The following is a 144,179-nucleotide window of genomic DNA, read 5'->3' as shown; positions in this document are numbered from 1 at the left end:
ATGAATTTTACTTCATATTAGTCTACATAATACAAGTGCCAATGAAATTTTCCCTTTTAAAATCCTGACTTTACCTGGAACAGCCCTTTGTCGTTGGCATAGTGGTAAAGAATCCACCTGCCAGTGCAGGAGACGCAAGAGACGTGGGTTCGATCCCTGGGTCGGGAAGATTCCCTGGAAAGGGAAATGGCAACCCACTCCAGTATTTTTTGCATACCTGAACATGTGAGTGTGGTGGCAGTGATACCTCCTTTCTCAGACTTGGGGGCTCTATAACGAGGGACAAGAATTAGCATGTCATTCCTGCCTTCTCTTCATCCCTTCAGAGAAGAAGTGCCTTTGCTTAAAATGCTGAGTTTGGGATAAGAAACTGGGAATGCGTACCTCCTCTCTTTCCTCCTTCCCTTTGTCTTGGGACTTGCTTGCCAGCTGAGAGCTTTTCATTCTGCCCTCCACATCACCAGCTAGACAGGGGCTGACTCTGTCCCCCGCCCCCGACCCAGCTCAGGGGTTCAGCGCAGGGCTGAAGCTCAGAGAAATAATCCGATTCTGAGGTTGAGTATTAGGAAGACGATGTTTGCCATACATTCATGCCACGTCTGTCATAAAGGTGACATCTTTTTATCTCTGAATTGCTGTATTCTTCTGCTTGTTTCAATTATAGAAACTAGGAGAGGATAAACAGCATAATTTACTCACCCTCTCATACACCCAACAAAATAGGCTGGTTTTTAGTCATTGCAAACTTGGATGATGTTACTCAGCCAGTTCTTTTGGAGAAGCTCAGAGTAAAACCTGTAGAGAGTGGCCTGTATTTGGTGAGAAGCCTATGATTTGAAATTCTGATTTTAGGTGCAGGGTTTATAATTTAGATGTGACCAGACATCTCTTTTTTTCTTGCTACTACAAATATCAGAAAGACCATACTGACCTGGTTTTTTAAGAGAGTGTTGTGAGTAGTAAACTGAAATTACCAGGTGTAGGTACTTCAATCCGTTGCTTAAAATTTTCTCTTCCACTGTTTCCTTGTCTGTGATATAGGGGTGATAGTGTTTCACAAAGTTGTGGGAGGATTAAATGGAAAAAAATGTACTTGAGAAACAATTCAATACCTGGTCCATCATAAGCATTCGATAAATATTTAATAAACATCTATGGTGTGGTAGATGCTATGTCACAGAGAAGTATTCTTTATGAATCAGTGAACTCAGGGACCTGACATTTTGCTGTCTGAGATAGAACCATTTACTGTTTATAATAGCCAGGACATGGAAGCAACCTAGATGCCCATCAGCAGATGAATGGATAAGAAAGCTGGGGTACATATACACAATGGAGTATTACTCAGCCATTAAAAAGAATACATTTGAATCAGTTCTAATGAGGTGGATGAAACTGGAGCCTATTATACAGAGTGAAGTAAGCCAGAAGGAAAAACATAAATACAGTATACTAACATATATATGGAATTTAGAAAGATGGTAACAATGTGTGCGAGACAGCAAAGAGACACTGATGTATAGAACAGTCTTATTCTTGGGAGAGGGAGAGGGTGGGAAGATTTGGGAGAATGGCATTGAAACATGTAAAATATGTAAGAAAACAGTCCAGGGGACGATACTGGACATTTGACCCAGAGGGATGGTATGGGGAGGGAGGAGGAGGAGGAGGGTTCAGGATGTCTGATTTTGATTTAGCAAAAACAATTATGTAAAATTTAAAAATAAAATAAAATCAGAAAAAAAAAGAGGCAATAAGAAATCAGTCTGTTACTGGTGACTTTATCTTTTCCTCTTCCATCTATTCTCTAAATTTATCTTTTTATTTTTAATTCAACTAGTGCCATTTTGGTCCTATAGATCTAGTTTCTCAATGGAGTTTCCTTTAAAGATTATTGGTATTTCCTTAAGAAAGAGAGAAATCCAGTAGTCAGCTGCCAGGTGGTAGGTCTCTTGGTGCTGTCCAAACCGACCCCCGGCAGAGGGGACAGGTGTGAAGGCTGCAAGGTCGCTTGGCTCATGTTTGCAGACTCCTAAACTGAGTTTGAGGTACAAAAGGGGAGGTAGGAATGTTTTCAAGACAACCTCAAATTTTTCTTCCCTATCTGTCTGGAAGATAAAACAAGTTCCATGAGACTTTTAAAGTTTATATATATATTCCTGTAGAATAGCCAACATTTCTCTTTGTAAGTGCTCATGAGTCATAGGCATTGGGGGTGGAGGATGGGAGTTGTGGTTGGTTCCTTGAGCCTTCAACATGTCACCTACTTCACAGTGGCTCTGTCACAGTTGGTTCTTCCTAGGAATGTGCTGAGGAAGAGGAAAGGCTACCGCATAAAGTCAGTCCACACATTTACCATCTCTAGTCCCGTCTCCCTCCCAGAACTGGTAGACTCCAGTCACCTCCTACAAGGGTCATTGTTCAAGAAGAAAAAGAAAAAAAGAGAAGGAATTCTTTCTCATTTAAAAATGTCTAGGCCTACCGATTTGTTTGTGTCTACATTATTTAAGGCAGTGAAGAAACCATCTCTTCTCTGTGCAAAAGAAGGAAGAGTCTCTCTCTCTCTCTGGGTGGCCTTAGGAGGCTTGTCCACACAAGTGTGACTGACACTCTAGTGTTTGGCTTGGTGAGGTGGTGGAGAGAGCCCTGGGCAGAAGGCTCTGATTCTACTTGTCAATTGTGTGTGTGCGCGTGTGCGTGTGCGTGTGTGTGTTTGCTCAGTCGTTCAGTCATCCCACTCTTTGTGACCCCCATGGACTGTTGCCCACCTGGACTGCTCTGTCATTAACCATCTGTAACAGAGCCCCTGGGCTTCCTGGTGATTTTCAGAAATGAAGGGACTGGACTCAATGATATCTTAATTCCAGTCCAATTTCAGTATTAGAAAAAATGTACCTTATGATGCAGAAGGAGGATTTAATTAACTTTCAGATTTCTGAATAAAAAAAATTACCCCTGTTGTATTAAATGTTAAACATTCTATGATATACCACATTCATAATGTAAACCCGCTTTTATGTGCTTATTAAGCTTGAAGCTTTTAAAAACACTGCTTGATTATGATCCAATATTTGGTTATTAACAAATTAAATTAAATATTTGCCTATTTAATTGAGAATAATCATGTCATGCAAAAATAATTCAAGAGTTGGAGACTCTTCCTTCATTAATGTCTGCTTCAGTTATTAGAAACATAAAAGTAGTCTGAGATCAGGAAAATTCCAAGGTTATTTAAACTGCATTTTATTGGATCAAAGATGCAGTTTTTGCTCCTCATTTTAATATTGCTGAAATTAGAATTCAACTTACAATAGATGGCATCTTAGCATTGTGTTGTATTATAGATTACTTAGTGATGCTTTTCTTAATGATACTTAAAATAATAGCATGCTTGCAATTAATTGGTGCCCTAGTTTTATTGCAATACAGTAAATATTAATTTACAATAAATACCAAAATTTTAGACTAGCTTTCTAGTCTTACATAAATGCAGTATACATCAGTTCAGTTCAGTTCAGTCGCTCAGTCGTGTGCGACTCTTTGCGACCCCATGAATCGCAGCACGCCTGGTGGTGGACAGGGGTGAGCTCCCCGCCGGGGCCTCCTGGCTGCACTCACAGTCCCGGACGGATCTGCAAGTAGGAGGGGTGGGGGCCATCACCAACTCTCGGAGTTCACTCAAACTCACATCCATCGAGTCGGTGATGCCATCCAGCCATCTCATCCTCTGTCCCATTCTCCTCCTGCCCCCAATCCCACCCAGCATCAGAGTCTTTTCCAATGAGTCAACTCTTCGCATGAGGTGGCCAAAGTACTGGAGTTTCAGCTTTACCATCATTCCTTCCAAAGAAATCCCAGGGTGGATCTCCTTCAGAATGGACTGGTTGGATCTCCTTGCAGTCCAAGGGACTCTCAAGAGTCTTCTCCAACACAATTCAAAAGCATCAATTCTTCTGCACTCAGCTTTCTTCACAGTCCAACTTTCACATCCATACATGACCACTGGAAAAACCATAGCCTTGACTAGATGAACCTTTATTGGCAAAGTAATGTCTCTGCTTTTGAATATGCTGTCTAGGTTGGTCATAACTTTCCTTCCAAGGAGTAAGCGTCTTTTAATTTCATGGCTGCAATCACCATCTGCAGTGATTTTGGAGTCCCCCAAAATAAAGTCTGACACGGTTTCCACTGTTTCCCCTTCTATTTCCCATGAAGTGATAGAACCAGATGCCATGATCTTCATTTTCTGAATGTTGAGCTTTAAGCCAACTTTTTCACTCTCCACTTTCACTTTCATCAAGAGGCTTTTTAGTTCCTCTTCACTTCCTGCCATAAGGGTGATATCATCTGCATATCTGAGGTTATTGATATTTCTCCTGGCAATCTTGATTCCAGCTTGTGCTTCTTCCAGCCCAGCGTTTCTCGTGATGTACTCTGCATATAAGTTAAATAAGCAGGGTGATAATATACAGCCTTGACGTACTCCTTTTCCTATTTGGAACCAGTCTGTTGTTCCATGTCCAGTTCTAACTACTGCTTCCTGACCTGCATACAAGGTTCTCAAGAGGCAGGTCAGGTGGTCTGGTATTCCCATCTCTTGAAGAATTTTCCACAGTTTATTGTGATCCACACAGTCAAAGGCTTTGGCATAGTCAATAAAGCAGAAATCGATGTTTTTCTGGAACTCTCTTGCTTTTTCCATGATCCAGCAGATGTTGGCAATGTGATCTCTGGTTCCTCTGCCTTTTCTAAAACCAGCTTGAATATCTGGAAGTTCACGGTTCACGTATTGCTGAAGCCTGGGTTGGAGAATTTTGAGCATTACTTTACTAGCGTGGGAGATGAGTGCAATTGTGCGGTAGTTTGAGCATTCTTTGGCATTGCCTTTCTTTGGGATTGGAATGAAAACTGACCTTTTCCAGTCTTGTGGGCACTGCTGAGTTTTCCAAATTTGCTGTATACATGTTAAACCTTAAACATAAATCCAAATTTCATGAACCTAAAATATCCTAACATGATCATTTAAAGTACACAAAGCTATGGTAAACTTTTTTCATTCAGTGGAAGTTCCAACTTGAACCTAAGCTGGAATTTAACATGGGCATGTTTAGTGAACCTGAGGCGGCTTATGAGATGCTAACATATATGAATTGAGTCATATGGCATGCTCTCAGAGGAATAAGAATATTCTGTTTTGGTGTCTGCAACTGGACATAGGCATATCAGTTGGGTTCTCTGGGAAGCAGAGAACTGAGGGGCACTTGGAAGTACAAATAGTTTATTGGAGAAACATTCACAAAAGATAAAAGCAAGAAGAATTGTATTGAACAGGGAAAGCCTATAAATTTGACGAAGTCTTGGGCAATCTACCAGGGAGGTCTGGAGCAAAGACTGTCTGTGAGATTGAGTTCCCTACTGAGCAGAAATGTCTTGGCTAGGGCTATCCAAAGACAGCATGGACTCTGCTTGAAAGCTGAGGTGGATTCTGAGCATGCTACAGCTGTAGACTCAGCAAACTGTACTCCTTGCAGGTAAAATTTAAGGTCTTTCTTGATGGGGAATTTGAGAACTGCTCGGGATAGCACAGTGTCTCTCTTAGGTTAGCAGTCCTAATCCAAGGACTCTTGTCTGAATCCTGTAGTGCGAAGTGTGTCAACAATTATGTGGGTCTGAGATTTTACCCTTTCTGCAAGCTAACAATGTAGCCTAGTGCAGTGTCATGGACATGAGACTCCTCAGTCAAGGACAGAGGACTTTATTACTCATGGCACAGTAGCGAGCATGGTTGCATGTTTCCACAGGGTGATGCAGAGAAGGCTACGTGATGTCTGTGCACACAATGGGGTGTGCTACAGGAGGGGAACCTCGAACCTAGGGAATCTCAGTCTGTCATAATTGCAGAGAGCCTGCCTGACTTTTGCCTGTTCCCCAGTGGACAGCAAACAAATTTGCCCTTTGCTCCAGAGGCAGACATTCCATCTTCCGCAGCTTTTGGCTATGCAAACATCCTTAGAAAGCTAATCCAGAGCTAAGGAAGCCAGTGTCTCTACCCATGAGATATGCAGAAATGTGAAAGACCCAAGGAGAATTGTCTCCAAAAATGTATTACAAGCAGAAGCTTAACGGGAGTATTTTCGCAAGTGATTCTGAAAGACAAGAGGCACAAAGTAGAGAAAACTCTGCCTAGGTCTAAAGTGATGTGTTGACTCATGTAGGGAGAAGGACATTCTTCCTACTTCTTGCAACAGAAGGGACTTCAGCTCAGAGAGAATTATAAGGGAGCCCATGCCGCTTATCACCTGGAGGGTGTGCAGTTAGAGGAACACCAAGAAACAGCATTATCAACATGAATATCAGTTCTCTCACTGACTTCTGCCTCGGTGTTTGCCTGCAGTGAGTTAGGCCACAGCCTGAAAATGGTAAGATTCTAAAAACTTTGGAAATACTCTTTCAGGACCTCTAAAGATAGTTGAGCAGGGGAACAAGAGCCAACTTTCATGGGACTGGTGTCTGTTCCCTCTGCAAGTGAGAGTAAGAGGCAGAGAAATTTGAGATGTGATCATTCCTATTATCCTGCTAGCCCCTAAAGGCTGGGGAGGCCTGCTTCAAGAAACTCAAGTCATACCAGTCATGCTTGTTCAGGAGTTCTCATGAGCTCTTTGATATATGAATGGCTATATTTAGTAAGTCTTTTCAGCCTAATTATAGTTGACAGTGTATCTATTTCCATTTTTGTCCTTTAACCTTCCTTTCTCCAGAATGCTGAAGGAAAGACTGAATAAGTAAGTCATTTCATGTGGGTTAAAAAAAAAAGATTTAGACTTAATGAAGGAATTTCTCATTCATTTTCAAAGCTCAGTTCAATATTTATGTCTTCCTTGAAGCTGGTTTATTCCTGATCACTGTGGTTTCTTCCTTCTTCAACTCATATAACTAAGTCTAGGAATGACAAAACTATTTCATCATGTATACTTAATCAGTTGGGAGTAAGTAACAAGAGTACTTTGTTGAGAACAGTGAGATCAAGTCCCAGGTCCTGGGAAAGGCAGCCGCGAGCAATGTGGTTCATGAGGTTGGCACTGTGGGGTGGCACATGCCTATTATATATTTAAAGACACTTGCCCAACTGGTTTTTAAAAAGCTTTTCCACAGAAGACAGATTTTTTTTTATAACACAGAACAGTGAAACTTCATGAAACAAGTGTTCTTTTTCCAAACAGTTTGAAAAACATTGCAAAGTATGAAACTCTTGAGAAATAATGATGAATATTACCATAATGAAGACTATATGTAATCTAGAATCTTCAAAACTTTCTTTTACTACAGAACCTCTTTCCTCCAAAATATCCTAACAAACTAGTCATTATGTAACACACTGTGATAAGCTCTGTGTTATTGTCTTGTATAAAAATATAATTTTGAATTATTTACTTTTTCATGTTTTTGTTTCTCTGCAGCTGAACTATAAACTTGTTGAGAACAGGGATTATGTCTTAAACTTCTTGAATGTGTCACAGACTCTAAATCAATGCCATGTACATAGTTGGAGTTCAATATGTATTTTTTTGATGTCTTAACTAAGTTCACCATGGTAATAATGACTGCTATAGACACTTCACAGGTTCATTGGTGTATTACCAGTGCTTAGCATGTTGTTAGAACTGAATTAAAATTTGTTGCAAGTTAGAATTATGTGTTAAGACAGATGAAATATTAAGATAAGTCAGTTCTTGAAATAAAGGCGCCTAGAGGTTTTTGAGGCAGTTAAACTTTTTTATTTTAATTTTTTCAGTCCTATTGAGATATAATTGACATATAATATTGTATAAGTTTAAGGTGTAAAATGTGATGATTTGATACACATATATTGTGAAATGTTTACCACAATGAAGTTAATTCATACATCCTTCACTTAATTGGGCTTCCCTGGTGGCTCAGACGGTAAAGCGTCTGCCTGCAATGCTGGAGGACCGGGTTCGATTCCTGGGTCGGGAAGATCCCCTGGAGAAGGAAATGGCAATCCACTCAGGGCACTCTTGCCTGGAAAATCCCATGGATGGAGAAGCCTGATAGGCTATAGTCCATGGGGTCGCAAAGAGTCAGACACTGAGCAACTTCACTTTCACTTAATTAGCTTTTGTTGTTGTTGTTATTTATGGTGAGAACATTAAAGCTCTACTTTCATGGCAACTTTAAAGGCTACAATGCAGTATTGTTAACTATGGTCACCATGCAGTACCTTAGATCCCTGGAACTTATCTTAAAACTGCAAGTTTGTACCCATTGACCAACATGTCCTCATTTCCCCCACTTCTCTGCCCCTAGCAACTACCTTTCTACTCTCTCTTTCTATGAGGTTGGTGTAGTAAGATCATACGGTCTTTCTCGGTCTGACTTATTTCACTTAGCATAATGTTGAACCAATTTTAAATAAAGACAGTGGGTTCATGTTGCAGCAGAAGAGAATGCAGTAAAAATATAGAGAAGAGCCTGACTGAGTCTTGCTTCCCTGGAACTGGTTATCTGAGAAGGGTTGGAGGGGTGGGGTGGGTGTCCCATCTGCATTGAAAGTGCAGTTTGCTTGGAAGCTTGTGAAGCAGTATAGCAAGAAATGAAGGCTGTTTTTCTGGTTAGACTGCTAAGTTTAAGACTTAGCTCTGCTACTTGCTAGCTGTATAACCTTGAGTTAATCTCAACTGCCTATCTGGAAAATGGAATAAAAAGAGTGCCTACCTTGTAGGATTATTGTGAATGTTAAATGAGATATTTAAAGAATTTTCATGGTGCTTGTTCCATGCAATGGGGAGAAATCAATATAAGTAATCTATTATTCTTGCCAGGGTAGGTTAGAGAAAGCACAGAAAGGTCTTTGAACTTTTTGGATAGCAATGTAATATAAGTCTTTTTTCCTTGATGTTTTCAGATGTCTCTTTTTTCCCTCAATTTTTGCACTCTTGTTATATGCTGTGCCTTGTATAGCAGCAGGATCAGTCAAATTTGTACTGGAAAGTCATATTGTAATGTATGATATTTTACTTGAAGGTTAGATACATTTTTTTGTATCACTTGCTGATCCAATGCAGTGCTTTCCTAGTAGTTATATGCTCAGGAAATGATTATCAAACATTAAAATGTTCTAAAATTATGTCCAACATTAAAAATAAACAGATAACTTCCAAATATGATTGTGAATTAAGAGGTAACTGATTCTTTGAAGTATGACAAGATATGTTAGCTGGCTAGATCTCTGAATTTCTGCTTTGTATATATTTTCTTATAATAGATGCATATTTTCTTAAAGTTTCTGTTATTTTAGATGTTAACTATTTCAGTGTAAATTTCTTGGAGCCTACTTTTAGAGTTGGTTCTATTCTCTAACTCCCAAGCCTTTATTTGCATAGGTAAATAGCCATTTTCCTCTTTTTTTTCTATTTAAAGTTCGTTATTTAGTTCCTTTAACAGTACCAATAATTCTAAGTTTAATACTGTCAGATTTAGAATTACATATTTTAAGACAAATCTTCAGTTGTATTAGTAAAAATATGATATATGATTGTAACAAAGATTCTTAAACATCCCATTTGTTTCTCATTATTTCTGTTGGCTATTTAGGCTTTACTCAATTTAGATAAACCATGGCTTGAACACCAGCTTAAGTTTTTTCATGTTACTTCATTAAACCATGAGGTCTACTTTGGAGCTTGGCTGGAGGACTAGAAAAACATAGCAAGAAAGAAATAACTTGATACATCTCTTGAATCTTTACTGTGTTTTGGAAACTTGTTATATCATAAACCTCATGGCAATCTTATGAAGTAAGTATTAACATTATTTTACTGAGGAACTGGAACCCTAGAAAAGTTAAGAAACTCATCCAAAGTTAAATTGGTAGTAACTAGTTTAAGTGGGATTTAAGCTTAAAGGTCACTCTTATCCAAGTCTTAACACTACGCAATGCTATCTTTTACCTGTAACTTTTGACATGGTACAGAGGGTCCCCAGTTTACGATGTTATGGTTGGACTTACAGTTTTTTGACTTTGTGATGATATACATTCAGTAGAAATTGTGTTTAAAAATTTGAATGTTGATCTTCTCCTGAGTTAGTAATATGCAGCCTGAAATTCTCATGATGCTGGTTGGCAGCAGCCACCACAGCTCCCAGTCAGCCATGCCATCCCCAGAGAGAACAACCATTACAACCATTCTATTTCTCACTATTGATTGAGATATTCAGCGCTTTACTATCAGTAGGCTTTGTGTTGGATGATTTTGCCCAACTGTATGCTAATGTAAATGTTCTGAGCATATTTAAGGTAGAGGAGCCTGGCAGGTTACAGTCCATAGCGTTGCACAGGGTCAGACAAGATTGAAGCAGTTTAGCATGCACACAGGCTTAGCTGTGATTTTCAGCAGGCTAAGTGTATTAATGCATTTTCTACTTACAATATTTTTGACTTACAATATATTCAACTTATGATGGGTTTATTTGTAACCCCATTGTAAGTCGAGGCAGTCTGTAGTACTGTTTTTATAGTTAATATATGAATGATTAATCAACAGTAGCCCATCCTGGACTGCTCAAATTGCCAGGGCATTGGAATACCTCCCACCTTTCTTCATACATACTCCAACTCTCTAAATACACTTAATCTCAAAAAGAAATAAAAATGTTTCATAGTAACTTTAAAAAGCTGTAATTTGTTCTACAGATTTGAGTCTAGTTCTCTTGTTTTCACATTCACTCAACACCTACTGAGAATTCCCATTCATGTTGAGCTTCCATTCAGCTAGTAAGGGGCAGACACAATTCTAAAGCTATGAATAAGAAAATCGGGATAAATACCATTGTATAAATCTTTCTTTTAAAGCCAGAATTTGAGATTTAAATAAATGGCTATCTTGATTACCTGCTGATCCTACTATGAGACTGAGGTTTTATGTCTCTGACTCATCTGAGTTTTATTAGTCATCTATAAACGAACTAGAACATAATGAACATGAGGAAGAATTATTTTGTTTACATTATAAAGTATTTCAAAGACATATATTTGTCATTATCAACATATGTACTTTTATTCACTATTAGTTTTTTCCCATAAAAGCTCTAAGGTTAAATTTGAGCTCCATCTGGTAAGTTTTCTGAGACTGTTATCATCCTCAAAAAGCTCACAAAATGGTAAATTGGAAGAGAGAAGGCAGAGAATTTTGCTCTGGACAGTCCACCATATGATAAGGAGATTCTGCATAAATCCTGTGTTAGGAAAACTTTCATGCATCACTGAGCTTGTAGGAAGAAAGGAAAATCTCTGAGAGGCCCAAACACACAAGCACATGAGGAAGAAAACATATAAAAAATAATCTATGTTGTAAAATCGGAGGATTGAGTAAGCATCAGTGAAAAATCAGGCTTACACTGGTTGTAATGCCAGAGCTAAGATAAGGAAACTAAGCCTTAGGTATGTAACAAAGTTGAGTGACTAATACCAAGACTCCCAGATTAAGCTGTGGATCTTGGAATGGACTAGTGTGATCTCATCAGTAGTGCTAACTGGGTGTCAGAAGAAACAAATTTAATTCTTCTCTAGATGATAATGTATTCAATTTAGGCTTTCATGTTTTCCCAAAATATTAGTGAGCAGGGTCTATTAAGAAAGGTGAAAACTAGTAGAAACCTCCTGCTTTGAGTTGTTCAGTTCAGTTCAGTCTCTCAGTCGTGTCCGACTCTTTGCGACCCCATAAATCGCAGCACGCCAGGCCTCCCTGTCCATCGCCAACTCCTGGAGTCCACGCAAACCCATTTCTACTCAGTCGGTGATGCCATCCAACCATCTTATCCTCTGTTGTCCCCTTCTCCTCCTGCCCTCAATCTTTCCCAGCATCAGGGTCTTTTCAAATGAGTCAGCTTTTCACATCAGGTGGCCAAAGGATTGGAGTTTCAGCTTCAACCTCTGTCCTTCCAATGAACACCCAGGACTGATCTCCTTTAGGATGGACTGGTTGGATCTCCTTGCAGTCCAAGGGACTCTCAAGAGTCTTCTCCAACACCACAGTTCAAAAGCATCACTTCTTCTGTGCTCAGCTTTCTTTATAGTCCAACTCTCACATCCATACATGAGTACTGGAAAAACCATAGCCTTGATTAGACGGACTTTTGTTGACAAAGTAGTGTCTGTGCTTTTTAATATGCTGTCTAAGTTGGTCATAACTTTCTTTCCAAGGAGTAAGTGTCTTTTAATTTCATGGCTGCAGTCACCATCTGCAGTGATTTTGGAGCGAAAAAATAAAGTCTGCCACTGTTTCCACTGTTTCCCTATCTATTTGCCATGAAGTGCTGGGACCAGATGCCATGATCTTCGTTTTCTGAATGTTGAGCTTTAAGCCAACTTTTTCACTCTCCTCTTTCACTTTTATCAAGAGGCTCTTTAGTTCTTCTTCACTTTCTGCCATAAGGATGGTATCATCTGCATTTCTGAGATTATTGATATTTCTCCCGGCAATCTTGATTCCGCTTGTGCTTCCTCCAGCCCAGTGTTTCTCATGATGTACTCTGCATATAAGTTAAATAAGTAGGGTGACAATATACAGCTTTGACGTACTCCTTTTCCTATTTGGAACCAGTCTGTTGTTCCATGTCCAGTTCTAACTGTTGCTTCCTCACCTGCATACAGGTGTCTCAAGAGGCAGGTCAGGTGGTCTGGTATTCCCATCTCTTGAAGAATTTTCCACAGTTTATGGTGATCCACATAGTCAAAGGCTTTGGCATAGTCAATAAAGCAGAAATAGATGTTTTTCTGGAACTCTCTTGCTTTTTCCATGATCCAGCGGATGTTGGCAATTTGATCTCTGGTTCCTCTGCCTTTTCTAAAACCAGCTTGAACATTTGAAAATTCACAGTTCACGTATTGCTGAAGCCTGGGTTGGAGAATTTTGAGCATTACTTTACTAGTGTGTGAGATGAGTGCAATTGTGTGGTAGTTTGAGCATTCTTTGGTATTGCCTTTCTTTGAGATTGGAATGAAAACTGATCTTTTCCAGTCCTGTGGCCACTGCTGAGTTTTCCAAATTTGCTGGCATATTGAGCACTTTCACAGCATCATCTTCCAGGATTTGAAATAGCTCAACTGGAATTCCATCACCTCCACTAGCTTTGTTCATAATGATGCTTACTAAGGCCCACTTAACTTCACATTCCAGGATGTCTCCTCTCTATTCAGTGTTGCTGCTGTTAAGTCGCTTCAGTCATGTCCGACTCTGTGCAGCCCCATAGACGGCAGCCCACCAGGCTCCCCCATCCCTGGGATTCTCCAGGCAAGCACACTGGAGTGGGTTGCCATTTCCTTCTCCAATGCATGAAAGTGAAAAGTGAAAGTAAAGTCACTCAGTCGTGTCCGACTCTTGGCGACCCCATAGAATGCAGCCTACCAGGCTCCTCTGCCCATGGGATTTTCCAGGCAAGAGTACTGGAGTAGGGTGCCATTGTCTTCTCCTATTCAGTGTTACCTTTTCTTTTTCTTACCTTCTTTTCTTTCTTTCTTTTCTTTTTTTTCAAAATATAATATCACAGCTACACTCTAGAAGTTGTAGTGAATCAGAAATGAAGCAAACCCTTGCAGGGGCCTAGCTTAAAATAATTTTAATTCCTAAAATTACATAAGGTGACCCCAGATTGTTAAAGCCCTTAACCATACTTGCCAAAAGAGATATCACATCTTTCTCTGGGAAGCTAATATAGGCCTAAATTTAATTCTAAAAATATTTTTATGTACAATAGCTGTGTGTATGTGTGTAGTTGCTTAGTCGTGTCCGACTCTTTGTGACACCACAGACTGTAGCCTACCCAGGCTTCTCTGTCCATGGGATTTTCCAGGCAATAGTACTGGAGTGGATTGCCATTTCCTTCTCCAGGGGATCTCCCCAATCCAGGGCTCGAACCTGGGTCTCCTGCATTGTAGTCAGACGTTTTACCGTCTGAACCACCAGGGAAGTCACATACAATAGCTGGCACCCAAGTAAATAACTAATAAATGGGCACATAAGTACGTAAGAGGACATGATCAAAATTTAATAGAAATAACAAATAATGGAATTGATCCACTGGGAGTCTAAAAAATAGAGGTACCAGATAAAATGTTAAAGTAGCTATGCTATTAAATTAGCTATGCTATGTTCAAGATAATTTTAAGAGAATGAAATGGAAACTCTAGAACTAAACACATTTTTAAAAATCACAGGAAATGAGAATTCAATAATGAGTATGACATCAGGTTAAATCTAACAGATGAATCAGAAGATAGTTTGAAAAAAAAATTTTTTTTAAGATAGAAAATAGATGAAATACTTCAGGATGCTAAGGGAATAGCCTGAGACATGATTAACATATGGATAAATAAAGTTCCTGGAAGAGAGGTGAAAGGAAATAAATGCTGATATATTTGAAGTGATAATGGACTTTCAATTTTTCAAAAATGATTAAATACATCAAACTACAGATCAAGGTACTTTATGAAACCCAGGCAGGGTAAATAAAAGCAAAATTACACATATGCACAGCATGGTAAAACTGGTGAGCTACGAGGAGAAATACACAAAAGCAGCTAAAAAAAAAAAAAAAAAAAACACTTTTATAACCCAAAGAAATCAAAATAGGATTAACTGTCTAAACTTCACGGTATGTAGCTAAAGCCATGTTGAGAGAAATTTTTGGTTTTATAGACATATATTAGAAAAGAACAAAGCTTAATGAGTAAATGGAAGCATGGAGGCGAGAGGACAATGAAGACAGTGCTGAAAGAAAATGACTGCTAATCTAGAATCCTATTTCCAGTGAAAATTTTCTTTAAAAGCATTTTTCATACAACCAAAAACTGGGAATTCATCACTGGCAGATCCACACTAAAAGAAATACTAAAGCATGTCCCTCAGTAGGAAAGGAGGAATGATTCCAGAAGGATGATTGGAAATGCAAGAAAAAGTAAAGAGCACCAAAAAGAGTAAATTTGTAGGTAAACCTAGAGAAATGTTTACTGTTAATAATAATAATATTATTGCCATCTTTGGAATTTAAAATATGTAGTTAAGATATCTGACAACAGCGTCATATAAATATGGAGTAGTGAATACAGAGATCCTGCATTGTCTTGGAAGAAGTGAAAGTACTAAATTATGTTAGACTTGGTTAAATCTAGAATCTATGCTTCTACCTCTCAGGATAACCCCCATCCCAATAAAAAAGGACAGTAAAGAGGGTTTAACTAAAATAGTCAATTATTCAAAGGAAATCAGAAAAGTTAACACCAAATAGTGATATTCATAGCTTGATTTTGTGTGATCAGATAAAATTTACTAAAATGTAATGTGTACTATGCCAGATCCCTTGCAAAAGGGAATGGCTACCCACTCTAGTATTCTTGCCTGAAGAGTTCCATTGACATAGGGGCCTGGCGGGCTACAGTCCATGGGGTCTCAGACAGTTGGACGTGACTGAGTGACTAACACTTTCAACACTATGCCAGAAAGCATGTCTAGACACATTTAAAGGGATTCAAATAAAATAGAGTATGTTCACTGACCACAGTGGTATTAAGATGAAAGTCAGTAAGCTAAGTAGGAAATCCCCTAAATGTTTGGAAAACAAGCAGTATGCTTCTAAGTAATCTATGAATTGAAGAAGAAATTGCAACAGAAATTAGGAAGTATTTTTAAATGTTAGAAAATACTACTTGTTAAGCTCATGGCATGTGGCCATACTGAAAAACAAATTTTTAGTTTTGAATGCACAAAAGAAGAGAAGAAAGGTTAAATGAGTTAAGCATCTATCTCAAGAAGTTAGAAAAAGTATAATTGAATTCTGAAGAAAGTATAAGGAGGATAGAAATTTTAAAGAGAAGAAAAGAATCAGTGGTAGATTTTTAATAAATGATAAAGATTAACAAAACCAAGAAGTGATACTTTGGTAAAGAAAAATAAAATTGACAAACCCATTATGAGATTAATCAAGGGAAAGAAAAAAAGGAGAGCAAGAAGGCAGAAATACTTAACATTGGAAATGAAAAGGTGACATTCCTATAGATCCTGTGTATTCAATTCCATGCCAATAAATTTGAAAATTTACATGAAATTGAGAAATTAGCAAAGAGTTGGCACAACTTAGAGACTGAACAACATCAACAACAAAGTCCTAGAAAAACATAACATAGAAAGAGATACAAGAAAAAATAGAAAGTTTGAATATTCTTGAATAAAGGCATTTGTCAGTGAATTTTTTTGAATACTTAGGAAAAAAATGCTAATATTATAATTTTTTTCTGGAGAATAAAATAGGAGGAAATACTTCCCAGCTTACTTTCTGAGGCCAGTGTAAGTTTCATAATAAAAATTTAAAAAGGATTTGCAAAATGAAACTTATAGGGCAGACTGGCTCCTAGTTGTGCAGGCCATAAAGTTTCAATTAGGAAATTGAATCAAGTGATATATAAAAGGCGAAAAATATTGACCTAGTTTGATTTAGTATATTTCAAAACAACAACAAAAAAATCAAAACAAACTATGGCAAGCATCATATTCAATGGTATAATGTTTCTGTCAGAGATAGGAAGGATACTAGTTATCATCACTTAGTCAACATTTTGCTGTAGATCTTAGCCAGTAAATCAGGAAAAGAAATAAAAATATAATTGGAAAGAAACAAACATCATTATTCATATACAATATAATTTGGTACTTAGAATATCCAAAGAATCACTGATAAATTATTGGATTAATAAATGATTTTAGTAGGTTTGATATATGCAAAGTCAATATGAAAACATCATTTATATTTTTTATGTATCAGCAATGAGTTAGAAAATAAAATAACAATTGTAATAGTATTAAAAAGACCACAACAGATATCTAGGAATAAATATGACAAAAGTTGTGCAAGACCATTATTCAAAAAGAGAAAAACAGTAAAAAGTACAGAGAAAAAAAATTAAGGTCTAAATAAGTGATAGAATATATTGTATTCATGGATTGAGTCAATATTTTAAAGATATTGGTTCTCCCCAATATAAGCCACTGAATTCATTGCAATCCCAATAAAAATTCTGATGGATTTTTATGTAGAAATCAACAAGTAGATGCTAGAACTTATATAATAATGCAAAGAGCTAAGAGTCAAGAGTAGTCAACTATCTTGAAAAACAAGTTTCGAGAACTTGCTCTCTCTGATATCAAGCTTATTAGGAAGTTATAGTAATTACAGTGTGGTGCTGGCACAAGAATGGATAAATAGCCCAACATAACAGATTAGGGCCCAGAAACAAACTACTTGGTTTGTGATAAAGAATAAATTACAGAACAGTAGGAAAAGAAAGATCTGTTTGATAAATGCTTCTGGGTCAACAGATACCAACATTAGCAAAAGTGATACCTAACATCACATGCAAATATGAATTCCAGGTGGATGTAAGATCTTTCTGATAGATAAAAGTAGTATAGAACATTTTCATGACCTTGAGGATAGTGATAGATTTCTTAAGTAGAATACACAAAACATTAGTTGTAAAAGATAGATATGACAGTGTGCTGCTGCTGCTAAGTCACTTCAGTCGTGTCCGACTCTGTGCGACCCCATAGATGGCAGCCCACCAGGCTCCCCCATCCCTGGGATTCTCCAGGCAAGAACACTGGAGTGGGTTGCCATTTCCTTTTCCAATGCATGAAAGTGAAAAGTGAAAGTGGAGTTGCTCAGTCATATCCAACTCTTAGCGACCCCATGGACTACAGCCTACCAGGCTTCTCTGTCCATGGGATTTTCCAGGCAAGAGTACTGGAGTGGGGTGCCATCGCCTTCTCTGGGATACGACAGTGTACATTAAAGTTAAGAGCTTGCATTCATCAAAGGATTGAGAAAGCAGGCCACAAAGTGGAAAAACATATTCATAACACAATCAACAAGAAGCCTGTATTCACCAGAATGTATACAGAATTCTTATAAATGGATAAAATATAAAATTCTTAGATATGGATAAGAATAATACTACTACTAAGTCACTTCAGTCGTGTCCAACTCTGTGTGACACCACAGACGGCAGCCCAACCAGGCTTCCCCGTCCCTGGGATTCTCCAGGCAAGAACACTGGAGTGGGTTGCCATTTCCTTCTCCAATGCATGAAAGTGAAAAGTGAAAGGGAAGTCGCTCAGTCATGTCCAACCCTCAGCAACCCCATGGACTGCAGCCTACCAGGCTCCTTGGTCCACCCGTCCACGCACTCCAGTGGGTGCCATTGCCTTCTCCAGGATAAGAATAAGAGATGTTAAAAAAACAAAATTAATCTAAATAGAAAGAATTAGTAAAAACTTAGAACATGATATAAGGAGAAAGAATCAAACATGCAATAGAAATAACTATGTTAAGTTTCAGAAATAGTAGTAAAGTCAATTTTGTAATACTAGTAAACAAATTTTGGCTAGATTGATAAAGAATTGATATAATATTATTAATAAAATTGATATAACTGGATTCTGTACAGAATAAAAAGAGAATTCAATGAATAACTTGTTCCAATATATTGAAAACTTAGACAAAAACAAATGACCTACCAAAAACAATTCAAGAAGAAATAGAAAGCCTCAACATTCTTAGAATCATTATATTCACAAAATAGAAAACAACAGGGAGAGATGGAGTTAAAGGAAACTCCCACCAAACACTTAAGGAGCAGATGATTATAATCTTACTAAATGTTTTTTTTGTGAATAAAAAAAGAGATATTCCAAACTCATGATATTAAAATAGTTTGACCTTCTAACAAAATTATAAACAGGTATTGTGATAGATTAAAAAAAAACCAATTGTATATATTCTTTGACATTCCTTTCATCAAGAGATGGAGTTTATTTCCCTTCCTCTGTGATACTCACTTGCTTGTGACTGTCTTACCAGTAGATGATGGCAAATGGCAAAAATGGTGCCGCGTCAATTGTGGCCCTAGTTTTTAAGAGTACTGGTGGCTACTGCCTTGATCTCTTGGAGCCCTGAGCGATTATGTAAGAAGTATGACCACCCTGTGTGTAGACCACGTGGAGAGGCCCTGAGGTTATTTGGAGGAACCCAGCTGAGCTTAGCCTTTCCCTATTAAGGCACCAGATATTTGATCGAATTTGTTGTGAACTTCAGCCCAGGCCAGTCACTAGCTGAATACCACTGAGTGATCTCAGTAAGTGCCACATGGAGCTAAAAATTTCCCCAGGGAAATCCTGCCCAAATTTTGTGGTTGTATTGTTTTAAGTCTCTATATTTGGGAGAACCTGGCTTTGCGTAATAAATAACTGGAAAAGATTGTATGACAGCACATTTGCAGTTCAATATCAGGCTCTTGAGAGTCCCTTGGACTGCAAGGAGATCCAGCCAGTCCATCCTAAAGGAAATCAGTCCTGGGTGTTCATTGGAAGGACTGATGTTGAAGCTGAAACTCCAATACTTTGGCCACCTGATGCGAAGAGCTGACTCATTGGGAAAGACCCTGATGCTGGGAAAGATTGAGGGCAGGAGGAGAAGGGGATGACAGAGGATGAGATGGCTGGATGGCATCACTAACTCGATGGACATGGGTTTGAGTGAACTCCGGGAGTTGGTGATGGACAGTGAGGCCTGGCGTGCTGCAATTCATGGGGTCACAAAGAGTCGGACACGACTGAGTGACTGAACTGAACTGAAGCCACCACTACACACTCACTAGAAGAGATATAATTAGAAGCACAGACAATACCAGGTACATATAAGCATGTAGGGAAATTCAAACCCTCATACACCACTGGTGGGGATGTACAATAGTACAGCCACTTTGGTTCATGGGGTCGCAAAGAGTCGGACACGACTGAGCGACTGAACTGAACTGAACTGATCAGGCATAAGCATACATGCAAAAATCCTAAACAAATCATTTACAAATCAAATCCAATGAAACATAAAAAGGAACATATCATGGCCAAATTTTTTTTTCCCAAGCATGCAAGAGAGTTTACTTTAGAAATATAATTAATGTAATTCACTGTATTAATAAGAAAAACAATTTTATTTCAATAAATGCAAATGAAGCATTGACATGTCAAAACTCATTCACTGTAAACACTCAGAAAAATAGGATTAGAAGAGTAATTTTAAATTCTGTTAGTGTATACAAAATGAACAGTAAACATTCTTAATGGTAATATGTACTTGCATTTCATTTTAAAATCAGGAAGTTGTCAGTTAGCACCATTTCCATTTAACAGTGTACTGGAGATCATAGATAACATGACAATACATGAAAAGTAAATAAGAAGCATTAAAATACTACAGCAACAAAAATAAGTACAGAGCAACAAGCCTAACAGAAGATAGGCAAACCTGTATGGAAACAATTTAAAACTTGGTTAAATGATGTTAAAGAAGACTTATATAAATGAAAAGACATCATATTTCATGGATAAGAAGATTCAATATCATAAAGATTTGTGTTTTCCCCAAATTAATCTTTAGAATTAATGAAATTCCAATAAAATTCAACAGTTTTGTCTTAGTGAAACTTAACAAGCTGATACTAAAATTTTGTATGAAAGAGCAAAAACCCAAAGATAAGACTTTCTTGAAGAAGAAAGATAAGATAGGAGTATATCATGATATATCACAATGCTATAGTCGTCATTACATTTAATATTTGTTAAAGGATAGGGATACTGATCACTGGAACTGAATAGCTGCTGCTGCTGCTGCTACTAAGTCACTTCAGTTGTGTCTGACTCTGTGCGACACCACAGACAGCAGCCCACCAGGCTCCCCCGTCCCTGGGATTCTCCAGGCAAGAACACTGGAGTGGCTTGCCATTTCCTTCTCCAATGCATGAAAGTGAAAACTTAAAGTGAAGTCACTCAGTCCGACTCTTAGCGACCCCATGGACTGCAGCCCACCAGGCTCCTCTGTCCATGGGATTTTCCAGGCAAGAGTACTGGAGTAGGGTGCCATTGCCTTCTCCAAGAACTGAATAGAGAGCCCCCCAAATAGTAATTGATAAAAACATAATCTTTAATATTGTATGTATAATATCTATAATAATCAAGAAGTACCAAATGTAAAAGATATTTCAGTGGTTTTTATTTTTTAAACTATAAGTTAAAAAGAAATCACTCAGAAAGGATGGTAAATCCCAAGAAATCTGATGTTCGGGGCAGGAAATTCATGACAATTAGAGTTGTTGTATATGTACCTAAGCAGAACACACTACAATGCCATGGTTCCAATGAACATTCAGTTCCCTCTGTTGCCTGACTAGTTCCTTATCATTAAAAAAATCCGTATCAGATATTGAGGTGTTTCCCGCTTAATAAAGTTTTTCTGGGCTAACTTAAATAACACTTCATTGGTCTCTTTGTTGTACTATATTTGTGAGGAATATAAATTACTAACGTATTTTTGAACTTGAATCACAGTAATGCAATTGATTTATATGTTTGCTGTATTAGATTGAGTTTCTTGAAGATAGCTCTTTTTATAGACTGAAGTTTTGACAAGTCTATATGCTGGGTATTAAAGACACAGGAATAAATATGTATTGAGAATGTCATTGGAGTCATGAAAATGATGAGAGAAAAAGGAAAGAAAAGAGGAAAGAATGGAGAGGCAGTAACATATTTTGAATTATTTAGCCCTGTTCTTATCACATTACCATATATGGATGGAGTCCATATGGAATTACAGAGTCCATATGGAATTACAGACCTGGGATGGACTTTGAGACTATTTATCAAATCCTCTTATTTTACAAAAACAACTAAGCTCCAGAGAGGTTTTTGTGGCCTGTTCAAGGTCACCTGGCTATTTGGTAGTGGAAAGCACTGAAGTCCAGACATCCTGACCCCTGCTGCTGAGTCACTTCAGTCGTGTCCGACTCTGTGCAACCCCATAGACGGCAGCCCACCAGGCCCTAGAACGGTGCTATTTCCCCCATATCATATTGCATCTAGTCCTGACCTTTCTATAATAAAAACAGAATTCATTAATAGTGTCTCAAAACTCATGCATATTATCTGACCATGACGTGTGTCCATTTTGTCCTAATGCTTCCAAAATAACAGTTTAAGTTTACTTTAGAGATTGTTTTATATCTTCCTATGAGAAATCAGGTACACATGACTTTGGATTATGTGATTTAATACTAAATTATGTACCATGATTTAGTGTTTATACAATTTGTAAAACCCAAATATCATCAAATTATTCTCATTCATGTTACAAAAATATCTGTGAATCCTAGGTTGGACAAATGGCATTATCCTTATTAAAAGCCTCAAGTGTATGTAAATGTACAGAATTAAGCATTTTTAATGCTTAGATTATGTGATTGTCTATAATTATACCAGGTCAAAACCTCTCCTTAAAATTTGGTTTCAACCTGGGTTATATCCAATCAGTTGAGACACAGTTATTTAATATTTGCTTTTACAGTTTTGTATAAAATGTAATAATCCACTTAAATTGAATTAATTTTCTAAAGTCTGAAGTGCTTTTGAATAAAGTTTGCCTTCAGTTCTTATTAGGATTCTTTCTCATGAAAACATTAATTTTATTTGTAAGAACTACACACAAACAAAATATTTTTCCTGGCTTATAATGTTATGTTATCTCAGTTTGAACCTGTACCATTCATTAATTGAGTCACCTAGTTAACTAAAAAAAAAAAAAAATTGACTGAGTAGCATACATAATTCCAAAGTTTCAGATTTTAGGCCCTTAGACACTAAATAACCACTGATCATTTGTCAGAGAGCTGAACTTTCCTTGTTCTCTGGAGATGAAAGGTGAAGAAAAGGGAGCCTTTGAGAACAGGGGAAAAAATACACAAAACACCATCTAACTTCTGTTTTCTGGATCACTGGAGATATTCTGAATAACATGTCCCCAGACTGTTGAAGAATGTATTGGAAATTTTCTCCTGTCTTTCCTGAACTTTCCAAAAGCAGGTATTTGATTAATCAATTTGAAAGTCTAAAATTCTCAGCTTTTCCCAAAACCAGATTTCTGAAAGCCCAACTCTATCAATAATAGATTGGCATAAGATGTATGTTTATTAAAATCCTCAGAAATGGTGGTGTTTGAATATGATGAATGTGGTTTGACTCCATTCCAGGTCCACTGCTCCTCTGTGTGTGTGCATCTTGATGTGTTTCTTATTCTGTTTTCTCGTCTTCATCTGTGTCATGGTCATGCATGAGTTTTGAGATACTGAAATAACTTTCCTGTAGCTGAGAGCTGAGGGAACTTTTCTGAAGCAGGACTGACTACTGTTTGTCACTGTGTCCTGGCACCCGCTCCTTTGGAGCAGGTACCTCTGTGGCTTTGCCGGGGGCTGCTGATCACACCATCATAGGCTCAGCACCTGGTCACAGGGATAGCCAGCCAGCCTGACTGGGCCAACCACTGATGATACAGGAACATGGCTAAGAGGGCAGCAAGGGGTCTGGACCAAGCTAGCCAGGGTTCTCTAGGATATTCTGAACAGAAGTAGGGAGAAAGAAGGCATCTCCCCTTTGTGTTCAGAAGCTGAGAAAATGTGGTCATATCACTGCTGTGTGAAAAAATTGACAGCAAAACAGCATCAGGCAGTGATGAATGTAACAGGGCAGAGAGAGAGAAAGCAGAGACAGGTTGACAACATTCGAGATCCTCGCCTGGTCCTGGCCCTGTTCCCAAGGGGCCTGTGTGCCTGCCCTCTTCCTTTGATTCTAGGGCGTATCAGGATCTTCAAGAAACACTCTTTCATGTGGATATAACTGAGTTGTGTTTTCCTGATACTCCAGCTAGCTATCTAACTACTCTTTTTTTTTTAATTTCAAAATATAAGAAAAGAAAATTGCCAAAATGAGGTACTTTTTAAGAGATAAATAGTGCATTTATATCTGATGTGGATGGTGGTTGAACATTGCTGGGAGGTTTCATCTTTGCTAGATCAATTTATGGAGATGTCAGCAGACTTTCAAATCAGAGGAAATATCCTTATATGGCCTCTCCTTAGGGTCTTCATGTCCTGTGAGGGCCTCTTGGAAGTCAGATCAGGCACTGGGGGATGGAGCGTCTGAGTCACCTGCTCTCTCTTGGCTGCAGTGCTTCTGGTCTAGACCACTGCCCTGCGGCCACTCAGGCCACACAGAGACTCAATACCCTTTTGGTCAAATTAGAATTGTATCAAAATGTGCTTTCATAGAAATCCACAGCATTGATGTATTTATTCCCCAAAGATTCTATTCTTGCTAGCACATAAATAAATAAAATTTTAAACAGAACATTTGACAAGGTTTCTGAACAGAAATTTAAAGCAATTTCATGTTAGTGTTGGCTTCTGTAGCCCCACAATATTTCACTGAGGAGGCAGTAATATCCTGTTTACTAGGGAATAAAGAGGACAGAGGAATAGATACTTGCCCCTGTTTACTGGAGAGGGATAAGTGTAAGAGTAAGAACAGTGTATTGAGAAATTACATGGCATTGAGAAGTATAGCTTTGTCTTGAACTCACATGCATGTTCTGAAGTTTTTTCTGTGATAAAAGTAAAATGCTTTAACAAATACTTCTGAAACGGTTACATACCTCTGTAATATGGTGTAATAATAACCAGCTTCTGGCGATGGAGCTAACCTATTACAGCTCAAAGTATACACACACACACATTATTTAAAAGGCAACAATCTAACAGTTACCCACAACATGATCCATTCCTGACTCTATGGGGTAGCAGTGCTTGGAAAAAAATGTTGCATTTTATTTGATGATATCAATATGAGGTTTTGTACACTAAAGTTGAAGGCAAGGAACAAAAGAGGCTTGTCATTGTTTGACAACAATTATAGCAATGGCCAGATGTGGAGATATTCTTTGTACCTTTTAGGTGAAGGAGTACCTCAAGGCTGTATGTTGTCACCTTGCTTATTTAACTTATACGCAGAGTACATCATGAGAAATGCTAGGCTGGAGGAAGCACAAGCTGGAATCAAGATTGCCAGGAGAAATATCAATAACCTCAGATATGCAGATGACACCACCCTCATGGCAGAAAGTGAAGAACTGAAGAGCCTCTTGATGAAAGTGAAAGAGGAGAGTGAAAAAGTTGGCTTAAAGCTCAACATTCAGAAAACTAAGATCATGGCATCCGGTCTCATCACTTCATGGCAAATAGATGGGGAAACAGTGACAGACTTTATTTTTGGGGGCTCCAAAATCACTGCAGATGGTGATTGCAGCCATGAAATTAAAAGACACTTACTCCTTAGAAGGAAAGTTATGACCAACCTAGACAGCGTATTAAAAAGCAGAGACATTACTTTGCCAACAAAGGTCCGTCTAGTCAAGGCTATGGTTTTTCCAGTAATCATGTATGGATGTGAGAGTTGGACTATAAAGAAATATGAACGCTGAGGAATTGATGCTTTTGAACTGTGGTGTTGGAGAAGACTCTTGAGGGTCCCTTGGACTGCAAGGAGATCCAACCAGTCCATCCTAAAGGAGATCAGTCCTGGGTGTTCATTGGGAGGACTGATGTTGAAGCTGAAACTCCAATACTTTGGCCACCTGACGCGAAGAACTGACTCATCTGAAAATACCCTGATGCTGGGGAAGATTGAAGGCAGGAGGAGAAGGGGACGACAGAGGATGAGATGGCTGGATGACATCACCGACTCAATGGACATGAGTTTGGGTAAACTCTGGGAGTTGGTGATAAACAGGGAGACCTGGTGTGCTACAGTCCATGGGGTTGCAAAGAGTTGGACACAACTGAGCAACTGAACTGAACTGAACTGGCTATGTGATGTTTGTTTATTAGAGTTTAACTTAGTATCTGAAGAACATTGCCTTGGTGACATTATGATTGCCACAATTGCATGCTCTGTCATGTCTGACTGTTTGCAACTCTCTGGAATTTTCCAGGCAAGCATATTGAAGTAGGTTGCCATTTCCTCTGTCCTTGGGATTTTCCAGGCAAGAATACTGAAGTAGGTTGCCATTTCCTACTCCAGGGGATCTTCCCCCAGGAATTGGACCCAGGGATTGAACCTGCATCTCTGGCCTCTCTGGCATTGGCAGGTGGATTCTTTACCACTAACTGCTACTCATTGCCTGAGTAGTTTTGTTTTTAGTCATCATTGTAATGGGCCACTGATTAATTGAATTCATATACGGTAGAATTTTTCTTTTGCAGGGCTCAGTTCCATTTTAACATGTTTCTTTCATGTAACATATGCTTTTACCAATGGATCATAGTATTTTAATAAAACATTAATACATTGTGTTTACTTATATATTTCATTGGAAACATAGGATAATATTTCTTAATTACAAGACAGAATGAGTTTCAATGATTGAACTAAAAGGTTGAGACAAATCAAAGGAATGAAACAATTATTCTTGATTAAGTACAGGTAGCTATGTAATTTCCATGTACATTGATGGAAATGTCACTACCGAGTTATATTTTCATATTCCTGTGATTTGTGATTCAAGTGTATGCCCTGTAAGCAACTTTCCTAAGAGAGTGGTTGTCTCAGGCCATGGGAGACAACTTGGTCTGAGACTTTTTCATCATGATATGGGTAAACAAGTGCCAGTGAAGGTGTGATGTGGACCTGCATCACCCTCGTCAACTGGGAACGTGTTAGAAATTCAGAATCTCTCAGTTGGCAAGGACTCAGGAATCTATGCTTTAACAAGTTCTCTTCATGACCCAGTTAATCACGACGGTGTGATCAATCACCTAGAGCCAGACATCCTGGAATGTGAAGTCAAGTGGGCCTTAGGAAGCATCACTACGAACAAAGCTAGTGGAGGTAATGGAATTCCAGTTGAGCTATTTCAAATCCTGGAAGATGATGCTGTGAAAGTGCTGCACTCAATATGCCAGCAAATTTGGAAAACTCAGCAGTGGCCACAGGACTGGAAAAGGTCAGTTTTCATTCCAATCCCAAAGAAAGGCAATGCCAAATAATGCTTAAACTACCGCACAGTTGCACTCATCTCACATGATACTGGAGAAAGCAATGGCACCCCACTCCAGTACTCTTGCCTGGAAAATCCCACGGATGGAGGAGTCTGGTAGGCTGTGGTCCATGGAGTCGCTGAGATTCGGACACTACTGAGCGACTTCATTTTCATGCATTGGAGAAGGAAATGGCAACCCACTCCAGTGTTCTTGGCTGGAGAATCCCAGGGACAGCGGAGCCTGGTGGACTGCCGTCTATGGGGTCACACAGAGTTGGACACGACTGAAGTGACTTAGCAGCAGCAGCACATGATACTAAAGTGATGCTTAAAATTCTCCAAGCCAGGCTTCAGCAATATGTGAACCGTGAACTTCCTCATGTTCAAGCTGGTTTTAGAAAAGGCAGAGGAACCAGAGATCAAATTGCCAACATCCACTGGATCATGGAAAAAGCACGAGAGTTCCAGAAAAACATCTATTTCTGCTTTATCAACTATGCCAAAGCCTTTGACTGTGTGGATCACAATAAACTCTGGAAAATTCTGAAAGAGATGGGAATACCAGACCACCTGACCTGCCTCTTGAGAAACTTGTATGCAGGTCAGGAAGCAACAGTTAGAACTGGACATGGAACAACAGACTGGTTCCAAATAGGAAAAGGAGTACGTCAAGGTTGTATATTGTCACCCTGCTTATTTAACTTCTATGCAGAGTACATCATGAGAAACACTGGGCTGGAGGATGCACAAACTGGAATCAAGATTGCCGGGAGAAATATCAATAACCTCAGATATGCAGATGATACCACCCTTATGGCAGAAAGTGAAGAAGAACTAAAGAGCCTCTTGATAAAAGTGGAAAAGTTGGCTTAAAGCTCAACATGCAGAAAACTAAGATCATGGCATCCAGTCCCATCACTTCGTGGCAAATAGATGGGGAAACATGGAAACAGTGGCTGACTTTATTTTTCTGGGCTCCAAAATCACTGCAGATGGTGACTGCAGCCACGAAATTAAAAGACGCTGACTCCTTGGAAGGAAAGTTATGACCAACCTAGACAGCATATTAAAAAGCAGAGAAATCACTTTGTCAACAAAGGTCCGTCTAGTCAAGGCCATGGTTTTTCCAGTGGTCGTGTATTGATGTGAGAGTTGGGCTATAAAGAAAGCTCAGTGCCTAAGAATTGATGCTTTTGAATTGTGGTGTTGGAGAAGACTCTTGAGAGTCCCTTGGACTGCAAGAAGATCCAACCAGTCCATCCTAAAGGAGATCAGTCCTGGGTGTTCATTGGAAGGACTGATGTTGAAGCTGAAACTCCAGTACTTTGGCCACCTGATGCGAAGAGCTGACTCATTTGAAAAGACCATAATGCTGGGAAAGATTGAGGGCAGGAGGAGAAGGGGATAACAGAGGATAAGATGGTTGGTTGGCATCACTGGCTGAATGGAAATGGGTTTGGGTGGACTGCGGAAGTTGGTGATGGACAGGGAGGCCTGGCATGCTGAGGTTCATGGAGTTGCAAAGAGTCGGACACGACTGAGCGACTGAACTGAACTGAACTTGGTGATTCAGTAGAACCACTGATGCAGATATTGTAGCATTTCAGTTCCTCAGGCATCAATGTTGATTCAGACTTTCTATTCAAGAGCCATAGCAAGAGCTGAGATTTCCTCTTTCTACCATGGACCATTATCCAAATAAATAATCAGATTACTTTAGAGAAACAGTGAGTCAGTTACTATCTCTGTGTTCAGAGAACTTTCTCATGGGGACCTGGTCATTCTTTTAGTTAACGGGTCATGAGTCTAAGTTCTAAGCTAAATTCTGGAAAAAATGGCAAGGGTTCATGACACTGCAGTGGGCCAGTTGGCTTCAGCTTAATTCTCTTACTTATTTATTTAGGAAATGTTATAAAGTTGTGTAACCATTACTATGATCCAGTTTTAGAACATTTCCACCACCCTTCAATATTATTTGGATCCATCTAATGTCAATCATTTGGGTCAATTCTCACTCCCATATCTAGTTCCAGACAACCCCTGATGTGCATTCTAGCTCTGTAAATTTATCTTTTTTGGTTATTTTAAGTAAATGGAATCAAACACTACATACTCTTTTGTGCTTGTCTTCTTTCAACTTGCATGTTTTTGAGGGGTTTTTTTTCCCCCAGTTTGTAGAGCATATAAATATTTGTTTCTTTTTATTGCTGAGTAGTATCCCATTGTATGGATACCACATTTTGTTTATCCATTACCAGTTGATGGATATTATGGATAATACTACTATGAACATTCATGCACAAATCTTTGTGAGTACATGTTTTCATTTCTTTTTTTTCAAGTTGATTAGCTTTTTAAATTTTTTATTGAGGCATAGCTGATATACAATATCATGTAGGTCTCAGGTGTACAACATAGTGATCCACAAGTTTTAAAGGTTATACTCCATTTATAGTTATTATAAAATATTGGCTCTACTCCCTGTCTGTATAGTATATCCTTGTGGCTTATTCATGTTGTGCATAGTGGTTTACACATCTTAATCCATTGTCCCTAACTTGCTCCACCCTCATTCTGCCTCCCCACTGGTAACCACTACTTTGTTCTCTATAAATGTGAGTCTGTTTCTTTTGGTTATATTCACGAGTTTATTTTATATTTTAGATTCCACATATGAGTGATATTGTACAGCATTTGTCTTTTTCTGTCTGGCTTACTCATTTAGAATAATACCCTCCAAGGCCATTAAGGCTGTTGCAAATGGCAAAATTTCATTACTTTTAATGGCTGAATAGTATTCCATTTTATATGTAATACCACATTTCTTTATCCATTCATCTGTTGTTGGAGACATATTTTCACTTCTCGTGGGTGTGTACTTAGGATTGGAATTGCTGGTTCATATGATAAGATTGGGGCTTCCCTTGTGGCTCAGTGGTAAAGAACCTGCCTGCCAATGCAGGAGATGTGGGTTTGATCTCTGAATAAGGAAGATCCCCTGGAGAAGGAAATGGCAACTCACTCCAGTATTCTTGCCTGAGAAATCCCATGGACAGAGGAACCTGGCAGGCTACAGTCCATGGGGTCACAAAAGAGTAAGACATGACTTAGCGACTAAACCACAACAACAATGATAAGATTATATTGAAATTTTTAAAGACACAACCCAGCTTACTTCCAAAGTCACTGTACTATTGTACATCCCCACCAGCAGTGTATGAGGGTTTGAATTTCCCTACATGCTCATATGTACCTGGTATTGTCTGTGTTTTTAATTATATCTCTTCTAGTGAGTGTGTAGTGGTAGTTTCAGTTGAGTTCAATTCAGTCACTCAGTCGTGTCTGACTCTTTGTGACCCCATGAACCCCAGCACACCAGGCCTCCCTGATCATCACCAACTCCTGGAGTCCACCCAAACCCATGTCCATTGAGTCGGTGATGCCATCCAACCATCTCATCCTCTGTTGTCCCCTTCTCCTGCCCTCAATCTTTCCCAGCATCAGGGTCTTTTCCATTGAGTCAACTCTTCGCATCAGGTGGCCAAAGTATTGGAGTTTCAGCTTCAACATCAGTCTTTCCAATGAACACCCAGGACTGATCTCCTTTAGGATGGACTGGTTGGATCTCCTAGCTGTCCAAGGGACTCTCAAGAGTCTTCTCCAACACCACAGTTCAAAAGCATCAATTATTCAGCGCTCAGCTTTCTTTATAGTCCAACTCTCACATCCATACATGACCACTGGAAAAACCATAGCCTTGACTAGACTGTGTTTTTTATTTGTACTTCACTAATAACTAAAATCACTGCAGATGGTGACTTCAGCCATGAAATTAAAAGATGCTTACTCCTTGGAAGCAAAGTTATGACCAACCTAGATAGCATATTCAAAAGCAGAGACATTACTTTGCCAACAAAGTTCCGTCTAGTCAAGGCTATGGTTTTTCCAGTGGTCATGTGTGGATGTGAGAGTTGGACTGTGAAGAAAGCTGAGCGCCAAAGAATTGATGCTTTTGAACTGTGGTGTTGGAGAAGACTCTTGAGAGTCCCTTGGACTGCAAGGAGGTCCAACCAGTCCATTCTGAAGGAGATCAGCCCTGGGTGTTCTTTGGAAGGAATGATGCTAAAGCTGAAACTCCAGTACTTTGGCCACCTCATGCCAAGAGTTGACTCATTGGAAAAGACTCTGATGCTGGGAGGGATTGGGGGCAGGAGGAAAAGGGGACAACAGAAGATGAGATGGCTGGATGGCATCATTGACTCGATGGACGTGAGTTTGAGTGAACTCCGGGAGCTGGTAATGGACAGGGAGGCCTGGCGTGCTGCAATTCATGGGGTGGCAAAGAGTTGGACATGACTGAGCAATTGAACTGAACTGAACTGAATAACTAATTATCTTGAGCATTTTTATTTGATTATAGACATTTAAATGTTTTCTCTAATGAAATGTCTCTTCAAGCCTATTTTTATACTTGGTTGTTTATAGTCTTCTTATTGAATTGTAAGAGATTTTTAAACATATTCTCAATACTTTATCAGATATAGCATTTGCAAATATTCTCCTCTGGTCTGTGGGCAGCTCATTTTCTTAATGGTGTGTCATTAGCACAAAAGGTCTTTAATTTTTTTTTTGATGAATATCGTTTCATCAGTTTTTTCAGTTGTAATTTGTGATTTTTATAACATATTTAAGAAATTTTTGCCTAATCAGTTTCATAGAAGATTTTTTCTAAAAGATTTATGGTTTTAGGTCTTATGTCTGTGATACATTATTGATTTATTTATATGTGAGCTGACTCAATTAATGGTGTTAGTAAAGAGTTCATTTTTGTAAATATATTCAGTTGTCCCAGCACCATTTGTTGGAGAGAATATCTTTTCCTTATTGAATTGTCTTAGTCTTTAGTAAACAAACAACAAACTCCTCTAACCCCATAAAAAAAAAGAAATAAATAAAAAACTATGGAATATAAAACTAAGGGCTCTTTCTGGATCCACAGTTCTTTTCCATTTATCTCTACGCCCCCATTTATGCTAAGAGCACACTGTGTTGATTACTGTAACTTTGTAGTAAAATTCTGAAATTAGGTAGGTATAAGACCTCTAATTTTGTTCCTTTTCAAAATTGTTTTAGCTATTTATGTGTCAGTAGAACTTCAGATCATTCTGGAAGCAAGGTTAAATCTATGGTGCAACTATAGTAGGACTAGATATGAATATTTTACAGCTAGAGCTACTTGAACGAATATATAAGGCCTCCTGCCAGCAGCAGGGAATCTAATAAATGACAGTAATTTCTGATTTTTAACTTATGCTTATTTTTAACAAAGCCTGAGAAAATTTTGAGAACTCAGAGGCCTGCATGTGATTGACAATTTTAATAAATACTTAAAAAAATCTTTATGTGTATGTCTATTGACTAAGATTGCTCTGTGAATACAACTGTAAGTCTTTGTCCTATCATTCAACTCTATTGATCAAGCCTTCTTGTTGAAGAAGACTTTGATTCTTGTGTTTATCCCAGTATCACTTATTGTCATTGTTAGTGATTATCTGAATTCATCAATAAGTTTTAAAATACTTCTTCAGTTGTACAATTTGGCTATGAAAAAGTTTTTATAGACTACTTTTATTTGCATTTTTCTAGCCATGAAATTAAAAGACACTTACTCCTTGGAAGAAAAGTTATGACCAACCTAGATAGCATATTGGAAAGCAGAGACATTACTTTGCCAACAAAGGTCCCTCTAGTCAAGGCTATGGTTTTTCCAGTGGTCATGTATGGATGTGAGAGTTGGACTGTGAAGAAAGCTGAGCGCCCAAGAATTGATGCTTTTGAACTGTGGTGTTGGAGAAGACTCTTGAGAGTCCCTTGGACTGCAAGGAGGTCCAACCAGTCCATTCTGAAGGAAATCAGTCCTGGGATTTCTTTGGAAGGAATGATGCTGAAGCTAAAACTCCAGTACTTTGGCCACCTTATGTGACGAGTTGACTCATTGGAAAAGACTCTGATGCTGGGAGGGATTGGGGGCAGGAGGAGAAGGGGACGACAGAGGATGAGATGGCTGGATGGCATCACTGACTCAATGGACGTGAGTCTGAGTGAACTCCAGGAGTTGGTGATGGAGAGGGAGGCCTGGCGTGCTGTGATTTATGGGGTCGCAAAGAGTTGGATGCGACTGAGTGACTGAACTGAACTGAACTGATAATATGTCAAAGATTTTCTGACTCTACAGTGTCAGTGAATTCATCAGTCTGCAGAGAATTGTACTGACTTTGTCATTCCCTGGTTAACAATTGCTGCTTTACTTTCTGTTTGTAACTGTAATTTTAAAATGAACCCTGTTATTTGATAGATGTACCTTATCAATTATTTTTTGTTTTGTTTTGTCCGTAATCATTGCTTTTACATTTTTGCCATGAGGACTCTATTTATTTCACTAGTTACGTCACAACATAATAAAGCTCTTGTATTCTTACCCTTATTATACAGCATGTTAGTTTCTAGGGTGTTTGATTGTCCTTCTGCTTCTTTTGTCCTTTTGTCCTTCTGTCCTTTTGCTTCAGTAATTTTGATAAGTTTATCATAATGTTCTTCTGTGTGTCAAAACGATACCAGTGTTTCTAAACCCAACACATAATGAAACAGGTTCACTCTCAGCTGGCAATCAAATTCCAAATTTCCAAATATTTGTCATATTTGTGCCATATTTGTTTTTTGTTAAAGCCGATATGTTTTTAACACTAGTGTTCAGTCATTGATGTGACTTTATTGCTCTCACCATTAGTGATCATATTTGTTATAAATTTCATTATGCCTAAAAATTTCTTAAACCTACAATAGTTTTAATTAAAACACGAAGAACTCAATCCAGATATAATTTACAATGGTATATACTCATATAGAATATAATGAGAACAGAAATTTGATGTATAAGAATCCGTACCACCTATCTGTTCATTCATATTACCCTTCATCCAAAACAAAAGTTTTAATGATTGAAGGTTTGACCCACTTGTGGATCTGCTTCAGTAAACGCACTCACTCTATGCAAAGCAGACTAACTATTTTGACTTTGTTGTAAGTAATAACATCCATAACAGTAAGCCTTTGTTCTGCTGGGTAATTTGTTTTCTGATGGGTGTTAAAAAATATAGAGATATCAAAATGTTAAACATATATAGCTAGTAAAACATTAAAAGGTTAACAAAATTATCTTGTGTGCCTGTGGTGTATGTGTGGCATGCTTTGGGAAACAGTGCCTTACCCTATGGGGGCTTCCCAAGTGGCCATAGTGGTAAAGAACCCACCAATGCAGGAGATGCAGGAGACTCGGGTTCAATCCCTGGGTTGGTAAGATTCCCCTGGAGGAGAGCGTGGCAACCCTTTCCAGTATTCTTGCCTGGAGAATTCCATGGACAGAGAAGCCTGGTGGGCTACAGTTAATAGGGTCGCAGAGTCAGACACGACTGAAGTGACTTAACTCACATACATGCATGCCTTATTCTACAACATCAGGATCTTGAGTCACATAAAGGAACCTACTATCTTTAAGTCATCTGACCATCCACACTGTGCTATTCAAAGATATAAACTCTTATGAAACATATGTCAGTATTTTTGATTCTTTCTTCTGAAAATCTAACTTTTTAATGAACAGTTGAGATTGTAGTAGATGGAAGAGGCAAAGAAAAATTAGGCTAATAAAAACATCTTCCACTCTCTTCTCTACATCCTTCTAATTGTGAAGCAGTCAGGGTGTTAAAAAAGGTAACTACAGAAATTTGAATTCCAATCCAGGAGTTTAACTTAGAACTCTTAGGAGTTTAAACCATGCTACATACGGTTTCTTTCGTGAATATTAAAAATAATTTCATCTGTCTGAAGGATTCTTGTTTAAATGAGGTTTAAATGAGATCCAAATGTAGCATGCTTGACACAGGGCTTAGTGCATTAGTATATGTTCAAAATATTAGAAATACTTTTAATCAGCTGTGCTTTCTCTGTGTGGGCTAAGAATAAGTTTTATACTGTTGATGCTACTGTAGAAACTAAATTGTTTGTAAATTTTTTTTGAGCTCCTCTCTATCAAGGGTTAACAAGCCTTTCTTTGAAAATTCCAAAAGTACCAACCCATCTAACAAGTCAGACAAATAATGGAAAAATTTAACCATTTCTAAAATAAGGTACCTTTGTCAGAGAGTCAGCGTGGCTTAATAACATACTCTAAATGTTGGATGTTTTTAGTTTTCAGATGAAAGGCACTGTGGAAATAAGGTATCATTACTGTTAATTTTACTGTGCCTTGACAAACAAACTTTCTAAAATCATGGAGTCAAGACATGTAGCACAGCCTCCTATCACATTATCTTTTAGAATATGTATAAAATCAAGATGTATGTATCACAATATAAAAAACTGTGATCCCAATTATGCAAATACAGAATTGTCATCCCTAATTGGTGAACCTAGAATTAAATAATTTTAAGAAAGTTATTTGGCCACATTAATACTTAAGCAAAAGACTTGTCAACATTGAATACAGAAAGCTAAAATGAGATCTCATTTAAAATGTTGTTGTTATTCTTGTTTTTTTCTTCACTAAGGGAAGAAAGAGTCAGAATTTCTTTGTGCTAGGAATTCAGGAATGATTTCTATGACTTGTGGTTTTGTTTGGTGATTTTTTTTTCCTGGGAGACAGATTACTTGAAACCATGAGTGATTTTTTTTTTAATCCATCCCCCTGTGGTATGAGTATGTGCTTTTTCACTCATTACAAATATGGGATAAGCCCAGAGCAAAGAACTTGAACTTAAAATGTTAGGTATATAAGAAACCAATGAAAAATCTTGGTGCCATTTAAAGAGCATTGTTTCCTATAGGTATTCACAACGAGTAATAATACAAAAGAATGTGGTTGCTCTTCTGGAATAGAGCCAAATGAACTTTGTTTGATTCAGTTCATGTATCTTTTGCTGGACTATTCAAAGTTACTGTAAAAACTGAAATGAATTTACCAAATAGATTTATTTTCTTTTTAGATTAAGAAATTTTTCTAAATTTTGAAATTTAAAATGCATGCTTCTTAGTATAAAAGCAGCATGTTCACTGTATAAAAATAATATAACAGAGGAAACATATATTTGTTTTCTGTTTAACATTCTTTTGTGTAAATGTTAATCTGTACTACAGATCTCATCTTTTCTCTCTATAAATACTATTTAATTCCTAAGAAGAAATATAATTTTAATTTTTTTTATACTGGGATCATCATTTTGGATTATATTTAAAACGTGCTAACACAAGAAACAAGAAAAAAAGGTAAAAATATACAAGTAAACCAAATTCCACCAATAACACTACCATCCAGGTATAATAATTATTCAACATGTTGGCTACATAGCCTTCCAGAGTCTTCTCAATTATTAAATTATTATCAGAAATAATAAGGCTCTTAGTTTATTTGTGAATTAAAATGCATTGAGTCTGTGCTTTCTAAAGGTGTACATTTTTTATTTCCTCCAATACTTTACAGATTCCTGTGCTCAGTTGCTCAGTCATGTCCTACTCTTTGAGGCTCCATGGACTGTATCCCGCCAGTCTTCTCTGTTCACGGAATATTCCAGGCAACAATACTGCAGTGGGTTGCCATTTCCTTCTCCAGGGGATCTTCCCGACCCAGGGATCACACCCGCGTCTCTTCTGTCTCCTGCATCGGTAGGCGGGTTCTTTACCTTCACATATTACTAAGAACTATCAAAAAAAAATTGCCTTTAAGAAGCTCTTAGTTAAGTAGAGGAGTCAGGCAAGCAAATAGCTCAAGTCAGGCAAGCAAATATTGTGAAGGATACTTCACAATATTCTGTAGGAGTTTGAGAAATGACACCTACTGAGCCCAGAGGGATATGGGGAGCTTTTACAGAAGAGGTGATATTTGAGCTGAGCCTTGAATAAGGAGCAATGGGTTTATGATTCAGGCAAGGCAGAGCAGATCATTCCAGGCAAGCAGTCTGTGCAAAGGCTGGGAGAGGATGTTTTAGGGAGCCATAGGAGGTCAGTATGGTGAGGATGAAAAATAACTCTTGAAAAAGAGGCCTGGCTCTGCAATGTCCTCAGTGCTCAGAGGTGTGTAGGCTTTATCTGGTAGATCATCAGTTCAGTTCAGTTCAGTCGCTCAGTCTTGTCTGACTCTTTGCGACCCCATGAATCACAGCACACCAGGCCTCCCTGTCCATCACCAACTCCCGGAGTTCACCCAAACTCATGTGCATCAAGTCGGTGATGCTCTACAGCCATCTCATCCTCTGTCGTCCCCTTCTCCTTCTGCCCCCAATCCCTCCCAGCATCAGGGTCTTTTCCAATGAGTCAACTCGTCGCATGAGGTGGCCAAAGTACTGGAGTTTCAGCTTCAGCATCAGTTCTTCCAAAGAACACCCAGGACTGATCTCCTTTAGGATGGACTGGTTGGATCTCCTTGCAGTCCAAGGGACTCTCAAAAGTCTTCTCCAACACCACAGTTCAAAAGCATCAATTCTTCGGCGCTCAGCTTTCTTCACAGTCCAACTCACATCCATACATGACCACTGGAAAAACCATAGCCTTGACTAGATGGACCTTTGTTGGCAAAGTAATATCTCTGCTTTTTAATATGCTGTCTAAATTAGTCATAATGTTCCTTCCAAGGAGTAAGCATCTTTTAATTTCATGGCTGCAATCACCATCTGCAGTGATTTTGGAGCCCCCAAAAATAAAGTCTGACACTGTTTGCACTGTTTCCCCATCTATTTGCCCTGAAGTGATGGGACCGGATGCCATGATCTTCATTTTCTGAATGTTAAGCTTTAAGCCAACTTTTTCACTCTCCTCTTTCACTTTCATCAAGAGGCTTTTGAGTTCCTCTTCACTTTCTGCCATAAGGGTGGTGTCATCTGCATATCTGAGGTTGTTGATATAGGAATCAATTTAAGGAATGTGTATGTGTGTGTGTGAGATGTATGCATATTGTAAGAAATCTACAGTCTGTGGATGGTAACTTAGATTTGGTCCCTACAGGCATAGCCTGAGACTGGGATTCTTGGGAATCAGGGAAGAATGATAAAATGAGTGAAAAAAAGCTAGGTGTGGCTGTGGACTCAACAGGAATCTCTTTCTGTATGATCCCATGGAGAAGGGCACAAACTGCACCCAGAGTTAGTCCTATCCTGAGGCTAGGGGGTAGCCTTTAGCCCCAGTTCACTAGGCATGGGTTTGAGTGGGAGTGGGGTGGGTAGAGCTAGAATTGGACTAGAGCATTCCTTAGGAGAAGGGAGCATTAGTCAATATGCACAACAGCTGGTAGGTAGGTGCACAAACACCTACGTTGAAGCAGAACACCAGCTACACCTGTTGCAGAAAGCTCTAATACAGCTGCACAAGTGGATTCCCAATAAATATTTCTGTCCCTTCCTCTGAAAATTTGCAACCATGACCTGTCTATGTCTATGTGACACTTTAAATTGTTAGAATGATTCTTTCTGGCCTAAGGTAGTGTGCTCATCCCTCTGATGGGTTACAAGAGAGAATTTGCTATCTACAAATAGCAACTTGGAATTGGAGAAATCCCATCTCAACATGTAAGAATGCTAAATAACAGCGGAAGAGTAAAAGTTTCTATGATGCGGCAGCACATGGACTCTCAAAGGATTTTAAGGCTAAGAGACGAATGAACGCTGTGACTTCAGTTAAAGCCATGTCTCTGCTTATTTAGAGCACCCTCTCTCTGATATCGTCTCAGGATTCTTGAGCAATGACGTCAGCTTCATCTGCCTTAGCTTACCTGCAGTGTGTATAGGATATGGGCGTGGAAGCAAGGATGGCTGCCTCTTAACATGAGATGCTCATTCAATCATTGCACGAATACTATGTGGCATGTTATTCTAGGTGACAGAAATACTGTAATAAATAGCATAAAATCCCTGATTGTGGGGTGGGGGAGGCGCTTACATTTTAGATGAGGATGTTAAAGAAAAATTATTCATGACATTTGTTAAAAATGTAAGGCACACTTTATTAGGGGAACTACAACAGGATTTTGTGATAAGTTCTATGGTAAAACTTAAACAGGGTAACAACCTAAGTGTCTGTTGAGTGGATAAAGATGTGAGAGAGATATATATATATACACACACATATATATATAATTTTAAAAATAAGCCATAAAATAGGAAATCTTAACATTTGTAACAACATGGATGGACCCTGAGGGTATTGTTGCTGTTTATTCGCTAAGTCATGTCCAACACTCTGTAACCCCATGGACTATAGCCCTCCAGGCTAGAGTTTCCCAGCAAGAATACTGGTGTGACTAGCCATTCCCTTCTCCAGGGGATTTTCCTGACCTAGGTATTGAACCCATGTCTCCTGCATTGGCAGGTGGATTCTTTGCCAATGAGCACCATCCAATACCCTTGAGAATATTATGCTAAGTGAAATAAGTCAGAGAAAGACAAATACTATATGATCTCACTTATATGTAGAACCTAAAAACCAAACAAATGAAGCTAAATGAAACCCTAACACCCAATGTGATGGTATTTGGAGAGAGGGCCTTTGGGAAATAATTTGGTTTAGATAATAATAAATTAAGGATGGGACCCTCATGATGGGATTAATGCCTTATTAGGAAGATGCACCAGAGAACTTGTTCTGTCTCTCTCTACCAAATGAGGACACAGGGAGAAGATGGCCATACGCAAGCCTTGAAGAGAGCCCTTATTAGAACCTAACCATGCTGTCACCCTGACCTTGGATTTCCCAGTCTTCAGAATTGTGAAAAATAAGCTTCTGTTTTTTAAACCACTCAGTCTATGGTATTAGTTATGTCACTCCAAGAAAACTAAGACAAAGATAAATGTATGAAATAGTTGTATAGGAGAGGGCAACAGGAATGAATTAAAGAAATTAGAATTGCTAGTTAACACTAAGGGTCCATTTGAGATTGCATTGAATACATTTCAAGTGAGACCTGCTATCCTGAGAGGTTTTTGTTTTGTTTTGTTTTGCCATGCTGCAAACCTACTCCAGTGTTTTTGCCTGGAGAATCCCAGGGACGGCGGAGCCTGGTGGGCTGCCGTCTACGGGGTCGCATAGACTCGGACACGACTGAAGCGACTGAGCAGCAGCAGCAGCAGCAGCAGCCACGCTGTAAGGCATGTGGGATCTTAGTCCCCTGGTCAGGGATTGAACCTGTGCTCCCTGCATTGGAAATATAGAGGCTTAACCACTGGACGTATAGCGACGGCCCAAGAGGGTTTTCACCATTTACCTTACTCTGTGCAGCTGTGAAGTCACAGGTAATCATCTGTTACTGCTCACATAGTAAGGGCTGATGCCAGAAAGACAACTAAGCAGCTGTTACATGTCCAGCCACAGTGGAGACTCAGAGATAGATGAAATAAACAAAGTAAGAAGCAGCGAACCATAGCCCCAAACTCAATAGCAGAGCAGCGTCTGTGGTTAACTGAAAACCACAAACCGACTAGATCAACTAACTTTAAGCCAAGAAGTTTCAATGTTGGGATGCGCTGAATCCAGAAAAGCATGGATAATGGATTGCTTACTCATTTTTTATCTTCAGTTTGGCACACTGTAGAAATATGAAATGTGTCTGGGTGGAGTCATTGTTAGGAACAGGGACTTTCTAACTATTAACATTAATCCAAGAGTGAATCTTCATGTATACAGTCAGTCCTTAGTATTCACAGATTTCATATTTGTGAATTCACGCATTCACTAGAGTTAATTTGTGATCCCCAAATTAATACTTACAGTGTTTTTATAGTCGTTTGTAAACATGTGCAGAATGGTGAAAAATTAGTCTTCTTACATGCACATTCTTAGCTGGGATCAAGCAAGGTGACACATTGCCATCTTGTTTCAGTTCTCATACTGTCAATTAATTAGACCTTTTGTTAAACATTTAGTGTCATGTTTTTTGCATTGTTGTTTTTTTGGTAATTTCACTATTTAATATGGCCCACGAGTATAGTGGTATTCCTAAGTACAGAAGACTGGTATGTGTCTTATAGGGAAACACGTGTGTTGCATAAACTTTGTTTAGGTGTCAGTTTTAATGCTGTTAGCCAGGAATTAAAAATTAATTAATCAATAATATTGTTTAAAAAAAAGGTGTCTTTAAACAGAAACACACATAAGACAAGGTTACGTATTGATTAGTTGGTGAAAATGTTATGACCAGAGTCTTAGAGGAACTTGACCCAGTATTTCTAATGGGAGCAGTGGTTCAGTATTTGCTAATGCAATGTTCATTTTATATAGCACAGAGCTACCACAAACAATGAGAGTCAGTTGTATCTGCTAGGTCATTCAATTAACCATATTAAAACTTTCAGAAACACAGAGCTCATGGTCTATCCCATTTTCCCAGTCACCTTCTGTCCTTTATCCTGCTGGGTTTCCTGTGTGCCCGGTCCTGCAGGTACCTTCCTCCCTCAGCAGGTTTCTTCCCTCTCCCACAAACATGGAACATTTGCACTGCCATCTAGCACTGGAGCCACCACTGGGGTTTTATGAGCTCTTCTCAGTTACCTTTTTAAAAGAAGCCTTTTAAAAGGTATTTTAAAATACTTTTTATAAAGTATTTCATCTCTTCCATGTCCTTGCCCTTGGATTGTCTTGACAGTCTTGACTGTCCCTTCCGCTATCCCTCCCTGCCCTATGCCTTGTAGAATCCCCTTGCCTTTTTCAGTGGCTTTGGTGGGGAGGGTGTTAACTTGGTTAGGATGAAGAACAGTATCCAGAATTTCCTTTCTAGCATGTCTGGTTATGATGGGTTACAAGAAATACTGTTGTAGGAGAGTTGAAGACTACAATTTTGTAGCTTACACACAATGTCCCAGTTACTCATTCAAACATGAATCTAGGTTTTTCTGTGAAGGGCTTGTACCGATGTGATTAAAGTCTTTAAACAGTTGACTTTGAATTAATCAAGATGAAGATTATCCTAAGTATACATGACTTAATCAGTTGGAAGGCTTTCAAAAGAGGGCTTAGGTCTTCCCTGACCTGAGGGAGAAACCAGGAACAACTGCTAGGTCTGTAATTGTGTTCCCTTTCCCCTGGATTTCTGGTTTTTACTCCTTGACAACAAGCTTCACACTGTGCCCTTGAGCTCTTTCCCAGTTGGGATCTTCCTTTTCTGCCTGTCTGCTCTCCTGACTTCAGGCTTACTTAGCCAGTCTCCATAATTGTAGAAGTCAATTCCTTGTTTAAAGAAACAACAACAACCTTTCTTAATATATATGTATTGGGCTTCCCTGATAGCTCAGTTGGTAAAAAATCCGCCTGCAATGCAGTAGACCCCAGTTCTATTCCTGGGTCCGGAAGATCCACTGGAGAAGGGATAGGCTACCCACCCCAGTATTCTTGGGCTTCCCTGTGGCTCAGCTGGTAAAGAATCTGCCTGCAATGCAAGAGACCTGGGTTCAGTCCCTGGGTGGGGAAGATCCCCTGGAGAAGGGAAAGGCTACCCCTCCAGTATTCTGGCCTGGAGAATTCCATGGACTGTATAGTCCACTGGGTCAAAAAGAGTCGGACACGATTGAGCAGCTTTCACTTTCACTTTCACATATCTGCCACTAGTTTTACTGTCTGGTTGAACCCTGATTGATATACTTCCCATGTTGTAGATGCCCTGCCCTGTCATCCTCTCTTCTTCTGTAATTACTTCATGTTTTTCATACAATATAGGATAAATATTCAAATCCTGGCTCTTTCACTTTCTGAAAGTACAAATTTAGGGAAGTTACTTGAACTTCCTGACTCTTAACTTCTTCATCTATAAAATGAGAATGTTACTAGTATATATCTTATGGAAGTGGTGTGAAGATTAAATTAGTTAATGTGTGTAAAGCAGTTAAAATAATACTTGTGCTGTGCTTAGTCGCTCAGTCATGTCCAACTCTTTGTGACCCCATGGACTGCAGCCCTCCAGGCTCCTCTGTTCATGGGGATTCTCCAGGCAAGAATACTGGAGTGGATTGTCATGCCTTCCTCCAGGGGATCTTCCAACCCAGAGATTGAACCCAGGTCTCCAGCATTGCAGGTGGATTCTTTACTGTCTGAGCCACCAGGGAAGCAAAATAATAATATCTAGCATATTGAAAACCATCTACAAATATGATTTCTATAATGATTATTGCCTAGAGAATTGTATTTATTTCTTTTAAATCTCCAGCATTGTGGAGATCCAAAGGAAGCTGAAGACATAGTTCTTTTCTATGATAGGTTATTGCAAAATATTGAACATAGTTCCCTGTGCTATATAGTCAGTCTTTGTACTTTGTTTTATATATAGTGGTGTATGTATGTTAATCTTATACTCCTGGTTTATCCCTCCTCCATCCCCTTTCCTCTTTGTTAACTATAAGTTTGTTTTCTACATCTGTGAGTCTGTTTCTGTTTTGTAAATAAGTTCATTTGTATTATGTTTTAGATTTCCCATATAAAGTGATATCAAACTATGTTTATTTTGCTCTGGCTTATTTGCCTTACTATGATAATCTCTAGGTTCATCCATGTTGCTGCAGATGTCAATATTTTATGGCCGAGTAATATCCCATTGTATATCTGTATACCACATCTTTGTCCATTCATCTGTTGATGGACACTTAGGTTGCTTCCATGTCCTGGGTAATGTAAATAGTGCTGCTATGAACACTGGGATGCATGTATCTTTTTCAGTTAGAGTTTTCTCCAGATACCTGCCCAGGAGTAGGATTGCTGGATCATATAGTAACTTAATTTTTAGTTTTTTGAGGAACCTCCATACTGTTCTCCATAATGGCTGTGCCAGCTTACATCCCCATCAACAGTGTAGGAGGGCTCCCTTTTGTCTACACCCTCTTGAGCATTTATTATTTGTAAACTTTTTGAAGATGGGTATTTTGACCAGGGTGAGGTGATATCTCATTGTAGTTTTAATTTGCATTGAAAAATCTTTTTAGGATTTTATAATGTGCTTGGGAAGAGAAGACAAACATATGGTCATTTATTTCCTGAATCAAAAATAAAAGAAAAGATGTAATAGATTGGGTTGCGTTTAGAGGAACAGTGGATATAATGTGAGATGTGTAGTCCTCTGAGAGAGGGCAGATATTCAGCTCTCTGCTCTTCTTTTTCACCTCTCTTTCTGAATTTCTCCCAAATAGAGGAATTATTAATCTGGGTAGTTAGAGTCAGGGATCTGGGTCACATTTGTTGGTAAACTGTGGTCAGTGTGCATCACAGGGTCCCACGTTTGTGTCCCATGTACTGTCTCTATTCTGCCCGGCTTCAGAAGTCGTAAGTGGACTATTGGGAGGAGTTCTGCTCACACACAGGTGTCAACTTCCTATTTCTACAGGGTAACTCCCACAAGACATGTTCACCTGAGCACTCTATTTCTTATTTTGTATACACTTTATTAAGTTCACTTTTTCATTCAGTCTCTGTTCCATGTGATTTGTAAAAACGTGGTTACAGCATGAGATTTGGGTTTGAAGGTTAAGACCACAGGAAGGCAAGCCTTGATAGCCAGACTCTCTACACTGAGATTTTAGGAACAGGTTCAGATAATTCCATGGACTGAGGAGCCTGGCAGGCTGCAGTCCACAGGGTCGCAAAGAGTTGGGCATGACTGAAGCAACTTAGCATGCACCAGCTAACAAGAGATGGGTACTTTGTGACTGGTGCCTTAGATATAGTAGGTATTCTATGTAGATATTCAGCCAGTATACAAACATGGCAACAGATTGATTTGGAAAAAAAAATAAAATATGTAGTAATATCTTCTTGAATAAATGCATATTTAAGGGTTGCAATCTAACAGCTCCTAGACAGCATATTAAAAAGCAGAGACATTATTTTACTGACAAAGGTCCATCTAGTCAAAGCTATGGTTTTTCCAGTAGTCATGTATGGATGTGAGCATTGGACCATAAAGAAAGCTGAGCACTGAAGAATTGATGCTTTTGAACTGTGATGTTGGAGAAGATTCTTGAGAGTCCCTTGGACAGCGAGGAGATCAAACCAGTCAATCCTAAAGGAAATCAGTCCTGAGTATTCATTGGAAGGACTGGTGTTGAAGCTGAAGCTCCAATACTTGGGCCACCTGATGCAAAGAACTGACTCATTTGAAAAGACCCTGATGCTGGGAAAGATTGAAGGCAGGAGGAGAAGGGGATGACAGAGGATGAGACGGTTGGCTGGCATCACCGACTTAATGAGTTTGAGCAAGCTCTGGGAGTTGGTAATGGACAGGGAAGCCTGGCGTGCTGCAGTCCACGGGGCTGCAAAGAGTCGGACATGACTGAGCTACTGAACTTCACTGCACTGAATCTAACAATTCAGGAGATCTTTAAGGGACTTCCCTACTGGTCCACTGGTTAAGACTCCATACTTTCAATGCAAAGATCTCTGAGAGATCTTTTCTTTCCTTCTTTCTGTGAGTAGGTATCAGAGAGATATCTCATGCAATAGATATTTGAAGAATTAGAATGTGGGTGCTTGGTTCAATCAGTTAGGGTTTTGGAGGAGGAGACATTTTGTTCTCTTTTGCTTCAGTTCATTGTTTCATCAAAAAGAACTCATATAAAAATTACAGTCTTATTCTGATTGACAAACATACAGAGATTTCGCATGGGTGAAGTATCTAAAATAAAACAGATATATATACACATGTACCTACACAATTTATAACAAGACTGTTAAAAGTTTAATGTGTCTTGATTTTTGAGAACTGAAATATTTGCTTTTCTGCCAGTGCCATGGAAAGTTCATTAATGATGGAAGCATTTTGGCTTTCAGAGAGATGCTATTTCTTTGCAATGCTACCTCTTTGGGGAACAAATATGAAAAATAAAGCTTGTAATTTTATATGAATAAAAAAGAAATATGTACTTTGTTTTGTTTGGCTTTGTCTTTTGCTGTGTATTAGGTTGGTGTGAAAGTAATCACTGTTTTGCATTGTTGAATGTTGCCATTTGATATTGAAACATATTCTTAAATGTGGTTATGCTCTACATCACTTTAACGTGCATTTCTCACTTTATGGCTTTTTGCTAATGACTTATTACTTGCTGTGTACTGTATACGTATCTTAGACTATGGAATTGATATTAGACAAAAAGCAAATTTGAGTGGTTTTCTCATTTGAATTCAAAAATGAGTCATAAAGCAGTGGAGACTCTTTGCAACATCAACAACATGTTTGGCAGAGGAACTTCTAACATACAGTGCAGTGGTGGTTCAAGAAGTTTTGCCAAGGAGATGAGAGCCTTGTAGTTGAGAAGCATAGTGGCTAGCCATCGGAAGTTGACAACGACAAATTGAGAGCCATCATCCAAGCTGATTCCCTTACAACTACATGAGAAATTGCTGAAGAACTCAACATCAACCATCTTATGGTTGTTCAGCATTTGAAGCAAATTGGAAAGGTGATAGAGTCGATAGTGTGTGCCTCATGATCTACCTGAAAATAAAAAAAAATCATCGTTTTGAAGTGTTGTCTTCTTTTATTCTACACAACAGCAACAAATCATTTCTTGATTGGATTGTGATGTGCAACAAAAAGTGGATTTTATATGACAACCGGCAATGACCAGCTCAGTGGTTGGACCAAGAAGAAGCTCCAAATCACTTACCAAAGCCAAGGTCATGCACCAAAGAAAGGTCATGGTCACCATTTGGTGGTTTGCTGCTGGTCTGATACACTACAGCTTTCTGAATCCCACTGAAACCATTGCATCTGAGAAGTATGCTCAGCAAATCAGTGAGATGCGTTGAAAACTGAAATGCCTGCAGCTGGCATTGATCAACAGAATGGGCCCAATTCTTCTTCAAGACAATGCCTGACTGCAGAGCATGTCACACAAGCAACACTTCAAAAGTTGAACAGATTGGGCCACAACTTTTGACTCATCTGCCATTTTCAGCTAACTTTTAGTGAACTGACTGCCTCTTCTTCAAGCATCTCAACAACTTTTTGCAGGGAAAATGCTTCCACAATCAGCAGGATCCAGAAAATGCTTTCCAAGAGTTCATTACATCCTGAAGCACGGATTGTTATGCTACGGGAACAAACAAACTTATTTCTCTTTGGCAAAAACGTGTTGGTTATAATTGTTCTTATTTTAATTAGTAAAGATGTGTTTGAGCCTAGTTATAATGATTTAAAACTCATGGTCTGAAACTGCAATTACACTTGCACCAACCTAATACATCCATTAGGGCTTCACAAGGAGAAGGCAATGGCAACGCACTCCAGTACTCTTGCCTGGCAGATCTCATGGACGGAGGAGCCTGGTAGGCTGCATGCAGTCCATGTGGTCACTAGGAGTCAGACACTACTGAGGGACTTCACTTTCACTTTTCACTTTTATGCATTGGAGAAGGAAATGGCAACCCACTCCAGTGTTCTTGCCTGGAGAATCCCAGGGACAGAGGAGCCTGGTGGGCTGCCGTCTGTGGGGTCGCACAGAGTCAGACATGACTGAAGTGACTTAACAATATATCCATTAGGGCTTCACAGGGAGAAGGCAATGGCACCCCACTCCACTACTCTTGACTGGAAAATTCCATGGGCAGAGGAGCCTGGTAGGCTGCAGTCCATGGGTTCACGAAGAATTGGACATGACTGAGTGACTTCACTTTCACTTTTCACTCTCATGTCTATGGGGTTGCACAGAGTCGGGCACAACTGAAGCGACTTAGCAGTAGCAGCAGCAGCAACAGCAGGGCTTCACAAGAAGAGCGATGCTGACCAAATCTTTCTTCCCTTGAAGTTTTGAAAAGATATATATATATATGTTATTGTTGTTTAGTCATGTCTGACTCTTTGTGACCCCATGGACTGTAGCCCTCCAGGCTCCTCTGTCCATGGGATTTCCCAGGCAAGAATACTGGAATGGGTTGCCATTTTCTTCTCCAGGGCATCTTCCCCATCCTGGGATCAAACCTGCATCTCCTGAATTGGCAGGCAGATTTGCTACCACTGAGCCATGAGGGAAGCCCATACACACACACCCACCCACACCCAACCCCCCACACACATATACACACAGGGTAACAGCCACCATGTAGTGTCATCATTACTTGCGGTTTTTGGCCCTTCTTGCAAAAGTTCAAATATGCTGAGCTATGTAGCTTTTTTTGTACAAATTATAGGCCTAAATGGCCTCCTTTTCCACATTCAAACCCAAATCTCCAGATTCATTACTCCAAAGAAATAAAAAAAACACACACATGCAAGTCCTAAGGGAAATAAATCCAGAGAGAGAAAGAGAAAGAATGTGTTTACTTTGAGGCCTAGGGGTGTGCACTGCAAAATTTCTGGGGCAGGATAAGAGTCCTGAGCCCATGATGATATAAGAATGTGGAAAGTGAATTTCAAATTGCTCAACAAGTAACATTTCTAGAGGAAAATAGCAGAGGAGGGAGGCTACCTTTGGGTGATATGATCAGAGAAAGCTTTTTGATGGAGATGGAAGCTTAAACTGGGTTTTAAAGAATGTGAAAAGCTCTGATTGATGGAGAGAAGAGGGAGAGAAATTTAGGTAAAGGTAATCTATAAACTCAAATTCTATTCTTTGTCTTTGTGCATTCTCTAAAACTGACGCCCGAGGCAATCATTTATTTGGAAGTTGATTCCGGGAAGCACAGTGGGGAAGTGGGTGAAAGAGAGATAGGGTAATGAGGAGAGCCAGTAAGGAACATGTTAGTGAGCCTATTACCATTGTGGTCAAATAGAACTCCGTCCACTGGGGATTCTCTGAGCAAAAAATATGGAACCTGCTTCAGAATTGTTTCACCAGGGGCCAGGGAAACTGAGGCATTTATCTACCAGGTCTCACACTCCCCATTGGTTGAGGGTTTGTATGTCTAATATTTTTGTTTGTACCTGCTCATGGCTCAACTAGCTCTTGAAGAACCAGAGAAAACCTCAGAAATAGGGTTTCAGAATGCAGAAATCTATCCTGATTCCTTTTTCACTTCACAAAAGTAGTTTCTCCCTCAGTCTTCCCTAGTTCAGTAAATGACACCACAATCTATCCAATTGGAAAAGCCAGAACTTAGAGCCATTTACTCAACTGTAACATTTATCAAGCACTTACCCTGTGCCTCGTACTCACCCAGGTGCTGAGCGCTAGTGAATCCTATGTGCTCTACGCCAGAAACATCCCAAAGCAATTCTCTTCTCTCCAAATCCATTTCTCTATCTGTAATTTGGAGCATGGTGACCATTTAAATTGTTGCCAAATTTAGACTAAGAGCTGAATATTTGTAACCCCTCATTGTGTCACTGCTGCTGCTGCTGCCAAGTCGCTTCAGTCGTGTCCAACTCTGTGCAACCCCCTAGATGGCAGCCGACCAGGCTCTGCCGTCCCTGGGATTCTCCAGGCAAGAACACTGGAGTGGGTTGCCATTTCCTTCTCCAATGCATGAAAGTGAAAAGTGAAAGTGGAGTCGCTCAGTCGTGTCGGACTCTTAGCGACCCCATGGACTTCAGCCCACCAGGCTCCTCCGTCCGTGGGATTTTCCAGGCAAGAGTACTGGAGTGGGTGCCATCGCCTTCTCCCACTGTCACTACCACAGTCCATTTCCATGCTTTCCCTCACACATTTTTGTTCCCAATCTTCCAATTTTCTTCTTTCCAGATATCTGTCCAGCCAGCCAGATGATTCACTCCTGCTTGTGAGTCTATGCATATTCTTAGTTTCAGCCATTTCTCTCTCCCTACCTTAAGTAGATGATTGTTATGGTTAATTTTATGTGTCAGCTTGACTGGGCTAAGGGTTGTGAAGATATCTGATAAAAAACAATTTCCGAGTTTGTCTGTGAGGGTGTTTCTGGAAAAGATTAGCATTTGAATTTGCATACTGAGTAAAGAAGGTCACCCTTGCCAATGTGGGAAACCACCATCCAGTCCACTGAGGGCCTGAATAAAACAAAGAGGTGGAGGAAGTGCCAGTGTGCTCTCTCTGTATTAGCTAAAACATTCATCTGCATTGACCCTTGGACATAGGTACCCCTGGTCTTGGACTTTTGGACTCAGACTGGGGCCTTCACTGTTATACCACCTGCCCACCCCTGCCTTGCAAATTCTCAGCCATAGGACTTAGACTGAATTATGCCACCAGTTTTTCTGGTTCTTTCAGGTTGAAAATGGCAGATTATGGGACTTCTAAGCTCCATAACCATGTAAGCCAATGCCTATAATAAATCTCCGCATATGTATGAGGAGATATTTGTATACATAGAGGCTTCCCTGGTGGCTCTGCTGGTAAAGAATCTGCCTGCAATACAGGAGACCTGGGTTTTATCCCTGGGTTGGGAAGATACCCTGGAGAAGGAAATGGCTACCTACTCCATTAATCATGCCTGGAGAATTCCATGGACAGAGGAACCTGGTAGGCTATAGTCCATGGGGTCACAAAGAGTCAGAGGGACACGACTGAGCAACTAACACACACACACATACAGGTATATTTATAGATATACTATATATAGGCTAAGATCATGGCATCTGGTCCCATCACTTCATGGGAAATAGATGGGAAAACAGTGGAAACAGTGTCAGATTTTATTTTGGGGGGGCTCCAAAATCACTGCAGATGGAGATTGCAGCTATGAAATTAAAAGACGCTTACTCCTTGGAAGGAAAGTTATGACCAACCTAGACAGCATATTAAAAAGCAGAGATATTACTTTGCCAACAAAGTTCTGTCTAATCAAGGCTTTTCTAGTGGTCATGTAAGGATGTGAGAGTTGGACTGTGAAGAAAGCTGAGTGCCGAAGAATTGATGCTTTTGAACTGTGGTGTTGGAGAAGACTCTTGAGAGTCCCTTGGACTGCAAGGAGATCCAACCAGTCCATTCTAAAGGAGATCAGTCCTGGGTGTTCATTGGAAGGACTGATGCTGAAGCTGAAACTCCAATACTTTGGCCACCTCATGTGAAGAGTTGACTCATTGGAAAGGACCCTGATGCTGGGAGGGATTGGGGGCAGGAGGAGAAGGGGACAATAGAGGATGAGATGGCTGGATGGCATCACCAACTCGATGGACATGGGTTTGAGTGAACTCTGGGAGTTGGTGATGGACAAGGAGGCCTGGCGTGCTGCAATTCATGGGGTCTCAAAGAGTCGGACATGACTGAGCAACTGAAATGAACTAAACTGAACTGATACATAGACTTCCCCACCAAGGAAGCCCGTATGTATATAGGAATTGGCTTACATGCTTATGGAGCTGAGAAGTCCCATAATCTGCCATTTTCAACCTGAAAGAACCAGAAAAACTGGTGGCGTAATTCAGTCCAAGTCCTAAGGCTGAGAATTTGCAAGGCGGGGGTGGGCAGGTGGTCTGACGGTGAAGGTCCCAGTCTGAGTCCAGAAGTCCAAGAACCAGGAATACCCATGTCCAACGGTCAGTGGAGATGAATGTTTTAGCTAATATATATCTTATTGTTTCTGTTTCTCTGGAGAACCCTGAGTAATACCATGGCAAAGTGCACTTTCTGAAGCTATGCCCAATGGGAAGATTTTCTCTTGCTTCTGTCTTTCAGGGTTTTGTGAGTCGAATTGAGTTATGTCTCCCAAATGGTATATTGGAGTCCTAACCCCTAATACCTGTGAATGTGACCTTATTTTGAAATAGGGTCTTTGCAGATATAATGATTAAAATGAGCTCATACTGGACTAGGGTGGACCCGAATACCAGTGGCAATTGTTCTTTCAAGGAGAGAGATTTGGAAACAGACATACAGGAAGAAGACCATATGAAGACACAGGCAGAGATTGGAGCTATGAGGCCACAGGTTAAGGAATGTCAAGAATTGCTAGCAACAATCAGAAGCTAGAGAGCCAAGGAAGCTTTCTCTACTAGAGCCTTAGGAGGGAGAATGGCCCTGAGCACACATTGATTTTGGTCTTCTAGCCTCTAGAACTGTGAAATAATATATCTCTGTTGTTTTAGGCCACCCAGCTTGTGGTACTTTGCTATGACAGCCCTGGCAAACTAATACACAGATCATTCCCGAGTGGTACTATGTTACAGTTAGAGTGTATTTTCAGCTTGCGTTCATCCATCAGTCAAACTCAGCTGCTTTCTCTGGTAGTGCTGATCATAAAGGGCCCTACTACCCACAATGTGATGTAGGTATGAGTTGAGAAACAGCTGCCATTACAATCGTGGTAAATGATGTGTAGTTCTGGGACACCTGTTGGTATATTTTTAGTGTCCTCTGGCCTTGCTTGTAACTGTTCATAACTGATTCCGCTTTCATCTTACAATTGATTGCAGCTGGGCTTCCTGACCATATGACTTGATGAGACTGACAGAATTCAGCTTAGGATAGGCAGCTCTTGCCTCATGTTCACTTGATGTCGTATAGTCATACGTCTTTTCACTACCAGAGCCCAACAGTGTACCAGAACCTGTTTATCAAATGGTGTACATATTGGCTGTGGATGGCATGGCCTTGCTGCAGGCCTTAGAGTGTCCACGTTGTGATTTTTCCATTGTGGCTTCCCTAAACTCTGCCTGTTGTCTTCTCCCATCAGATACATTTAGCACCCTAACATCTGCTGGATCATATGGGCCAAGCAGCAGGTCCTATGGCAGGCCCCACCGAAAGCTGAAGTCTTCCCTTGTAGCCCAGTAAATAGGTCGAGCATAATTTCCAGGTATGGCATGTGCTGCCTCCATACTCAAGAGGCCAGCAAGTTTTATGCTTCCTTGTTATTGCTGGGAGAAGCAAGACGCGATAATTTATCCTTTGCTTTCAAATGGACGTTCTTTTAGGTCTCAGACCATTTGCCCCTTAAAATCTTCACTGATGTGGAAGGATCAATGCTATAAACATTTGTGGTGCTGTTGCAGGACTCTTCTTCATCGGGATCCAACCAGTCTTTCAATTAGTGGGTTTTAGCCCTAAGAACTGCCTCAGGTTTAGTAACTAGGGAAAAGGCTATGAGTTTTCATTGAGACGAGTGACTCCATCCTTCTGTTCATCCACTGTGATTACTTCTGATTATATCTATTTAGCAATGTGTTTGTTGGTAGCTCAGCTGGTAAAGAATCTGCCTGCCATGCAGGAGACCCCAGTTCGATCCCTGGGTCAGGAGGATCCCCTGGAGAAAGGATAGGCTACCCATTCCAGTATTCATGGGCTTCCCTGGTGGCTCAGACAGTAAAGAATCTGCCTGCAATATGGGAGACCTGGGTTTAATTCCTGGGTTGGGAAGATCCCCTGGAGGAGGGCATGGCAACCCACTCCAGTATTTTTGCCTGGAGAATCCTCATGGACAGAGGAGCCTGGCGGGCTACAGTCCATTGTGTTGCAAAGAGTAGGACATGACTGAGCGTCTAAGCACAGCAATATCTATGTTGATGGTTACCCACTTACACCTGTGAATAAAATATTTTATAAGGCATCTTCATAGAAGTCTGCTTCTCCTGGCTCTCTTTCCAACATTTCTATCCTTTGTGGCAGTTATTCCCATCTTGTTTTGTCAGTAAAGTGCTACCATCTGACCCCTCTGCTACTTCATTTTCCTGTCTTCATTGACACTAAGGGCTTTTTTCTGTAATAATATTTCCTACTGTTAGTCAGGAGAACAGCCACAACTGAACTTTTCAATGATACTGGTGCCATTCTCACCAGCACATTTCTTATTTCTTTGGTAAACGGAATGCTCTTTAAGTCTTCCCATAGAATAGAACTGGTTTATAGGTTGTTAGGCCTGAAAGGTATATTCATTTTTGAATACTTTGTTCTCTGATTCTTTCTTCTTCCTCCACAGTCAGTGTACTCCAGCAGATCTAGCACATATGCTTCATGTAGTGTGGGCCAGATCTTTCTTCCAATTGCCAAGAGTCATCTTAGCAGATATTAGTAATGTCTCCTAGGGTCTTTGCTAGGGTATTAAATTCAGTACCATAAGAGAGTACTCTCCTGTCTCTTATCCATCTTTATATTTCACCTTCTGGAATACAGCAATCTCATTTTCCTGTCTCAAATGTGCTCTCCTGGCTCCAGCAGCTCATGTTGGGTTGTCCTGCATTCTCTCAGTATATAGTTCCTTTCTTCTCTTAGCACACCCAACAATTCCTCAGGTGGGAGTTATGCTGAGATAGGGGTAGATCCTGGGAGAGTCTACTTCCTAGGGCCATTTCAGGTACCCACCATCTTAGGCTGAGTTTCCTGGAAATGTATCTAAGATATGAAGGTTTGTGTGGGGAGTTCCTTCAGGAAAAAAAACCTTTAAGGAAGTACAGGAAGCAGAACTTGATAGAGGTAGACATTCCATTGTGATGAAACTATAACAGAAGTTTCAGGTGATCCTGCAGGAATCACTGAAGCTGAGACAGATCTTTAGAGTTATCACACACTGATGCAGGGGGAACTTTTTCTTTTTTTTTAAGTAATACTTTGCATTAGCCAGACATTTGGTATAGTCTGCCCTTGGGAGTGACAATAACCTTGGATGATGAGGTGTCCCTTTGATAGAGGGCAGTTTGGAGAAAGAGATGTGGCTATGAGATGTCAGCAACTACACTTCCAGCAAGTCACAAATGAGCACCTGGTCCTGATAAGGACACCCAACAGCGCACTAGTGTAATGCATAACACATATCTTCATTTATCTAAGACAATAATTAGAATATAAACTGTAAGTCTGTCTCATACATTGCTATATATCTAGAATTAGAACAGACTGGCCTAGTATTTACTCAATAAGTATTTGTTGACTAAATGATTGAACTAAATGAGTAATTAAAGCCTATTTATAGGTGCCACATTTTTTAAACTGACAATCACTTGGCACATCACAGGGAATACAAATAAATGAAAACGTAAATAGGAAAGCATACCAAAGTATATTTCTACTCTCACATCCCAGTACAAATCCCTAACGAGGCTTTTGAGTGTTCTGAAATTGAAACCATGTTTAATGCATTAAATGAACTGATGAATGGCATGGGCAGTATATTCATTTTTAGCCATGACCTTTTACTCTGATGTGAATTCTTAATGAACTGACTTAGTTGTAACTGGTGTTAAAGAGCATTAAGAAAGAGATTATAATTGGATCAGCTATTGTAGTTGGATTGACTCACAAAGACAAATTTGGTTTTGTACCTACATCTCATTAATATTCACTCTCAACTGCCTTCCAACAGATGTCTGCTTTTGACTTTAAACATAGATTTTTCAAACATTTTTATGATACTATAAACATATAGAATCTTCTGAAACATTTTTAAACTACATTCTATTAAATTTTGCCACTCTCACATATGAAGTGAGAAAAAAAAATAAGTCTGAAATGTCATCTTGTCCACTCTTCAAACATTTCTAATGTAAAATGTCATAAAAACTCAACATTAAAAAACATTTACTTTTCCCCATTTTAACAACTGTCGTGTGTGGGTTCAGGTTTACATCTGAAAACAAATGACCAAGAAATTATGAAGAACAAAAATCAAGAATAACAGAAAAAAAGGAGTTCTATGGACCTATTACCTAACTAAACAAGCATAACTGGTGATAATTATTTTAAAACAATTAAAAATCTATGGAATTTTCCCTAAGGATATGCAACAAATGAAGAAACAGTTATTAAAGAAGATCTTAATTAGAACTTGGTAACAGTAGCAAGACTCTGAGTCACTTGGTCTATGACCCTTTCCCTCATTCCCACCCCCAGCACAGCTTGATTGAAAGTCAACTTCAAGACAGTATGGCCAAGAAAATGGGTCTTTGTCTTTCCTAAACTCCTAGTTAAGGGATACTCTGTCTCACATGGGGGGATAGGCAGTCATTATTTCTTATACCTTCTCACTCTGAGTGCAAAGGCTAAGTTCCTAGTGAGTGGCTGAGAGGTCAGAAGTGCCATTTCTCCACCCAGCCTCCACTCAGAGGGAGGAGGCTCTCCCCTTGCACGACAGCCTGCGAGTCCAGGGGCCCTGATCACTTTCACCTGAACTCACTACTGGGGTGGAAATTCCATGCCAGGAGGGGCAAACTGAGAAGATCAAAGGCTACCACTCCTGTTCAGTGCCCAGAGTATTGACTCAGAATTTTTCCACAAGGGATAAACAATACTTAAAAGCAGACGTCTACAAAATGAAAGTGAAAGTTGCTCAGTAGTGCCTGATTCTTTGTGACCCCATGGACTATGTAGTCTTTAGAATTCTCCAGGCCAGAATACTGGCGTGGTAGCCTTTCTCTTCTCCAGGGGATCTTCCCCACCCAGGGATCGAACCCAGGTCTCCAGCATTGCAGGTGGATTCTTTACCACTGAACCACCAGGGTAACCCAAGAATACTGGAGTGGGTAGCCTGTCCTTTCTCCGGTGGATCTTCCTGACCCAGGAATTGAACTGGGGTCTCCTGAATTCTAGGCGGAGTCTTTACCAGCTGAGCTACTAGGAAAGCCCCTCTACAAAGTGTTTCCCAAAGGAATTGATTTCATTTGAAACAAAGTGTCGGGGATTTCAAGCCTCAAATACAATGGAGATTTTTGGTGGTAAGCAATTAAGATGAGGTTGGTATATCTATAAAAGACCTAAACCAGAAGCCATCTAGTGTACCAGAGAGAACCAGCAGAAGACACAATTAAGAAGAGCCCTCCTGGGGCCAGAGCAAACCTCAAAATCTGTCCAAAAATATTCCTGAAAATCAGCTCCAATTCAATTACATCAGACTGTAGAACAACTTATGCCCCAAGAATATGGTCAAAGATAGTAGAGCAATCAGTTAGCAATTAGTGGAGCCTAAGAACTTGGTGTGATGTCAAAGGAGTAATACCCTCTAACAGGAGGGCCAGAGAAATAGTTAAAGAGAGCTCTACTGAAACCACTGTCATCCCAGGGTGACTGTATGTATGCCCAAAGCTGCTCCCTCTGAGGAGCAACATCGGAGGTTTCACAGTGCACAATAGTAGACTTTACTCAAATCATCTATCCAAGTTGTTAAACAAACAAACAATGATAACAAAAACACAAGCTCCAGAGATGGGAGGGGATCCATATCCAGTATTTTAGAATATATTACTTAAAATGTCGTTTCAAGGAAAGATTATGAGACACACAAGGAAATAGGAAAGTGTGGGAGGTGGCCTCAAGATGGCATAGAAATAGGATGGGGAGACCACTTTCTCCTCCACAAATTCATCAAAAGATCATTTGAGTGTGGAGCAATTTCCACAAAACAACTTCTGAATGCTGGTGGAAGATCCCAGGCACCCAGAAAGGCAGCCCAATCTCTTCAAAAAGAGATAGGACAAAATATCAAAGAAACAGGAAGTGTGACCCACTTGGGAAGAAAAAGCAGACCACAGAAAATGCCTGTAACCCAAGACAGTTGATTTGAATCCACATGAAAAAACAGAGGGCTGGTAAAGGTAATCATGTAATTTTAAAAGACAGTATAAATGCATAGTTCTTTTCCTATCTTTACTTAACTGATCCATGGCAATTATAAAATAATATATGTACATTATTGTATTGTTGGACCTATAACACGAAGAAATGCAATGTATTTGCCAATAGCTGATCAAAGAAGGTGAGTGGGAGCAAAGCTGTATTGGCATAAAGAAGAGACACCAGATGGTAACTTGGATACACAGGAGCAAGTGAAGAGAACTGGAAATGGTAAATAAGAAGGTTAATATAGCAAATTCTATAAATATGTACCTGTTTTTTCTCAGATTCTTTAATAGACATAAAATGAGTAAACATTAATTTATGTAACATAATAATTATAATGATGTATGTTGGATTCAAAACACATATAGGTAATATTTAGAATAATAGCACAAAAATTGGGGAAGAGAGAATAGATGTGTATAAGAATAACATTTCTATATCATGCTGCAATTAAATTAGTATAAATCTGAAGTCGATTCTGATTAAGATGTATATGATAAACCCTAGAGCAACCACTAAGGCATAACTTTTTTAAAAAGTGAAAAAGATAAATAAAGGCAGTCATGTGAAGATGGAGGCAGAGATTGGAGTGGTAAAGTTACACACCACAGTATGCCATGGATTGCCAGCAACCTCAGAAGCTAGATTCAGTTTAGTTAAGTCACTCAGTCGTGTCCGATTCTTTGCAACCCCATGAATCACAGCACGCCAGGCCTCCCTGTCCATCACCAACTCCCGGAGTTCACTCAGACTCACGTCCATCGAGTCAGTGATGCCATCCAGCCATCTCATCCTCTGTCGTCCCCTTCTCCTCCTGCCCCCAATCCCTCCCAGCATCAGAGTCTTTTCCAATGAGTCAGCTCTTCGCATGAGGTGGCCAAAGTACTGGAGCTTCAGCTTTAGCATCATTCCTTCCAAAGAACACCCAGGGCTGATCTCCTTCAGAATGCACTGGCTGGATCTCCTTGCAGTCCAAAGGACTCTCAAGAGTCTTCTCCAACACCACAGTTCAAAAGCATCAATTCTTTGGTGCTCAGCTTTCTTCACAGTCCAGTTCTCACATCCATACATGGCCACAGGAAAAGTCATAGGTAAAGAAGCTAGATAAAGAACCTACCTGCCAAGGCAGGAGACGCAGGAAACAAGAGTTCAATCCCAGGGTCAGGAAGATCCCTGGAGGAGGGCATGGCAACCCACTCCAATATTCTTGCCTGGAGAATCCCTTGGACAGAGGAACCTAGTGGGCTACAGTCCATGGAGTTGCAAAATGTCAGACAAAACTGAAGTGATGTGTGCGCTCACGTGCACAGAAGCTAGGAACAGGCAAGAAAAGGTTCCTCCTCAGGCCTTCAGAGGGAGTGTGGCCCTGCCAACAGCTTGATTTGAATTTCTAGCCCTTCAATCTATAATAAAATAAATTTCTGTTGTTTTAAGCCACCCAATTTGTGGTAATTTATGATAGCGGACTTAGGAAACTAATACCGACAACTAGAACTGTAGTTGAATGTTTTTGAAAATGGGTGCTGGCATATTAATTTTTCTAAAAATTTAGGAAGTAGCATCTCAGAAAAACTTAATGCATTGTTTTGTATTGAGTTGTGTCCCCGATGTGTTTGAATTCTAACCCCCAATACCTCAGAATGTGACCATACTTGGAAATAGGGTCATTTTAGATGTAATCAGTTCATTAAGATGAGGTTATATGGGGCCAGGTCCAATCCAACATGACTGGTATCCTTACAAAAGAGGACATGTGGACACAGACTTGTATACAGTGAGAACATCGCGTGAAGGCTGGCCTTTTACTGCCACAAGCAAAGCAGGAGAGAAGAGACCTGCAACTGACCCTTCCCCAGCGCCATTAGAGGGAACACAACACCCTTGTAGCCTCCAGAACTGTGAGATAATAACATTTCTGTTGTTTAAGCCAGTTTGTAAACACTTTATTAAGGCAGTCCTCACAAACCGATACACTCATAATGCTATTTCCAAGTCAGGACAACTGTTAATTTTTGGGTTTATTTCCTTTCAGTTTCATACCTATAAATTTGATCCACATTTACTTATGTGCACATATATACATATAACCTCCATCCAAATATTAGAGGCAGGTTCTTCTTAATAAAATTATCCCAAACTTGGAAATAAAGACTAGCGTGTGACCTTCCAAACTCTTGCTAGAAGCTGTCTAGCAAGCTTGTCTGAGTCATCTGCCATTCCAAAGGAAAGTAATATTGACTTACAATTTATTATTGATTAAGGCTCAGTCTCTAATGAGTTACATGTTAACTACAGAAGATTAATAAGGTACAAATTACATTTTTTTCTAGTAGAGACTCAAATGTTTTTTTGTCCTATAGAAAAGATAACCCCTAAAGGTTACATTTCATTGCTCTGCATCTAAATTAGTAAACTTATTTCAGCTTTCTCTCCTTTTGTAGCCATCTTTCAAACTCTCATATCCTCCTTTGAAACAGGTTTGCCATCCTTCTAATTCTCTCATTAATGAGTTTAAAAAAAACTTTGACATATATATACTATATATTTGTATATCACAATTTTAATTTTTTGAAAATTATACTTTGAAATGCCTTAGAAGAGTAGTTCCCAAACTTTCAGAGTTTATGAAGAAGAAAATTTATTAAAATAAAATTAAATTGGATGACTGAGATAGAGTTGCCAATTTTAATTTTCCAAGTAGTGTCAATTTTAAAATTACAAACACAGAAAATCAACATTATTCATACCAACATTTCATAAAAGGTAGGGCATGGCCTTTTAACACCAAAAGAGTAGAATAAAACATAGCATAAGATATGTATTAATAATATTATGAAAATTTGCCCCATTCTAGTTATTTTTCTCATTACACTGTATATTAGGGGAAATAAGCATAATTTAGGAAGCATTCCTTACAGGTGACTGGTTTCCTTCCTACTTGTGCAGTCTCTTATTTTAAGTCTTTACTAAGGACTCTTTGTGTCCTAACAAGAGCCTGCTATGTGGCAAAAGATCACTGATTATGTGCCAGGGAGGCATATTCTATATACAAACGTGGTTTATGACATTAGGAAAAATATATTCTAGTGGAGAAAGATGCATTGAATAATCCCTCCAATGTAATTAAAATTGTAGTAAATATTATAAGGATAAAGGTTAAATTTAATAGTGTGCCCCGAGTTGCTTCTCAGTAGCCTCTCAGTGAAAACTTCTGCCTTGATAGAAGGGCTTAGAAAATTATTCTGAGGTGCTTCTCTCAATAAAAGGAAGCCACTTTCCTCTCCTTAAAAGTTAAGTATGTGAAGGTGCTTGGTGGTAACAGATCACCGATAGTAATAGACCTTAACTTGCATAACCACCTGAGCTTAACAGGAACCCTCAGAAGGAGACGAGCCCTCCCACCACTTCTTTCCCTTTCTCAACCATGAAGAAAGGAGCTGGGCACTGAATGGTCCCTTCTAGATGAAATAAACAAATTAAAATGAGGTCAGTTCATGGTTAGTCTTTTTAAGAGCACAAAAGTGCTTTGTTGCAGTTGATAATAATGTTATATTGTTAATTAGCTCTATTAGCTCAGCAGCTCCACAGACTGAGGCCCTAAGGCTGTGAAGCAGTCCTACAAGGAAGGAAGAAGGGCATTATCATGTGCAAATCTCCCTTATTACAAACTTTGAGATAAATTTTGACTCGATTGAAAAAGTGTGGGCAATTTGGGCTTCAGGAGAATTTGTAAATAGTTAAGTGAGGAAGCCAAATGCTTCACGCTCTTCCATATAATGTCATGGAGAGTTAATGGAAAAGACAAGATGTCAAAACTTAAAAATTGAAGTCCAAGGACACTTTCTTTGAACAAGGACTATGAAATTGGTAGAGGGACATACAGTAACATAGCCTAGGAACATAGACTCCTAGAGAGCACTGCTTACTGCATATTTCAAGCATGAAAGTGGGTAGTGGCTTTCTCTTTGTTATATAATCAGAGAATACTCCCTATATGTTTGCATATCAATGTAATTCAGCAAAGTAGAATTTGGTAGGTTTGGCAGAGGACTAGGACAACGACTATCTCCTCATTCTTCTGCCATCCCAAGGTTTATCTGCATTCCACGGTAGTGTTCCTAGCTGGGGGATGAGCCGTATGGGTGAGGATCACCCAAGATTGGGATGAAAGTCTTCTATAAATTTCTGAGCAAGCTTGAGGGATAATTATGTATGATTTACTGAAAACCAGTTAGATAAGATATTCTGAGGACTAAAGGCCCATTTTGCACTCAGGGCAAGAAAAAGGAAGTTTGATGAAAAGTTTAGTAGTCTCAACTCTCTACTCCTCAGTAGACCACCAAAGAAGCCCATTGATCAACCATGACTAACTTTATTTGACTCATAGCATGAGGGAGAACACCAACTTGAAAAAATAGTGATTGCTTCTCAAAATGGGGAAATTATGGAAGCATACTTACAGGGTTTTAGAGCCAATTCTGAGTTCTGCAAGACAGGCAAGTTGTTAAGATTGGGCAGTTTATGATAAAATAACTTTGGATTTATGGGTACAGCAAGATGAAGGCCTTAAGGAGGGTCTTTTTTTTTTTCATTTTATATTTTTTAAATTTTTTAAAATTATTATTATTTTTTTTACTTTATAATATTGTGTTGGTTTTGCCATATATCAACATGCATCCGCCACGGGTGTACACGTGTTCCCCGTCCTGAACCCTCCTTCCTCCTCCCTCCCCATACCATCCCTCTGGGTCATCCCAGTGTACCAGCCCCAAGCTTTCTGTATCCTGCATTGAACCTGGACTGGCGATTCATTTCTTATATGACATTATACATGTTTTAATGCCATTATACCAAATCATCCCCCCTCCTCTCTCTGACAGAGTCCAAAAGACTGTTCTATACATCTGTGTCTCTTTTGCTGTCTTGCATACAGGGTTGTCATTATCATCTTTCTAAATTCCATATATATGCATTAGTATACTGTATTGGTGTTTTTCTTTCTGGCTTACTTCACTCTGTATAATAGGCTCCGGTTTCATACACCTCATTAGAACTGATTCAAATGTATTCTTTTTAATGGCTGAGTAATACTCCATTGTGTATATGTACCACTGCTTTCTTATCCATTCACCTGCTGATGGACATCTAGGTTGCTTCCATGTCCTGGCTATTAGAAACAGTGCTGCGATGAACATTGGGGTACACGTGTCTCTTTCAATTCTGGTTTCCTCGGTGTGTATGCCCAGCAGTGGGATTGCTGGGTCGTATGGCAGTTCTGTTTCCAGTTTTTTAAGGAATCTCCACACTGTTCTCCATAGTGGCTATATTAGTTTGCATTCCCACCAACAGTGTAAGAGGGTTCCCTTTTCTCCACACCCTCTCCAGCATTTATTGCTTGTAGACTTTTGGATCGCAGCCATTCTGACTGACGTGAAATGGTACCTCATTGTGGTTTTGATTTGCATTTCTCGGAGTCCCTTGGACTGCAAGGAGATCCAACCAGTCCATTCTAAAGGAGATCAGCCCTGGAATTTCTTTGGAAGGAATGGTGCTAAAGCTGAAACTCCAGTACTTTGGCCACCTCATGCGAAGAGCTGACTCATTGGAAAAGACTCTGATGCTGGGAGGGATTGGGGGCAGGAGGAGAAGGGGACGACAGAGGATGAGATGGCTGGACGGCATCACTGACTCGATGGATGTGAGTCTGAGTGAACTCCAGGAGCTGGTGATAGGGAGGCCTGGCGTGCTGCGATTCACGGGGTTGCAAAGAGTTGGACACGACGGAGCGACTGAACTGAACTGAACTGATAATGAGTGATGTTGAGCATCTTTTCATGTGTTTGTTAGCCATCTGTATGTCTTCTTTGGAGAAATGTCTATTTAGTTCTTTGGCCCATTTTTTGATTGCATTGTTTATTTTTCTGGAATTGAGCTGAGGGAGTTGCTTGTATATTTTTGAGATTAGTTGTTTGTCAGTTGTTTCATTTGCTATTATTTTCTCCCATTCTGAAGGCTGTCTTCACCTTGCTTATAGCTTCTTTTGTTGTGCAGAAGCTTTTAATTTTAATTAGATCCCATTTGTTTATTTTTGCTTTTATTTGCAATATTCTGGGAGGTGGGTCATAGAGGATCCTGCTGTGATGTATGTCGGAGAGTGTTTTGCCTATGTTCTCTAAGAGTTTTATAGTTTCTGGTCTTTTGTTTAGATTTTTAATCCATTTAGAGTTTATTTTTGTGTATGGTGTTAGAAAGTGTTCTAGTTTCATTATTTTACAAGTGGTTGACCAGTTTTCCCAGCACCACTTGTTAAAAAGATTGTCTTTTCTCCATTGTATATTCTTGCCTTAAGAAGGGTCTTGATAAACACATTTTTAGTTTTGGTAAGCTGTTAAATTGGTTCACAGGCTTATCTTGGGAGCAAGTAATTCCTAAAGCAAGCAAGTATCTATTTTTGTTCTGGCCCAGTATTGTTTAAAATAGGGACAGGAAAATTTCCTTGGTCTCAGTATTTTTTAACCTAAAAGTGGGAATTACGTTGCTTTTAGTTCTCCAGATTCCTGTTGGCCTTTCTCTAGCCAAAGCTGTAGGATAGACCATTATTACCTAAGGATGTGACAAATCAGGGTGTATGTTGGTATTTGATGTATTGTGGTCATGTGAAGAGTTTCTGAGCATAGTCGTTCAGTCTCTATTAGGGACAGATTTGCTTGTTCATTTTGCTGAAGGATCATGTTTGGATCATTTGATGGAACAGCATCTGTACAGCAGAATTTAAGCCTCCAGAATTCATACTTTTGAGAGTTGCAACATGGACAATTACTAAGATGAAGACTGTGATAAGTAACTTAGAAGCAGTTACTTCTAAGGCAGGAGCCAAGAGTGACCAAATTAAAATAAAAGAATACCAGTCTCAACGTGAAGCGGCCACACAATCAGATATGAGGATATTAGCCAAATTGCATAATTTTATGATTTAGATGTTGGCTTCCCAGATAATTTTAGCAAATGTACTCTGGATCTTTTAGTAAAGATCCAGAGATCTATAGTTATGTAAGTACAACATTTTCCCCTAAGTCCCATCCTAAAAAAATGTTTTTACACATGTTCCACTTTGAAAGATCTCTATTTTGAACCACCTGTCCAAATTTATGAACCCCTTGGGTGAGGAATTGCTTCCATAATATTGTCATTCTTCTGCTATTCTCTGTACCATTGCCCGTAGAATTCTGCCTACTTTTCAAGCCTCATGTGAAGTGTGAAATAGCAAAAAAGCAGTCTAAAATATTCCTTTGGTGGCTATTTTTTAAAATCTAAATCGAAGCCCAGAATTTCTCCTTTTTGAATTAAATTGTCTAAATGTCTGTTTTTCTTAGAAGGGAAATTGATGGGTCAAAATGAACCCAGGATGATATTAAGAACTATTTTCAAGGCTGTCATCAGTTTACTGACATTACTGATCCCTGTTCAATTTACAAATTTCTGATTACAGTCAATAGTCTTTTGTGCTTCAAATTACTCATATATGGATATCAAGTAGAAAAAGCATGATACCCATCCCATTACCTGGTACCAGGCCAATTCTATTTGACATCCACATATGAGTATTTTCAGTGAAAGCAGATCATTGTGTGGTTCCTCGCAAGTAGAATTGGATTTAAATCACAAAAGACTGTTGACTGCAATCTGTAAATTGGACTGGGATGAGGATTTAGCTTAACTAACACCTTTCTTATAAGGTCTGTAAAAGCAAGGCAGCCCCTCAATGTACCCCTTGACTCCCTGGATTTTTCTATGCTCTATTTCTGTGAAAGCTGGATTGCGAAGACTAACTCCTCTGTAGATTTCTTTTTTCTACAGAAAAATGAACATTCCTTTCTAGATTTGACATATTAGAAACTTTAGATTTCTGTCTGGTCTATTGTGGTTTTGCCATCTAAATAAGCAGCTTGGTAGTTCAGTTCAGTTAGCAAATATTATAAAAAGGACTGTGTTTTGTCTGATTTGTAACAAAGAAATGGTACCAAATGAAGCTGGGTAGCTCCCAAAGTAAAATCTCCCATTAGAATATAATGGCTTTTGAAATGAAAAATTAACATTGTGAGATAAAAATTCTGTGTACTTCTTTCTGTGTATCAGATGTAATGTATTCCACATGTACAACAAGGGAGTGGATAAAAGGACATGTGTTGTTGCAAAGTTTCTGTATTTTTTCTGATGTGGCAAAACATTAAGTTTATATTTTAAGTTAATGAATTGTGAAAAGTGAAGCATGTATATTGTAATCCTTTAGAGCAACCGGTGGAAAAAACATGAGAAGGCATAGTAAATAAAAAGCCAATAATTAAAATGGTTTACTAAAAAATACTTGAAATTCAAAAGAGTAGAACAAAGGGAAAACTGGAACAAAAGACAAAGGGACTAATAGACAAACTAATAATAATATTTTAGACTTAAATTCAACCATATTAATAATTACATTAAATGTAAATTTTCTTTTAATTAAAAAAAACAGATATTGTCAATAAGAAAAAAAAAATCCAACTATTTGCTATCTACAAGAAACCCACTTAAAGTATAATGATATAGATAGGCTAAAAATAGAAGCCTGAAAAATGATATACCATGGAAATACTAAAGAATAAAAAGAAGCTGGAGAGCCTATTTTAATTATCAGACAAAAGAAACTTCGGAACATGGAAAATTACTAGGAATAAAGAGGGACTCCAGTATTCTGGCCTGGAGAATTCCATGGACTCTGTAGTCCATGGGGTCACAAAGAGTCGGACACGACTGAGCAACTTTCACCTTCACTTTCAAAGAGGGACTTAACACAATTATTAAAGGCTCAATTTACCAATGAAGCATTACGATTTTAAAAGTATATGCATTAACAACAGACATTAAAAAACTCTGCTTAAAGTGATGCAAATGCTGATAGAAGTTAAAGGAAACATAGACAAGTCCAGAATTATAATTACAGACTTTAATATTCTTCTCTTTATAATTATTTTAAAAGTAGATACAAAATCACCACAGATTTCAAAGACTTGAATAATTTTATCAACCAACTAATCTGATTGTCATTTATAAAGCATTCTATTCAACAACAGGTACTTATTTATTTTTAAGGGTACATAGATAACTCTTAATGACCTCATGGACTATACAGTCCATGGATTTCTTCAAGCCATAATACTGGAGTGGGTAGCTTCTCCAGGGGATCTTCCCAACCCAGGGATCGAACCTAGGTCTCCTGCGTTGCAGGCAGATTCTTTACCAGCTGAGCCACCAGGAAAACCCATAGATAACTCACCAAGATGGTTCATGTTATGAGTCATAAGAAACTTATTATATTAAATGAAATAATGCAACTGATATTATCTAATTATAAAGGAAATAAAAATTAAAAACAAAAAATTACTTGGAAATTTTGTAAATGTTTGTAAATTAGCATAATCCTATAGAAAATACAGATCAAAAAGGAAGTCTCAAGGGAAATCAGAAAATATTCTGAACAAATAGAAATTAGAATGTATTAAAATTTATGAGATACAGTTAAAGTAGTCCTTAGAGGGAAATTTGTAGCACTCAGAGCTGATAATGGAAAAAGAAAATTATCTCAAACAGATAGGATAAACATTAATAAACTACAGGATTAGTGCAAACTTTACCAAAAACAAGCAGAAAGAAGGAAATGATAAAGAAAGGAACACAGATCAAGAAACTGGAAATAAGCAAAAAAATAAAAAACAATAGAGGGAAACCAATAAGTGCTAAAAGATATTTCCTTGATAGATTAATAAACTGACATACTTCTAGCAAGACTGATGAAGAGCAAAAGAAAGGAGGCACAAAATACCAATATTAGTAAGAAAAGTATCACTTCAGTCTAACATATATTAAAAGAAAATTAAGGGACTGCTATGAGTAACTCTATGCACATAAATTTGATAGCTTAGATGAAATAGACTGATTTCTTGAAAAACACAGCAAAATGATAGAGAGCCCAAAGAGTCCCATATCTATTTGAGAAATTGAATTTGTTGTTAAAGATAGTCCAAAAAAGAAAAACTCCACGCCCAGATGATTTCATTAGTAAATTATATGAATATTTTTGAAAGAAATAACACCAATTTTGCATAATGCCTTCCACAAAATAAGGACCACCTCCCAACTTGTTTTATATACCTAGCATTACTTTGATTCTTTGATACCATATCCAGACAATGGTAGTACAAGAAAATAAAACTATAGATCAATATCTCTCATAAACACAGATGCAAAAATCCTCAACAAAATGCAGTAAATTAAATTAAGTATAAAAAAGAACAATACTTAATGATCAAATGGAGTTTATCTTGGGAATGCAAGGTTGATTCACCATCTAAAAATGAATGTTAACTCACCGTACTAACAGACTTAAGAAAAGCCACATGATCATATCAATTGATGCAGAGGAATCACTTGAGAAATTTAATGTCCATTCATGATAAAATCTCCTCACAAACTAAAAGGAAGATGGAACTTTTGTAATACAGCAATGGGCATCTGCAAAAAACAGTTAGCAGTAACCTAAAACTAACATACCCACATCTCTTAAGTCTCCTGCATTGACGGGTAGGTTCTTTACCACCAGGGCCAACTGGGAAGCCACGCCTGACATACCTGGTGGTAATAAAGACTGGAACGGTTCTTCTGGAAACGTTTGGCAGTTAAACATATACCTATCACAGCTGATTCCTAGGTACTGACTTTAAAGAAAAAGAACTTATGTTCACACAAAAGCATGGATGTGAATGTTTATAACAGTATTATCCATAATTGCCCCATGGAGAAACAAACTAAATTTTCTTCAGTGGGTGAATGAATAAACAAACCTTGGAATACATTGCAACTATGAAAAGAAATGGACTACTGACACACACAACAATGTGGCTGTATGTTTTGTATTAAGCTAAAGAAGCCAATCTTTAAAGTTTAAGTTTACATGACATTCTGAAAAGGACAAAACTATTGGGACAGAGTAATAGCACTTAACCAAGCTTGCATGTGAGGTGAGAGTGACTACCTCCCGAATAGTAAGAAGGATTTGGGGGGAGTTTGGGAATTGCTCTGTATCCTTTTGTGTGGCACTTACAAGAATCCGTACATGTGGCCTCCTGGTTAAGAATCCACCTTGTAACGTAGGGGATGTGGATTCAATCCCTGGTTGGGAAACTAAGATCCCACATCCCCTGGGCAGCTAAGCCCAAGAGCTGCAACTAAAGATTCTGCACGAAGCAACAGAGATCCTGTGCCACTACTAAGAACCAGTCTGACCAAATGAATAAATAAGTAAATGAATATTAAAAACTATGCTTAATGACCAAAGCATTATATTTTTGTTATTATTACTGTAATAAATAATCTTTGGATTATTTATTAATAAATAATTCAAAGATTATTTATTACATAGCACAATTTAACAGTCTAAAATCTTAGGCTTAAGGTCTGGAAAAAACAATTTAAATCAGAATCTCCTATGATTTAGACTAGCATTAGAAAAGTTCATAAGGCTAAACACTTTAAAAAAACTGTCAATTCAATTTCTTTATTCAGTTCAGTCACTCAGTCATATCCGACTTTTTTCGAACCCGTGAACCATAACACACCAGGCCTCCCTGTCCATCACCAACTCCCAGAGTCCACCCAAACCCATGTCCATTAAGTTGGTGATGCCATCCAACTGGATGCCATCTCATCCTGTCATCCCCTTCTCATGCCTCAATCTTTCCCAGCATAAGGGTCTTTTCCAGGTCTCTGAAAAAAATTTTGTGTCCCAAGACACATAGAACTAATGGGAAAAAATTTTTAAATAGTAATCATTACAAAGTAAACCCAAATCTTGTACTAATTAAAATATTGTTCAAACATTATTTTTTTTTACATAAAAAATAGCAAAAAAGATGTGGATAAAACCAGGGAAAAGATGTGGAGTTATTTTTAGGTTAGAATTACATCACTTTACGAAATTCCTTGCTGGTCCAATGGCTAGGACTCCACACTTTCACTACGGAAGCATGGGTTCTATCCCTGGGAGCTAAGATCCTGCAAGCTGAGTGGCTTGAAAAAAAAAAATTAATGACATCACTAATTTGTTCAAAGCTTATGTATTTATCAAGTATGTTTTAAGACCATTGAATTAATTTCAAAAGCTCTGAGTGTCTAGCTTTTCTTCTACTTGGGGTCAAAGATGATTAACCAAATTCATGGTTAAGGCTTTTCTTCTGAGTTACCATTTTAGCTGGGAAAACATACAAAAGAAGCACAGTTAACATATTCTCTCTCTCTCTTTAAAAAAATTCTTGACTACCTAGAGTAGACACTTCTTGAGTGTGTAAATTAGTACAAAACAATATTTTAACAATCAATTAATCTCTAAGTTTTACAAGAGTAGGGGAAAGGAGAAAGAAAGAAAAAGGAAAACGTAGCTGGCTTTAGACAAATATAAAAGTATCATTGAAAAAGGCTAATTACCCCCTCTCTACAAGGAGGGAGTAGGCTTAGATATGGGAAAACCCATCTTCACCCTTAAACCCTTTCAGGCTAACATGAGTGTGCATATGCCCGCCCCCTCTCCACACCACCCCCGAACACAAACAGGGTCAAGATAAGGGGAGAGAGGCAGAGACAGGCTGAGAGAGAGAGAGATAGATCGACTATGGCCCGTATAAAGAGTACCATGTGATCCAGGAATCTCATTCCTAAGCATTTATTTGGAGAAAGCTCTAATTCCAAAAGATACTTGGCACCCCAGTGTTCATAGCAGCACTATTTACAGTAGCAATTCATGGAAACAACCTAAATGTCCATCAACAGATGAACGGATAAAGATATATATATATATATATATATATATATATATATATAAATGGAATATTCAGTTCAGTTCAGTCGCTCTTATGACCCCATGAATCACAGCACGCCAGGTCTCCCTGTCCATCACCAACTCCCGGAGTTCACCCAAACTTATGTGCATCGAGTCGGTGATGCCATCCAACCATCTCATCCTCTGTCGTCCCCTTCTCCTCCTGCCCCTAATCCCTCCCAGCATCAGAGTCTTTTCCAATGAGTCAACTCTTCGCATGAGGTGGCCAAAGTACTGGAGTTTCAGCCTCAGCATCAGTCCTTCCAATGAACTTAGCCATAAAAAGAATAAAATAATGTCATTTCCAACAACATGGATAGGCCTGGATGTTATCATACCAAGTGAAATAAGTCAGAGAAAGACAAATATATCATATCACTTACATGTGGAATCACAAAAAATACAAATGAACTTATTTATAAAACAGACTCATAGACATAAAAAGCAAACTTACAGCTACCAAAGGGGAAAGGGGTAGGGAGGAATAAACTGAGAGTTTGGGATTAGCAGATACAAACTACTATACATAAAATAGATAACCAACAAGGCCCTACTGTACAGGGAACTATACTCAGTATCTAGAAAGTAACCTCAAAACTGAATCACTCTGCTGTATACCTGAAAATAACACAACATTGTAAATCAACTATGTTTCAATAAAAATAAAAAAAGCAGCAACTCAAGCCTTTGACAATTCTATCAAATGTACAATTTAAAGCTCCAATATCTTTTGATCACTGAAGCACAAAAATAAAAAGGAGGATTTCTCCTTTGTTATCAAAGTGATCTCTCTTTTATGTTGACAAAACAGAATCTTGTAAGTGTTGCTTCCCTTTTTTTCGAATGTACTTTTCAAATGAATAACCTTATTCTTGTTAAAATTTCCCAAAGTGGTCCCTGGGTGTTAGTAATAGAATTATGCCAGGTACAGAAAAATGTATATGAAAGAAAACAGAAATCAAGGAGGCACTCAGCCAGGCAGGCAAACTGATGGAGAAGGTCCCATTAGAATTGCAATCATGACCAAAAATGATGGTTATGCAAACCTCTAACCTCTAGAAGCTGACAAAAGAGTATTTGTCACCAGCTGGGGTCCAGTGACCTCTCCATCTCTAGGTAGACAAAACCAAATGAAGCACTTCTCAGGGATACAAAGAGCAGACTGAGGAAGATCCTAATAAAATGTTGAAAAGGTGTCACAGGTCAAAGACTGTCCAAGGAACTTATCTGTCAAGAACTACTGGACTTGGCAGTTCTTAGGGATGACTTGAGGCCTTGCTCTCAAGTTCATGACCCTCCTCTTCCTTAACTTGTCCTACAGACTCAAACAGAAAGTGACAAGAGAAGACAGAAACAAACAGTAGCAGGTTCCACCATGGGGGAGAGATTTCAGTGGGGATGGGCCAGTCAGTGATTGGCATCTGGAGAACCGTTCAAACCTTCTGATAAGTGATCTGGTAGTGCTATTTATAGAAGGTAGAATGAATGACCGCCTAAAAGTTTCACCTGACCATGTGCTCCGTTGTGTCCGATTCTTTGCAGCCCCATGGGCTGTGGCCCACCAGGCTACTCTGCCCATGGGGGGAGGTACCACTTCTTACTCCAGGGGATCTTCCTGACCCAGAGATGGAACCCATGTCTCTTACATCTCCTACTTTGCAGGTGGATTTTTTGCCACTAGCACCAGCTGGGAAGCCCTCATCTGATAATAGAAATTATGTAATACATGGTTCTCAGTTTATTAGGGACTGGGGTTGCTAAGGATTTTTTGCTTATAAAGTCACATGAAGATTATAATTTTTACTTATTCATTTCAGTTTTTTGCTGACTAATTCGAGATTTGAATTCAATAAAAGATTCTGGGGTATAAGAATACCATCTATGAAATACTTTAAAAGTGATAATAAACTTGTGGTGATATAAATATGAATTCAGTCTTGTCCCAATCTTGGAGAGGTTTTCAGTCTAAATAGATACATATTTAAAATAACAAGAGGGCGTCCATGTGTTGTTTTTGTCCTTCAGAAAATGAAGTTCCAGTTCAAATTATATTTACTATTGCTTCTGATAAATATTTAAAATATAACATTACGAAAGTGTTTTTCAATTTCCATTTTCTAAGAGGTTTTTATAAGGAATATGGTTGGATTTTGCCAATTATCTGAGATTTTTAAATTTAATTAATTTGGCGGTGCTGGGTCTCCACTGTCGCACGGGGCTTCTCTAGTTGCGGCGAGTAGGGCCTACTCTCTACCTGCAGTATGTGGGCTTTTCTTTGAAGTGGCTTCTCTTGTTGCTGAGCCAGGGCTCTAAGGCACTCGGGCTTCAGTAGTTGTGGATCCCTGGCTGTAGAGCACAGGCTCTATAGTTGTGGCACATGGGCTTAGTTGCCTGAGGCATGTGAGATCCTCCTGCGCCAGGGATTGAATTGGTGTCTACTGCACTGGAAGGCAGATTCTTTACCACTGAGCCACCAGGGAAGCCCTATCTGAGATTTTTATCAGGAATATGGTTGCCTTTTCTACATCACTGGATATGATGTGATTTTTCTACTTTAATAAATGTCTTAATATTGAATGGGCTTCCCTGGTGGCTCAGTGATAAAAAAATCTGCCTGCCAATGCAGGAGATGTGGGTTTGATCCCAGGGTTGGGAAGATATCCTGGTGAAGGAAATGGCAACCCACTCCAGTATTCTTGCCTGGGAAATCCCATGGACTGAGGGGCCTGGTGGGCTATACTCCTTGGGGTCCATAAAGAGTCAGACATGAGTTAGCAAGGAAACGGTGACAATATTGAACTGCTCTGCTGTTCCTGATATGAAACACACTTGCTTTTGTACTTCTTTATTACAGTTCTGGAATAGGTTTTTTAACATTGTATTTAGGATTTTGGCATCTGTATTCATAGACACTCTTTTAAGTTTCACTGCTGCTAAGCTGCTAAGTCACTTCAGTCGCGTCCGACTCTGTGCGACCCCATAGATGGCAGCCCACCAGGCTCCCCCGTCCCTGGGATTCTCCAGGCAAGAACACTGGAGTGAGTGGGTTGCCATTTCCTTCTCCAATGCAGGAAAGTGAAAAGTGAAAGTGAAGTTGCTCAGTCGTGTCTGACTCTTAGCGACTCCATGGACTACAGCCCACCAGGCTCCTCCGTTCATGGGATTTTCCAGGCAAGAGTACTGGAGTGGGGTGCCATTGCCTTCTCTGATTCCTTGTTTCAGAAATGTTTGATAGAGTTTTTCTCCAAAATTATTTAGTCCTGTTGTCTTTTTGGGTTGAAAATCTTCTCACTTTTTTCTTCAGTTCAGTTCAGTCACTCAGTCATGCCCAACTCTTTGCGACCCCATGGGCTGTAGCACTCCAGGCCTCCCTGTCCATCACCAACTCCCGCAGCCTACTCAAACTCATGTCCATTGAGTCGGTGATGCCATCCAACCATCCCATCCTCTGTCGTCCCCTTCTCCTCCCGCCTTCAATCTTTCCCAGCGTCAGGGTCTTTTCAAAAGAGTCAGCTCTTCGCATCAGATGGCCAAAGCACTTTTTTCTTACCTGTTTGATTTATTCAGTGCCTCCACCACAACGTACTAAACGTCTGTATCCAGTAACTCTGGGAAATAGTCTGGGTGTGGGCAGTTACTGCATTGAGCAGTGCATCCATGTGTGGGTCTAAGAATCTACTCAAATTTCCTACCTCATCTTGAAGCAGTTTGGAAATTTTTGTTTTTCTAGTATATGATATGTTTGACCTGGATTTTCTAATTTATTGTCATAGAATATATGAGTATATTTCCCCTTATATTTCTAATAGTTTATTTTTTTTCTTTTTATGTCCTGGTCAGGCAGTGCTATATAAAACAAAATCTAAAAATGATACATTATTATAATAATTGCTAATGCTTTCATAGTACTTCCAATTTATTCTGTTTTTCTTATACTATTTTATATAATCCTCAGAAATCTATGAAGTAGACCTAAACTGTAAGCTTATACCCTTTTAAAGATCCTATGCCAACTTCCTATATGGCATATTGAAATCTGATTTTGTGTCTTGCCTTTATTTCTTTTTTTCCCAAAGGAACATTTCTATCCACCCCTCCTTTTTTTTTTTCTTGTTTAGCTTAAGTATTTAAGTGTCTCCATAAGAAATAAATACTAGAGAGAAGAAATGAGGCCAAGAACAGCACCACAAAGGAAAAGATAGATAGTTTTTTAAAAAGAAATACCTCTTGCTGTCTTTTTTGTTTTGGAGCAAATGTTTACTTGTTAAATAACTGGTATGAACATTCTTAAAGCTCTTACAAGACAAAGCTAGGAAAAATTAGATGTACTGAAATTGTAAACAGTATAAAACCTCCATGGGTGGACAGGAATCAGAAGATAATAGTCTCAAATATTTCTCTTAGAGAAGAGGTCTTGGAATTTGATTTGTGTAGGTATAGAAGGCAGAACTAACTCAGACAAGTTTCCCAGGAAGTAGATATTGAATAAACTTGAGGGAGAACTTTCTAGGAATTGGAACTTCTGTCTATGAAGCTTCTATACACATGAACTTGGGCAAACTCTGGGAGATGGTGAGGGACAGGGAAGCCTGGTGCTGGCTGAAGCCTGGCATGCTGCAGTCCATGGGGTCATGAAGAGTCAGACACGACTTGGCAACAGAACAACATCTGTAAAGAGGAGGGACTGCCTCACAGTGTAATGAATTTCCTCCTCACATAGGATGACCATATGAAATTTTGAGAGTGAAATCATATACTAATAATTATAGTTTCATAATTAAAAAAATATGAAATTGATAAATTGTAAAAATTTTTTATTGGTAAACTTATATAATGAAAGTTTATTCAAAAACTTTAAAAATAAAATTCTTAATAAAGATAAATCTATGTATATTAAAGCAAAATATGAAAATTAGTATGGATTATCCCTTATGATTATACAGTGAAAGTAAGAAATAGATTTAAGGGACTAGATCTGATAGAGTGCCTGATGAACTATGGACGGAGGTTCATGACATTGTACAGGAGACAGGGATCAAGACCATCCCCAAGAAAAAGAAAGGCAAAAAAGCAAAATGGCTGTCTGAGGAGGCCTTACAAATAGCTGTGAAAAGAAGAGAAGCGAAAAGCAAAGGAGAAACGGAAAGATATAAGCATCTGAATGCAGAGTTCCAAAGAATAGCAAGAAGAGATAAGAAAGCCTTCCTCAGCGATCAATCCAAAGAAATAGAGGAAAACAACAGAATGGGAAAGACTAGAGATCTCTTCAAGAAAATCAGAGATACCAAAGGAACATTTCATGCAAAGATGGGCTCGATAAAGGACAGAAATGGTATGGACCTAACAGAAGCAGAAGCTATTAAGAAAAAGTGTCAAGAATACACAGAAGAACTGTACAAAAAAGATCTTTGTGACCCAGATAATCACGATGGTGTGATCACTCACCTAGAGCCAGACATCCTGGAACGTGTAGTCAAGTGGGCCTCACTAAGCATCACTTTTGTGATGCATCACTACGAACCAAGCTAGTGGAGGTGATGGCATTCCAGTGGAGCTATTTCAAATCCTGAAAGATGATGCTGTGAAAGTGCTGCACTCAATATGCCAGCTAATTTGGAAAACTCAGCAGTGGCCACAGGACTGGAAAAGGTCAGTTTTCATTCCATTCCCAAAGAAAGGCAATGCCAAAGAATGCTCAAACTACTGCACAATTGCAATCACCTCAATGGCACCCCACTCCAGTATTCTTGCCTGGAAAATCCCATGGATGGAGGAGCCTGGTAGGCTGCAGTCCATGGGGTCGCTAAGGGTCAGACACGACTGAGCGACTTCACTTTCACTTTTCACTTTCATGCATTGGAGAAGGAAATGGCAACCCACTCCAATGTTCTTGCCTGGAGAATCCCAGGGACGGGGGAGCCTGGTGGGCTGCCGTCTATGGGGTCACATAGAGTCGGACACGACTGAAGCGACTTAGCAGCAGCAGCACACTCTAGTAAAGTAATGCTCAAAATTCTCCAAGGCTTCAGCAATACATGAACCGTGAACTTCCAGATGTTCAAGCTGGTTTTAGAAAAGGCAGAGGAACCAGAGATCAAATTGCCAACATCCACTGGATCATGGAAAAAGCAAGAGAGTTCCAGAAAAACACCTACTTCTGATTTATTGACTATGCCAAAGCCTTTAACTGTGTGGATCACAATAAACTGTGGAAAATTATGAAAGAGATGGGAATACCAGACCACCTGACCTGCCTCTTGAGACACCTGTATGCAGGTCAGGAAGCAACAGTTAGAACTGGACATGGAACAACAGACTGGTTCCAAATAGGAAAAGGAGTATGTCAAGGCTGTATATTGTCACCTTGCTTACTTAACTTATATGCAGAGTACATCATGAGAAACTCTGGGCTGGAAGAAGCACAAGCTGGAATCAAGATTGCCGGGAGAAATATCAATCACCTCAGATATGCAGATAACACCACCCTTATGGCAGAAAGTGAAGAGGAACTAAAAAGCCTCTTGATGAAAGTGAAAGAGGAGAGTGAAAAAGTTGGCTTAAAGCTCAACATTCAGAAAACGAAGATCATGGCATCTGGTCCCATCACTTTATGGCAAATAGATAAGGAAACAGTGGAAACAGTGTCAGACTTTATTTTTTTGGGCTCCAAAATCGCTGCAGATGGTGACTGCAGCCATGAAATTAAAAGATGCTTACTTCTTGCGAGGAAAGTTATGACCAACCTAGGTAGCATATTCAAAAGTAGAGACATTATTTTGCCAACAAAGGTCCATCTAGTCTAGGCTATGGTTTTTCCTGTGGTCATGTATGGGTGTGAGAGTTGGACTGTGAAGAAAGCTGAGTGCAGAAGAATTGATGCTTTTGAACTGTGGTGTTGGAGAAGACTCTTGAGAGCCCCTTGGACTGCAAGGAGATCCAACCAGTCCATTCTGAAGGAGATCAGCCCTGGGATTTCTTTGGAAGGAATGGTGCTAAAGCTGAAACTCCAGTACTTTGGCCACCTCATGCAAAGAATTGACTCATTGGAAAAGTCTCTGATGCTGGGAGGGATTGGGGGCAGGAGGAGAAGGGGATGACAGAGGATAAGATGGCTGGATGGCATCACTGACTCGATGGACATGAGTCTGAGTGAACTCCAGGAGTTGGTGATGGACAGGGAGGCCTGGCGTGCTGAGATTCATGGGTTCGAAAAGAGTCGGACACGGCTGAGCGACTGAACTGAACTGAGTATGGATTATCTATATTCAAATTATATAAGCAGAGTTTTTTGCCTTATTTTATTACTTTCTTTTTTAAAAAAGTTTTGGAATTATTTGAATACTTTAGTCAGTAGTTTATTGCTTTATAAACTGAGAAGTTATAAACCTTTGCAAACATTTCCCTGGAATATTTCACGTCTATCAGCTCTATATTTCCCTTGTTTCCCCAAGAATCCACTGAGTGGCAGGCTGAGTGCTTTGGGTGCCCCATGGGCTGGGATGACTGTGACAAGAATTGTTGCCTCAGCCACACCCCACTGGCTGGACTTTTGCTAAGCCAGCCGGGTGGCAAGCACTAAGGTGGTATTCGTATGCATTTCCTTTTATTGCTGACTGTCCTGCACGATCTTCTTGGGAGACTGTTGTTTTCTTCATAGAAAGGGGTGGATATCTATTGGATTTAACCATCCACTTGAGTGGGACCTCCACTCCCTGCACAAAATTTCAGTTTGTCCTAGCTGAGTCAGAGCTTGAAGCTGGAAAAGTGGAACGTCACAAGACGTATGGCAACATTGTTAATGCACTATTACTAATAATACTGGGTTAAAAATGAAAAACCTAGGGCAAGAACTAAACCGAACAGACCAACAATACGATGGAGTAAGAGGAGACCATCCTTGGCAACCAGCTGTGAAGATCTCAGACATGCAGAGCTGTTTTCTCTTTTATTAAGCATAAATTTTGTACAGGCAGAAAGAATTAAAATAAAAATTTATGGAGTATTTTAAGTATGTCTAAAATGTCCTGCCTCTAGTGCTGTTTGTTTGGCACGTAGACAGTGGAGACCTCCACGAAGAGAAGAAAGTAGCTGGCTGTTCCTGAGTGATGGAGCTGAGGGCCCTGCACTTGCATCTGGGCTCGCTATCGGCTGGCCTTACACACTCAGTGTGTCCTTTTCTCCTCTGTAAACTGGAGATGACAATAGTACCTATGTCACAAGGTTGCTACGAAGATTAAACAGCCCAAGATTTGTAAAATAGCATTCGCTCTGTAATTGTCAAATAAAATAAAGTCAGCTCCACAGCCTTGTGGGAGAGAAAAGGAAATGTGTTTTGCTCTACTGTGTTCTGTTCGTCAAACTGACTGTTGAGAGTTTCTCTTCACTCTCTACAAGGAAAGAATTGCTTTCAGTGCTAAAATAAGAATCCTATTTGATACGGTGACGGAGACACAATGACACGATTGCTGCTACTTTCAAAGGGCCCTTAATACAAGACCATCTTGTTTGTGATTAGAAACTTAATTAAGGGCCTTTAGGTCCTTGCACTCTGGTTAGGAGACACTTTTAAGATCCTGAAACCCTGAGCTACCCAGGATACTTTCTGCAAAGAGCATCAGCCTTGGACAGTAAGTAGCAGCTTCATGGAAGAAAATTAGAATGAGCTGAAAATCTCTTCAGACTCCTGTCATAGCTACAAGGGAGAACAAAAATGTTAGCACTGTAAACAGGACCGTGATTCATCATCATATGGCCTCTGAAATTCCGGTCATGGAAACCAAAACACTGTACATAAGAAATCATATAGCAACATTGATATACTGTAAGATTATCTCATTATTCTGGTTTTAAATTTAACTGCCTATCATTCTGTGTTTATGTTAGCCCCATACCACTGTGGGGCATTTAGGTTTTTTTTTTTTTCATTCTAGAATAAAATGTTCTTTAACTGAAAAACTGTTCAGATGAATCATAGCCTAGGAAGTACACGTGGGCAGCTCATAATAAAATAAAAGCATTACCTTTGCTAAAGCATCAGAATAATATTTTTTTTTTTAGCAAGATGCACTTTGCATTCAGTGGTAATTACTATGTTTTTAAAAACAGCAGTTGAAAAAAAGCTTGTACTCCTTATTACTGGCCTCTGACTCACCTGAATGTTAGTGCCTGTAGATCAGTGGTCTCTAGCCTTTTTGGCACCAGGGACCAGTTTCTTGGAACACCGTTTTTCCACGGACTGGGGTGGGGGATGACTTCAGGATGATTCAAGCACATTATATGTATTGTGCACTTCATTGCTGTTATTATTATAACAGCTCCACCTCAGATCCAGTACTCTTGCCTGGAAAATCCCATGGACGGAGGAGCCTGGTAGGCTACAGTCCATGGGGTCCCAAAGAATCAGACATGACTGAGCGACTTCCCTTTCACTCTTCACTTTCATGCATTGGAGAAGGAAATGGCAACCCACTCCAGTGTTCTTGCCTGGAGAATCCCAGGGACCGGGGAGCCTGGTGGGCTGCCTTCTATGGGGTCGCACAGAGTCAGACACAACTGAAGCGACTTAGCAACAGCAGGAGCCACCTCAGATCATCAAGTGTTAGATCCTAGAGGTTGGGGATCCCTACTCTAGATGATGCCAGATTGACTTTTTTTCGACAAGAACATCCCAAGATTAGCCACGAACTAGGGTAATCTGGCCATGGTGCTCCCACTTCTCTGATCTCGCTCCTGTCCGTTGTCACCTAGTTAGGACAGTCTCAGTTCCAGTTCTTGTTCTTCAGACACAATGATGAAAGAAATTTGAGATTATGTGTCAAACAGGTAGCTTCTGTCTCTTTACCAATGAAGCGGACTTGTCTCAATAAAGACTTGCTGAAAAGCTGTCTGCATGGCTATGTTATAAACGAGTTAGTTGCTAAGGGATAAAGACATGATTAGCCACACAAGAACACAGATGCACTTCCACACACAGCTCACGCTCATTTCCGCCTGTTCAAATTCACAGACCCTTCAAAACAGAAGTCTGAGCTTAAAAAGAACATGACCAGTGAAACTCTTCCTCCTAAATTTCAGGACTTCTTAATATACCCTACAACCTCAAAAGAAAGAACAATTTGTTCAACAGGAACAAAGTTTTTAGAAGTTCAGGTTTTGTTTCTATAAAGAAAAATCTCTTGCATTTCAAGTATCTGCAGTGAAAGAATTTGAGTATTAACTTTTGCAGTAAGAAGTCAACTTTTTCATAGGCATAAATCCTTAATTGTTTCATTAGTGAAGAACTAAGTAATTTATATTTGAAGTTCAGGCATACCATGTATTGATTTGCTTAATGCAGAAGGTGGCAAGCTATGGCATGCAGACTCAATCTAGCTTTCACCTATTTCTGGAAATATTTGTTGGAACATAGCCACACTCGTTCATTTAGATATTGTAGACAGCTGCTTTCACTCAGAGACTGTGTTCAGAGTGTAAAGGAATTTCACAGAAATTACTGGTCCTTCACAGAAAAAGTTTATTGTTCTCTTTCATATCATTTTATGAAAATAGTACATATTTTCATAAAACCCTCATAGGTTTTCATTGTGGTTGCTTGCATAGTGAATCCTGGTGGAGAGAAGAAAAGTAATATAGGTACAACTTAGTGAAGCTTTTGATAGTTTTATATTTTGTGCTGCCTTTGTTTATCCACCCAAGTAAAGTTGCTTCTTACTTCTTGTTTCTCTAGACTCTAGAGATAGGTCTGTTTTTGTAGTCATTGGTTTAAATGCTTGTCTTTCCTATTTGATGTCGAGTAAGCTTGAGAGTAAGGCTCACGCTTGACTTAATTTTTTATTCTCAAAATCTAACAATACTTGGTATAATACTAAAAATTTTAAGGAGTTGAATTAAATTGGACAGAATTTCTGAGCAACCCAAAGCAGAAGCATTTTATGATGAGTGCAAAGAAGCCAAGAATGCATTCACCCTCAGAGCATTTTGAAGCCAAGAATGCATTCACCCTCAGAGCATTTTAAATTTAAAATAACATGGACTCTAACCATAGGATTATATAGAATAATAGGAATTATAAGCCTCCGATACATCTTGGTCATACAGCTCAAAATCAGTAACCAGGAAGTGTGTTTAATAAAGATGAAGATTTAATTTTTGCTTTTGATTTTAATTTGTCTTTTAAAAATAAATACTATGAATTCCTCATCATTGAAATGATGATGAAATGGGATTTTATAGTTAATCAAATATCTGGCTGGTTACTATACAGTTTTATGTTTTCAATTTTTAGGGGGAAAATGATGAAATAAACATAAAGCCATCTGGACAGATTCTAACTTGCTTTGATTTTAAACTTGTTTTGAAATGCTCTTCAGGATTTTGAAGTAACACAGTTATAATGAATGTAAATAGTAGGTGGTCAAATACTTATTGATTTGCATTCTACTTTCAAAGTAGATAAATTGGGCTGAAAATATGCTGACCCTCTGGTATATATTTTGAAAATTGCTTCAAAACTTCCTGTTATCAGCTTGTTTATTTGTCATTTATATTTTTCACATAAAAGTCAATTGTGGTTAAAAAAAACCCAAAACAACTCTTTAGTTATTTGAGTTTCTAGGCTATTTACACTGTAGACAAAGGAAAATTTTACAGTTTTTAAATACCATGAGAATTGGCAGGGTTCTACAATCCTTTTCCTTTCACTTTTGATGTCAATAATAAATATTAGTTTGTACCCATCTTAAACAGCAGAAGCAAACACTCTGCTATCAGTCTTCCAAAATTGGTTTTCTGTCTCAGTGGCGAAAGTGATGACTGTTATGGGCCTACAGAGGGAGGGGTGAGTGTAAATCCTGATTCAGCCACTTATTATTTGTGTGATCATGGGCAACTTATTTAATCTATGTTTCACTGTCCTTATCTGTGAAATAAGGAAACTTAACGGGGTTATGGTAGGGATTAATAAGTTAATGAATATAAAGTCTGTAGTCAGCAAGTTTCTGGCACATATTTAGAGTTCTGAAAATGGTAACTATTTTCCTCATAGTTCAGGTTATTAAAAATTATTTACTCTTTTATTTTTAAGATTAACATGCAACAGAATTCATTTTGGGGATGAACAGTGCCATGTGTGTATACACTCGTGTAACTATCATTACACTTGGGATGTAGAGCAGGTCTGCGGCCCCGGAAGTCCCTCACGCGGTTGCTTTGAAGCCATACTCTTTCCCCAAGCCCTAACCTGTGACAGTCACTGATCCGGTTTTCGTCACCATGTTTTTTCCTTTTCTAGACTGTGACATAAATGGAGTCATACAATGTAACCTTTTGAGACTGTCTTCTTCATCCAGCAGGAAGCATTTGGGATTCATCCAAGTTTTTGTGTGTGTCAGTAGTTGGTTCCTTTTATTGCTGAATAGTATTCCATTGTATGGATATATCACAGTTTGTTTATCCATTCACTCGCTTAAGGACATTTGGCTTCGTTCCAGTTTTTTTTTTACAATTTTGAATAGAGCTACTGTGTGAACCTATGTTGTGCGACATGTTTTCATTTCTCCTGGGTAAATGTTTAGGAGTGGGGTTTTGGGGTCATATGGCAAGATGTATTTAACTTTATAAGAAACTGTCAAATTGTTTTGCAGAGTGATTGTATCATTTTGCATTTCAGGAATCCAGGAGTTCTGGTTGCTGTGCATCCTCACTGATACTTACCTCACTGATACTTAGTATTGTTATATGCGTGCATACTCAGTTGCTTCAGTCGTGTCCCACTCTTTGCGTCCCTGTGGACTGTAGCCCACCAGGCTTCTCTGTCCGGGGGATTCTCTAGTCAAGAGTACTGGAGGGCACTGTTTGCCCTCCTCCAGGAGATCTTCCCAACCAAGGGATCGAACTCTAGTCTCTTTATGTCTCCTGAATTGCAGGTGGATTCTTTACTGCTAAGCCACCAGGGAAGCCCATTATATATATATATATATATATATATATATATATATATATATATATATATATATAAATTTTAGCCTTTCTGATAATGTGAGGTGGTAGCTCAGTGTTTTTTTGTTTTTGGCCATGATATGTGAGAACTTACTTGCCAATGCAGGAGCCGCAGGAGACTAGAGTTCGATCCCTGGGTGGGGAAGTTCCCCTGGAGGAGGAAATGGCAACCCACTCCAGTGCTCTTGCCTGGAGAATCCCAGGGACAGGGGAGCCTGGTGGGTTACAGTCCATGGGATGGGAAAGAGTTGGACATGACTGAGGAGGAGCAAGATGATGATTTGGCTTTTGAGACCATAGTTCCCCAACAGAGACTGAGCCTGGGGCCTCATCCATGAAAGCCCGTAGTCCTACCCAGTGGAGCCCCGGGGAATTCCGTTTTTTATTTTGGTTTGTTAGTGATAATAAAGTTGAGCATATTCTCATGTGCTTATTTGGAAACCATGTATTTTCTTTGGTGCAATGTCTATATGAATACTTTGTCCATTTTTAAATTGAGTTGTTTTCTTATTGCTGAGTTTTTGAGCGTTCTTTTAATATTGTTTTTATATTCTGGATAGAAATCTTTTATCAGATGTATGATGTATGTATTTTCTTTCAGTTTGTGACTTAGCAGTCTTTTACAAAATGAAAGTTTTAAAGTTTGATGAAGTCTAATTTATAATTATATTTTTTATGAATTGTAGTTTTGGCGTCATGTCTGAGAGCTCTTTGCTTAACCACGTATCATGAAAATTTCTCCTACTTTTTATTCAAAAGTTTTATAATTTTATGTTTCACATTTAGATCTAGGATTGACTGAGTTAATTTTGTATAAAGTGCAAGGATTTTTTTTTTTTTGTAAAAAATCAATCGGTCCTCTTGTGTGGGTCTCTCTCTGGATTTTCCTTTATTACATTTGTCTTTGTGTGTGTCTCTTTGACAATAGCACACTATTATTATAGTTTAATTTTTAAATTACTTCTGACCTTATTCTGCTCTCTCAAAATTGTTTTGGCTATTCTTTCTCTCTATCTCTCTCTCTTTTTTTTTTTTTTGGCTTTTGTATATGAATTTTAGAATCAGCTTATATATACTTACAAAATCCTACTGGATTTTTATTGGAATTACATTATATCTATAGATTAATCTGAGGAGAATTGACAGCTTTATTACATTAAATCTTTAATCCACTAACACAGTATGTCTCTCCATTTATTTCAAACTGCATTGACTTCTTTCTTCAGTTTTATGTAATTTTCTGCATACAGGTCTTGCACATATTTTGTTAGATTTATACCTAAGCATTTCAGTATTTGGGGGCTATTATGTTTTAAAAAATTATTTTTAGTTTCCTATTGTTCATCAAGGCTATGGTTTTTCCAGTGGTCATGTATGGATGTGAGAGTGGGACTGTGAAGAAAGCTGAGTGCAGAAGAATTGATGCTTTTGAACTGTGGTGTTGGAGAAGACTCTTGAGAGTCCCTTGGACTGCAAGGAGATCCAACCAGTCCATTCTAAAGGAGATCAGCCCTGGGTGTTCTTTGGAAGGAAGGATGCTAAAGCTGAAACTCCAGTACTTTGGCTACCTCATGTGAAGAGTTGACTCATTGGAAAAGACTCTGATGCTGGGAGGGATTGGGGGCAGGAAGAGAAGGGGACAACAGAGGATGAGATGGCTGGATGGCATCACTGACTCGATGGATGTGAGTCTGAGTGAACTCCGGGAATTGGTGATGGATAGGGAGGCCTGGCATCCTGCAATTCATGGGGTTGCAAAGAGTCAGACACGACTGAGCGACTGAACTGAACTGAACTGATTGTTCATCATTAGCAACTAGAAATGATTGATTTTTGTGTGTTGATTATATATCCTGAGACCTTGCAAAACTCATTTTTTAGTTTTTAGGTTTTTGTTATTGTTGTTGTTCTTTGTAAACCACTTTGGATTTTCTACAGAGACAATTTTCTCTCTTGCCAATAGGAGTAATTTGGTTTCTCCTTTTCCAATCTTCTTGATGTTGAATAGAAGTGATGAAAGAGGATATTTTTGCTTTGATCCTCATTTAAGGGGGGAAAGCTTTCAACTTTTCATAAACAGGAGTGTTAGTGAATTTGTTTTTGTTTTCCTTAGTAGATGATATTGCTCTTTAACAAGAAAGTTAGTCTGTTCCTAGTTTGTTGAGTATTTTTTTGTGTGTGTCATGAAGTGATTTCAAACTTGAGCAAAAAACTTTTTGTGATATCTATTGATTTCTCTTCTTTAGATGGTTAATATCATAGATATATTGATTGATCACAGTGTCTCATGGTCATTATTTTATATATTACTGCGTTCTGCTGCTGCTAAGTCGCTTCAGTTGTGTCCGACTCTGTGCGACCTCATGGACTTCAGCCTACCAGGCTTCTCCGTCCATGGGATTCTCCAGGCAAGAACACTGGAGTGGGTTGCCATTTCCTTCTCCAATGCATGAAAGTAGAAAGTGAAAGTGAAGTCGCTCAGTCGTGTCTGACTCTTATCGACCCCATGGACTGCAGCCAACCAGGCTCCTCCATCCATGGGATTTTCCAGGCAACAGTACTAGAGTGGGGTGCCATTGCCTTCTCCCTTACTGCATTCTCTCTGCTGCTATTTTGTAGAGGATTTTTGTGTCAATGTTCAGGAGTGATATTAGTCTGTAATTTTCTTTTATTTTCTTGTGCTTTTTGTCCAGTCTGTGGTTTTCTTTACTTTCTTGTCCTCTTTGTCTCCCAGAAGAATGCTGGCTTCATAATCAGGTTTGAGGAGTGTTCCCTGTTCTTTTATTTTCAGGAAGAGACTGTAGAGCTGATGTTCTTTCTTCTTTAAATGTACCAGTGAAACCATCTGAGCCAGGAGATTTTTGGAAAGGTTTTAACTTGACTAGACAATTTTAATTTTTAACAGTTATAAGTCTATTTGGAATGTCAATTTCATCTTGATTGAGTGTTGATAGTTTATGATTTTTGAGGGGTTTTCTGGTCCATTTTGTAAAGTTATTGGATAATGTAAAATTAATTGTTCGTAGTATTCCTTTATTTTTCTTTCAACACCTGTAGGACCTGTGATGATATTCCATTTTAGGCCTGATATTAGTGACCTCTCTCTTTTTCTTTTTCAGTTTTTGATAAAATTTGCCAACTTTGTTAGCCTTCCTAAGGTTAATGGAGAAGGCAATGGCACCGCACTCCAGTACTCTTGCCTGGAAAATCTCATGGACGGAGGAGCCTGGTAGGCTGAAGTCCATGGGGTCGCTAAGAGTCGGACATGACTGAGCAACTTCACTTTCACTTTTCTCTTTTCATGCACTGGAGAAGGAAATGGCAACCCACTCCAGTATTCTTGCCTGGAGAATCCCAGGGACGACGGAGTCTGGTGGGCTGCGGTCTATGGGGTTGCACAGAGTCGGACATGACTGAAGCAACTTAGCATAGCATAGCAAGGTTAATAATGAGAAGGGACTGGCAACCCATTCCAGTATTCTTGCCTGGAGAATCCCATGGACCGAGGCGCCTGACGGGCTACAGTCCATGGGGTTGCAAAGAGTCGGACATGACTGAGCGACTAACAGGCACACCCACACACATACAACGTTAATAAAGTCCAATTTTTTCTTCTCTATTTTTTTCTATGTTCAATTTATGATCTTATCTTCATCGTGTCATTTCCCCCTTGTTTCTTAATGTAAAAGTTTAGATTACTGATGAAGCTTTCCTGGTAGCTCAGCTGGTAAAGAATCTGCCTGCAATGCAGGAGACCCTGGTTGGATTCCTGGGTCAGAAAGATCCCCTGTAGAAGAATAGGCTACCCACTCCAGTATTCTTGGGCTTCACTGGTGGCTCAAAGTGTAAAAAATCTGCCCGCAATGCAGGAGACCTAGATTTGATCCCTGGGTTGGGAAGATCCCCTGAAGAAGGGAACAGCTACACACTCCAATATTTTTGCCTGGAGAATTCCATGGACAGAGGTCCATGAACAGAGGAGCCTGGCAGGCTACAGTCCATGGAGTCGCAGAGAATCAGACAGGACTGAGGGACTTTCACTTTCACTTGGATTACTGACTTGAGACCTTTATTTTTTTCTAACCTAAGTATTTAATACTATAAATTTATCTCAGAGGATGGCTTTAGAGTCATCCCTCAGATTTTAATATGTTGGACTTTATTTTTTTCCAGTGTATTTTTTAACTTTTCATGAGATTTTTTTTTCTTGACCTGTTGCTTATTTATTAATATGTTGTTTAATATATGAGAGTATATATTCCCTGGTAGCACAATGACAAGAATTTTGCTGGCAGTGCAGAAGACATGGGTTTAATCCCTGGGTCAGGAAGATCCCCTGGAGAAAGAAATAGCCACCCACTCCAATATTCTTGTCTGGGAAATTCCATGGACAGAGGAACCTGGGGTTCCTCTACGGTTCATGGGGTCGAGAAAGAGTCAGATACAACTTAGCAACTAAACAACAACAAATTAATATCTAAGTGTTTAGAAATGTTTCTGTTATCTTTACATTATTATTTTTAGTTTAAATCTATTATGCAGGATGTATTTTTATAATTATAATTTTTAAAAAATTGTCAAGTTTTATTTTGTAATCCAAGACATAGTCTACATTGGTGATTGTTTCAGGCACTTGAAAATAATGTGTGCTTGGCTGTTTGTGGGTGTTCTATAAATGTGAATTAAATCCATTAGTGATGGTGTTATTCAACTCTTTTATGCCTTTTCTGATATTTGTTGGCTTGTTCTATCAAATGCCGAGAGATGTTGAGGTTATCAGATGTAATTATAGATTTTTCTTTTCATTTGGTCAATTTTTGATTTATGTATTTTGAAGCTTTGCTGTTCATTTATGATTATTTTGTCTTCTTGGTGGATTGACCCTTTTATTATTATGTAAAATCCCTTTTTATCACTTTAACTTTCTTTTGATTAGTGTTTGTATGATAAATCTTTTTTCCATCATTTTTCCTTTAAGCTACCTAATTTTTATTTTTAAATTGTTTCTGACAATCTGCTTTTTAATGTGTATGTTTAAACTATTTACATTTAATGTAGTTACTGACATATTTGGATGTAAGTCTATAATTTCATTATTTATTTTCTATTTTTTCCCCTTTATTATTTGCTTTTCTGTTCCTTCTTTACTGCCTTTCTGGACTATATGATTTTTTTATTATTTCACTTTATTTATTGTGTGTTTGACTCTTTTTCATAGTTTATGTGGTGCTCAGGAGTTATGCTTAATTTTTCACAGCTTATATAAAATCAATATTTACTACTTCAGTTAGAATGTGGAAAACTCACCACTGTGTAGCTCCTTTTATTCTCTTCCACTTATGTTGTAGCTGTCTCATGTATTACTTTAATGTGCATTGAAAAATTATCAGACAATGTAATAATTTTTGTTTTCATCTATCAAATGTATTTTAAAGAACTCAAGAGAAGTTCTATTTACCCAATTATCTACCATATCAGTAGCTTTCCCTTCATTCCTTTTGATACAAGTTTTCCTTTGGAATCATTTGCCTTGAGTTTAAAATTTTTCCTTTAGCAATTGTTTTAGAGCAAGTTTTCTAGCAAAAAGTTTTCATGATTTGAGAAAACATTTACTTTATCTTTATTCCTAAAAGAAATTTATGTTCTTGATCATATTGAGCCAATTCCTTCTGGCCTCTGGCATTTCAGATAAGAAACAACGTTTAAATTGTTGTTCCCCTATAGTTAAAATATTGTTCTTTTGTCCTACTTTTTAATGTTTTTAATTTGTTTTCAAATTTTAGAAGTTTGATTATAAAATGTCTTGGAATGAATTCTTTTGTTTTTAATTAGTTAATTATTTTTGGTTGTGCTGGGTCTTCATTGTTGGGCAGTGGCTTTCTCTAGTTGCAGCTAGCAGGGGATACTCTTTGCCGTCTTACATGGGCTCCTCATTGCGGTGACTTCCCTTGTTTTGGAGCATAGGCTTAGGTGCAGGGGCTTCAGTAGCTGGAATGCGTGGCTCAGTAGTTGCAACTCCTGGGCTCTAGAGCACAGGCTCAGTAGTCCAGGTGCATGGGCTTTGTTGCTCCTCCGCATGCAGAATCTGGACCAGGGATCAAACCCGTGTCCCCTACATTGGCAGGCAGATTCTTATCCACTATACCACCAGGGAGGTCCAGCATGAACTTCTTTGTATTTATCTCGTTTGAAGTTCACTGAACTTTTAACATCTATAAATTCTTGACTTTCACCAAAAGTAGGACATTTCAGTTATTACTTCTTCAGATGTTCTCTGCACCATCCTTTTTTTTTCCTTCTAGAACTCCAATTATACAAATATTAGACTTTTGGTTACTGTTGCATAGTCCTCTTTCCTGTCATCTCCATTCTACTACTGAGCCTATCTGGTAAGCTTTTGTTAGACATGTAAAGTTTGAAAAGCAATATGCTGTTGAAAGAGTCATAGAAAATCCCTTGCATGCTATTCTTGTATTTGTCCAGATTTTATGTTTTTAACGAAATGAACAGATTTTATATTTTTAACAAAATGAACAGTTATTATTCATAGTTGCATTAATATAAGTTTCCAGACCAATCCATGGGACACAGGAGAAATTATTAGTTTCATGTAAAGTACATGTGTGCATGTTTCAGTTTTTAAACATGTCCTCAAACTTTTTAACCCTCTTTATCAGAAGATTGACTTTAATTGCCCTCTCCTTTAATACTATTCAGTGCTATATTAGTGACTTGTCTCTAAAAAAGAGAGTGCATTGAGAAGTGATGCTGTGTCGCCACCAAGGTCTAGCTAGAAAAGGCAATAGAGCTTCCTTTCTTGAAACACTCACCCTTGGAAACCAGCCACCATACTGGGAAGGCATATGTAGAGAGCACATGTAGGTGTTTCAACTGGTACCCATAGCCAAGACCAGCATCAACCACCAGACATCAGAGTGAGCCAGACGATTCCAGTTGCCAGCCTTCAGTCTCAGCCCAAACTGAGTGAAACATAGATGAATTGTCTCAGCTGAGCCCTGCTCAGATGATTGGTTTTAAGCAAAATACATGTTGTTGTTATAAGTTTCTATATCTGGGGTCATTTGTTACCTTGCAATAGATGAATATAGTATTTGGTACCTGGAAATCCTGTTGAGGGGTACTGCTGTAACAGCAAACCCAAAACATGAAGGAATTGCTTTGGAACCTCAAGGAGAGTGTTAATGAAAGTCTAGCACCTTGAAGAGACTGTTAATAGAAAACAGCCTTTAGGAAAGTCCATCTATCAATGCTTTCCATTCTTTTAATTACATCTGCCCCCATACCATTCAAGGACTAGAGATACTGCATATGCTAAAGTTTTACCTTTTACTTGAACTTCATTCCTCTACTCTATACAGTAGATGAGAGCCTCAGTCATGCTGATGCCACAGTGTGCGAGGAGTTAACCTCCATCCCACACTTGCCCCGTGCAATGGCTGCTATCGACTGTTGGGTAATTCAGTTTCAAAATCCTATCATAAGGGACTGTTTCCTGGAGCCATTTTCCATTCTAACTCTTAAACTGGGTTTTCCTGAAAGCAGACTCTGATTCAATGAGGCAGTGAAGGTGCTTTATTTGGAACATAATCCCAGGAAACAAGTGAGAGAATGGAGAGAACAGGAAAGGGAGAAACGTCAACAAATGGTATATTATTTTGAAGGTTCCTGCTGATAACAGTTGGGGCTCAATCTCACCTGTGAACTCTGAAGAATCTTGTAGAATGTGCCTCCAATATCTTGCTAAAGAACTGGAGGTGAGTCTGTTTACATGAAAACTCATGTTCAACATGGTTTAAACGTTGTCCCTACCATTAATAACACTTCTGCACTTTTGTGTCTGGGGCTTCCCAGGAGGTGCTAGTGGTAAATAACCTGCCTGTGAAGGCAGAAGACACGGGTTCAATCCCTGGGTCAGGAAGATCCTCTGGAGGAGTGCATGGCACCCCATTCTAGTATTCATACCTGGAGAATCCCATGGACAGAGCAGCCTGGAGGGCTACAGTCCATAGGGTCGGAAAGAATTGGACATGACTCAAGTGACTTAGCACACACTACATGCTTTTGTGTCTACTGAGTCTCTACTGAGTGACTTCCAAGACCCCAGAGAAACCCTGAGGCAGAAAAGCAAAGAGATGTCATATTTGAGGAGAGACATGGATAATATGCATGGGGTTTACCTCAGCTGCAATGAAATCAGATGAACTGAGTGGGATGTGGATTGGGGCCTCAAAAAAGTCTAACACACCTACATACATATTTGAAGAATATGCAATATTTCAGGTAGAGGGTAGGATGGAATTCATTTTCCATGAAGCCAAGAGATCTTTTGGCAGCCCATGAACCCCATGTGAAAAACTCTTGGCCTAGAAGTTGTTATTTAGTACATATCCTCTTTCCAGGCACACAGGAATCCTCACTCTCCAGCCTCCCTTACAATTAGGTTGATCATGCCTGAGTCTGAGACAACGGGTAGGGGACAAAAGTAAAGTATACTGCTTCCGGCTCTGTCCCCTAAAATTTGCTCACCAACCAAGAGAGGATTTAGTGGGGAAGATGATGCAGTCACATGATGGGAAGAACTTGAATCCTGATTATAACTTCTAGGAGAGCTGCCCAGGCTATTCACCCAACTCTCATCAGACTTGAGAGAGTGACTTGGGTGAGAAGCCATGTGTGTGTGTGTGTGTGTGTGTGTCTGTGTGTGTGTATGTGAATCCACAGATATTCTGAATTTGTTTGTTGATTTTTAGCAGTTGGATTTAATTACTTTGGGCTTCCCTGGTAGCTCAGAGGTTAAAGCATCTGCCTGCAATGCGGGAGAGCTGGGTTCAATCCCTGGGTTGGGAAGATCCCTGGAGAAGGAAATGGGAACCCACTCCAGTATTCTTGCCTGGAAAATCCCATGGACAGAGGAGCCTGGTGGACTATACTCCACAGGGTAGCAAAGAGTCGGACACGACTGAGTGACTTCACTTTTCACTTTCACTTTAATTACTTTGCCTAATACAGTCAAAATATTTTATAAAGTAGTGCCAGTATCTTAAATAAGACTATTAGTTTCTTGGAGAAGGCAATGGCACCCCACTCCAGTGCTCTTGCCTGGAGAATCCCATGGACGGAGGAGCCTGGTGGGCTGAAGTCCATGGGGTCACTAAGAGTCGGACACGACTGAGCGACTTCACTTTCTCTTTTCATTTTCATGCATTGGAGAAGGAAATGGCAACCCACTCCAGTGTTCTTGCCTGGAGAATCCGAGGAACGGGGGAGCCTGGTGGGCTGCCATCTATGGGGTCGCACAGGGTCGGACACGACTGAAGTGACTTAGCATTAGCATTAGCACTAGTTTCTTGATTCTCACCACACTTTAGTCATTGAAGACAGTATTAGTTATCACCTTTTTGTCCTATTGGCAAGGCATAAGTGACAGAATCATGATAAATGACAGAATCATGATTGTGGTTCACTTTTAGCATCCTAGGGACTAGACAGGAGCTTAGCTTTAAGAAAAAATACAGTTATTTTTAAATCACATATTGCTTTCCTCCTAATTAGGGAGAATTGCCCATTGCTATCTTGCACTTGCTAAAGACAACTTGAGAGAGAAATCCTTCTTCACGTTCCCAATATAATAAACAGGAGAAAGAACCAGCATGAGATACTGTCTTTCTCCTTTATCATGAATGAATGTCCAAGAAGATATCCTAGATATAATAACTACAGAACGATGAAAGACAAGCAGATAATCACTTGGATTTTAGATGAGTAAAAAAGAAGCTTTCCTAGTGTTTAATAATATGTCTTATCACTTTTAGACAAGTATGAGGATAGTATCTATTTGATGTCAGAGATGGACTGTGACAAAGAAGTAAGAATACTCCCTCTTGTGGTCCTTGAGAAAAATATTCTCAATACACTCTCAGAGTATATTGAGAAAACAGAAATTTTGGATTCACAGGTAATTTCAATGGATAATTAGAATTTATCCTTTCCCTTCTGACCTGGTTCTGCAAGTCTGAGTAGCCATTTTAGGCTGTAGGTCTTCTTGAGGGTGTTTATGAATTTGTACTCTTAACCTCAGGGAGAAACTGAGAATGCGACATGAGGAAAGACCTCTTCAGCCTGAACTGGAGAAAAAAAAAAAAACTGTTTCCATTTGATTTTTTTTTTTTCCCTTGAAGCATTAAATAGTAATTGTCACTCAGTTTCTTCTTTATTTAACTTGCTACAGGTTCCCCGATGTGGTCTTGTACTAGCCTTTGAGGGAGCTTTGATTTCAGAGGAATACATTTGTGTTAGGACACTGTCTCCTCTAAAATACATCACTTGTTATCTTATAGAGTGGGTATAAATGTATTTCTCAGATGTATTTTTTTTCCTTTATTCTATTTGGAATCTTATTTAGCTTTGTTTTTCTCAGGGGATGGTTGGCTGCAAAACTTTGGAAACAGTAAATTTATTAATTTCTTAAGTAAAATAAGGATGGCACTGCAGCTGGAAGACAATACATATCCAATGTCAGCACTGGTTGATGTGAAGTTATCATTTGTTTTCTCATAATTGATGCCCACTGTTTTTTGCTTCTAATGTTTCATTTTTAGAAATATGATATCCTCCATTTCTGAGGAGGGTTCACATCTGTGTAGGAAATCAATATCCATTCATCTCTTGATCTCTCTTTCTTTCTGGTTCTCTAGTTAGGTTATATATATTGTTCTGGTTTGCCCTGAAAAGTCCTGGTTTAATGCTGTTGTCTCAGTGTCCCATTTAGCTGAGGGTTTTTTCCTTTTTCTTGCCTTTTTTTTTATAGTGAAAAATGTAACAGTCTTGATTTCATAAGTCAAAACATGCCACTTTAAGAACACAGGAGGCAATTTTAAATTTAAGAAGAATTAACTATTACATTGAAAAAAAATACATTCTTTGGAAAATACCTATGCCATGACATTATAAGAAAAAAAATTAAAGTACATAAATTGTGAGGGAAAAAGAAACTACTTTGGACTGGATGAAGCATATGACTTCAACTTAGGTTTAATTGGAGAAGCAGGTCTCATGAGCCATTGAGATGCGTAGCTGCTAGAAAAGGGAGTTTAACTGCGGGCTCAAAACATAACAAATGGGTTTGAGAAACATATATTCAGTCTCTACCACATTATGTAAGAAGAAATGAATGAAGAGAGGGCATGAAAGATATATGTAGTACAAAGGCAAGAGAGGTGTTATTTTACACTACAGGTAAAGAAACAGGCTCAGAGTAAGTAAGAAAATTGCTTACGGCGATTTAGTGAAATACTGTAGAAGCAGAGTTCAGTTCAGTTCAGTTCAGTTGCTCAGTCGTGTCCGACTTTTTGTGATCCCATGAATAACAGCACGCCAGGCCTCCCTGTCCATCACCAACTCCCGGAGTTTACACAAACTCATGTCCATTGAGTCAGTGATGCCATCCAACCATCCCATCCTTTGTCGTCCCCTTCTCCTCCTGCCCTCAATCTTTCCCAGCATCAGGGTCTTTTCAAATGAGTCAGTTCTTCACATCAGGTGGCCGAAGTTTTGGAGTTTCAGCTTCAACATCAGTCCTTCCAATGAACACCCAGGACTGATCTCCTTTAGGATGGACTGGTTGGATCTCCTAGCTGTCCAAGGCACTCTCAAGAGTCTTCTCCAACACCACATTTCAAAAGCATCAATTCTTCTGTGCTCAGCTTTCTTATTAGTCTGACTCTCACAGGCATACATGACTACTGGAAAAACCATAGCCTTGACTAGACGGACCTTTGTTGGCAAAGTAATGTCTCTGCTTTTCAATATGCTGTCTAGGTTAGTCATAACTTTCTTTTCAAGAAGTAAGCATCTTTTAATTTCATGGCTGCAGTCACCATCTGCAGTGATTTTGGAGCCCCCAAAATAAAGTCTGTCATTGTTTCCATGGTTCACCCATTTATTTGCCATGAAGTGATGGGACCAGATGCCATGATCTTAGTTTTCTGAATGTTGAGCTTTAAGCCAACTTTTTCACTCTCCTCTTTCACTTTTATCAAGAGGCTCTTTAGTTCTTCTTCACTTTCTGCCATAAGGGCGATGTCATCTGATATCTGAGGTTATTGATATTTCTCCTAGCAATCTTGATTCCAGTTTGTGCTTCCTCTAGCCCAGGGTTTCTCATGATTTACTCTGAATATAAGTCAAATAAGCAGGGTGACAATAAACAGCCTTGATGTACTCCTTTTCCTATTTGGAACAAATCTGTTGTTCCATGTCCAGTTCTAACTGTTGCTTCCTGACCTGCATACAGGTGTCTCAAGAGGCAGGTCAGGTGCTCTGGTATTCCCATCTCTTTCAGAATTTTCCACAGTTTATTGTGATCCACACAGTCAAAGGCTTTGGCATAGTCAATAAAGCAGAAATAGATGTTTTTCTTGAACTCTCTTGCTTTTTCCATGATCCAGCAGATGTTGGCAATTTGATCTCTGGTTCCTCTGCCTTTTCTAAAACCAGCTTGAACATCTGGAAGTTCACAGTTCACGTATTGCTGAAGCCTGGCTTGGAGAATTTTGAGCATTTCTTTACTAGCGTGTGAGATGAGTGCAATTGTGTAGTAGTTTGAGCATTCTTTGGCATTGCCTTTCTTTGGGATTGGAATGAAATCTGACCTTTTCCAGTTCTGTGGCCACTGCTGAGTTTTCCAAATTTGCTGGCATATTGAGTGCAGCACTTTCACAGCATCATCTTTCAGGATTTGAAATAGCTCAACTGGAATGCCATCACCTCCACTAGCTTTGTTCGTAGTGATGCTTTCTAAGGCCCACTTGACTTCACATTCCAGGCTGTCTGGCTCTAGGTCAGTGATCACAGCATCGTGATTATCTGGGTCAAGAAGATCTTTTTTGTACAGTTCTTCTGTGTATTCTTGCCACCTCTTCTTAATATCTTCTGCTTCTGTTAGGTCCATACCATTTCTGTTCTTTATCGAGCCCATCTTTGCATGGAATGTTCCCTTGGTATCTCTAATTTTCTTGACGAGATCTCTAGTCTTTCCCATTCTGTTGTTTTCCTCTATTTCTTTGCATTGACCGCTGAGGAAGGCTTTCTTATCTCTTCTGGCTATTCTTTGGAACTCTGCATTCTGATGTTTATATCTTTCCTTTTCTCCTTTGCTTTTTGCTTCTCTTCTTTTCACAGCTATTAGTAAGGCCTCCCCAGACAGCCATTTTGCTTTTTTGCATTTCTTTTCCATAGGGATGGTCTTGATCCCTGTCTCCTGTACAATGTCACGAACCTCCTTCCATAGTTCATCAGGCACTCTGTCTATCAGATCTAGTCCCTTAAATCTATTTCTCACTTCCACTGTATAATCATAAGGGATTTGATTTAGGTCATACCTGAATGGTCTAGTGGTTTTCCCTACTTTCTTCAATTTCAGTCTGAATTTGGCAATAAGGAGTTCATGATCTGAGCCACAGTCAGCTCCTGGTCTTGTTTTTGCTGACTGTATAGAGCTTCTCCATCTTTGGCTGCAAAGAATATAATCAATCTTATTTTGGCGTTGACTATCTGGTGATGTCCATGTGGACAGTCTTCTCTTGTGTTGTTGGAAGAGGGTGTTTGCTGTGACCAGTTCATTCTCTTAGCAAAACTCTATTAGTCTTTGCCCTGCTTCATTCTGTACTCCAAGGCCAAATTTGCCTGTTACTCCAGGTGTTTCTTGACTTCCTACTTTTGGGTTCCAGTCCCCTATAATGAAAAGGACATCTCTTTTGGGTGTTAGTTCTAAAAGGTCTTGTAGGTCTTAACAGAACCATTCAACTTCAGCTTTTTCAGCATTACTGGTCAGTGCATAGACTTGGATTATCGTAATATTGAATGGTTTGCCTTGGAAACGAACAGAGATCATTCTGTTTTTGTTTGAGATTGCATCCAAATACTGCATTTCGGACTCTTTGTTGACTATGATGGCTACTCCATTTCTTCTAAGGGATTCCTGCCCACAGTAGTAGATATAATGGTCATCTGAGTTAAATTCACCCATTCCAGTCCATTTTAGTTTGCTGATTCCTAGAATGTCAATGTTCACTCTTGCCATCTCCTGTTTGACCACTTTCAATTTGCCTTGATTCATGGACCTAACATTCTATGTTCCTATGCAATATTGCTCTTTACAACATCGGACCTTGCTTCTATCAATAGTCACATCCACAAATGGGTGTTGTTTTTGCTTTGGCTCCATCCCTTCATTCTTTCCAGAGTTATTTCTCCACTGATCTCCAGTAGCATATTGGGCACCTACCGACCTGGGGAATTCATCTTTCAGTGTCCTATCTTTTTGCCTTTTCATACAGTTCATGGGATTCTCAAGGTAAGAATACTGAAGTGGTTTTAAGTCTCAAACTTGAGTTTACTTGACTTCAAGTCCCAACATTCACCATCACATTCCAAAAATCTCTTTGTAGTTTCCAGAAATTATACTCTATAGTACCATTTGTATCTTTATGTTTAATAGAAGTTAAGATTTAAGTGATTTGGGTTATTATTTCTAGACTTACCTGAATTATAATTCTTACATACATTTTTGAAAGCTATGAATACATATAAATATTGAAGGGATTTATGTATACTTGTCTATCAATATTGTATATTTGATTTAAACTTTCTTATTGTGAAAGTCTATATATTACCCTAATTATACACAGAATATAGCCTTTCCTTTTTCTTAACTATCCATCTATTTTATTTTTTATTATTTGAAGCCATAGAGTTAAAAACAAAATCTCAGGAGATTTTTATTTATTTTTTTTCTGGATTGGACATAAATATACAACCTGGTTCTTGCTCAGAGTTTTTTTTTTTTTTTTTTAGTTTTAGGGGGTGAATATAATATAAACCCAGAAGGTGTCTCTCGTTCTATGCATCTTCTCCCACATAAATAATTTTGATATTCATAAAAGGAAAATACAATTCTGGAATTAATTTCTGTATTGCCTTTGTTAGTTCAATGTAACAACTGTCTTTCTACTGGTTGGTTTAATAGAACAACTCCCTAAAAACACATAATAAACTGACCGATCCACTCTGCTCTTTTCCCATATTTTTTCAGAAAACCTTTTCACAAGATTTGTTGCTGTTAAACAGATAATTAACAGAATTATATGAATCTTGCTGCTGCTGCTGCTGAGTCACTTCAGTCGTGTCCGACTCTGTGTGACCCCATAGATGGCAGCCCACCAGGCTCCGCTGTCCCTGGGATTCTCCAGGCAAGAACACTGGAGTGGGTTGCCATTTCCTTCTCCAATGCATGAAAGTTAAAAGTGAAAGTGAAGTCGCTCAGTCATGTTCGACGCTCAGCGACCTCATGGACTGCAGCCTTCCAGGCTCCTTCGTCCATGGGATTCTCCAGGCAAGAGAGAAGGCAATGGCACCCTACTCCAGTACTCTTGCCTGGAAAATCCCATGGACGGAGGAGCCTGGTAGGCTACAGTCCATGAGGTCGCTAAGAGTCAGACACGACTGAAGCGACTTAGCAGCAGCAGCCTTCTCCGTATATGAATCTTAGACTTTGAAAAAAATGACAGATGTTATATATAGCTTGGGCACTTTTGCTCTGTCCTGCTTTTTGGAATTACTTTCTATCAACAATGATTTTACCTGGCACCCGCTAAGCAAAGTAGAAAAAAATATTGGTTAGTGGCCTTTAATTTCTCCCTTTACATTTCTGTCTGCTTCCTTCACAATTCAGTCAGAGTTCACAACTGGGCTTCTGTGTGTTGACAGCAAACTAGATAGAAAAAAAAAAGTGAAAGTAAAGGACACGATCATTTCTTCCTGTGTTGCCAACTCCAGTCTTGCTTTGATTCTATTCTCTGTTTTGTACTTCAATCAGTTCAGTTAAGTAGCTCAGTCGTGTCTGACTCTTTTGTGATCCCATGGACTGCAGCACACCAGGCTTCCCTATCTATCAGGGACTCCTGGAGCATGCTCAAACTCATGATAGCTTATAGTGAACGATGTTGGATTCTTGATCTCTGAAGAAGAAGATTTAGCTTCTGGACCAGGGACCAGGCTTGGTCACTCAGAGCTTTTGTGTGGCAGAAGTTTATTACAGTGATAAAGGACAGAGAAAGCCTCTGACGTAGACATCAGAAGGGGACAGAGAGTGCCTCACTGGCTAGTCTTATCAAGGCCTTATATACTTTTACCAGACCTACTCCCACAACATAAAGTGAAGCTGCTCAGTCGTGTCAGACTCTTTGCGACCCCATGGACTGTAACCTACCAGGCTCCTCCATCCATGGGATTTTCCAGGCAAAAATACTGGAGCGGGTAGCCATTTCTTTCTCCAGGAGATCTTCCCAACCCAGAGATTGAACCCATGTCTCCCTCCTTGTAGGCAGACACTTTACCATCTGAACCACCAGGGAAGTGTCACAGCATAAGTCTCATCTTAAAACAAGATTAGAACTAACAATAGAAAGGTCTTATCAGACCCACTCCCACAACATATATTTTAAGATAACAAGATTAGTCAGAAGGTTCTTGTTAAAAAGGAGAAACATGTCCTTGAGCAACATACATTGTTGTTATATAATCCTTCAGTTCAGTTCAGTTCAGTTGCTCAGTGTGTCCAACTCTTTGCGACCCCATGAACTGCAGCACGCCAGGCCTCCTTGTCCATTACCAACCCCCGGAGTTTACTCAAAGGCTTCCCTTGTGGCTCAGCTGGTAAAGAATCTGCCTGTAATGGGGGAGACCTAGGTTCAATCCCTAGGTTGGGAAGATCCCCTGGAGAAGGGAAAGGCTACCCACTCTAGTATTCTAGCCTGGAGAATTCCATGTACTATACAGTCCATCGGGTCACAAAGAATTGGACACGACTGAGTGACTTTCCCTCACTCACTCATGTCCATTGAGTCGGTGATGCCATCCAACCATCTCATCCTGTCATCCCCTTCTCCTCCCACCTTCAATCTTTCCCAGCATTAGGGTCTTTTCAAATGAGTCAGTTGTTCACATCAGGTGGACAAAGTATTGGAGTTTCATCTTCAGCATCAGTCCTTTCAGTGAACACCCAGGCCTGATTTCCTTTGGCACCCCACTCCAGTACTCTTGCCTGGAAAATCCCATGGATGGAGGAGCCTGGTAGGCTGTAGTCCATGGGGTCACTAAGAGTCGGACATGACCGAGCAACTTCCCTTTCACTTTTCACTTTCATGCACTGGAGAAGGAAATGGCAACCCACTCCAGTGTTCTTGCCTGGAGAATCCCAGGGACAGGAAAGCCTGGTAGGCTGCCGTCTATGGGGTCGCACAGAGTCAGACACGACTGAAGCGACTTAGCAGCAGCAACAGCAGCAGCAGGCCTGGTTGGCTCTCCTTGCAGTCCAAGGGACTCTCAAGAGTCTTCTCCAACACCACAGTTCAAAAGCATCAATTCTTCTATGCTCAGCTTTCTTTATAGTCCAACTATCACAGCCATACATGACTACCATAGCCAAGGAAAAACCATAGCCTTGACTAGATGGATCTTTGTTGGCAAAGTAATGTCTCTGCTTTTTAATATGCTGTCTAGGTTGGTCATAGCTTTTCTTCCAAGGAGTAAGTGTCTTTTAATTTCATGGTTGCAGTCACCATCTGCAGTGATTTCGGAGCCCCCCAAAATAAAGTCTGTCATTGTTTCCATTGTTTCCCCATCTATTTGCCATGAAGGGATGGGACTGGATGCCATTATCTTAGTTTTCTGAATGTTGAGCTTTAAGCCAACTTTAATTTTTAAAGCTTAAGATGAGTTGTTTTGTTGCAGAAAAAAATGTTTGTCCTTTTCTCCTCCTTAAGAACACTGGATCCCTTTCTCTTCCTTGAAGGCACTGGACCCCTTTCTCCTCCTTGAGGGTCCCAGACTCCTTATCAACCTACCTAAGAATTAGCTTTCTCACTCATGTCCCATCGAGTTAGTGATGCCATCCAACAATCTCATCCTCTGTCATCCCTTTCTCCTCCTGCTTTCAATCTTTCCCAAAACCAGGGTCTTTTCTAATGAGTTCTTTGCATCAGTTGGCCAAAGTGTTGGAGCTTTATCTTCACCATCAGTCCTTTCAATGAATATTCAGGACTGATTTTCTTTAGGATTGACTGGTTAGATTTCGTTGCCATCCAAGGAACTCTAAAGAATCTTCTCTAACACCACAGTTCAAAAGCATCAATTCTTCAGTGCTCAGCTTTCTTTTTGGTCCAACTCTCACATCCATACATGACTACTGGGAAAACCATATCTTTGACTATACAGACCTTTGTTGGTAAAGTAATGTCTCTGCTTTTTAATATGCTGTCTAAGTTTGTCATAGTTTTTCTTCCAAGGCTGCAGTCACCATCTGCAGTGATTTTGGAGCCAAAGAAAATAAAGTCTGTCACTGTTTCCATTGTTTCCCAATCTATTTGCTCTGACGTGATGAGACTGGATGCCATGATCTTCGTTTTTTGAATGTTGAGTTTTAAAACAACTTTTTCACTCTCCTCTTTCACTTTCATCAAGAGGCTCTTTAGTTCCTCTTCACTTTCTGCCACAAGGTTGGTGTCATCTGCATATCTGAGGTTATTGATATTGATCCATACTTAGAATGCTTGATTCTGGAACAGCACATCATCTTGCAGAAACAACTCAGGATTTTCTACCTATCCTTTCTGGAATTGTGTCAGGTTAATTGTTGCTTTGCCCTTACCCTTTCCAAGCAGAAAAACTCTGAGGCTTGTTCTTTGAGGAAGCATGTCAGCTAGTGCAGCATAAATTCCTGTTTGTCTCAAATGACAAGTCATACATTTAGCTGTTTATCAAAAAACTTTTTTTTTCTCTGTTCCTCAGAGCATAGCAGCTCAGCATACTTAGTGTTCCTACTGACACAGGACCACAGCCTTGTCTAACTCAATGAAACTAAGCCATGCCCTGTGGGGCCACCCAAGATGGGCAGGCATGGTGGTGAGGTGTGACAAAATGTGGTCCACTGGAGAAGGGAATGGCAAACCACTTCAGTATTCTTGCCTTGAGAACCCCATGAACCATATGAAAAGGCAAAATGATAGGATACTGAAAGAGGAACTCCTAAGGTCAGTAGGTGCCCAATATGCTACTGGAGATCAGTGGAGAAATAACTTTGGAAAGAATGAAGGGATGGAGCCAAAGCAAAAACAACACCCAGTTGTGGATGTGACTGGTGATAGAAGCAAGGTCCGATGCTGTAAAGAGCAATATTGCATAGGAACCTGGAATGTCACATCTCTGAATCAAGGCAAATTGGAAGTGGTCAAACAGGAGATGGCAAGAGTGAATGTCGACATTCTAGGAATCAGCGAACTAAAACGGACTGGAATGGGTGAATTTAACTCAGATGACCATTATATCTACCACTGCGGGCAGGAATCCCTTAGAAGAAATGGAGTAGCCATCATGGTCAACAAAAGAGTCCGAAATGCAGTACTTGGATGCAATCTCAAAAACAACAGAATGATCTCTGTTGGTTTCCAAGGCAAACCATTCAATATCACAGTAATCCAAATCTATGCCCCAACCAGTAACACTGAAGAAGCTGAAGTTGAACAGTTCTATGAAGACCTACAAGACTTTTATATCTAACACCCAAAAATGATGTCCTTTTCATTATAGGGGACTGGCATGCAAAAGTAGGAAGTCAAGAAACACCTGGAGTAACAGGCAAATTTGGCCTTGGAATACGGAATGAAGCAGGGCAAAGACTAATAGAGTTTTGTGAAGAAAATGCACTGGTCATAACAAACACCCTCTTCCAACAACACAAGAGAAGACTCTCCACAAGGACATCACCAGACGGTCAACACCAAAATCATATTGAATATATTCTTTGCAGCCAAAGATGGAGAAGCTCTATACAGTCAGCAAAAACAAGACCAGGAGCTGACTGTGGCTCAGATCATGAACTCCTTATTGCCAAATTCAGACTGAAATTGAAGAAAATAAGGAAAACCACTAGGCCATTCAGGTATGACCTAAATCAAATCCCTTATGATTATACAGTGGAAGTGAGAAATAGATTTAAGGGCCTAGATCTGATAGATAGAGTGCCTGATGAACTATGGACGGAAGTTCATGACATTGTACAGGAGACAGGGATCAAGACAATCCCCATGGAAAAGAAATGCAAAAAAGCAAAGTAGGTGTCTGAGGAGGCCTTATAAATAGCTGTGAAAAGAAGAAAAGCAAAAAGCAAAGGAGAAAAGGAAAAATATAAACATCTGAATGCAGAGTTCCAAAGAATAGCAAGGAGAGATAAGAAAGCCTTCCTCAGTGGTCAATGCAAAGAAATAGAGGAAAACAACAGAATGGGAAAGACTAGAGATCTCGTCAAGAAAATTAGAGATACCAAGGGAACATTCCATGCAAAGATGGGCTCGATAAAGGACAGAAATGGTATGGACCTAACAGAAGCAGAAGATATTAAGAAGAGATGGCAAGAATACACAGAAGAACTGTACAAAAAAGATCTTCTTGACCCAGATAATCACGATGCTGTGATCACTGACCTAGAGCCAGACATCCTGGTATGTGAAGTCAAGTGGGCCTTAGAAAGCATCACTATGAACGAAGGTAGTGGAGGTGATGGAATTCCAGTTGAGCTCTTTCAAATCCTGAAAGATGATGCTGTGAAAGTGCTACACTCAATATGCCAGCAAATTTGGAAAACTCAGCAGTGGCCACAGGACTGGAAAAGGTCAGGTTTCATTCCAATCCCAAAGAAAGGCAATGCCAAAGAATGCTCAGACTACTGCACAATTGCACTCATCTCACATGCTAGTAAAGAAATGCTCAAAATTCTCCAAGCCAGGCTTCAGCAATACGTGAACCATGAACTTCCAGATGTTCAAGCTGGTTTTAGAAAAGGCAGAGGAACCAGAGATCAAATTGCCAACATCTGCTGGATCATGGAAAAAGCAAGAGAGTTCAAGAAAAACATCTATTTCTGCTTTATTGACTATGCCAAAGCCTTTGACTGTGTGGATCACAATAAACTGTGGAAAATTCTGAAAGAGATGGGAATACCAGAGCACCTGACCTGCCTCTTGAGACACCTGTATGCAGGTCAGGAAGCAACAGTTAGAACTGGACATGGAACAACAGACTGGTTCCAAATAGGAAAAGGAGTACATCAAGGCAGTATATTGTCATCCTGCTTATTTAATGTCTATGCAGAGTACATCATGAGAAATGATGGACTGGAAGAAACACAAGCTGGAATCAAGATTGCTGGGAGAAATATCATATCCTTAGATATGCAGATGACACCACCCTTATGGCAGAAAGTGAAGAGGAACTAAAAAGCCTCTTGATGAAAGTGAAAGAGGAGAGTGAAAAAGTTGGCTTAAAGCTCAACATTCAGAAAACGAAGATCATGGCATCTGGTCCCATCATTTCATGGGAAATAGATGGGGAAACAGTGGAAACAGTGTCAGACTTTATTTTTGGGGGCTCCAAAATCACTGCAGATGGTGACTGCAGCCATGAAATTAAAAGACGCTTACTCCTTGGAAGAAAAGTTATGACCAACCTAAATAGCATTTTCAAAAGCAGAGACATTACTTTGCCAACAAAGGTCCCTCTAGTCAAGGCTATGGTTTTTCCAGTGATCATGTATGGATGTGAGAGTTGGACTGTGAAGAAAGCTGAGTGCAGAAGAATTGATGCTTTTGAACTATGGTGTTGGAGAAGACTCTTGAGAGTCCCTTGGACTGCAAGGAAATCCAGCCAGTCCATTCTGAAGGAGATCGGCCCTGGGATTTCTTTGGAAGGAATGATGCTAAAGCTGAAACTGCAGTACTTTGGCCACCTCATGCGAAGAGTTGACTCACTGGAAAAGACTCTGATGCTGGGAGGGATTGGGGGCAGGAGGAGAAGGGGACGACAGAGGATGAGATGGCTGGATGGCATCACTGACTCGATGGACGTGAGTCTGAGTGAACTCCGGGGGTTGGTGATGGACAGGGAGGCCTGGCGTGCTGCGATTCATGGGGTCACAAAGAGTCGGACATGACTGAGTGACTCTACTGAACTGAACTGAACTGACACAGAGCTCAGAGATCCCATATCAGTAGTATGTAAATGTAGCAGGAAAACAGGCTGCAGGCTCTGGAATTCAGACTTGTCTGGACATGCCTGGTGTACTGGTAAGGCCATCTCCCCAAGCCTTGTTTTTCTGATGAACTAAGGAGATTTCTGAGAAAGTATGTGTCCTAAAAGACGAGAGTTTCACCTTGTAATAAACTTTAGTTGTCTGGGTGAATGAGTGATTCTGAATACAACATAAGAATTTTTATTTTCACTTGGCTACTAAGCAAGATGCTATTGGATGGAGATTAAAATCCAGTGGTGAGCAATGTACTTAAACCCTGAAAAATCTGATTTTCTAAAAACTCTCAAGTATAAGTGCACAAACAGTGCCTTACTGCAGCTCCATAAAACAAATGCAGAGAGGCAAATGCTGTCTCCATGCTGTAAGTGTGGTGGACAGGAGTCTAAAGTTGCTTTGCCCCGACCCGACCCCAGGGCTTCTGACTCACTTTCAACAGCTACCCATTCAACAGTTATCTAGGTACATCTTTGAAGGGATTTTGCAGTTGTAACTGAAGTTCCAAGTCAGTTGACCTTAAAGTATGAAGATTACTCAACTGGGCCGGATCCTATCAGATAAGCTCTCATCTGTAGGTAGGGGCACAAAAGGAGGTCAGAGATTCAAAGCACAGGGGTAGATTTGATGCTCTATTGCTGAAATGAACAGGAAAGGAGCCTTGTGTCAAGGAATGCAGGTGGCCTTAAGGAACATAAAAGTAGCCTGTTTCTGACAGTCGGCAAAGACATATGGATCTCAGTCGATGTTGAGCCAATGGCCTGAATGAGTATGGAAGCAGATTCTTTCCTAGGGTTTCCAGATAAAAGCCCAGCCCAGGGAGCATCTTGATTTCAGCCTTGTGAGACCCTAAGAAAATAATCCAGTTGAGCCTGCTCAGAGTTCTGACACAGAAGTGTGAGACGATTTGTGTTGTTTTAAGTCCCTATGTATATGGTGATTTTTCTATGCAGTGAGAGAAAACTAAGGCACTAATGGAATCGATGAAGCCTGTACCTTCTGGGACTCAAGTCTCATTGCTTGTGGGAAGCCCCAGAGTCCCACAGACATGGTGGTATACAGTAGGTGCCAGTGGTGAATGGTGGACACGGTGAGAAAGGGCTTGGTGAGGGCTTGCGAAACATCCCCTAGACACCCCAGAAATTCTCCTGGGGAAGCAATCAGAAATTTAGACTGTTACAGTTAATATGAGCTGCTGGAACCTATGGGCTGATGAAGTTCACGGAAATTCCCTGTACACATGTTAATAAAGTCCAGGATAGTTAAATCTCCTAGTTTTAATATAACCTCACTCACCAAAAGGGACACAGTTTTGTGTTGTTTTTTTCTTTGTTTTTATCTGATTTACTTGTCCCCACTCCTAAATTCTGTTGTCTTTTTCTTGGCCCTTGGAATCTCTTTTGGTAGATGCCCAAAAGTAGATTTAATAAGTAAATATCCTTAGATAGTGGAAGCAGTAGAAACAAGTATCTCTTTTTTCTTTTTTATTAAATTTTTGCTGAGATAAAATAGCAACTTAAGACATAGGTCATTTTCAATATACTTAGGTGCCTTTATCACAAACTTGCAATCAAAAGAAAAAATAGTGAGCAAACATTTTGTATTGGGTTCTTAACAAAGGAAACTTGACCAAAGTATGGAAGAGAATGGACTTTTCATTTCTGAAGCCAAGATATAGATTAGTGAAGGGATGATTACAGTATAATTGCACTGTAATTTTATGGGGATAGTAGCAGGAGACAATTCCCTTCAGATCTCTTGCTTTTCTGCACATCTTCTGAGCAGATATGTTGGCAGCTTCTATTCTGGAATATCTTCTTAGGTATGTTTGTATGGCAAACAGCTTGAAAAGATAAAGATAGAGTTTCTCTCTGAGGCAAAGGGCAGATTTGTTTGCCATCCAGGATAATAATGATAATGTCTCTTTCTGGAGCAAAGTTTGGGCAAATTTGCTGGCAGTTTCCTTTAAAAGTTTGGTGTTTCCTAAAGTCAAGGCGCCTGGGCTGTGATACAAACTCGTTGTGCACCAGGTGACGAACTTGTCTTAGTTTGCCTGAGATTTTCCTAATTACAGCATAACGTCCTGCACATCAGGAACCCTTCAGTTTGGAGCACAACACAGGCTGGGTCACTCCAGTGAGCTGCATGCACACTAGATAGAGATACTCCATATCACCCCTGCTTGGGTTTGTGAGGCAGGAAACCCATGTGAACTTGAAGCTCCTGCTGTCCCTGTGCTGTGAGTAATAAAGTCCTTGGCTCTGACTCACATCTTGGGCTAGCATCCTTAAAACTGTGCTGGCCTAATATGTTAGGTAGCAAGTGCAATAAAATCGTAGACCCTTCACAGTTCTTTACAAATTTAAGTCCAGTAATGGCTGGAACTTTAGTTGGGAAAATGTCTATTTTAGATTGGAGAAGTGGAGGGAGCCTGTAAGCTTCCTTTAATGTTTTCCGAAAACTGTTTTATGAAATGAGTAATTCAAAAACAGATCAACTTATGAAAGTGACTTTGTAAGAACTTGTGTTATTTCCATCACAATTTTTCCTCTTATTCATACATTATTTAGAAGTGCATTGCTGAATTTTCAAGCATTTAGGAATTTTGCTAGTTATTTTTATGTCACTATTTAGTTTAATTCCACTCCAGTGAGAAAATAGACTGTATGATTTCAATTCTCTAAAATTTGTTAACATTTGCTTTGGTCTATTTTGGCAAATGTCTAAGTGCATTTGGAAAAACAAAAAAAAAGTTGTATTATTTTCCTATTTAATGGACTCTTTTTATTATTTTGAAATATCATTTTATTTCTAGTAATACTTAAAGTCTACTTTGTTAGTATTATTAAACCTGTACCAGCTTTCTTTTGTTTAGTTTCTGCATACTGTATATATTTCCACTCTTTCTATTTTTGAAGTTTCTGTGTTCTTATATTTAGAGTCTGTCTTTTATCAGCATCATATTGTGCATGCATGCTCAGTCATGTCCGAATCTTTGCGACCCCGTCAACTATAATCCACCAGGTCCCTACATCCGTGGGATTTTCCAGGCAAGAATACTGGAGTGCATTGCCATTTCCTTCTGCAGGGGATCTCCTCACCCCAGGGACTGAACCCAAGTCTCCTGTGGCTCCTGCATTGGCGCACAGATTCTTCACCACTGAGCCACCTGGGAAGCGCAAACATCATACAGCTGGATCTCATTTGTTTGTTTGAAGTTCAGTCCAACAGTCTGTCCTTTAATCCAAGTCTTTTTTCTAGTTATATCTTGTGTAACTACTGATCAATCTGGTGTTATGGAGTGAATGCTTCCCTCCCAAAAATCATCTGTTGAAACCCTACCTCTTAATGTGACCATATTAAGAGGTAGAGCCTTTGGGAGGTAATTAGGATTAGATGAGATCCTGATAGTGGAGCTCTCATGGATGGGATTAGTGCCTTTAGATGGGGAAAGGGGACTTGCTTCTCCTTTCTTCTCTCTGCTGTGTGAGGATACAAGAAATCTTCAGCCTGGAAGAAGGCTTTCACCAGCACTCAACCATGCTAGCTGCCTAATCTTCGACGCCCAGGCTTTAGAACTGTGAAGAATAAGTTTCTGTTGTTTATAAGCCATTCAGCCTATGGCATTTTCTTGTGTGTGTGTGTGTGTGTGTGTGTGCTCAGTTGTATCCGACTCTTTGGGACCCCATGGACTGTAGCCTGCCAGGCTCCTCTGTCCATGGGATTTCGTAGGCAAAATTACTGAAGGGGGTTGCTATTTCCTCCTTCAGGGGATCTTCCTGGCCCAGGGATTAAACCTGCATCTCCTGCTTGGCAGGTGGATCCTTTACCACTGTGCCACCTGGGAGCCCATGGTGTTTTCTTATAGCAGCTCAAACTGACTAAAATAGTTTGGTTTATGTCTACTAACCTATTATTTATTTTATATTTATCTCATCTGTTCTTTGATCCTTTATTTATCCTTTCTTGTATTACTTTAGACTAATCACATATTGCTTGTTACTCTATTTTCCCTCTATAGGATTTTTTTTATTATGTACTATAAAAATTATTCTTTTTGATATTTTCCATGTAACTACAATATGCATCCATATTTTATTGTGATCTACCTTAAATTAGTAACTTTACCAGTTACTGACCAATATGAGAACACGTCAACAATTTAATTCCATCTACTCACCTGCCATCATTTGTGCTAGTATTGCTGGCACTGAGTCATTAACATGAGTAGAAGGGAATTTGAATGCAAATTTTTGGATCCTTCTCTCAATTCTTTTCCCATCTGGGGTGTGATGCTCAATTCCAAGACACACTGGCAGTTCTGAACTCAGACCTCTTTCCCCTTAATCCAATAAGACTGTCACTTTGTTTGAGTTATATTCCATACATTACAATTAGAAAAATGCCCTCAGAGAAAAGCCATAGCATGAACATAGACCTCGCTGTATGTGCTTCCCTGCTCTCAGAGCCTGAGAGAGTCCTTCCTATCCTGGTTTTGTGCCAGCCCCTTCAAACAGTTGATTTATGTATGTCATCAGCTTTTATAGTTGTTCTTGGCAGAAGGCTTTGTTCAATACCAGCCACTTTATCATGCATGACTGAGACTGGAAGTCCTTTAGAATGTTTTTATAAGCAGAAATTTCTCCTCAGGTAGTATTTAGGACACCAGTGGACAGTTCATGTAAATGAATGGTTGTTGTTGTTTTTTTTTAATCAGTATATAAAATAGATAATTCCCTCACATCCTCCGATGTTGACCAAATGTTATCATTTTTAGTGTAATTATGAGTTCATGGATGCAGACGTTTTTGTTGTACTTCGGGGCTTCCCAGGTGGCACTAGTGGTGAAGAGCCCGCGTGACAATGCAGGAGACGGTGAGAGACGAGGCTTTGACCCCGGGTTGGGGAGATGCCCTGGAGGAGGGCATGGTGACCCATTCCAGGAGAATCCCCTGGACGGGGAAGCCTGGAAGGCTGCAGTCCATACGGTTGCACAGAGTCGTACTTGACTGAAACAGCTTAGCATACATGTATACTTGACTGAGGGAATCTGTTGGCCATGCCTTTGTTTATTAAAAAATTTATCTGGAAAATACCTCTGGACAGAGCTCAGAAAATGCAAATATTTCCTCCCTTTCGTTAGCTTAGAAAAGTGGTGAGAAATGGGATCACCGGACACTGTGGAGAAGGAATGAGTAGAAGGACTGGAATTCATTTGTACATTTTACTCAGTAATAACTCTCTTCCATTCACTATTATGTTACTATTATTATAATACATTTAAAGATATTTATTTCATCTAAATATATTATTTAAAGAGTCTTAGTGCATAAACTGTTGGTTGATATTTTCTATTGAGTTGATGGATTTTAGAGAAATTTCTGGAAGGAACAGTATAGTAACTTGCAACACTATTTTCTTGGGTAGGAGTCTCTTGAAATTGTCTTAATATTTATGCTAATGAAGAGTTTAATATTAAATTCTGTTAATGTTGACTCTATAGACTGTGTATGTTTGTGTGTGTGTGTGTATGTGGTACATGGTTTTGATTTTTCACTGTGATTAATGAGACCTCTCTGATTTCAAGAATTTCATTTAGACGAGTGATGGGGACAGGTAAGCTATAGAAAATATTTAGGGCATCAGGGATGTAGATTAATGATAAGTGCTTTATGCTTGGCCGTAGGGAGCAGCAAAGGTTTCACCCAGGAGATGATCTTTGAGCCTTTTTGTTGGAGTTCACCCACAGTGGAAGGAGCCATTCCAAATAGAAGGAACAGCTTGTGCAAGGGTGCGTAAGGAAGTAGGATTGGAGATAAGGCTATAATGTAGCTAAATCAATGGGCCTTTATTCCATCATAAAGGGTTTGCACTTTATCCTATACAAGAAGGGGAAAATAGCCATTAGCTGAAATTAGATCAGCAGGAGAAATTTAGTTAGTAAAATATACCCAGAACATTTTTAATAATTAGGGAAAAGGAAAGATTAAGTGGACTTCCTACGTCCCTGATTTTATAATTGGATAATAATAGAGAGGGGATGGGTGGGAATAAGCTGTCATTGGGTGAATAGGACTATGATAAATTTTATATTTCTATTAATATATTTATCTATAGTTGTGTGTGAGTATATCGCTCATGGTATATTTTTTAACCTTTATCTCTTAGGCTAACCTCTCTGCTCCTCACAGATAATGAAATACACTCTCATGTTTTTTATTAGGAAACATTTATCTTGTCTTGCTGCCCTTTCAGCTGTTTACTTCTTCTGCAAGCTCTCATGTTTTCATGAATAATGTTATGTACTCAGTGGATATTTTTATAATGAAAAGTCACACATAGGGCTCTGTCACACATAGAGATAATATTAGTCACTTCAGGAAAGTGTCATCATACAAAAATGGGCCAGACTGAAAGTTAGCTAGATATGCCTTGCTGGTTGCAGTCATGAAGGGGGTTCAGCCCTTGTCAACTCATTTAAACTTTAAGGGAGGAATTAACTGAACATTCTTGAAGAAGACATTGAGGCAGACAGACAGGACAGCATTGGAATGGAAAAGAATGCATTTCGTAAAGATGTGGATGGACATAGAGTCTGTCATAAGTCAGAAAGAGAAAAACAAATATTGTTTATTAACAGAAATATGTGGAATCTAGAAAAATGGTACAGATAAATCTATTTTGGGGCTTACCTGGTGGCTCAGATGGTAAAGAATCCGCCTGCAGTGCAGGAGACCTGGGTTCAATCCCTGGGTTGGGAAGATCGCCTGGACAAGGAAATGGAAACCTACTCCAGTATTCTTGCCTGGAGAATCCCCATGGACAGAGAGCCTGATGGGCTACAGTCCATGGGATCGCAAAGAGTCAGACACGACTGAAAAATTAAGCACAGCACATATCTATTTTCAGTGAAGGAATGGAAATGCAGACATAGAGAACAGACATGAAGATCCAGTGTGGGGAGAGCAGGATGGGACTAACTGGGAGATTAGGATTGACATATGTACCTACCATGTGTAAAACAGATGGCTAGTGGGAACTTGCTGTAAAACAGAAGAAGCTCAGCTCAGTGCTCTGTGGTGTCCTAGAAGAATGAGATGGGGGATGGGAGTGAGAGGGAGGTCTAAGACAGAGGGCATATATGTGTACACATAGCTGATTGACTGATTGACTTCATTGTACAGCAGAAACTAACATAACATTGTAAAGTGACTATAACCCAATTAAAAAAAGAAAGAAAGCATAGCTTGGGAGGTATCTCTTTGATACATTTTTGGCTTGCATTTGAATCTGCCAGATTAACTTTGTTATTTATTTCATGTATGATTTAAAACTTGAAATGTTTACATATCTGTAAGTGAAAAAATTGAGAGAGAGAGGCCATTTGATTTTTTAAAATTTGACCAGATTTCCCATCTTGGTAGGAGGTAGGACAGAGTTACAGTCATGAAGCACCATCACAATGTCTCCCATTTGTCTTTCTGCCTCAGTTTATCTTCTCATTACCTCACTCCTGACCTACTGAAAGAGGCTTCTCTCTGCTGTGTTCCTACTTCCAAACTTGCTTGCTTCTAATTCATTTCAGAAACTTCTAGAAAGAATTTTAGATGCCATTCAACAAGTCTTAATAACGTGCATGCTACTAAATTAATTAAGTAAGGAGGCCATTACACTATGGCTCTAATGCCCTGGCAGCCTGTAAGGAAACCAGCCTCTAAGCCTGTCAATGCATCAAGGTTAGGAAATCAAAACAGAGGGCTGCTGCTGCTGCTGCTAAGTCGCTTCAGTTGTGTCCAACTCTGTGCTACCCCATGGACGGCAGCCCACCAGGCTCCCCCATCCCTGGGATTCCCCAGACAAGAACACTGGAGTGGGTTGTCATTTTCTTCTCCAATGCATGAAAGTGAAAAGTGAAAGTGAAGTCACTCAGTCATGTCTGACTCCCAGCGACCCCGTGGACTGCAGTCCACCAGACTCCTCCGCCAGTCACAAATAGCCAACTAGGCGTTAAACTTTAACCAATCAATGATTTCCTTTTTTTGCTTCCACACTTTCTCTATATATCTTTTTCCTGGCTTCTGTTGGTGGGTCACTCCTGACCACTTCCAATTTGGGGTTGCATAATGCACAATGTACAAAAAAATGTACAAAAAAGATCTTCACGACCCAGATAATCATGATGGTGTGACCACTCACCTAGAGCCAGACAGCCTGGAATGTGAAGTGAAGTGGGCCTTAGAAAGCATCACTATGAGCAAAGCTAGTGGAGGTGGTGGAATCCCAGTTGAGCTATTTCAAATCCTGAAAGATGATGCTGTGAAAGTGCTGCACTCAATATGCCAGCAAATTTGGAAAACTCAGCAGTGGCCACAGGACTGGAAAAGGTCCATTTTCATCCCAATCCCAAAGAATGGCAATGCCAAAGAATGCTCAAACTACCGCACAATTGCACTCATCTCACATGCTAGTAAAGTAATGCTCAAAATTCTCCAAGCCAAGCTTCAGCAATACATGAACCCTGAACTTCCTGATGTTCAAGCTGGTTTTAAAAAAGGCAGAGGAACCAGAGATCAAATTGCCAACATCTGCTGGATCATGGCAAAAGCAAGAGAGTTCGAGAAAAACACCTATTTCTGCTTTATTGACTATGCCAAAGCCTTTGACTGTGTGGATCACAATAAACTGTGGAAAATTATGAAAGAGGTGGGAATACCAGACCACCTGACCTGCCTCTTGAGACACCTGTATGCAGGTCAGGAAGCAACAGTTAGAACTGGACATGGAACAACAGACTGGTTCCAAATAGGAAAAGGAGTACGTCAAGGCTGTCTATTATCACCCTGCTTATTTAACTTATATGCAGAGTACATCATGAGAAACCCTGGGCTGGAAGAAGCACAAGCTGGAATCAAGATTGCCGGGAGAAATATCAGTAACCTCAGATATGCAGATGACACCACCCTTATGGCAGAAAGTGAAGAGGAACTAAAAAGCCTCTTGATGAAAGTGAAAGAGGAGAGTGAAAAAGTGGGCTTAAAACTCAACATTCAGAAAACGAAGATCATGACATCTGGTCCCATCACTTCATGGGAAATAGATGGGGAAAGAGTGGAAACAGTGTCAGACTTTATTTTTTTGGGCTCCAAAATCGCTGCAGATGGTGACTGCAGCCATGAAATTAAAAGACGCTTACTCCTTGGAAGAAAAGTTATGACCAACCTAGATAGCATATTGAAAAGCAGAGACATTACTTTGCCAACAAAGGTCCGTCTAGTCAAGGCTATGGTTTTTCCAGTAGTCATGTATGGATGTGAGAGTTGGACTGTGAAGAAAGCTGAGCACCGAAGAATTGATGCTTTTGAACTGTGGTGTTGGAGAAGACTCTTGAGAGTCCCTTGGACTGCAAGGAGGTCCAACCAGTCCATTCTGAAGGAGATCAGCCCTGGGATTTCTTTGGAAGGAATGATGCTAAAGCTGAAACTGCATTACTTTGGCCACCTCATTCAAAGAGTTGACTCATTGGAAAAGACTCTGATGCTGGGAGGGATTGGGGGCAGGAGGAGAAGGGGACGACAGAGGATGAGATAGCTGGATGGCATCACTGACTCGATGGACATGAGTCTGAGTGAACTCTGGGAGTTGGTGATGGACAGGGAGGCCTGGCGTGCTGCGATTCATGGGGTTGCAAAAAGTCAGACACGACCGAGCAACTGAACTGAACTGAACTGAATGCACAATGATTTTAGCTTAAATAAACTCTTATAATTTTCAGTATGCCTCAGTTTATCTTTTAACAATGTTCTTTCAGTCAGCTTGTACTTTGGACCAGACCTCTAGCTTTTGTTTTTAACTTCAACATGTGGTTAATGGTTTTGAAATTTCATTCTGAAAGTCTTGAATAAAGTTAAAATATTTAACCTCGGCATCTGAAACTTCCCAAGATTTTATAGCAGATTTATTAACAGTCACTCTTCCCTTAGGCCATCCCAGACCTCTACATGTGTCTTTCTCATGTCACCTCACTTTCATATGACTTTGCTGGCCATCGCTAGAGTGTAGGCACCACAAAGGCTGATCTCCAGGAATTTGAGCAATGGGAAGATTTTGAAATGAATGACTCATTCATGAATCATCCATTCATTTGTCTTCCTCCTCCTCAATCTCTGTGTATCTAAATTGTATGTTTACTGTAAGGCTTAGATTAAATACCTCCTCTTCCATGATAGTTTCGTAGAATCCTTTACAGAGAAGAACCATGCACTTCTGAATTCCACAGTATTTTGTTTATGCCTCATTTATGTTGCTTATTTTCTTTTTGAAATTATTTTTTACGTATTCTCTATAATGGAGTCTATATTACATTTATTTTTGTATCTTCCCTAGACCTTAGAGTCATGGTACTTGGCACATAGTAGGCACTTAGTTACTGTTCTTTGAATCTGTTAATAATTAGAAGAGAACTGAGGTGATTGTTGCACGAATGACTAAATCTCTAGAATAAATTCTATGTAAACACACATATGGATCTCTCTTTAAAAAAAAAACAGTGAAAAATCACAACAATTTTGGTATCACCATTCCAATAATTAACAACTTTGGTAATTGTAACCACCATGCTTTATTGAAAACTGACTCTGTGCCAGGCAATCTAATCAGTTTAAATTTATCATCATGAGAGTTCAAAACTAACTTGTGAGGGATTATATCCATTTAAATAATGAACATTTTGAGGCTGAGCATTATATTTGCTAAGTATGTGAACTAAGATTTAAATATTAACCTGACTGATTCCAAAGCTCTACCCATTTGGTCATACTTCTGTGCTTTGTGGGTTAAGAAATACTTTTGATTAACTAAGTTAAATGTCCTGTGTGATGTCCACAGTGGAGACACAAATGTGACCAGGAGGTCTGGCTATTTGGGGAAGATCCTCTGGAGAAGGGCATGGCACCCCACTCCAGTATTCTTGCCTGGAGAATTCCATGGACAGAGGAGCCTGTTCGGCTACAGTCCATAGGGTCACAGAGTCAGACGTGACTGAGCGACGTACACACACACATCCTTAGTCTCCTTAACAGAGAACTGATGACTACATTGCTGACAAAGGACGGAGGTACCATTAGTAAACTAAAGTGAAAGTGAAAGTTGCTCAGTCATGTCTGATTCTCTGTGACCCCATGAACTGTATAGTCCATGGAATTCTCCAGGCCAGAATACTGGAGTGGGTAGCCTTTCCCTTCTCCAGGGCATCTTGCCCACTCAGGGATCGAACCCAGGTCTCCCACATTGCAGGCAGATTCTTTATCAGCTGAACCACAAGGGAAGCCCAAGAATACTGGAATGGGAAGCCTATACCTTCTCCAGCAGATCTTCCTGACCCAGGAATCGAACCAGGATCTCCTCCATTGCAGGAGGATCTTTAACCAACTGAGCTATGAGGGAAGCCCTCATAGTAAACTAAAGTACCAGAATTTAAGTTATCTTGGTCAACATTTTCTATAATAACTTAATATTACAACCTGGAATCCAGTAGTGAAAGGAAATTTTGGGAGTGCTCCTAACTGTGGCTACCTGATTACAGTTCAAAGACCTGTATATTCTGAGGACCAGAAGTTCACAGGATTCCTTCCTCTGTACTGCCTCATTAACCTAATTTCCCCTGCCTCCTCCATCTCCAGTCATCCCTGGGAGATGCTAATTGTAATGCCTCTGGAGTCAATGGAAGGTAGAAACCACACAAGCACAAAATGAATAAACTACAGAAATGCTAGTTTTATTTCACAGCATCAGGCTTTTATCCTTACGATTTTCTTTTTTTAGTTGTTAAAAAAAATTATAGTATGGCTAAGTCAATGAACCTTTAATTCTGTAATTTTGTAGTGGGTGTTCATTATCTTTTACATGGGAACTAGAGAACATTAACTCTTTTTTTCCCTAACTGATAAGTGTTAAGTAGGTGAAGAATGTTCTAGCTCTTTTTTAATATAAATTTTTTTCTGTTACTTTACAAAGTTAATGCAATATTATTGACTAAATATAGCTCTTTCCTGATTGTCTTCTTCCTGCTCCTTTAGTCTGTTCCTGTGAGTAAGATTTTCTGCCTCCCTACTTCAGCACTTCATTTAATATCTCCCAGTAGTAATAATTATTGAATGGAAACCATCCATATTTTTGAATGGTGATTTATATTTTGCATATCCATTATATTATTTCACCCTAAAAGTAACAATCTATGGAAGGTCGATTGATAGTATTTTCATCTCTCTTTTACAGATAAGGGGATAGGTCTTTTTAAATTTTGAATGTGAGAAAAAATAGCATTTTTAGTTCTGATGTCATCAGAACCACCAACCTCAAGACTACACTGTTGTAGCAGAGGAGATAAGCAAGCTGAACTAGGGGTCCTCTTCCTTGTCTTCTCTTATACTTATCAGTACATGGAGCACTGAGTTGAGCGCATAGCCTTTGGACTAGGACAAAGGAGTACAAGTCTCAGCTCTAGTAATTTGAAGCTGCATGTTATTGAGCAAGTTCTTTGACCTATCTAAACCTCAATTTTGTGTTCTAAAAAGATAAAAAATAAGGATTATGATATTTATGCCCAACTCAATAACATTAGGAAACATTTAATTCCAGGTCATTATCATTGTTCTTAACACTCATCTATTCAAACAGTATGTTGTTCCTGTGTTCATTTATTCCCTCAACAAGTATTTGAGTGTTCACTGTGTGCTGTAAGTCAGACACAGTGCCTGCCCTCATTAAAGTGTACATAACAGAATGTCTGAGTTCATTCAAATGTCAGAATGCATGCAGAGAATATCTAAAGCTATTCAGATGTCACAAGGTCCGGTTTTTCATGAGGATTTTCATGAGGAAAATTGACAGTGAATTGAAGCAACAGAGAGGAAAACCAGGCAGGTGCACTTCTATTCTAGAAACCAAGCCAAGAAAGTGTTTCAAGATGGTGGTAGTGATCAATTGCATTAAATGCCTCTGGAAGTTAGAGTAAGTTCGAGTGTGAGAATGAAATTGTTTTTGGCAAGATGTATATCATTGATGTCTTTGATAAGAGCAGCTTTAATGAAAGGTGGGAGATTAGAATGGAGAAGGAAATGGCAATCCAATCCAGTATTCTTGCCTGGAAAATTAGAAGACGACTACTTGGTACATACAAATTTACACAATGCGTTTCTATCTAGGTCATGATCACTAGAACTCTTCTGTTCTAAAAGAGAATACCATATTTATCTTTTGGTAAGGTGGCTGACATTCAGATTGAGCTTTTGTAGTGCTGCTATTAATATCATCATGCCTATTCACCTTTAAGTCTTATTAATATATGGGAAGATCCACTGGAGAAGGAAATGGCAACCCACTCCAGTATTCTTGCCTGGAGAATCCCATGGACAGAGGAGTCTGGTAGGCTGCAGTCCATGGGGTTGTGAAGAGTCGGACACAACTGAGTGCTATTAATATCATCATACCTATTCACCTTTAAGTCTTAATTATTAATATATCAGTTCAGCTCAGTTCAGTCACTCAGTCGTGTCCGACTCTTTGCGACCCCGTGAATCGCAGCATGCTAGGCCTCCCTGTCCATCACCAACTCCCAGAGTTCACTCAAACTCACATCCATCAAGTCAGTGATGCCATCTAGCCATCTCATCCTCTGTTGTCCCCTTCTCCTCCTGCCCCCAATCCCTCCCAGCATCAAAGTCTTTTCCAGTGAGTCAACTCTTCGCATGAGGTGGCCAAAGTACTGGAGTTTCAGCTTCAGCATCATTCCTTCCAAAGAAATCCCAGGGCGGATCTCCTTCAGAATGGACTGGTTGGATCTCCTTGCAGTCCAAGGGACTCTCAAGAGTCTTCTCCAACACCACAGTTCAAAAGCATCAATTCTTCGGTGCTCAGCTTTCTTCACAGTCCAACTCTCACATCCATATATGATCATTGGAAAAACCATAGCCTTAACTAGACAGACCTTTGTTGGCAAAGTAATGTCTCTGCTTTTGAAAATGCTATCTAGGTTGGTCATAACTTTTCTTCCAAGGAGTAAGAGTCTTTTAATTTCATGGCTGCGATCCCCTTCTGCAGTGATTTTGGAGCCCAAAAAAATAAAGTCTGACACTGTTTTCACTGTTTCCCCATCTATTTCCCATGAAGTGATGGGACCAGATGCCATGATCTTCGTTTTCTGAATGTTGAGCTTTAAGCCAACTTTTTCACTCTCTTCTTTCACTTTCATCAAGGGGCTTTTTAGTTTCTCTTGACTTTCTGCCATAAGGGTGGTGTCATCTGCATATTATTATATCGAGGTATAGAAATTGGCTTTATGATAACAAATAGCAGGTCCTTTAACATTTGAAAAGAAAAAATGATATTTACTTAACATTTTGATTTGTAAAGACAGAATTTTTAAAACAAATAGTTTCAAGATTTTTTTTTAATGTGTGTGTGTGTAAAATCCTTAGATGATAACAGTTTTCTAAAGCTAGTGGATTTCTTCACCCCACCCCCAGCTACGGTGCACTTTGGCCTCTAACAGCCCTCAGGCCTGGAGCTGCTTTGACCTTGGTGCAAAGAGAGTGAAGCTAGGGCGACCAAACTAAATAAATTAAAATAAAGTCAGTGGCTTTCTTAGTCAGCATTCCTAACCAATTGTGATAATAACAAGCTTTTCACCCTGGGATGTGTTATCTGCTGCAGGTAAATGGATCATGAACAAAGGCCATTGCTTCATTATGTGAGACAGAATATGTTGTTATTACATTTGCAATACCATTTACATGGAAGCTTATTTAGAAAATCTATAAGTGCTTACAAATCATTGAATATTTGCCGTTAAGTCCATAGGGTGAATACAATGAAGCTATTTCCTTTGAGTTAATAGTGATTCACTGAAGACAGAAATCATAGCCATCATGTTTAAAGGTACATGAGTATATAGGAAAGGAATAGGGCCTCCAGTTCACGCATCATGCCACTTCTTTCTGGAGATTGCCTTGGGGAATAATATTTTTTAAAATATAGGTATCCATAGAAGATAGGAATAGCAGATAGATCATTTGCTTCTCACTGCTCACATTTGCTGAGGGTCTTATAAAGATTTTCCCCAGGCACATGAATCAGTTTAATAATGACTGCTGCCAGTTGGTTGCTAGACATCAGACTGCCAGCCTACTCAACAGTGTTGCCATCTGCTATTTGGACTCACAGTGTGCGCTGCTATGCACCACCTCATTAAGAATGGGACCCTTGTGAGCTATAGACAGTAGCTTATTCAAGTGAGCTAAGACAAACTCCTCCCCAAGCCATGTTTGTAGAGGCTGTTACATCTCATCTTATTTGGAAATTGCTCTATGCTGGTTATGCCATCTGATAGCTCACTGTCTCTGATCATTTAAGTGCAAGTCTTTCAAGCCAGCTCCTTGTTTCAGAGCAGTATTAAAATACAAAAATGATTATTTCAAAGATTTGTAACAAATATTTATTTATTTATTTATTTTAGTAATACATGTTGAGATAGTATTAGTGGCTTGCCAAACACAAATATTTAAATAAGTGTTTTATAATTCACTGGACTCTTTTAGGATAGACTTCCCAGTTCTGAAGATCTACTGCCTAGTTTTCGTTTCTTGGAAAATGATTTTCAAAGGCTTTCATTATACTTCAAAGGCTTTCATTATACTTTTCCTTTTTCTTCTCCCACTGAATATCCCAAGGCAGCAGTGAAGACAAAATCTTTGTCAGACAAAAATGACTGCATTTCATCCAACCTCACTGATCACCTTTAGCATTTTTACGGGATAAATGAAAATTTATTTGCATAGGTCATATAATATTTAGATCTTCTCCACCTGCCTCAATATCTAATGGATTCTGTAGCACTTTCAGAATCAGACAAGGGTCTTTCCTGCTGGCTTGGTGGTAAAGAATCTGCCTGCCTATGCAGGAGACACTAGTTCATTCCTTGGGTTGAGAAGATCCCCTGGAGGAGGAAATGGCAACACACTCTGGTACTTTTGCCTGAGAAATCCCATGGACAGAGGAGCCTGGCAGGCTGAAGTTAATGTGGTCGCAAAGAATTGGACATGACTTAGTGACTAAATAACATCTTCTCAATATTGACCTGATTTCAAATTGCAAAGGGCTCATGGGCTTGTGTTCAGGCTCAGGCACCCCTCCCTCACGTCCCACACAAGCACTTAGTTCTCACACTCGTACTTACCAGCATCAAAATGTTTCCTATCCCTGAGCTCATTAGATACTCTATGAAGAAAGGCTTTGGTGGGCAAACAGAATTGGGAAGTGGGGCATCTCAGCCTGGGTTCTCTAAGATGCAGACTCTTGAGATGAAGCGTAACCTGCAGGATGTTTATTAAGCAGAGTGCTTGTAGAAACCAGTATTTGTAGGAAAGAGGGAAAGCAGCAGGAATGGATAGAAGGAAAAACTGTGTTGTAATCCAAATCCAACAGCAGCCTTGGCCAGCAACCCAAGAGCTCTGGGGTCAGAATGACCTTCAGAGGTGTCCTGAGATGGGCAAAAGGACAACTTCATCATCTTGCACTGGCAGGTTATTGGATATGGGCAACACCACAAAGGGTGAGACCTCAGTTGAGCAGTTCCCTGAAGCTGAGGCAGTTCCCAAAGAAAGCAGACAGCTATAGGCTGCCTGCTGACAGTACTCCCAGCAAATAAGGAGCTAGTGCTTCCTTGACAGGGGATCTGAGTTGTAGATCACAAGCTGCCACGGGAGCCAGATAATCTCCTTGGAAGAGTTGTGCTAAACTTCCACATATGAATGGCTTTGAGAATCTGGCCCTGAAGAAACCTTCCAGCTTTGTTTTTTTCCTACCATCAATTCACATCCTATGGAACTAATGTATCACAGAACATAATATCATAAATTTCTCACTAGTCTTACAGTGCCTTGCAGGCTAATAAGAACTAAGTATAGATGGTGTTCTCCACCCTCCCCTGCCTATAGGTCCTGCTTGAAAACTTTGGTGTTGTTATACTAAGAATGGGATTACAAGTCACACAGTCAGGTGTGTGGAAAAAGGGGTTCCCTGTTCTTTACTGTTCTTAACTCATTTTTCAAGCTGTCCTTCTGCTTAGTGGTGCTTCTCCACTGACATTGCCCTCTCGGCTGACATCTGATGAGATTCCTCCTGAAATCGTGCTGCAGTCTGGGACTCTTGCTCAATTTCAGCCTTCCTTTCTTTCAAAGGGGTAGACATGTTAGGTAGTCTGAAGATTCTGCCCCTCTGGCTTCCTCTCTTTTCAACCCTTACAGGCATTTCCCCAAGTACATCTCTTATACATTGAATCCCATATTTGCATGTGCTTCTTGGAGGTTCTCGCAGGTAGTTACCCGATGATCAGCTTCATGATACTGAGGCTTGTTTTTTGAGCAAGTCTAGTGTAGATTTTATCATCAGGCTAGTTTAGAGATACCACGTAATGTATAACTTCCTGAGATCCGAGTAAAAGTTTGGAGTTCTCTGTGAGGACTCTCCACTATGGCTCGATGGAGTGCTACTTTGGGGAATTGTTTAGTATTTAGCAGTGGGTACAGTGGGATGTGTAAGCAAATTTCTGGGAATGTTTTCTCTGCATACCTTCTTTCTTGCTGATATTCTGCCTTGAAAACTCAAGACACCTGTCCCATTCAATACCAGTCTTGGTCTCCTCAACTCAGCAAGCTCCTCTGCTCTGCTCAAGCTCCTCCTCCTGCAATGTGATCCAGAGTGCTTAACCCTAGAAAGGCAGGACAGTGTAGGGTCACCTTGTTTCACCTGCTCAGTGACCAGTCCTTTGCTTTCGGTTGTCCAGTGTCTAAAAAGCTGCTTCACACAATTTTTTTAGCTTCTTGAAACTTTGACAGCTAACCATTTTGTAAAGTTTCTAAGATACTTAGATATTTAGAGATCTAAATTTCCAATAAGCATATGCTTTCACAGCATCCCACCAAGTTTTGATATGTTGTATTTTCATTAGAATTCATTTCAAAATATTTTCTAAATACCACTCTGATTTATAGTTTGACTCAGTGATCATTAGTGGTATGTTCCTTACATTACTATCATTTGGGACATTTTTTTAAACTTTATTTCTGATTTCATACTCTTATAGGATGTCAGTCTTTTGAGATTTGTTCAGATGATTTGTGACCAGTCATATGGTTAGTTTTGGTAAGTGTCCTGGGTATACCTTCCCTGGTGGCTCAGATGGTAAAGCGTCTGCCTGCAATGTGGGAGACCTGAGCTCAATCTCTGGGTTGGGAAGATACCCTGGAGGAGGAAATGGCAACCCACTCCAGTATTCTTGCCTGGAGAATCCCAAAGACAGAGTAGCCTGGCAGGCTCCAGTCCATGGGGTCGCAAAGAGTCAGATGAGACTGAGCAACTAACACTTTCATACCTTAAAAGAGCATGCATTCTGAAATGTGTGGATGTAACGTTTCATGTCTAACATGTGTGCACTGTGCTAACAATCAGCAAACAGTAGGACTCAAGCCATTCTAAGTAACTCAGAAGTTTATTCCTATTGATGGTGATTCCAGACCAGATAAGAGGATGATTATGCTATCACATGGATGTAGGCAGAAAGAAAATTATTTCTGGTAAAATGGAACTTCAAAGAGGAACCCCAAATCAAAATGTGCAGTTATCCCCCATCCCCTGCCCCGATTCCAACCTATATTAATACCAACCCTTTATGTGATGGAAATTATTCCAACATTTTTCATTCCTGTGTTCCTACCAGTGTTCCCTTCATTGGTTGTAATTTCTATATCGCTAGTGCTATGTAACAATAGAAGACAATATCTTAGGAAAAACTAATGACATTTATAAAGCTCATAGAAATATAAGAAATGGTTGATTTTATTTCTCCAATTTATGATTACTTCTCAGATTACATGAATTTAGAGGATATCTAATCCTGCTATCCAATAGAGTAACTTAAGTTTTTTCAAGTTCTAATGTCACTTTCTATTTCTTATGAGCATTACTCAAGGTTAAAACTGTTATTAACATACAGCTTCTAGGAAATACATTTAGCCTTCCTATTTAGCCCTCTGCCAAGCTCTGTTCTGGACAATGAAATTGCAATGATAAAAAGGAGAGAGAATATAGATTTAGACAAGGCTAATGGCACATTCTCTAGGCTTCAGAAATGCCTCCTGTGCACTGCCTCCCATGTCTTCCACCTCCAATTCCAGCTGTGGCTTTGGTGAACAGCTCTGGGCAGGTTTCACCCTGCTCTGTGCTGACAGTGCCTCATCTCAGGCGTGTATCAAGAATCTAGCTTCTTGTCCTGAAGCTTCTCTGCTGCAGCACGTGTGATGCTGTAGCCCAGTGAGGCTCTCCACATGGGGGTGTTGCTGCCCCATGGGAGCAGCCCTCAGCACACAGGTGAGATCAGCTGACAGATAAATGCTTCTTCTTTTCATCCCTCAGGCAGACAATTCTGAGACACAGTTTAATTAGGGTACTGGGAGGGTTCTGCACTAAGTAGCCAAGAACACTAGTGGGTACTAACACTACCTTTTTTGCCTGGACATTCTTTCCTTTTCCACCTGTTTTCTCCCCTGTCTCATCCTTGTTCCCTGGGACCACATTTCCAAATAGAATATGTCTCTACCTTTGTCTCAGGCTCTGCTTTTAAGAGTAGTCTAGATGAAGACAGTATGCAGATAGGTTGTTGGTAGACTAAATAACACAGGAATATAATTTCCCTTGACTCTACACATGCTACAAAGAAACACTTATTTAGTTGGGAGCACAGATTATGATAATTTCGATGATTTTCCATCTTTTTCCTTTTTGAAAGTTCATCATTGATCCTGATGCCTGAAGAAAAAAAAAGTTGGTACAAATTAGCTTATAATTGAATAGGCAAATTTCTTTGTGATGACAGCTCTAAGTATTTTTTCTTTGTGAGGCAGCCCTCAGCTATTTGATTGGATTTTTCAATCTAATAAGGAGAAGCCCTCAGTCTACTTAATGAGGTAAAGCTTTTTGTTGCTTTGGAAACAACCATATCACATTTCTTATTCTCTTTGGTAAAAAGCTGGAGCTGTTAGCACTGTAATCCTTTTTTCTAAGACACTCAAACATACTTTAAAAATGTAAAAATTACTGGAGTACTGTCAGAACTTTCTTATTCATGAAACACTGAAAGAATATCTTGAAAGATTTAGGGGTTATTAGGAATACACTAAGGTTGCCCACATGCCATCTCTGAGAAGAATGTTATTGTCAAAATTTTTTACTCATTTAAGGTACTGAAGACACTACAGAGAACAAAATTGGTAAATTCCTCTCCCTCCTCACTGAAACTTATATTTTATGAGTGGGGAAGGTGAGACAGTAAGGAAATTAAATAATTAAAATATATAGCACTTCAAATAAAGGCTACAGATAAAAATAAACTGGGGATGTGGGAATGAACATGCAAGTTTTCTGTTTTGTTTTGTTTAATTTCTAGGTCTTACTGAGAAAATGATGTTTGAACAAAGACCTGAGGAGGAGAAAAGCGTCAGTCATATGGATGTTTGGAAGGGGACCATTCAGGAAGCAAGAAAAGGCATCCCCAAAGCCCTCAGATGGAAAGATGCCAGAGTGGTTTGAGAGAGGTGAAGATTAGAAGATGAGGTAGGAAAGACAGCAGTGGCAGATCACATGAGAGAGGGGCTCTTGATGGATGTAGGGCCATACAATGCACTGGGGGATATTCTGAAAACCTGGGAGGACATTTTGGTATTACTATGATTGGGTGGTACTCTGGGCTTTAGTGGGTAAGCAAAATTTATGTTAAAAGTATAGTAATGTGTGGGACAGTTCCACCAAACAAGGTATTTTCCCCAATTTTGTGTGCCTTTAAAATGTTCTACTGCTCATTCATGTAGATGTAGAAGTTTATTTATGCTCACTTCCAAATTCCATTCTTGGCAAGCGAGGGTATCGGGATCCACTCTCTTCCTTGGAAACAAGCAAATATCCTGGGTAATACAGAGTTGATCAATTTTGGGAAGCTTCTGCCAATATTTTTCAAACATAATTCTGTTCCAGGTTCTCTCCTTTTGCTTTTTTAGGAGTTAAATTTCATATATTTTAGGCCACTTGATACTATTCTTATCAGTCACTGCTGCTTTGTTTATTTACAATATTTTTGTCTCAGTGCACTTATATTTGGGTGATTTCTAGCAACCTGACTTCAAGTTTAATGATGCTTTCATGATTGTGTCCAAGATATTGTATTTTTCAGTTGTAGGACTTCCATCTCACAAAAAAAGATCTGTTTCTCTCTTGAAATTGTCTACTTCTTCATATATTACATCTTATTTTTGTAAGATTCCTTAATATATTTGTCATGGTTAAAGACCTTGGCTATTAATTCCAATATCTGTACTGATTTATGTTTCTATTGATTCATGACAAAGGTAACACTGCAGGGCAATGAGAAAAGAAGTCTCAAGAAAAGCATCTGGATCAGCTGGACAGCTACATGAAAAAAAAAAAAAACATTAACACTTACTGCCCGCCATACTCCAAAATCGATTCGTGGTTAGTGGATTTAAAGATGCAAAGAAAAACATGTTTTTATATGGTAAAATAGTAGAAGGTTCTTGTAGGCGATGGTTTCTTAGGATAGCAAAGGTACTAACCATAGAAGAAGACTGACTTCAGTAAAAGTTTAAAATTTACAGTCATTAAAATTTAACAAGATGGTTAAAATGCAAGTCAGATAAGAAAAAGTATCTGTTTGATTGCAGTACTCATAAATGAAAATGGACTCACATCTAGAATATATAAATCAAACAGAAAAAGACAACCCCTCCAAAAATGAAATGAAGACCTTTAAGGCATTTTACTAAAGAGGATCTTCAGATGACTAATAATTACATGCAAAGACACTCTTTTCCCATTAGTCATCCGAGGAGTGTAAATTGAAACCACACAATCACCAAATGTTGGTGAGGGTGTGGAGCAGTGAAAAGTCTCATCTGCTGCTGGTGGGAGTGTAAATTTGAAAATTGTTTGGCACCATCAACTATAGCTAACCATGTATATACCCTATGTTGGAGCTATTCTACTTTTAGATATATATCCCATAGAAATATGTATCTATTCGATACATATATAGCTTTAGATACATATAATATGCTGATTAAGTATAATGATGTTCACAGAAGTATTATTTGTATTTCTAGCTCCAAACCTGGAAATAACATGAATATTCACTATCAGTATCAGGAACCAATCACAATATTTAGTATCAGTATAAGGGACCAGTTTTATGAACTGTCTAGAATAGGCATATCTATAGAGGCAAAAAGTAGTTGCTTCGGGCTGGAGAGGATGTAGGGTAGGGGAATGATAGCTAAAGAGTATGGAGCTGTTCTGAGGTGATGAAATGTTCTGAAATTGACTGTGCCTGCCAGTGGTTGCACTTATCTGTAAATATACTACAAAAATATTAAATTGTACGTTTTAAATGGATGAAAATTGCAGGGTATGGGAACTATATCTCAATATAGCTTAAATTTAAAAAACAATAGTATTAACGATAAATTGCAGTATATTCACACAATTAAATGCTGTACAGCATAAGACAAAATTCATAGACATTACATGCAACATTGAATGAGTCTCAAATGTAATATGGAGAGAAAGAAATATTACAAGAGGAGGATATTTACTGATTAATTCATTTCACATGAAATTAAAGAAAATTTACTGATTAATTTAGTTCACGTGAATTTAAATAAATTAAACTAATCTATGAATTTGAGGATAAGACAATGGTTATACTTGGGAAGAAGCTGCCCTTGACTGAATATGGGGCTGGAGGAGCTAGGTATGCCCTATCTCTTGATCTGGGTGGTGGATGTAAGGATGTGTTTGTGTTAGCCTTCGAAAGTTTATTGAACTGTTCATTTACAATTTGACCACTTTGCTGGATTTTGCACTTCAACAAAAGTTGATTAAGAAACATTTCTTAGAAATCCAGTTCAGTAAGTTATCCTATTCATATACACTTAAAAGACCAACTAAACAAATTTTGATAGTTCATTTTTGTGGCTTGGGAGTATGCTAAATTTTTATTTTCTTCTATCTACTTTTCAGCATTTCCCAAATTACCATAGTGGGCATAAATATATTACATTTATCAATAGAAAAAATTCTATACAATGACAAATACAGTTGATACTGCATTGTGAGATCTTCTTGTATTGTTTATCCTCACCTAGTTTCAGTGTAAGGACTGGTTTTTGCTCCTAGATAGGAAGAGACTGCCCTTTTAGAGTGAAGGATGGTGTGGCTGTGGATCTGGGGATTTCCTAGCAGCTCTGCTGATTGCCAGGAACTCACCACTGGCCACACTCATGAAGGAAAAGCAGAAGTGCAGGTGTAGGGACCCCAAAGATGGCAAGCTCAGCCTCGGTAGGCGGGGCCCAGTACACTCGGGGGTGGGTCGTAGTCCTCTGAGCCTATTGCAAAACCGTGGTTGAACTAGGGGCTAAAGCTCTAGCCTCCGTGCTGGGTAAATTGAAAGACTGTAGCCTAAACACTGTAATCCTCATGTTTCTGTGAAGTCCGAAGCTAAGAGCGTTTTATTTATTTACATTTTTATGAGACTGTTAAAAGAAAAGAAAAGCGACAAAAACGACTGTTCCTGGCCTGCAAATCCTAAAACGTCTGCTCTCTGGCTTTTTTACAGAAAAAGTCTGCCGACTCCTTAGGAAACTCTAGGCTGAAAACTTTAAGGTATTTAAAAATGTTACCTGGGTAAGCTCTTCCTGACGAGAAGCTGGGTGTGGAATGAGCCTACCAGGGCACTTTCGGTCCCTGGTCAGGAGATGTAGTACTGCCCAGGCTCGTCAGACACAGGAAGTCAGAATCCACTAAGGAAAGTGTAAAAGCCCACCTCCGAAGAATCCAGCCTGGGAATGGCCAGGCACGAGGGACCAAACACAACTGGCTCTTCCTGGCGAAGGATAAATGCTCCAAAGGATAAACGATGCTCACTGCAGCCCTCCGCGGAGCGCAGAGGAGACGGGGTCGAACTGGGAAAGCAGCGTTGTCACTCACGCAGAAGCCAACGGCGCGCCCTGAGGCGTTCTCTCTTCTCTCCTCCGCAGTAGGCAGCCGCGCGGACTGCGAGGTCCCGGTGCACATCCGTAACTTTTGGACAAGCGCCGCGTGGGTGCGGCTGCCACCCGGCGCCTGCGCAGTGGCTGCTCGCAGGATCCTCCCATCGCGCAGGCTCGGCGGGTCAGCATGCCCTGGAGGAGTGCGACCCTGCTTCGGTAGCCCATGGGGGAGGAAGCAGGGCGGAACAAAGTGTACGGTGTTTTTTTGCTGCACAGTTTGACAGTTGTGAATACTATATCCCTTCACCCTTCAATATTACGGATATTTGAACTGAACAGAAGACAGTTTCATTTCATTCAGCCTAATATCTCGGGTGTGTGTGTGTGTCTTAGTTGCGTAGTCGCTCAGACGTGACAAATTGTTTGCAAGCCAGTAGACTGTAGCCCGCCAAGCTCCTCTGTCCATGGAATTCTCCCGGCAAGAATACTAGAGTGGGTAGCCCTTCCCTTCTCCAGAGGATCTTCTGGACCCAAGGATCAAACCTAGGTTTCCTGCATTGCAACCAGATTCTTTCCCGGCTGAGCTACCAGGGAAGCCCAATATCTCAGTACTATCCCTTAAGAATAAGGGATTCTCCTACATCAGGGTTTGTCAACTGTGGCGCTGTTGATTTTTAGCATGATGTTTCTTTGTTGTGAGGGGAGTGGGGTCGCCGTCTTGTGCATTGTGCAATGTTTAGTAGCACTCCTGGCTTTAGAGGCTGCTAGACACCAGTAGCAACCCTCCCCTCCCCTGCCCTCCCCAACTTGTGACCATCAAAAATGTTTTCAGACATTGTGTGACAGGGGAGGGGAGGGCAAAATCCCCCCGATTGAGGACTACTGTCCAATAGTATCACAGTGGTATGTCATTAGGATATATATCACTAGATTTTTCCAACATAGGGAGTCGGAATGCACTAAACATTGGTACATTTCTGTAATTTAATATATAATCCATATTAGAATTTCCTTGATTGTCCCCCCCACCTTCAATCCTTGCTTCCCCTGTACTTGTTTGTAAAATATAAATTCATGATTTAACAAGGATCACGTATTGATTTTAGTTACCAAGTCTCTAGCTTCCTTCAATTTAGACTACTTCCTCAGCCTTTTTTGTTTATTGTTTTTTTCTGGCATTGGCTTTTTTGGCAAGTTCAGACCAGTGCTTTTCCAGAATGTCTATTTGGATAATCAAATTGGTCTTCACTGTAAGATTCATGTTAAATTTTTTGGCTTTTATTGGCTGAAACTCCACTTGGGTAATGTTATATCCACTTTTTTCCTAGTTCAAAGACCTACTTAGCTGTTCTAACAGCGTTTAATTTTCAAAAGTCCACTTATCTCCCAGTGATTTGAGATATCACTTTTATCACATACATAAATTTTCACATCATTCTTGGCTCTACATTTATATTTTCTATTTTTTCCATTGATCTGATTGTCTACTCAAGTGCTAATAATATACTCTTCAAACTATAGAAACTGTATATTTCAATATCTGGTAGAGCTAGTTATTGACAAAATAGCTTATTGCTGTTTTCTTATTTTGATTTCCCGGTTTTGGGGGAAATAATGTTGCTTATTTATTTCTTCCATGTACACTACAGGAACTAGGAGTTCACAGGATTGCCTTCCTCTGTACTGCCTCATTAACCTAAACATACTTTGAAACATACTTTGAAAAGTGGCATTAATTTATAATTTTTTATTATTCAATTGAGGAGCAAGGTTTATTTTTCCTTTTATTCGAGTCACAGTTTTCTATCTTTCAGAAAAGCTTCAAAGTTTTTCTCATATAGATTTTGCACAGTTCTTATGACATTTACTCCTAGGATAATTTTTTGGTTTATTGGTAATGTAAATAGAGTCATCTCCTCTATTTTCCTCTATAATTGCTTATTGCTTAAATATATGAAGACCCTGAGTCCCAGTCTCATATTGGAACAGTCTCATTTACTGTTCCACACCTAGAACGAGACATTTCTCAAAAGAGTCTTCATTGCATTCACTGAAAATGGTATTTGGTGACCACACTCTGTGCATATAGGATCTTCATGACTGAAAGGCTTATTGTTACTTCTCAGAGTTATAAATACAAAATGTAGGAATTATGTGGTTTTTCAAAGAAAAATAAATCATAAATTTGTGATGTTCCAATTTTAATGAAAGATTACATAATTTTCTACTTATTTGATTTCATGTTGCATCTCTTTTCTGCTGAAAAGCATGATTCCGAATGTTAAATAATTGCGTATTTACTTTTTCCCTTAACATATATAGTAGTTTCAAAATAACAGTACCAATGTGATAATGAATTATAAAAGTGCTAAATGCAGTTTGATACAGCTAGATTTGCTCCAGGTTGTTTTCAAGTATAGATTGCTTAATTAAAAAGAAAATTAAGTCCAAAATGTAAAAAAAAAAGCAAGCCTTAAATATTTATAACTTTTTGAGTATAATATCCAACTCATCTTCTCTCATTTTTATTGATATAAATTTTTAAATTCATGAATCTTTTTCTGGACACTTTTTAGCAATATCTTGTAAACCCTGATATCATGTTTTCATTATTTTTTTTCTAAAAAATTTCATTATCAGTTGTTGTTTTTCCTTGAGCCAAGCTAAGTTTAATAGAAAGCTTAAAATTTCAAGGTGGGAAGATTTTCTTGTGCTTTGCTTGTTATGGATTCATACTTTTATCGTGTCATTGATGGAGAATATTATTTGTATTTTTCTTACTGTAATTTATTGAGGTATAGATGTCTCTGTATGTAACTATAGACTCAACTATTATAAGTGTTTTTGGTACCATTTTTGGTCTCGGACCAAAAGAAGTATACTAAAGTCTACTATTATTAAGTATTTCTAGTCTCTTTGACTCTCTTGTAGTTTCTGCTAAGTGAAAGAAGCTACTGTGTTATTTGCTGCATATCTTTCATAAATATTTTATTTTCACTGTGATTGTAGCCTTTAAAGTTGTAAAGTGCTCTTTGACCTGGTAATAGGCTTTGGTCTAAATTCTGTTTAATTGGATTTCAAAGTATTAGTTCTTTCTTTGTATTTTCTTGGTATACCGTTTTGCCTCCTTTCATTATTAACATTTATGAATTATTTTGTTTTTGGTATGTGTTTGTCTTTTATGTGCAGCAAAAAGTTGGATTTTGCTTTACAATCAACTGCTTTGTTTGTCCTCGTTTATGGAGGGGTTAAGTCCCTATTAGTTGATATGTTTGGTCTCAGATAACTCATCTTTATTATATTTACATGCAATATGTGACATATTTGGTGATAAGTACTAATGAGGAAGATAAAGGAGGACAAGGAGTATAGGAAATGCTGGGGGAAATTTTCTATTTTAAGTAGGTGGTCAGGGAAAGCCTCATGGAGAAACTGACTTTTGGACACACTCTTAAAAAAAAAATTATTTATTTGGCTACTCTGGGTCTCAGTTGTGGCATGCAGACTCTTAGTTGAGGCATATGAGATCTAGTTCCCTGGTCAGGGATTGAACCCAGGGCCTCTACATTGGGAGCAGAGTGTTAGCCACTGGGCCACCAGGGAAGTCCCTGGACATACTCTTGAAGTAGGTGAAGGAATGAGTCATTTAGATAAGTGGAGTAAGATTTATCCTGACTGAGAGAACAGCAAGGCCTAGAGACACATGATTACTGGGTGTGTTTTCAAAGACCAGCAACGAGGCTGGTGTGACTGGAGTGCTGTGTGCAGCTGAATACTAGGAGACAGGCCAGAAGAGTATCAGAGTATCAGATAGGGCCCTCAGTCTCAAGGAGGGAAGGAATATCCCTTAAACAGTAATTTTGTTGCCAGATGTTGAAATAATATTACTTCTGCCATCCCACAGTAATAAATTAATAACTCTGGGAATTTCAGCCTAAGTGGGAGAAGCCAGTCTTAGCGGTTTTATGTTTTAAGGCAGAACTCAAATTATGCGTGAAATAGTTTAATTTCTGCTGATTTTGAAGGTTGGATTATGAAACACCTTCCAATGCAGTGGAAATGATCCTTGAATATATTCTCAAATCTTTGATGTTTTAGTTTCTACATTATATTCTACCCCCAAATTCATCAGCTGTAGCTTCACAACTTCAGCTTTTTTTGCCATTTAGCTGAAGGTGTGAATTCACAGGGGAATAACTTTATTGAAACATAACAGTGAAATGTATCTTGACTAATAAATGTTTAAAAGGCAGAAAAATATAAAAATTCTAATCAGAGATGCTTGACCAAAGGCTAGCACACAACATAGAAGTTTTTTTGAATTATTTTAAAAAGTATTCAGCTTAAAACAGTTTTTCCTTTTATACAGATATCTGTTAACTGCATGACAGAGAAGGTAAAATGAAATGCGTGCATCTATGTGGGAAGGCTTAAGGGTATATTAAGTCTGTAATCCAGAAAAACTATTTTCAAGATTGCAATGGATGGGAACAGAGAAGGGACAAACTTTAAATACAGGCAGGATTACTTGTCTTTTTGTATTTCATTTAGCTGCACTTTAATTTTCTTCTTCCTCTTTTTTTTTTCTCACCTTTTTTTTTCTTAAGCTAAACTGGCAGTGAAATGCTGTCTGAATAAGTCACAACTCACAGAAAACTGAACAGTGCATTGTAAAATAGGACACAAAACAAAAGACTTCATCTAAGAGCTGAGATCATCGGGCTGGGAAACACAGACCCAGTGCAGCAATTCAACAGTGTTTCTCAGAGCCTGAGACAATTTCACAATTTTTGATATGCTATTGCCCCCTGCTGTTCACAGTGAAGTACTGACAACAGAAATAGGTTTTCCTAACACTCCAGGGTTTTAGTGCAATATCATGCTATCAGAGAAAGTTAGACAAAGCATTTCAAACATTTCAAATAGAATAATTTAAGGAGTTGTTTTCTAAAAAGCTATTAAAGAAATCCCAAAGCACCTTCCCTACTTCCCAATATATCGAAAAGAAATGTATGATTCAGTTAATTGAATGAATCATGCAGTTTCCTCTTTAAGTTTCTGAAGAGAGCAGAGCACAAGGCAATTGAGATAGCTTGGAAAAAAGCTGATGAAGTGAGCAGAGAAAATGGAGTGCAAAATGTGCCAAAGGAGAGGGTCATGAATAATTTACATACAACAGGGGTGAAGCAGTTCAGTCCTGAACAGATCATTCACATTTTTCCAAGGATGTTGGATAAAACTGTTTTGTCTCCACAGAAGAGCATGGATGGGCTATTTGTGAGCCTTCAGGTCTTCTGCCCCTTGTTCTTGGGTTTGGTCATGGAAACTTAAAACCATTAGGGTATGAATTTGGGTCCCTGAAGCAGAGCAGAAGGACAGAATCCTTGGAGCTGATTTCCTGATTTACTCTGTCATTTCTAAAGGGGTCAGGTCTATCTCCTGGATGGAAGTCGGTCCATGTGCAGATGTGTGTGTTTGAGCATGGGAGATCATGTTATTTGTTTCAGAACTGTAGCAACTGTGGGCTGCTAGAATAATCTGTATTCCAGCTCTTCCATGGGATTAGGTAATAAGGTGCTGCCAGGATCCCCTCACATTCAGTAAAAGCAATTTAAAAAGTAGGGGCCTTGTTTCAGCATTTGATTTTTGCTCAGACTCTTTCTCCATGAGGAACATGACTAGAGAAGTATCTTTTAATATTTAGAAAATCACATGCATATTTATATACAAAATTACATCCTGTTAGGATAAACCTAGAAATCCAGCCTGAACTACTCCTCAAAGATTTAGATTTGGCTCTAGATATTGCTAAGAATGCTGTTTCTAACTTCTAAAGTCCCTACCTCAAATCACAAATGGTGGAATTTGAGAAAACATTTAAATTATTTATTTCAGGTAACAATAAGCTATTTCCTTAATACTTGAGGTAGTTGCATTCACAGTGTTGATTTTAGTGCTTATAGCATTTTGTTTCTCTCTCTTATGTGACATTTTAATGTTTATTTACTCACTTAAATTTATATTCTTCATTATGTGCTGTGCTTAGTCGCTCAGTCGTGTCCGACTCTGTGACCCCATGGGCTGTAGCCTGCCAGGCTCCTCTGTCCACAGGGATTCTTCAGGCAAGAATACTGGAGTGGGTTGCTATGCCCTCCTCCAGGGGATCTTCCAACCTGGGGATTGAACTCAGGTCTTCTGCATTGCAGGCGAATTCTTTACTGCCTGAGCCACCAGGAAAGCCTCTTCTTCATTAGGGCAGATGTTAAAGATAGGGTGAAAAATATGATAGACTCTGCCTTTAAGCTTTTTATAGTAATTTAGCAAAATGTAGAACAACAATATGATAATCATATAAGAAGGAGCCCAAGAGGTAGAAAAATAATCTCCCCATCCTTTTTCATTTTATCCTTTTATTTCATTTCTTCTCTTTACTATTTTATTTTATTTGTATTCATTTTATTTCTTAAAATTACAAATCAGGAAAGCTGACTATCCTTTTTATGTATCTTTACACGATCCCTAGTACTCTAGCACTTTATACAAGTGCTTTATACAAGTTTGCACACATTTGTAGTAAATATCTGCTAAATGAAATATGAGCACTTACTTACTAGGAGCCTTTGTACTATGCTGTGCCTATGTAAACTAGATACACATTTGATTTCTACAGAGGAGAAGAGTGAAATTAGGAGGAATTTATATAAACCTGGAAGGAAGTATTAGAAATATTTGTTTCTATTCAAATGCTAAAGTATATTTAGAAACCTTTTATTCTATTTATTTATTTATTTTTATTTTTGCCACCGCTGCCACCCTAGAAACTTTTTAAATGAGAAAAACTAAAACATCAAAATTCCACCATGTCAGTACTTGAATCTCTTTTTAATGATTTTCATAAATTGCATATGAATTTTCAATATTTCTGTCTGTGAAGTTCTTATCAGATCTGGGTATATGCAGCCTACCTGGTAGAAACGCAAAGATAGGTAGAGAGCAATGAATGATGATGCTTGTGTTTCAAAAGGAAGCTGAAACATTTTCTTTTTGGTCAAGAATTAATTTATCAGTGTTTCATTGTAAAAAATTCATAGTATATTGAAACATGCTTTTTGCCACCTTAATGGCATAACCCAAATTATCTGCTGTTATTAAATTGTTCTACTTAAATTGTATTGAATGCCAGTATCTAAGAAAACTGTAAGCATAAATGGTTTCTGAATTTCTTTGGATTACTGAGAAATGGATCTTCTCTGCAAATATACTATGTTATACTATAAAGTATATGAGGCTTCCCGGGTAGCTCAAATGGTAAAGAATCTGCCTACAATGTGGAGGATGCAGGTTCAATTCCTGCATCGGGAAGATACCCTGGAGAAGGGGGCAACCCACTCCAGTATTCTTGCCTGGAGAATTCCATAGTCAGAGGAGCCTGGCGGGCTACAGTCCATGGGGTTGCCAAGAGTTGGACATGACTGAGCAACTAATACACATGTACTGTATATTTAGTTTTGCACACATAGTTTCTGTAACTACTGATATAAAGATATCTATATAGAGTAATGTAACATTAGTTTATTCTATTAATGTCTGCTATTTGAGAACATTTGCAGTATTAATAAGGGCTTTGCTGGTGGCTGAGATGGTGAAGACTCTGCCTGCAATGCAGGAAACGTGGGTTTGATCCCTGGGTCAGGAAGATCCCCTGGAGAAGGAAATGGCAATCCACTCCAGTATTCTTGCCTGGAAATACCCACGGACAGAGAAGTTTGGTGGGCTATAGTCTATGGAATTGCAAAGAGTTGGACAGAACTCAATGACTAATACTTTCACTTTCACACTATTAATGGAACTTAGTCTAAGAGGGGCTTCTAACTGAATCTAAGTGTGGCGCTTGTGGTAAAGAACCCACATGCCAATGCAGGAGAAATAAGAGTTGCGGGTTCCATCCCTGGGTCAGGATAATCCCCTGGAGGAGGGCATGGCAATCAACTCCAGAACTCTTGCCTGAGGACCCCATGGACAGAGGAGCCTGGCGGGCTACAGTCCATAGCATCACAAAGAGTCAGACGTGACTTGGCACACACATGCTAAATCTAAGAAAAATTCAACTTAACATTGTTTTCTTTTTACATTTCACTCTGTGTGTGTGTGTGTGTGTGTGTGTGTGTGTGTATGCATTGAGTAACTTAGTCATTTCCAACTCTTTGCAACCCCATGGACTGTAGCCTGCCAGGCTCCTCCATCCATGGGATTTCCCAGGCAAGAAGAGTGAAGCAGGTTGCTAGTTCCTCCTCCAGGGGATCTTCCCAACTCAGGGATGGAACCCAAGTCTCCTGGGTCACCTGCACTAATAGGTGGCTTCTTTACCACTGAGTCACCTGGGAAGCCCTTTAATATTTTAATATTAGCTGTTAATACCAGAGATAGTCAAAATTATGATCACTATTATTCAGTTCAGTTCAGTTGAGTTGCTCAGTCATGTCCGACTCTTTGCAACCCCATGAACCGCAGCATGCCAGGCCTCCCTGTCCATCACCAACTCCCGGAGTTCACTCAGACTCATGTCCATCGAGTCAATGATGCCATCCAGCCATCTCATCCTCTGTCGTCCCCTTCTCCTCCTGCCCCCAATCCCTCCCAGCATCAGAGTCTTTTCCAATGAGTCAACTCTGCATGAGGTGGCCAAAGTACTGGAGTTTCAGCTTCAGCTTCATTCCTTCCAAAGAAATCCCAGGGCTGATCTCCTTTAGAATGGACTGGTTGGATCTCCTTGCAATCCAAGGGACTCTCAAGAGTCTTCTCCAACACCACAGTTCAAAAGCATCAATTCTTCAGCACTCAGCCTTCTTCACAGTCCAACTCTCACATCCATACATGACCACAAGAAAAACCATAACCTTGACCAGACGGGCCTTTGTTGACAAAGTAATGTCTCTGCTTTTCAATATGCTATCTAGGTTGGTCATAACTTTCCTTCCAAGGAGTAAGCGTCTTTTAATTTCATGGCTGCAGTCACCATCTGCAGTGATTTTGGAGCCCCCAAAAATAAAGTCTGACACTGTTTCCACTGTTACCCCATCTATTTCCCATGAAGTGATGAGACCCAGATGCCATGATCTTCGTTTTCTGAATGTTGAGCTTTAAGCCAACTTTTTCACTCTCCACTTTCACTTTCATCAAGAGGCTTTTGAGTTCCTCTTCACTTTCTGCCATAAGGGTGGTGTCATCTAAATATCTGAGGTTATTGATATTTCTCCCGGCAATCTTGATTCCAGCTTGTGTTTCTTCCAGTCCAGCGTTTCTCATGACGTACTCTGCATATAAGTTAAATAAGCAGGGTGACAATATACAACCTTGACATACTCCTTTTCCTATTTGGAACCAGTCTGTTGTTCTATGTCCAGTTCTAACTGTTGCTTTTTGACCTGCATATAGGTTTCTCAAGAGGCAGGTCAGGTGTTCTTGTATTCCCATCTCTTTCAGAATTTTCCACAGTCTATTGTGATCCACACAGTCAAAGGCTTTGCATAGTCAATAAAGAAGAAATAGATGTTTTTCTGGAACTCTCTTGCTTTTTTGATGATCTAGCGGATGTTGGGAATTTGATCTCTGGTTCCTCTGCCTTTCCTAAAACCAGCTTGAACATCATGAAGTTCACGGTTCACGTATTGCTGAAGCCTGGCTTGGAGAATTTTCAGCATTACTTTACTAGCATGTGAGATGAGTGCAATTGTGCGGTAGTTTAAGCATTCTTTGGCATTGCCTTTCTTTGGGATTGGAATGAAAACGGACCTTTTCCAGTCCTGTGGCCACTGCTGAGTTTTCCAAATTTGCTGGCATACTGAGTGCAGCACTTTCACAGCATCATCTTTCAGGATTTGAAATAGCTCAACTGCAATTCCATCACCTCCACTAACTTTGTTTGCAGTGATGCTTTCTAAGGCCCACTTGACTTCACATCCCAGAATGTCTGGCTCTAGGTGAGTGATCACACCATCGTGATTATCTCGGTCATGAAGATCTTTTCTGTACAGTTCTTCTGTGTATTCCTGCCACCTCTTCTTAGTATCTTCTGCTTCTGTTAGGTCCATACCATTTCTGTCCTTTATCAAGCCCATCTTTGCATGAAATGTTCCCTTGGTATCTCTGATTTTCTTGAAGAGATCTCTAGTCTTTCCCATTCTGTTGTTTTCCTCTATTTCTTTGCATTGACCGCTGAGGAAGACTTTCTTATCTCTTCTTGCTATTCTTTGGAACTCTGCATTCAGATGCTTATATCTTTCCTTTTCTCCTTTGCTTTTCGCTTCTCTTCTTTTCACAGCTATTTGTAAGGCCTCCCCAGACAGCCATTTTGCTTTTTTGCATTTCTTTTCCATGAGGATGGTCTTGATCCCTGTCTCCTGTACAATGTCACGAACCTCAGTCCATAGTTCATCAGGCACTCTATCAGATCTAGTCCCTTAAATCTATTTCTCACTTCCACTGTATAATCATAAGGGATTACTATGTCAAAAATAATAAATGCTTGGTGTTAGTCTACCTACAATTCAGTTTTTGGTGTAAAGTTCTTTGGTTACAAGAAGGAATATTTAGTTTACTTCACTAATAGTTATATCTTCTAATATTGGATGGCCTCTTGGCATTTCTTCTGCTGTTGATTTTTAGCAATGTTATCTGTGATTACATGAATGGAGTTGACTCGTCATGTTTATTCCAAATAAGAGTATATAATGGATTACTATGGTAACAAAGAGGTAGACAAATAATGGAACTGCTGAATAATTTCGAGACCAATAGATTAAGCCTAAGGCGCTTAGCCAAGATTCAGGAATAAAAGCCCATCTGAGACAGAGTGTGCACCAAAATTGGGAGCTTAACGGAGAAAACCAAAGAACGCTCTTTCTGCAAATGGCAGCGGTGAATTTTCCACCATTTTTTCCCCTCTGTGGCTACGGACAATCTTGGGCCCTTCAAGAGACCACTCGGGCCCGTCTCTTGACAGCTTGGCCACCTGAGACCCCTGCGCAAGGGCGGATCAGGAAGCCGCAGGTGGCGGGGAAAGAGAAATTGAGGATAAGGCCAGGTGCAATGGAGAAGGCAATGGCAACCCACTCCAGTACTCTTGCCTGGAAAATCCCATGGATGGAGGAGTCTGGTAGGTACAGTCCATGAGGTGGCGAAGAGTCGGACACGACTGAACAACTTCAATTTCACTTTTCACTTTCATGCATTGGAGAAGGAAATGGCAACCCGTTCCAGTTTTCTTGCCTGGAGAATCCCAGGGACGGGGGAGCCTGGTGGGCTGCCGTCTATGGGATCGCACAGAGTCGGACACGACTGAAGCGACTTAGCAGCAGCAGCGGCAGCAGCAGCCAGGTGCAAAGGTACCACCCTCTAGAGCGCAGGCGCAGAGTCCTCGGCTGGAGCGTGTGAGCGGAGGAGCATTAACTATGCGTGGAAAGTTTGGAACTATTTTCTCGTGGTGGTGGTAAGAACTGTATTTTAAACAGCGTAAAGGCCTCTTTTAATTTAGTATTTCGGGATTCTTCTTCACATCAGGCATTGCCTGAAAGCCTGTTAGAAAGTGCTAACCTCGGAGTTTCATACGTGCGGTGGCTTCGTGTCGAGTAATATTATCCCAAGGCATTTTGTAAGTGCTTCATTGCATAAGGTGCCGGGCTAGGTGCTGATGAAGGAGATAGCATAGACTGTGTTCCCATCCTCAAGTTATTTTTAACAGAATGTGAGACGAATAAAAAGAAGTCCGAAAGCAAAGAATTAGAAGAAAAAGTGAGTAAGGTGGATAGCGTTTTGTTTGTAATTCAGTGAAATGTCTTTGGGGACGTTTGGTTAGTACCGGATGGAGTGGTTAAACCGTTGAAGATACAAACCTCAAATTATCCACTTGAAGTTGGAATTCGTGAATATAGATCCCTTCTATACAGCAAGGAATCTGCCCGTGTATCTCTCTCTCTCTCTCTTTTGCCTTTAATCCCAGATCTTCTCTGTCTGGATGACTGAAAACAATGGAAATTATTAGACCTCCTCATAATTAATCACTCTTACCAAAGCCAGATTGACAGATATGGTTGGGATTTAGGGGAAAAAAAATAGCCGATATAACTTGGAAAATAAAAATGAATGTGCTGCTGAGATGTTGAAAATATATCGTTAAATAGACTAAGAGACATAGGAAATAATTTATCTTATGTTTTAGGCTGGGTAGTATGAGGTTTATATTTAAATGATCTCTTCTCTCAATTCAAATTGCCTTAGGCTTTGGTTATTTAAAAATATTTTGTATTCATGAACACTTATTTTATAATTGATGGGAATGTTTGCTTGTGGCCCAACTCTAATTTGTAATCTGGAAAGTTGATTTACTTATTCATTCCACATCTATTATATATTTACTGTTTGCCAGATACGATGACAGTGATTGTCCTTCACATTCATTTTAGAGCATACTTAAAATTTTGTGAGGTTCATTTACCTAAATTCCAAGAAATTGTGTATGGAGAACAAATCAAGGCAAGAGCAAGTGGGTCTATTACATTTTGTCTAGATCTCTATTGTAGCACTTACCGAAATTTTGCCTGCTGGAATGAGAGTAGTGCATGGTCTGGAGTTGATCATCAGCATGTTCTCAGCATCTGACACAAAACTTGAAACCTGATAGAGACCCAACAAGGGAGATTTGGATGAATTAAAGCACCACATAAACATACATTGTTCTTTTTAAAGACGTGTTTATTTTTATTGGATATTAAGAAAAAGCAAAATCTTTTTGTTAAATCCCTTGTTTCCGAAAAATCTTTCAGAATTTGACAGAATATTGATCTGAAGCACTTTGACTTGACTTTGATCTGAAGAACTAAGATTCCTTCTTAGTGGAATCTGATTAAAATCATTTTTGTGATAATTAAGATCTTCAGGTCCCAGCTGAGTATTTGCTTGATATTTATGAGAACAAATATTTTATATTCATCTTAATATTTTCCAATTTTCCTGGTGGGTAAAACCAGAGTTTGGAGAAACGGTTCTTGTTTGGGAGATGCTAATGATGGTCTTTCTGAGAAACCCTTCTTATTCATCCAGCATTTGTAGCTTTCTATGTATTCAGGGGTTTATGTCCATAAATACATATTTATAAGTGCTTTGAGCATGAAACAATGCTGAAAGGAGGCAACGATCATATGCAGCCAGAGGATTATGTAATTCACATGAGATTCTTGATGATTCCCATTTAGGGTGGGAGTTAATAGTAGTACCCTGGAGTAAAATCCCTGGTGCTGCATTTATTAGATATTGTATGGGATTGACCATTAAGTAAATTGTTCACTGCACAAAGAAACCCATGAAAGGTGCAAACTTTATATCATGCTGCTAAGTAGCTTAAAATCGTGTTCGACTGTTTGTGACCCTATGGCCTGTAGCCTGCCAGGCTCGTTTGTCCATGGGTTTTCCCAGGCAAGAATACCGTAGTGGGTTGCTGTTTCCTTCTCCAGGGGCTCTTCCTAACCCAGGGATTGAACCTACATCTCCTGCATTGCAGGCAGATTCTTTATTGCTGAGCCATCAGGTCATAGACTTATCAATTTGAATATTTATTAAGACAATTTTATGGCAGAAGGTAATATGTTTCTTGTTCTAATAGAATTAGTATATTATGATACATTTTCTGACAAATGGAAGTGAAGTGTCTTGAGGAAAAGGTACTTTTTTGTGTGTGTGCAAATCCTCTGTATAGGGTAGTGGTGGCCTGAACTTGGACAAGTTACGTAACTCCTTTGGCCTTCAAGTGAAGATATTAATACCTACCTCACTAAATTGGTTGATAGTACTAGACATGTCTGGCATATCATCAGCATTCAATAAATGTTTTTGAATGAATACAAAAGTACTTAGTTTAATGTATGTGATAAAGCTTTGATAAGTTGCAGCTCACTTTTGCTTTGATTAAGAGGAATTTTAGAGGGTTTAAATGTATGTGTAAATACGTATATTTGAATCTTTGAGCTTGTTAAGTGTTTCACACTTTATACTTACTACTCTGTGGTATTACCTAGGATGTCCTTACTGACATGCTTGGTGTCCTTTTTTATTTTCTTGAGTTGTACACATCCAGCATAAAGAAAATTATGATAATATGACCTATTGAAAGGAAAATAGTGTCTCACAGTTATGTTTTTTTGGAATCCTAAAATCCTGGAATCCTAGGTTTAAGAAGGGACTGTTTGAATTTCCCTTTATCAAGTATATATTAGTTGTTACATGAAAGTATATATTCTGTGCACTAGTACTCTAAAGATAAGTAAGTTACTATTGTCAAGTAGTTACAGTTCTTTGCACGAACATTTCCAAGGACAATTCACAATTACTAGCTTGATTTTTAGGAATCTCTCTTATGACCATTCAAAATTTGTCTTCCTGTAACTTTCATTTATTGGTGTTAGCTTTACTCTTTGGGTCACAAAAAATGTCAGATTCTGTGATATAAATTTCTTTCTTATTAAGATAATTAACTTTTTTTTTCTCAAGGAGCTTCTGTTCTTCAA

The 144,179-nt window shown here is 39.3% G+C and overlaps 1 pseudogene; it reads right to left on the bottom strand.

Moving 5' to 3' along the window:
* Nucleotides 1-140,168: 140,168 nt before the first annotated feature.
* LOC102266997 (phosphatidylinositol N-acetylglucosaminyltransferase subunit P-like) lies at nucleotides 140,169-140,554 on the bottom strand (annotated as a pseudogene).
* Between the last annotated feature and the right edge of the window lie 3,625 nt (nucleotides 140,555-144,179).

Source organism: Bos mutus, chromosome 1, assembly GCF_027580195.1.
Source record: "Bos mutus isolate GX-2022 chromosome 1, NWIPB_WYAK_1.1, whole genome shotgun sequence".
In the NCBI taxonomy this organism is placed as follows: Eukaryota; Metazoa; Chordata; class Mammalia; order Artiodactyla; family Bovidae; genus Bos; species Bos mutus.
The sequence above is the reverse complement of the archived record's forward strand: the minus strand, read 5'-3'. Positions and strand labels throughout refer to the sequence as shown.